Source organism: Aethalodelphis obliquidens, unplaced genomic scaffold (genome assembly GCF_003676395.1).
Source record: "Aethalodelphis obliquidens isolate GAN/ISIS:26980383/991018 unplaced genomic scaffold, ASM367639v1 scaffold44, whole genome shotgun sequence".
Taxonomy (NCBI): Eukaryota; Metazoa; Chordata; class Mammalia; order Artiodactyla; family Delphinidae; genus Aethalodelphis; species Aethalodelphis obliquidens.
In genome coordinates this window covers 15,747,358-15,886,892 of record NW_020837988.1, presented here as the reverse complement: position 1 = coordinate 15,886,892, position 139,535 = coordinate 15,747,358, and the positions used below count along the sequence as shown (strand labels likewise).

The window sequence follows — 139,535 nt, the reverse complement described above, 5'->3', positions numbered from 1 at the left end:
GTTGTGGTATGCGGTCTTATTGTGGTGGCTTCTCTTGTTGCAGAGCCTGGGCTCTAGGCATGCGGGCTTCAGTAGCTGTGGCTCATGGGCTCTAGAGCTCAGGCTCAGTAGTTGTGGTGCACAGGCTTAGTTACTCCTCAGCATGTGGGATCTTCCTGGACCAGGGCTTGGACCTGTGTCCCCTGCATTGGCAGGTGGATTCTTAACCACTGCACCACCAGGGAAGCCCTTTCCAGATTCTTTTCCATCGTAGGTTATTGTAAGATAATGAATATAGTTCCCTGTGCTATACAGTAAATTCTTGTTGTTTGTCTATTTTATATATAGTAGTGTGTATCTGTTAATCCCATACTCCTAATTTATCCCTTCCCTCCCCTTTCACTTTTGATAACCATAAGTTTGTTTTCTACACCTTGTGAGTCTGTTTCTATTTTGTAAATAAATTCATCTGTATTATTTTTTAGATTCCACATATAAGTGATATCATATAATATTTGTCTCTCTGTGTTACTTCACTTAGTATCCTCTAGGTCCATCCATGTTGCTGCAAATGGTAATATTTCATTCTTTTTTATGGCCAAGTAATATTCCTTTATATATATTATATATATATACATATACACACATATCTTTTTATCCATTCATCTGTTGATGGACACTTAAGTAGGGTCCATGTCTTGGCTATTGTAAATAGTGCTGCTATGAACACTGGGGTGCATGTATCTTTTCGAATTAGCTCCATCCTATTGTTCTCTCTCACAGAGTCGTCATTCTTTTCCTTCATAGTATGTATGGTAATTTTAATTATATTTGTTTACTGTAAGTTCCTTGTAGGCAGGGACTTTGACTCTCCATGATATCACCACCACCTAGCACAGTGCCCTGTACAAATATGAAGGGATATTAAAATATTATAAATCTACAAACATTTTTGGAATATCTGAGGATTGAATGATTTGACCACTTAGCTTATCTCTTATTGGTCATAACTTGATGCTTTTTTGACTCCCCTCTCTGGACCCAGAGAACATGCTGGCCTTGCCTACACATCCTTGAGGGATTTAAAGTCTAGGCAGTGTCTGAAGTGTTGAGGCTAATCAGAAGATGCATCTTGGCTAGGAGGGCTATGCAGACTCAAAGGGAAAGAGATCAACGGTAAGCAAATTAGCTTGTTTGGAGCGGAGGCTGTATAAACTTGGTTGAAATGATGGTGTTGGGGACAGTTGATAAGCTTTGGGTTCCAGGCTGATGACTTTAGACTGATAAAATAGACCAAATTTTGCTGCTGGTGATTGAGCTGGGGAGTGACCTCATGAGAATGGAATGTGAGAAAGATTATGCTAACAGCTGAGGATTGTGTGAATTGGAGGAGAGAGTAGGGACCAGGAATACAGCAGAGAGGCTGCTAGGGAGTCTAGGCAGCTCTGAATTTCTATTATGGTAGGATCCTAGATGGTTGAATCTGAAAAAAAGATGGAAAATGGAAATGGTTCTGAATTACTCATTTATAGTGAGAAATATTCTTATCCAATTCCTTCTCCTGAGGGCATTAAGATTCTAACCCGAAGGCAGCTTGGTGACTATAGACTTCAAACCAAAAGAGCTAATTGAATGATCTTACTGGCTATTATCTACTTATCCTCAGAAGGGACATATATGTCTGACTGCTAGAGAAAAAAATATCTGTATCATTTGGAGAGGACACCAACCAAATAATAGATTCTTTATTTCTCCCTTTTCTAGTTTCTAGAGAGACTTTCATTGTTCTCTAAATAAATTGCACAACAATGGATTAAACACAGACTTGATTTATTCCAGTCTTGAGCATACACCATAGTGGTCTTAAATAGACTTTGTTATTATTCTTGGTCTGTTTTTGTGTCACAAATATTTGATTTGGGAGATAGGTGATAAGCTAGGTTTAAAACATACTGAGTTTGAAGTGCCTCAGGTGAGAAATGTCCAAAGGTCAATTGAAAATGTGAAGCTTGAACAATTTAAGAAAGAAGCTGGCACTGGAGATATAGATTTTTCGGGTAGAACGAAATGCTTTCTTTTTGGGGTTATGTTATACCTTGTAAAACCTTTGTGAGACTATTTATCATTATATTAAAACTCTGTTTATATATCTGCATCCTCCACACCAGACAGTGAGCTCCTTGGGGCCAGCGGAGGCCTCTCACTCATCTTAGTAAACGTACCTGCACACTGTGGGTGCTCATTAGGTGTTAGTCGAATGAGTGAATGAGAGTAATGTAGATAAAGGAGATAAAGGAGAGGAGGGTCAGTGACATCTTTGGTGTTGTAAGTACAGCAGAGAAGGCCTAGAGATATCTAAGACCACAGATGTAGCCACAGACAAGTTACCAATGGAGTGTTAGGGGGGCAGTCAGAATTCAAGAAGTAAAAGAAGAAGCTGGTGGAAAGGGAAACCGAGAAAAGAGAATCATCTCTAGCATTGAAAGCACATCCCCAAATGCTAAGAACAAGTGCCTGCTAGGAGTTTGAATCACCTCCTCCTTACTGAGAGCCATCCATGCTGTAGGCACCAGGCCAGCTCTTTCATTGATGCCTTCTTGCTTCCATGCTCCCTTGGGTGCCAGGCCTCTCCCAGAGGGAACCCCTATCAGCAATTCCAGCTCCCACTGTCGCCTTAGTGTCCTGGGTTCTTGTCCCAGGTCTGCCGTGACTCACAGTGTGACCTCGGGCAAGTCACCCCCTTTTCTCTGGGTCTCTAAAGCCCCTTGCAGCTGTCAGGATGTCTGGGAGAATGCAGTTTGGATGACTGGTGAGGATTCCAACTTGCTCTCTGCTGCTTTTCATCTGTAAATCGCTTTGCCAAACACCAGCTGTCCTGCGCTCTGTTTTCGGTCCTCAGGCGGACTCTAACCCACCTGTCGTTGGGCCCCTGCAGCATCCTCCTCCCACAGTTCAGTTCGCAGATATGTCACCAGGCGGCACTGCTTTGATCTCAGCACAGAAAATAGCTTCAACCATTTAGGCTGACTGTTGAGTGATGAGGCCAAGCATATGTAGCACTCTCCACCTGAACTAAAACAGCCAAGGAAACGAAGTTTGAGGACATGATTTAAGTGCTCTGAGAGCTGGTGCTACCATGGTCCTTGAAATTTTGATTTTAGACACCTTTCTACTTCTTTTCTGCCTTTACCTTGGGTGCTCTGGGCCTTAAGGGTCTCAGACTTCAGGTGACTCATTGCTTTTTTCCTCCTTCCTTGGTGGCAAGGAATCTTAGATACAGAGGACTGGGTTAATCACTCTACTTGATTTATAGCCTTCTTTCATCAATGGTTCATGCAAGGCCTCTCTTGTTTAATTGTTTATTTATTCCCTTTAATCTCATTACCCTTCCCATCTAAACAACGCTCAACATTACAACGTTAGGCAACCATCAGATATTTTTAATGTGTATTTCTTTTGTTTGTATGTGTTCTTTTGTGTGTATGTGTGTGTGTTCTTTTGTATGTGTTCTTGAATAACGGGTAATGTTTCTAGTATGCATGTATTTTAAGATTTTTAATATATTTTATTCCACCTAGTGTACCCAAAATGTTATTTCAAGATGTAATCAATAAAAAATTACTAATGAGATATATTACATTCTGTTTTTTATTTGGTCCTAAGTCTTCAAAATCCAGTGTGTGTTTTACTCTTATAGCATTATCTCAATTTGAATGCTAAATTTTCATCATAAATATTTGATCTGTATTTAGATTTCATAAAATTCACAGTTGAAAAGTAGATTCATGTATATGAGTTGTTCCAAACATACTTTAAAATTTTCCAGTAACTGAATCAAATACCAAAAAAATCATTTTCTTTTAATATTTGCATCCAAATTGAAAAAATTGCTTCATTTTATTTTATTTTTTAACATCTTTATTGGGGTATAATTGCTTTACAATGGTGTGTTAGTTTCTGCTTTATAACAAAGTGAATCAGTTATACATATACATATGTTCCCATATCTCTTCCCTCTTGCGTCTCCCTCCCTCCCACCCTCCCTATCCCACCCCTCCAGGCGGTCACAAAGCACTGAGCTGATATCCCTGTGCTATAAATTGCTTCATTGATTTGACTTTGAAGCAAAAGCAAGTCAGTTTCACAACTATGTGCAAGTTAAGTAAATTTACCAATTCTTGTGTCAATCAGAATTATTAACATGAAATTCAAAGAGATATTGCATAAATTGGAAAGCAACTCTAAGATTTATTAACACCAGCAAAACATTTAAACTTTTTTGTCATTTTTGCGGCCAATTGACATAGGACTGTTGATTACAATTAAAATATCCTGTGTGTTTATGTTAGAAAAATGTGTATTGATTTGCATTATGAGAAGTTTCAATTTTACCATAAATTCTTGTACGTATCCAGCTAAGTGGCAAATAAGCATTTTCTTTCCTTGGAGCTTCAATTTTAGCTTGTTCATATACAATACGATATCAGTGAGATTGTATGCATATATTTTTAATTTATAGAAATATTATCGTGGCTTATACCTCATTCAGTTTCTTACTTATCACTATGTTTCTTCTGTGTATGCATCTAAGCCTTTGCTTCTAACTGCTACACACTCGTTCATGGTACATGGTGCATCTTACCCAGGCATTCACAGTGATGGAGACCCAGATTGCTTCCAACTCCTGCTACCACAAATCATGCTGCAGACATCCTGTTCATGTACCTTATGAATTCATGTGAGATTTCTTTCAGATGTATACTTAGCTTGATTGCCCTTCTAAATCACAAAGCAGTACTCCTTCTATCCCCCATATTTCTTAGCTTTTCTTTTTTTTTTTTTTTTGCGGTACGCGGGCCTCTCACTGTTGTGGCCTCTCCTGTTGTGGAGCACAGGCTCCGGACGCGCAGGCTCAGCGGCCATGGCTCACGGGCGCAGCCGCTCTGCGGCATGTGGGATCTTCCCGGACTGGGGCACAAACCCGCGTCCCCTGCATCGGCAGGTGGACTCTCAACCACTATGCCACCAGGGAAGCCCAGCTTTTCTATTTTTTCTTTATTATTATTACTTTTTGGTTGCATCAGGTCTTAGCTGCAGCATGAGGGGTCTTTGTTGAGGTGTGCAGGATCTTTTGTTGTGGTGCGGGCTTTTCACTGTGGTGCGCGGGCTTCTCTCTAGTTGTGCCGTGTGGGGTTTTTTTCTCTCTCTAGTTGTGGCGTGAGGGCTCCAGAGTGCATGGGCTCTTTAGTTTGCAGCACGTGGGCTCTCTTGTTGAGGAGCACGAGCTCAGTAGTTGTGGCACACGGGCTTAGTTGCCACGTGGCACGTGGGATCTTAGTTCCCCGACCGGGGATCGAACACATGTTCCCTGCATTGGAAAGAAAATTCTTTACCACTGGACCACCAGGGAAGTCCCAGCTTTTCTATTTCTTTGCCTTTCTTTTTTCCTTCCTGGAGACATTCTCTTTTGTCATTCCCTAATATGTTTCCCAGCTGTGTCCAGTTTGCTACTTTTCATATCTATTGTGTGCTCTATTTTAGTTATTTTTATACCTAACATATTGCTTGTTTTACTAAAGTTGTTTTTCTTATTTCAACTATTTCTTTTTAAATTTATTTATTTATTTTTGGCTGCGTTGGGTCTTCGTTGCTGTGCACGGGCTTTCTCTAGTTGTGGCGAGTGGGGGCTACTCTTCGTTGCAGTGCGCAGGCTTCTCATTGGGGTGGCTTCTCTTGCTGCGGAGCACAGGCTCTAGGTGCGTGGGCTTCAGTAGTTGTGGCACACGGGCTCAGTAGTTGTGGCTCGTGGGCTCCAGAGTGCAGGCTCAGCAGTTGTGGCGCTCGGGCTTAGTTGCTCCGTGGCATGTGGGATCTTCCCGGACCAGGGATCGAACCCATGTTTGGCAGGCGGACCCTTAACCACTGCGCCACCAGGGAAGTCCCTCTTAATTTCAACTATTATAATTTTCTATATGTGATGTTTCTGTTTGGTTCTTCTTTATGTTTTCTTGTTCTGGTGTCGTATTGGTAATATGTTCATTTCTTTAAGCATGTTTATTAAGCTACTTTTAAAATCTTGGTCTATCTGTTGTCATCTTTCTACTTAAGGTACAATCTGTAATCAAGTGGGTTGTATCCATCTGAATTAGCTGTGTTCTTCACCTGTCTTGTTATTTGGCCCATGGACACATAGGTTGCTCTGTTCAACAATGTGTACCAGTGCCATTTAGCTCAGGGGGTGAGGGTCAGGGGTGAATGAGCCGTAAGACTGAGAACCTCAAGCACCAAAACTCCCAAGTCAGTCAGACCCAACCTCACTAAATAACTCCTCATGTCAAGGCTTCACCTTTTGTCCCCACCTCCCAAGGGAGAAGCAACCTTAGGGGAAGTACTTCTTAGATTGCAGTTCTCCTGCTATGAGGTTTAGGGGGCGAGGAGGGGAAACAACTGTCCGAAGTTCGGTTTCCCCTCCTATTTTTTATTGGATCCTCACAAGCACAGTGCGTCTTCAGTGCCCTGATTACTCTTACCAGCACCTGGATCAGCAGTTTGAGTCAGGAAGGTGATGGCAGGCACATCACTCTTTGTTCTAAGACACTGGTGGAGGAAAAGACAGATGAGAACCCCAGAGATCCTCTTCTTTTTTTATCATTACACAGCCATGCCTGGCCACCTCCTGCCGTAAACCAAAGCCACCCCTTTACCACACACCACACCAGTTCAAAACAGGGCCCCCCTTCACCCAAGGGGTATCTCACAGTTTTCTTCATTTCTTGGTGTTTTCTGTTTATAATTCTTTCGTAGTTGCCCTTGGGAGAGGGAGCAGCAGTCACACTGGTTCAGTCAAGCTTAAGGATTGAGTACTTGCTTTGTGCTGGACACTACTCTAAGTGTAGCATCTGTATTAACTCATTTAATCCTTACAATCACCCTGTGAGGTTATATTAGCAGCCCCATTTTACAGACGGGAAAACTGAGACAGAAAGAAGTTTAACTAGCTTGCCTAACGGACAAATCAATCAGGACTCTAACCCAGAACTCTTAACTCCTGAGTGGGCCCTCTTAACCTCTGCCTTGCGGCAGAGTCCTCTACAGAGACATATAAATGTAGTGTTGGCCAGGGCTTTGCCCCATGATGTCTAGCTTATGAGACACTGTCTGGAAGAGGCGGGGGGAGGTGACAAGAAGAAAGCATTAACAGCCAGGCACACTGTCAGCATCATTTGATCCCAGGCAGGCAGGACACAGGCCCTACATGGTTAGAGGTGAAGGAAGGAGGATGTGTGAGTGTGTGGAAGCCCAGCCCAAAGGAGGGCTGATGTCAGTTCTCTTCTGTGCGTTTGTCCAGATTTGACATGTGGTGTAAGCTGATTGGTGTGAAATTCTGTTCTGCGTTTTCCATCTACTGAGTGTGAGGTTCTTCCAGTGGCAGCATTCAAGTGGCTGGAGCAGCTCTGGCTGGGGACCACTCGATGCCTCCCCAGAGGCAGTAGTTAGACTACCAGTACCTGCTACTATGCTTGCCTCTTTACACTTCTGCCTCTTCCTTCTGTCTCTCTTCCTTGCCTTTGCCCTGATTGGTCAACCCTGCCCTAGCTCCTGTGAAGGGTACCCTAGGTGGATGAAATTGCAAGGTGAAAGTCAGTGGCCGTGAAGCAGAATGAGGACCAGAAGAAAGTGAAAACTCTGACTCCAGTTCTTGGGGGTCTCATGAACCGTGGGCATCGTGGGTTGTAGTATAACAAGGCTAGTGTCAGGTATCTTGATTCTCGACACAGCTCCTGGGAAACCACAGCTCCCCTCTAGTAGCTTCTGAAGTACCAGCTACTTCTTTAGCTGGGGCTGCTTAAAGAGAATCAGAAACTGATTTGAGGAGCATCTCCTCCCCCACTGAGGTTTCAGGCAGCCAGGTTCCGCTTCTGAGTGTCGCTGACAGGCAGGCTGCCAGGCCCCAGGGACCAGTTACATGCTTTCTGAGCCACAAATATTTCACACTGTGGGTACCCAGCTGCTGCCCTTCCCCTCCCCCATTCCCTTCCACCTCTTTCTCCTTCCTAAACCCACACCTTACAATCAAGTTAGCCACGGCCACCTTCCTCGTCCCTCCCTCCTGTGGGCCCCTCTCCTGGTGTTCCTTCCAGGAAACCTGAGACACCAGAGCACACCTCTAGCTTCCTCTGGCTCAGAAAACAAAGTGAAATTGACAGCTATGATTGTTTCCTATATGCCAGAGATGGTCTGTGGTGTCTAGCTAACAGTACTTCATACAAATCTCACAACAGCTTGAGAAGGAAATGTGTACTGTTAAAGGTCCTGAGGGTCCTGGGCCCAAGATTCAGAAATGGCAAAACCAGGATTCAGACCTATGCTTGTCTGCCTCTAAAGTCCACACTCTTTCCACGTTTTCAGATCCTCCAGCCCCATTCTGCGCTCCCAGTTTTCTAACCTCAGAGCTCTGCTCCCAAGCAGTCTGGATATTTTGTTTCGCTTTAGAATTAAAAAAAAAAAAAAAAAAAAGAGGAGAAAGAAGAAAGAAAGAAAAAGAAAAGAAAGGAAAAGACAGAGTTACAACTGCCTGGCTTTTGGGGATCATATTTCTTCACAGAATGATTAGAATACCTTGTTTTTCTATTCAACATCTCATTCACTGGTTGTTTTTGAACTTTTAAATCATGGAACTATTTCCTACGAAATGACCATGGGACCTCCAGTATATAAAACACCTAGGAGTGGTGCTGTTTGAAGTGGCAGGGGATGGGAGAGCCCCAAGACCTGGCCCCTCTGTGTCTCTGACAGCCAGAAGCAAGCTAAGGAAGACTTAAGTGTCTGTCGAACACATTGAAAGCTCCTGACTATCTCTCACTTTAGAGATGAGGAAGCTGGGGCCCAGAGAGGGGAAGCGGCTTGACGTTCAGGACTAGTAGTGTCTGGCTCTTGCAGCTTCTGGCCTGCAGCTCTCTACAGTGTGGGTATCTCTGCACCTAGACCAGGAAGGGGATGAGGGTGGGGGTAGAGAAAGAGGAGAGGCGGGGCTTCCTCTTTTCCTCCTTCCTCATGACCAACAAACTGAGCTCCCAAGCCCCTTGGGGAAGGAGGTGGTCAGGGAGAGAACAGCCAGGGAATACTGAAGGGTGCAAGCAGAGGCACGCGGGAGCGCGGGGACGAGGAGTCGGAGGGAAGAGAAGGCTGGAGAGGGGCAGGGGGGAGGGGAAAAGAGCGAAGGAGCTGCCGGACCAGCCCAGGACCGGGACTGGCCTAGGGTTTGCTTCCTGGTCTTGCTCTAAGGTCCCCTTGGGCAAGACCTGCCCCCCTTTCCTGCCTCAGTTTTCTTTGAAGGCTTCTCTGCTCACCGGCGGTGAGAGCACGTGCAGGGTACAGGAGCGGCAGGGTGGTGTAGGAGCACCGCACACGAGCAGCCGGGCTTAGTTGGCGCAGCTCCGCCTGTGAAGAACTGAATGTCTCGCCGTAGCTCCGAAGTCTCCTGGGCCTTAGATTCCTCACCTGTCACACCAGACGGGATGAGACGATCTCTAAGGGCCCTTTTGGCTCTGAAAGACGTGGGACCTGGAGCCTGTGCTTAGAGAACCCAGAGAATGGGCAGATGTGGGCTCCAGGGCACCAGGCGTTATGTGGTCTAGCAATCTTGTTTTCTTTGTTTGTTTTTAATGTATATTTTTAAGTCTTTATTGACTTTGTTACAATATTGCTTCTGTTTTATGTTTTGTTTTTTTTTGGCTGCGAGGCATGTGGGATCTTAGTTCGCCCACCAGGGATGGAACCCTGCACTCCCTGCATTGGAAGGTGAAGTCTTAACCACTGGACGGCCAGGGAAGTCCCTAGCAATCTTGCTTTATGGGAGAGGAAACTGAGCCTAGAAAGGCAAAGTGACTTTTCTGCTTCTCTCAGCTTTATTTCTCTTCATCCTCTGAAATGTAGAGCCATACAATTCAGTTCAAAGCAAGTCTGTGCAGTGGATAAGCTTTTTGTTGTTTTTCTGAACAATTTTTTTTTGACTTTCAACTTTTTTTTTTTTTAAATAAAAACAGTACATGCTCGTTGTAAAGACTTCCGTTAATACAGGAAGTGAAAAAAGTAAAAACTGCAAATTGCTGTCATCCTCCTGTCCTTACCCTTTGAGTCCTTAGGGGTGTCTCCTGTTAACATTTTAGTGGTATTCATCCTGACCTATCTGATGAACCCACAAATATATATGTGTGTCCCCCCATAGGATTATAATATCAATGATTCAGGCACAAACTTTAGAATCAGACATACCTGGGTTCTAATCCCAGTTTATAGCTAATTAGCTGAGTGGCCTTGTTACTTGGCCAGTTTTAGTCTCAGCCTCCTCATGTATAAAATGGGAGTAATAATATCTACTTATAGGACTGCAGTGAAGATTTAAGGAGGTTTTGTATGAATAGCACTCAGCTACCAGTGCCCGATACACAGTAAGTACTGCACACACACACACACACACACACACACACACACACACACACGGGGCACAGAATGTGTTAGAGGTACAGTATATAAAAACGAGACCCAAGTTTCCTTACCTTCAGTCTCATCGACTTTCAGCCAACCTCTCTGCTTCTCACCCTGGCTCCACGGCACAAGTTATGTGCTCAATATTTGTTGAATGGATGATTGAAGTTGTGGGGTGGACCCAGGGATTTGAGGTCTGTGGAGTTCCCGGGGAGCCTGCTCTGGGAAATGCAGGGTTTTACCCGGTAGATTGGGAGGGTGTGGGACAGTGGGAGTTGGCCGGACCAGCTGTTGCTTCAGGGCGCCAGGCCAGAGAGTTGAACCTCAGGGCAGAGCTGAGGCCCCAGAGTGGCTCTCAGCTTAAAGGATCTTGGCTTAAAAGGAATGTGCAGTGGGCTGCCTCTGTTCAGGAGGGACTAAAAAAAGCCTCGCCCTCCCCTGGGCTTTGTGTGAGGGTTATCAACTGCTCAAGTCAGCTCATCTCTCTGGCTGGACTCTGGCATTTTTGAGAGGGTCTGTTTCCCTGGCCCCTCTGGGTGTCCACCGATTGGCAGGAAGGGGTCAGCCTGACCCACAGGTGGAGGTCGTGGGGAGTGTGAGGTGTGGGGGGAGGGGGAGGGGGAGGGGGCTGGTAGCCCCAAACCTGGTGACAATGCACAGTTGTCAGCTGTACCCTGCTGGTGTTTCTTCCTTTTATAGTCAGCAGCAGTTGCTCTTGCGATCACCCAGCCCCTCCGTGGGGGCTCCTGCCCAGGATAAAAAGGGCAGGAGGCAGCCCAGTCTCCCGTCTCAGCCCCTGGGTGCCGCATCTCTCGATTCCTTCCTAGGTCCCACCTCTGTGGAAGAGCCCAACGAGACAACATGCCTCCCAAGAAGCCTGAGCCTAAGAAGGAAGCGCCCAAGGCAGCCTCAGCCCCAGCCCCGGCCTCGGCCCCACCTCCCGAGCCTCCCAAGGAACCTGCCTTTGATCCCAAGAGTGTAAAGGTAAGTGAGCCTCAGCCACTGGGATGGGGGTGGGGATGACATTCAGAACGCTCTTTGCCCTGGAGCTCAGAGATCTACTTCACAGGGGCTGGACCGGGGTGAGGGCTGCAGTGTCCATCCCCCGCTCAGGGTCCCATGGGGCATGGAGCAGGTGTTGGGGCTGGTGAGGGCTATTTTAGATTGCAGGCTTTTCCCCTCAAGAACAGGTTTCTGCTCTGTCTGAGGAAGCCCTGCTCTGTCATCCCAAATTTGCCCAGCAAAGTTGGGAATGGCAGGGCGGTACAACCAACCAACCATCTAAACTTTCTTTAAGGCACTGTGGGGACCACCATAGTGAAGTAAAAAAGACTGTGTGATATCTTATGGAGAACAGACACAGAATGATAACTTCCAGTGTAACTTGGAGTAGGTGATAGAAAGAGCGAGGGAGCACTGCTCCCTGGTTGCGGGGGTCTGGGAAAGGCTTCACATGCAAAGACTCTTGCACTGGGTGGGTGGTGAGGGCAGGGAGGCCCTAGATAAGATGAGAAGAGCCTGCTTCTCTCTCCTCTTCCCCACCCAGGTGGACCCCTCCTTCTGTGCCCTTAGCCTGGGCTCCTATCTGGAGCACGCAGTGGCCTAGCCTAGCCCAGGCCGAGACCCTCCCTCTAACCTGGTGTAGGAGCTGGGCCAGGCTCCTTCTGCCGCCACAGCCCTATTCCCTCTCTGCCCCACCACGCTCCCCTCACCCTGAAAGGCTCCTCTCCTTGGAGCTGGTGTAGACCCTGCCCGCTGACTCAGTCATTTTAGGCCTCTCAGCTATCTGGCCCAGCTGCTTAAGGAATGGCATGGGGAGGGGATGGGCCAATGAAGGAGGGGGTCAGAGGCCTCTGGAGACTGAAGCAGTTTTAAGCTTTGGCACCAGAATGTAAGAGGTCAAGTGGCTACTGGTATGAAGGGCTATTAATAGCAGGTTGGGAGTGGTGGGCTCTTGGGTATATCAGCCTCAGGGCAGGGCTGGGGGTGGTGAGGAATCAGATCAAAATTAGAGCTCAGGACCTGGTTCTGTGACAAAGAGGAAGAGAAACTAGCCCCCAGAGCTCTAACTGGATGACCCTCCCTGGCCCTCTCAGGATACTTCCTAGTACCCACAGCCCTGGGAGACCCTGCCACCGTGCCCAGAACCCTGGGGTTGATCTATGGTAGTCCCTACAAGGGGCGGAATTTAAGCAGAACTGGCTTGGCCAAGAGATGGGACACTCTGGGGAAACTGAGGCACAGGGTAAGACCTTGAAAGTACCTGAAGGTTTTCTAGGTCATACATCGCTCCCTCTCTGGACAAAGCCTAGCAAGAAAAGCTGACAATCTCCCCCTTCAGGAAACCTGGATTTCTGATTTGTTCTGATAACGCACTGTTCCCGTGGGACAGCCTAGACTGGACAAGAGCTGCCTAGTGCTATCATCCGAGTTCCTTCTCTTTGGCCTATCACTTCCCTCCGTCCACCCACCTTCCCCAGTTGCTCACATCTGGTTGCAATTCTCTTTTCCATGTCTGGATTTTCCAGTTCTGGGGGTTGTTGAAATTGCTTTAAAGCAGAAAAAAAAATTAGGTATTTTTCATGAAGACTATTTTCACTATTATTATACTTTACCCAGTTCCTTTGCTTAGAAGATTCTTTGCTCAAAAATAGAGCAAAAGTGGCTTCCCTGGTGGTGCAGTGGTTGGGAGTCCACCTGCCGATGCAGGGGACACGGGTTCGTGTCCCGGTCCGGGAGGATCCCACATGCCGCGGAGCGGCTGGGCGCGTGAGCCATGGCCGCTGAGCCTGCGCGTCCGGAGCCTGTGCTCCGCAACGGGAGAGGCCACAACAGTGAGAGGCCCGCGTACCGCAAAAAAATAAATAAATAAAAATAAAGCAAAAGTAAACTTAAGCCCAATGTGTATGGTTATCACCATATATTCAGATGTTATGTCGTTATACTAATTTCTCTTACATGTTTAATCCTGGGGCTTAAATCATCGCAAAGTAAGGCAAACTGCACCGTTCCCCAGAGGGTTCCTTCAAAGCATCCTTTACCCCATTTAGGGGGTTTCTTTAACTTTCTGACCCATTCCTGGGTACAGCTAGCTCTCTTCCCAACACGGTGTAACCCCTCTTCTGCTCTCCTAGCTCGTTCCAGCCACCTCCAGTGGTCCTCATTAACAAGGTCAGACTTGGATGGGCACAGAGCAGCAGAATCAGGACTGGGAATGGTGGCACACAGAGAAGATGCTCCAGGATTAGTTACCACCACCAGCGGAGAGGGGATTTGAGGGGGTGGTGGTGGTAGATAAGGACCATGAAGTAACATGCAAGATCCTAAGTTAAAATAATGACTAATGCTTGTTCATTGTCATTCATCTTCAGAGCCTTCCACCTTCTTCTTCTGTACTCAGATTTGAATTTAGGGGGGAAAACCCAAAATTTACTCCTCTCAACAAATATATTTTGAGTGCCTACTCTATGCCAGACATTTTCTGGCAAATCCCCTGCGCTGCCGGGACCCTGGCTTCAAGGAATCACAGTACACATAAAGGCATGACAGGAAAACAGTTAGGAAGCATCCAGGGCCCGCCTGAGAGGGATGTGTGCCGAAGGAGAGGCTGGGATGGAAGGGGTGAGGGAAGGCTCTGTTGAAGGAGGTGGGTTGAAAGCCAGCATCAAGTAGAAAGGGGAGAGACTGAAGGGGTGGATGCGAAGGCTGTTTACAGCCGCTGGGATGGAATTTACATTCGACCCAAAGGAATTATAATAGGGAGTCAGTGTGGGTTCTAGAGTTATTCAGAGTGTTTCTCTTTCCCTCTCATTTGGAGCCATCACTTAACAAGTGGTGCTGAGAGAGCTCTGGAGGCTGCATTATTTGACAGCCTGTCAATTGCGGCCCAGTCGTCAGGAGGCCGGTCGGTGCTTGACTCTCAGCCCGTAGTCTCCTTCCGTCCTCATCAGAGTCTGCTGGAGGTGACCCGATTGCTGCGGAAGCCGCTTCTGCTTCCTTTGGAAGGCCTTAGCAGTCCCAGCCCTCATTCCTCTGTGTTTCTCTCCACAGATAGACTTCACTGCTGACCAGATCGAAGGTGAGTACTAGCGACCCCACCTATCCCATCACACTCTCTCTGTTGCACTTCCTGGGGAGGAGTTGTTGTCACCACCATAATAGTAATCATCACCATCACCACCCTCATAATCACCACCATCACAACCACCATCATCACTGTCACCACCATCACAATCACCACCATCACTATCAACATCATCATCTTCATCATTGCAAACCCGTATCTGAGTCAGGGTACACAAAGGCGTGACTGGAAAACAGTTACGCAAAATAGCAAGTATAGGTGTGTTCTCTGCTCACTTTCACCTACTACGTGTTATTACTTAAGCACTTTACGTGGATTAGTTTATTTAATTCTCACCGCAACCCTGTGAGGTAGGGACTGTCACCACCCCACTTTACAGGTGATAAAACTGAGGCACAGAGAGGTTGGGTGGCTTGCCCAGTCTCACACAGACAGTTGGTGGTGGAGCCAGGATTCTAACTCAGGCAATCTGATTCCAGACTTGAGTTCTGAACTACTCTGCCAGACTGCCTGGAACATAATAGATGCACAGCAAAAATGCCTTTTTTCCCTCCACTCTATAATCTCCTATCCAAGATATTTAGAAGTCCTCATTTCTGGTTTGTTATTGGAAAGCCCTCCTCAGGTTACCAGCTCCCTCTCCCTGCATCCTGAAGTCTGCCAAGATGCTCACCCGCTAATGGTGGCAGGACCAGCGGTGACTTGAGGGTGCCTTAGTCCACCTGTGATCTCCATCAGCCCTTCTCCGTCTTTGATGAAGACAATTTGTTTTCTCAACTTAATATAAGTATTCTTAAGTGTAGCTTCAAGACAAGCCTCGAGACCTCCTGCCCTCCAACTTAATTGTTGCCCCTCAGCCCTCTTCTGTAGGAGTCTGGTGTTTTGAGGATGAAATATTTCATCAAGTGATATCTACTTTACAGCTGGGATCCACCTTCATTGCAACTTATCCCTTTGTTTCCCCCACCAAATGCCTCCTGGACATAAAATCATAGGAATTGAAAGGGACCTTGAAAGGTCACCTGATTCAACCCCTTGATTTTAAGCACAGACTATACGTTAAAAATCAAACGAATCCATGAACATGGTAAAAAAAAAAAAATCATATACTACTTAAAAATAAAGAAAATTAAAAATATTTATTTTCCCCTTGCTTTCCTCTCATACTGATCCCCTCTCCCCAAAACAATCATTGTCAATAGGTCTGTGTATCCTTTGATTAAAAAACATATAATGTTATACCAGTATGTATGTATGTATGTGTAAAGTTTATACAAATTGAGTCATGTGGTGCATACTGTCCTGCATCTTTTATTTAATATATATTTGGGTTGAACAATGTATAACATAGTACATATTATTTAATAATATATTTAAATATCTTTTTATATTTAACACCAACAGTTCTACCTCATTCTTTTAAACAGTTATATAGATTCTCACACACGGAGGCACCTTTTAATCCAATCAGGCCCACATTGATAGACTTCAGGTTGTTTCCAGTTGGGGTAGATAATGCTTTCCCCGGGGGATCTTCCTAGCAATGAGTCAAAGGATATGTGCATTTTAATAGTTACTGCCAAGTTTCCCTCCAAAAAAGTGATGCCAGTTACCCACCAATAGGGCATGAGAGATGGCAGATGCATTTTAAAACAAGTGAACCGAGTCCTACTCCATTTTTGCAATACCCTGTGGACAGTCACTTTCCATCAATAGTTTGGAGCACTGTGAAATTCTTAAAATAAATTTTAATGCATTTTAGTTAAATATATATATATATACTCAGTGTATATACAAACACAATGGTACCCATGAGGACTAGAAAATCAACTAATGATAAAAAATTTTCATTTCCCAAATGGGAATCCTGGTCAAAGCCAACTGAGACAGCTGGTTGCCTCTTTTCTCTGTGAAGATATTCAGGGCTGGGGCCTAACTCATTCCAGCCTTTCATCCCTCTGACTTTGAAGGCATTGTTCCTTAGGTTGGATTGGAATTGTTTCTGCTTTAATTTTATTCCTATCTCTTCATTTGCTCTTTGGTGAAACTGAAGATGGTTTTCTCCTGTTTTGCTGGAAAAACGTTATCTGCAACCAGGAGACTTTGAAATTAGCCCTAAATCTGCCACTATTGGCCATGAGACTTAGAGCAAGTCACTTCTTTAAACCTGGATTTTCTTATCTGCAAAGTGAGGGTATTTGGTTCTTTTCAATTCAGAAATTCTGTGACTCTATTCAGCATCTTCTAGATACCCTCCATCTATTTGAAGACAGTTATCAAATCCCTTCCTAGCTTTGTGATCTCCAGGTGATATGGCTCCAATTTCTTTTATTTATTTATTTATTTTCTCATAGGAATTAGTTTCTAAGTCCTGACTTCCTTCTCTGGCCCATATTTCCATATCCTTCTGGAAAGGGATCACCACCATTGTTCACTGCTCTAGCAGGCAGCTCCCTACTACAGATCTTTCAGAAGTTTCTTCTGGGACAATGCACTTCATCTCTCATATACCTCGAGATCACACTGGTCTTGTTTTTCCTCCTAGTAGCTATCCTAGACTTCAGTGTTTGGTTTTTATGTGCATACCAGCCTTCCCAGCGGTCTGGAACATTAGCTGGTGCAGCAGGCCTCTTCCTCCTCCTCCTCCTCCTCACTTGGTTTCCTTAATAGTTGGCTGGAAGTCACATCTGCAGTGGCCTATAAATGAGGATGATAATAGCTATAGCATAGTCTTTGTAAAGATGAACGGGATAATTCATGCAAAGTTATCAGCTCAGAGCCTGGCCCACAGTAAGTGCTCAAATCATAGGTCATTACTCCTGTTATTTCCCCCCTGTTCCATCCTTCTATTAAATATCATTCTTCTTTTAAGTGGAGACTCCTACTTTTATTAAGTTTGCCCTCACTCTTCTGAATGAATTAGAAGATCAAAAAGTCTGAGTTCAGATTCAACTGCCATATTTATTGAACAATGAATTTGTGCCAGAAGCCATGCTAATTGCTTTAAAAGTTCAAAAAAAATTAAATTGTTCTAACAAAGCTGTGAGGTCAGTGCTATTCCTTTTGACAGAGGACAAAGTTCAGTGAGGTTATGTGACTTGGCCAAGATCACACAGTTAAGTGGTAAAATTGGGATTAACCTCAGTAAGAGATTACTAACAGCATTGGTGGAGAATTTACTCTGTGTTAAGACACAGAGTTAAAGTTTTATGCGCACACTATTGTATTTTATTTGAATGTAATTTAAGGACCCTATGAGGTAGGTGCCATTTATAGAAGAAAAGAGGTTTATAGAGGTTAAATATTTACTTGCCCAAGGTCACACAGCTACTAAGCAATGGAAACAGAATTTGAACTCAATTAGTTAGTAATTTGAAAGACAGGCAGCTTTATATCTTTGAAATTCATACAAAGCCTAATAAAGAGTGGCAGGTAAATGTCTTGGGGAACCTGCTTTGATATGTGGAATGATTTGTGAATAATCCGTATGCAGCATCAAAGGAAATAAGTGTTTCTAAAGTGCTTAGAGAGGATTAAAAGCAGCTTTTCTCCTAAGTAGTTCACACATTCTTCTTAGGTTTATATTGTTAATCTGCTTAGTAAACCGTTTTGTCGCCGGTAGCATAAGGTAATTTCAATGCCATACCCAGTCCATATTATCCCCAGTGACGAGTTGGTTGAATCCAAATTGATTAGGAATTAAGGTTCTTTGCAAAGGGCCCAGGAGTGCCTTCATTCAGCCTTGCCCCTTGGACACCTGCCCTGGAACCTTCTTCTGGGAGTCTGGCTCCAGAACTAGGAAATATAATAATAACCACCATGTGTTGATTCCCTTACCACATGCTAGACACCATGCTTGGAGTGCTTTGTAATCCCCCCAGCAGCCCACACAGGTGGACACTGTGTCCTTACTTAGAGCTAAGAAACAGAGGGCCCGTGGGAGTTAGGAGTTTGGCCGAGGCCACCTACGGGTCAGTGGTAGAGCTGAGGCGGGCTGACTGTTTCCACCAGGTCACCTTGTCCAGCCTGGGAGGCCCCTCTCAGCCTGGAACAGGCAGTACTGATATTAGCTGACTTCTGAACAGGTCTTGTCACTTTGCAAAGTGCTTCCACACACTGCCACCTCCTTTGACACTGGTAGTAACTGGGAGGGGAGGGCGGGGTGGAGCCTTACTTTCTGCGCGTGTGCAAAGAAAGTGAGACCCAGCCCGGTGCTGCTTGGCAGAGCCAAGAGGAGAACCCAGGAATCCTGACTCCTCCGCCAGTGCTCTTTTCACTTCCCTGCCTCTTTCAACAGTCAGCCACCTCACCTGCAAAGGGAAGGATGGGTGGGTGGGAGGGGCGGGGGCAGGGGAGACTTCAAATGATGTGACAAGTGATCAATGGAAGAGATCCCAGGCCCAGCGCTGGAACAGGTCGTGGGGCTCCAGCATGCTTCTTTAGTTGTCAGAAGATGGGGTGGGGATGGGTTACAGGGAGCGGCTGGGATGATGGCTGCAGGGAAATACTGAAATATTTTCTCAACCACAGGGCGGGTGGAGAACGATCAGCCCCAAGCCACCGCCTTCGCTTGGCCCCGGGGGCTGCAGCCAGTCTTTTCTCTGCAGAGTTCAAAGAGGCCTTTTCATTGTTTGACCGGACCCCTACTGGAGAGCTGAAGATCACCTACGGGCAGTGCGGGGACGTGCTGCGGGCCCTGGGCCAGAACCCCACCAACGCCGAGGTGCTGCGCGTCCTGGGCAAGCCCAAGCCGGAAGGTCAGCGTGGGCCTCGTGGTGTCTCCCGCCGCCCCTGGGGCTCTCTCCCTTCAAGACAAACCTACCCTCCCCAGGTTACCCTCCTCCCATTGCTAGAATTACCTGGAAGCGCCTGGCACTTAGTTGACCCTCTCTCTTGGGCTTGTTCTTGTTTTCCCCGTGAGGGCGGGAGCTCCTGGGGAGCAGGAACGACATTCTGCTTCTTTAGTGTCTTCCTGTGACACCGAGGGTGCCGGGCACATGGGGCAGGGAAGCTTGGAGGGAAGCTGATAATGAGCAGCGCCCCCCCCCCTTCCCCACCAGCAAATTGTGGTCGAGGTGTCACAGCGCTGAGCTGTCCTCCTTCTAATGATGGTTAGATCACTGAGGACTGCAAATTATTCATTTAATATAAATTAGAGCAGACTCAAGATTAACTCTATAATGATGCTTCTTTCACTCGTTTGTATTTGATAGATTTTGGTGAATGAGAGTTTAGAAAGTGGTGCAAGTGGCAACATTTGTGAACGTCACCTGTCACCATGGCAGTCAAGTTGACAGCTGCCCTAACACACATGTCCTTCTGAGAGGACAGGGCCAGGCGGGCCTGGGCAGGGGCCCGCAGCCAGGGTGGGCCATCGCTGGAGGCTTCCTGGGGCCCATGTTGGCTCCACCCCCTTCCTTGGTTTGGCCCCTTCCCCTCCTGCTCTTGCTGGTGAAGACACTGGTTGGGGGTGAAGGATGTGGGCCAGAAGGACCAGAGGAAGGAGCCTACCGGTGTCAGTAGGGCTTCTCAGAGGTCGAAAGATATCTGGGCACTTCCATTGTAGGAGGTTCCTGGGTTATAAAAGAAAGCAATGCCAACATTTGGAGGTATTTAAAAATGGTTTACCTCTATTAAATTAAAGCTTTTAACACATGACAATGTGGGAGAAGAGTGCTAGTCACACAAGAATCACACATTTTACTGGTTAGTAGTAAACTGATTCAGAGTTGCTCCAGGCACTGTTGGTCTAGTGATGGGACCCAAATTTGGAGTTATGCAAAATTTTCTTTTTGCAATTTTGTCAGTTTACCCTTGTGACTGGGAGTCTGTCACGTGTCAGAAGTCTAAGTTGTGAATGTGAGGCCTGCGCTGTGTGGCCCTTGGGGTCCCTCAAATCCTACTGCTGCCACCTCAGCTCCCTGCCCCACTGGCCACCTGGAGCTCAGAGGTCTGGGTGGAGTCATGGTCCCTCTTCCCTCCTGTCCTTTCACTGAGAAGAGTGCCCAGAGTCAACTCCTGCCTGGCTCCCAGGCCTCTGAGCCCTCCAGGATTGCTGACGGGGTGCCCCACCCAGAAGTGGCGGCGGCTGAGCTCTGGGTGCTGCCAGGGGCGGGCTAGCCTGGCAGAGCCAGGTGAGACCCCTCCTAACCCTCTGCTCCCTCGAGCTCACGTCGAATTCCCTTTCCTTCCCTGTCCCCGCCGCAAGAGATGAACACCAAGATGCTGGACTTTGAGACGTTCCTGCCCATCCTGCAGCATATCTCCCGCAACAAGGAGCAGGGCACCTACGAGGATTTCGTGGAGGGGCTGCGCGTGTTTGATAAGGAGAGCAACGGCACGGTCATGGGCGCCGAGCTTCGCCACGTCCTCGCCACCCTGGGTACGCCAGCTGGGCAGAGGTGGAGCCCAAGGACAGGGGGAACAGAGGCGTGGGAAGTGACCGAGCGGCATATGTTGGGGAGACATGGGGGTCCCTGCGTCCTGAGGATCACATCCTGATCCAGGCCTGTCTTGCTTCCCCAGCTGGGTTTGCTCAGCAGGGTGGGAAGGAGAGGAGAGCAGGTTGGCTGAGCGGGGGTGAGGCCTGAGAGGTGGGACCCAGGGCTCCTGTCCTTGTCTTTGCCTCAGTCACTGGGGCCCTGGTCTGCTCACCCACTGGTGGCTGTAGCCAGAGGGAGAGACCTTGGGAACTAGGAAGGACCTTAAGACCCTTGGCTCCACCCTCCAAAGCCTCTGGGGGAGCTTTGGTATGGCCACTTCCTACACCCAGGAAGTCTTGAGCCATCAGACTCAAGGGGGTGCTTGGGTTTGGCCTGTGCCTCCTTTGCCCATCTGTAATTAAGTGCCCACTGTCTCCCACCCCAGGAGAGAAGATGACTGAGGCTGAAGTGGAGCAGCTGTTAGCAGGGCAGGAGGATGCCAATGGCTGCATCAATTACGAAGGTATCGGCTCATGCTGCACTTCCCCGGTCGCGCAGGGCTGGGCTGGGCTGCAGAACAGAGCAGATGCAGGGGCTAGGGAGCGTGCACACCCCGTGGGCTTTGGTGAGCTCCCAGTGGACATTGTTCTTTTTCTTTCCTGGGAGTGAACATCACGGTGTAATGGAAGGGGCATGGATTTCGGAGATAGCTCTGTGATATACCAGCTGTGTGACCTTGAGCAAGTCACTTACCTTCTCTGAGCCTTGGTTTTCTCATCTGAGCAATGGGGTGATGCTGGCCCCTGTCCCAAGGTTGCGGGGATTGGCAGAGATAATGTAGCTCATTTCATCTGTGTCAAGTACCAGCACAGAGAATGGACACAGAGCAGTGGTTATGTCTCTTCCTTCCTTCTACCTTCTCCCCATCAACCCTAAATGGGGGAAAGAATCATGCTCTGAAGAAAGGGTATTGGGAAGGTTTGAGGTCAGGCAGTATAGAGCAGGGAGAAGAGGTTTAAGGGGCTGAGAGGGACCAAGTGCAGTGGCTGATTTCCGTCTTCTTTCCCAGCCTTTGTCAAGCACATCATGTCTGGGTGAAGCAGACCCCTCCAGGGTGAGTGCAGCCTCTCCTTCGGGGTCCTTCTGGGGCCCCACAGGGCACTGCAGGGGGCGGAGAACAGCCTGGCCCCGCCCATCAGTCCCCTGCCCTCTAAGTGCTCCTGTCACCTCCTGCTCTGCCCCCTGCCCTCCCTGGTCTTTGCACCTGACCTTGACCTTCATCAGTCACATCCTCCTGCCTCTTCTGGGGTCTCTCAAGGCAAGACCATTCCCTCAGGAGGGGCCTCCTGTATAGGCTCCTGTGTGTGAGGAGCCAGGTACCAGGTGCCCTTGACCCTGTTCCTCTTTTCTCCCTTCCCTGACCACCCCCTGCGCCCTCCTGCCCAGGCTTGGTGCCGTCCTGGTAGGGCTGGGGTCTGTGATCAGGGGCTGGGGTATGGAGAGTGAGGTAGAGCCCTGTACATCTAGTGCTTTCTTTCAGGTGCCTGGCCCATGGCCTTAGCCCAGGTGAGTTAACGAGAGGCCCAGAGTGACTGAGCTGGAGTTGGAGTCCTGGACTCTCCACTGCACCGCAGCCCCGAGGACCTCATGGGCCCATAGCTGTCCCCGTAAATAAACAGCTCCGGCAAGGTTGTGCCGAGTTCCCTGATTCCAACCAGTCTCTGAGTTGCTTTCTTAAATGAATTAACTAGTTGAGTTGGGTTTTTGTGAGTGTGTGTGATAATGTCACCTGAGGCCTCATGCATATTCCTCAGAGAAATAAGCAGTAACTGGGAGCTGGGGGACAAGGGCCAGAGCCCAGAGATCTAGAAACATGAGGGCCAGACCATGCGCAGAGAGCTCAGGAAGGGCCTGCAGTTTGAGGAGCTGTAATCAGGAGTTTCATTTCCTTCCAAGGCTCACTCTCCACCTTATGTCCCGTCCAGGTGACAAATAGGAAGAAGCCACCTGCTTCTTTTTAAAAAAATTGTGGTAAACAGGGGGAAGGGTTGGGGGGAGGGATAGTTGAGTTTGGGATTGACATGTACACAATGCCGTACTTAAAATGGATAACTAGGGACTTACCTGGAGGTCCAGTGGTTAAGACTCTGCCCTTCCACTGCAAGGGGTGCGGGTTCGATCCCTAGTGAACTAGGATATTCTGCATACCGTGCAGCTCAGCCAAAAAAAAAAAAAAAAAGGATAACCAACAAGGACCTACTGTACAGCACAGGGAACTCTGCTCAATATTATGTAACAACCTAAATGGGAAAAGAGTTTGAAAAAGAATAGATACACATATATGTATAACAGAATCACTTTGCTGTACACCTGAAACTAACACAATATTGTTAATCAACTATACTCCGATATAAAATAAAAAGTTTTTTTTAAAAAAGAAAAAAATTGTGGTAAAATACATATAATATAAAATTTTCCATCTTAACCATTTTTAAGTGTACAGTCCTGTAGTGTTAAGTATATTTACATTGTTGTGTAACCAATCTTCAGAACTTTTTCATCTTATGAAACTGTAACTCTATATCCATTAAACAATAAATCCCCATTTCCTCCTCTCCCCAGTCCCTGGCAACCACCACTCTACTTCCTATCTCCATGCATCTGACTACTCTAGACAGCTTGTATAAGTGGAACCATACAGTATTTGTCTTTTTGTGACTGGCTTATTTCACTTTGATAATGTCTTCAAGGTTGATCCGTGTTGTAGCAAGTGTCAGAATTCCCTTCCTTTTTAAGGAGGAGTAGTATTCTACTGTATGTGTGCAGGTACCACATTTTGTTTATGGTCCTTGTATCTTTTTTTTTTTTTTTTTGGCCACGCCACATGGCACGCGGGGTCCTCGTTCCCCAAACAGGGATCGAACCCATGCCCCCTGCATTGGAAGCTCGGAATCTTAACCACTGGACCACCAGGGAAGTCCCAGTGTTTATATCTTGATGTGGGCCCTTTAGGTGTCTCTTCCCCTGAGAGCAAAGCCTCTGGTGCCTGATTCAGCCCTGCTTGTTCTGGGCATCTCACCGACTGCCGGCTTAAACCTCGGACTCCATACCCGGGACTCTGGGAAAGTGTCAGGGCTTCAGAGGGAGCACAGGCCTCAGGCTGGGAGGGCAGGGGAGTGCAGGAAGGCAAGTGAGAAAAGGAGGAAGACAAGAAACCAGAGACTGGGAAGAAGGAGAAAGAGCATGTAATGAAATTAAAGACACATGTGAGGGGACTTCCCTGGTGGAGCAGTGGTTAAGAATCCACTTGCCCATTCAGGGGACACGGGTTCGAGCCCTGGCCAGGGACGATCCCACATGCCGTGGAGCAACTAAGCCCATGTGCCACAACTACTGAGCCTGCACTCTAGAGCCAGTGACCCACAGCTACTGAGCCCGCGTGCCACAACTACTGAAGCCCACGCACCTAAAGCCCACGCTCCACAGCAAGAGAAGCCACTGAACGAGAAGCCTACGCACCACAACGAAGACCTAACACAGAAAAAAAAAATAAAAAATAAATAAATAAAAAAAAATTACATGTTCATGAGCCCTTTAAAAAAAATTAAAAAAAATAAAGACACACATGTGAGCAGAACACATGCCAGAACTCAGGGGCCCAGTCACCCCTGGATGGGCGTCCCTTAAATCCCTGAGGACTACCCAAGGTGGATTAGATTCTCCTTCTCACAACCTTTCTGCTACCCTGTCAGGGCATCCAGCCACAGAATTTTGTGAAACATCTTTTATTGATAATGACCCAGCCAAGGCTGAGATTCCATGAGCCCAAACAGGAAGTTGTCATGGGGAGCTGAGAACCATGAGCCCAAATTCAGTCTTCTCAGAATCTAAAGTCTGGCTGGGAAGATGAGACCAAGGCCCATGTGCACCTTTTCTTCCTTGAGGAGGGGCTCCAGCTTCGGGAGAGAACTGTTGAACCATAAAACCTGAGATCTTTACGTAGCTGTGAGCGGGGTTGTTGACACCAGTGGTTTTCAGACTTGGTTTTAGCTCCGTAGCCTTTTGCTCAAACTAAATTCTGTGCAGAAGCCAATGCATGAATCTGAAGGGAGCAGAGCTTCTCTGGCTGAGGAGGTGAGGCCCAGATGCCAGCGTCTTGGAGCCTCTACCTGGGCTTCTTGGAGCACAACCAGAAGACCACTGATTGCGTCAGACCTGCTAACTGTAAAAGTAAGGAAATGGATCTTTAGAGGAGAATTGACTTACCCAAGGTCACAGCTAATGACTGATGAGCCCAGGTCCCCGGAATCCCACATTTTTCCATCTTTTGACACACACCAACCTGCCTTTGAAATTTTTTCCAAGTTAGGCTCTTGGGAGTCTTCTCTCTTGTTTGCCTCCTACCATTCTGCCTGCTCCTTTTTGACCTTACTTATTTCTCCTTTTTATTTCATTTATTTTCTTTTTTTGGCCGTGCCGTGTGGCTTGCAGGATTTGTTTCCCAACCAGGGATTGAACCCGGGGCATGGTAGTGAAAGCCCAGAATCCTAGCCACTAGGCCACCAGGGAACTCCCCATTATTTCTCCTTTTTAAAAGTCACCCTCCCCAACTTGAAATGCTAGCATTCCTCCTCAGTGTTGGGGCCCTGTCAGGTTTTCCTCCCTCCTTCCCTTCCTCCCTCCCTCTCTCCCTCCTTTCCTCCCTTTCTCCACAAAGTATTTATTGTCCACTGTATACATTTTTTCTTTCTTTCTTTCTTTTTTTTTTTTTTTTTGCGGTGCGCAGGCCTCTCACTGTTGTGGCCTCTCCCGTTGCGGAGCACAGGCTCCGGACGCGCAGGCTCAGCGGCCATGGCTCACGGGCCCAGCCGCTCCGCGGCATGTGGAATCTTCCCGGACCGGGGCACGAACCCATGTCCCCTGCATCGGCAGGCGGACTCTCAACCATTGCGCCACCAGGGAAGCCCCCACTGTATACATTTAGGAGGAATTGGGGTTAAGCTCCCAATGATTAAAAACTGAAAGTGTTTTCCCTGCCAAAGTAGCTTACCATCCAGTTAAGCAAGGACATAAGCATCAGGGCACTAACTAGAGAATGAGCATCACAACAACAGCAGGACAACTTCATCTATGTAACACAGGGTAAGTTCCAAGGGACCTGCACGAAGCAGAAGGAAGTGAGGTATGACAGGGATGATTTTCCTTGGTGGGCTTTAAGTGAGACCTTAAAGGAGAAGATGCCCCAAGTCTGCAGCTCAGGCTCAGGTAGGAAAAGGGCACGAGCAGGGGGTCACTGACTCATTGGACAGACACTGATTGAGTGCCTGCTGCGTGTATAGCACTGGTTTGGGCCTTGAGAATACACTGAACCAGACAGACATGGTCCCTGCCCTCATGGAGCTTACAATCTAGTGGGAAGACAGACATTAAATAATTGTATCGTGTGGCAGATAACAGCCAACATTTATTGAAGGCAGCGTCGGTTACGAGTATATTGATATTTGGCTGTGGGTTATGGAGACCGAAAGACAGCGGCTTCTAAGATGCGAAAGTGCGTTTTCCCCTCCCACCGAAGTCCGGGGGTTGGCAGTCTAGGGCTGGTATGGCAGCCACTCTGCACGAAGTCCTCAGGACCTAAGCTCCTTCTATCTTGTGACATTGATGTGTGACCTCTATTCATGGCCCCGATGGCTGCTCCAGCTCAGCCACCTTGTCTCCTCAGGGAATAGTTCACCAGGTCTCCTACTTGGTGACCCCTCCTCAGGAACTGGCATGACTTATTGGCCTCCTTATGGTGTTGGGCTCATTCATTTGAAGACCGAAGAACTCCTGTCCTCCTTGTCACCTTTTCTTTGCCCCGGCCTCCTCCTGCCTGGCCCATCAGTAAGGCTCGGCACCACCCCATCTGGGAAGAGGTATGGGTAAAAGGTGAACTATTTCCAAGATTGTCTTTGGACTGACTTCCAGTATTTCAAACCGGGACTCAGACCATGTCTTAGTCTGCTTGAGTCGCTATGACAAAACCCCATAGACCAGGTGGTTTCAATAACAGACTTTTATTTCTTACAGTTCTGGAGGCTGGAAGTCTGAGATCAGGATGTCAGCATAACTGAGTTCTGGTGAGGACTCTTTCTGGCTTCCAGATGACTACCTTCCTGCGGTATCCTCACAGAGAGAAAAAAGAGGAGAGAGAAAAAGAGAGACAGATGGACAGAATAATCCCATTTTGAGGGCTCCACCCTCATGACGTCACCAAAACATAATTACCAAAGTCTTTAGCTCCAAGTACCATCCCATTGGAGATTGGGGGCTAGGGCTTTAACATATGAATTTGGGAGGACACAATTAAGTCCCATAGCGGACCATGTAATTTATAGGAATAGGGCTGCTCCCACTGTGGTCCCTTCCACCACCCTGTGGGGTGGCTGACTGTGGATGTGAGAGGATAGCACTATAGGAGGTTGAGTAAGGGTGGGAGGAGGAGGGGGAGGGGTGTCCCAGCTCTTGGGTGGATTGAAGGAGGGCTCCAGCCTGGAGCTAAAGATGGCGTGAGTCCTGACAGGGTGACGGCAAGTGATGGGACATGAGACAGCTGCTTTTGTGGGGGGAAGATGACTGAAGGTGCCCACAGGCTGAGCTTCCTGCCTCCCGGGGATTGGTACAGTAAACATGGCCCTGGTGCAGCTGCCTTCCCACCCTAAACACTGCGGACAAATGTTGCGGAGAGTTTTCTGCTCCATGTCAGAGAGGATGGGTAGTTTCCTTTAAAGTTCCCATTGTCAGAGGGAACGAGCCAAGGCAGGAACAGGGAGGAGACTTACGCTCTTTCCTTTGCAGCGTTTAGCTAAGTGCCATCAGGTGTTGGGCATCCTCTACACGCTCTCTTTGGTAGCTTGGGTTCTTACGGTAGAATGTATGCTGGTGATTGCTGGCGGTGCAGTGTCTGCCTCATACCACTGGATGGCACAATTGCAGCATCATGCTTCCAAAGGACACCCCGGAGTGGGAATGAGAGCAAAACTGATTCCCAGCCTGGGTTAGAAGGAACCTTCAGAAGTCACTCGGTCCATCTGTGTGCCTTCAGAAAAATGGGGGTTTTATTCACTTTCAAAGACTCACAACTATTAGTGAGCTTGTTTCAGTACCTCCACAAAGGTTTTGCAGTGAGGGGTCAGAGAGAGGACACTGTTCTGGACACGTGGAAACCTGGCATGTAGACCAGTTGTGCTCCTAAGTCACATACACACTCAGCTTCCGATCCACAGGTTGAAAAATAAGGAGGTTGATTAGATCATCTTTTTTTTTTTTTTTGCGATACGTGGGCCTCTCACTGCTGTGGCCTCTCCCACTGCGGAGCACAGGCTCCGGACACTCAGGCCCAGCGGCCATGGCTCACGGGCCCAGCTGCTCCATGGCATGTGGGATCTTCCCGGAGCGGGGCACGAACCTGCGTCCCCTGCATTGGCAGGTGGACTCCCAACCACTGCGCCACCAGGGAAGCCCGATTAGATCATCTTTAATATTCTTCCCAGCTCTCTGATATGGGTCATTTAGAACTCAACTAACTACTTGCTGTACTCAGCTCTAGTCCATTTGTTTTATTTTCACCCATGTATATGTGTTTAGAATATTAAGTGGTAGAAAGTATTCACTCAAAATAACTATGGAGTGCACAGTTGTACGTGCTCTGGGAGATAAAAAGCAAAGCCGGGCTTCTCTGGCAGTGTAGTGGTTAAGAATCTGCCTCCCAATGCAGGGGACACAAGTTCGAGCCCTGGTCTGGGAAGATCCCACATGCCGCGGAGCAACTAAGCCCATGTGCCACAGCTACTGAGCCTGCGCTCTAAAGCCCGTGAGCCACAACTACTGAGTCCATGTGCCGCAACTACTGAAGCCCGTGTGCTTAGAGCCCGTGCTCCTCAACAAGAGAAGCCACCACAATGAGAAGCCCTCGCTCTGCAACGAAGAGTAGCCCCCGCTTGCCACAACTAGAGAAAGCCCACGCGCAACAACGAAGACCCAATGCAGCCAAAGATAAATAAATAAATAAAAATTTTTTTTTTGAAGTTGAAAAAAAAAAAGAAAAGAAAGTCACTCATGGTCTTTCACTCCATGAGTTTATACTCTATGGAAGTAAGAATGATCTACAGGTGAAAATTTAAACTATGTTATAAGGCAAAATAGAAGAAAGGACACCAGGCAGTATGTGTCTAAGAATTGAGGGAGAGGTGTGTGTGGGATCATAGCCCTCGGATCTCAGGGAATGGCCAGGGAGGGCTTCATGGAAGAGGAGTGAGATATAAATGGGATGGGATATAAATAGACAAGAACCCAGAGAGTGTGATTCCTGACAGGAAGCACAGGGTGCCTTCTTCTTTGCCAACTATAATCACAGTCCCTGTCTTTTAGGATTTACATGAAAAGAAATAAAGAGGAATAAAAGAAGAGTGAGAAAAGTAACTGGAGAATAGGACAAGAGGCAAGAAGAAGGGAAGAATGACAGAGGGAGGGTGGAAGGGTGTGCAGGGGTCACACTCTGGAGTGAGGTGCTACCAATTCAGAGGTAGAGAAGCAAAGTTTAAAAATTCAGTGTAAGCTGGGAAAGTACTCATTCTTTTCTCCCCTAATCTTGTTGGGCCACAGAATCACAGGCTTTCAGGGTTGGAAGAGACCTCTAATTCAAACCCTTCCATAAAAGTCCTGTAAAATGATCGTCCAGTGTTCACTTGAATACCTACCATGACACGAGACTCACTACCTCCCAAGATAGCCCACTCCATTTGGGAAAAACTATCATTTCTATTGTTCTTAGTAGGAATCTGACATTTACGTCCCTGAAATTTCCATCCACTGGTCCTGGATTTGTCTTGCAAAGTGACCCAGAAAAGACCTAAGACCATTCCCCGTGATAGAAGTTGACATTTCCTCTTTTCTCAGCTCAGCACCTCCCAGCCGGTGCTTGTTCCACACTGAGATTCTTGAACCCATTTCATGTGGCCGGTTGCTGTCTAATGCATTCTATCTTGGGCCTCAGTTCCCTCTTAGCAATGTAGTTTGCCACGTTAGAGTCTGGAAATTAATCTTCTTGACAGAAAAGACGGACCTGAGGTCACAGAGAGGTTGGAGAGTTCTGCAAATGTCACACATGTAGCACTGAGGACTGTGCCTTTTCTGTATTTCTTGCTCTGAACCTTAGTGCAGCCGATTTTTGTTAACTTTACCGTTAAAAAAATTTTCACCTAGCTTGGGACTCACGCCTTCTTGGCCTTGTTCTCACAGCCCCATGTCACAGCTTTATGTTCATAACAAGCCCTTGGCTGCCCCACCTTCCGTTTATTCTGGATAAGAACGCTGTTGAATTCTCTTTCCTCAGCTCCACCAGCCTCTTCAGAGCCCCTTCCCCAGTTTCCTTATTGAATTGTTTGCATTTCACTTTTTTTTTTTTTTTTTATGCGGTACGCGGGCCTCTCACTGTCGTGGCCTCTCCTGTTGTGGAGCACAGGCTCCGGACGCGCAGGCTCAGTGGCCATGGCTCACGGGCCCAGCCGCTCCGCGGCATGTGGGATCTTCCCGGACTGGGGCACGAACCCGTGTCCCCGGCATCGGTAGGCGGACTCTCAACCACTGCGCCACCAGGGAAGCCCGAGAATTTGTACTTTTCATCATATTTTCAAAAGGGTCAGAGACCCAAAAAAGGTTAAGGACTGCTATTTGAGAGCCTTTGTGGGATTCTGTTTATCTTTCCTCTGAATGTTTTGACATTGCATCTGCTGTGGCCAGCCTTCCGCCGGGCTACCATGACCTCTAAAATAGCACATCTCCTTCTCTCAGGACCCTCTTCACTTCCCCCTCTCCCCCAGCCATTCCTTGGGTCACACTTAGGTTTAGAGAGGCAGTTCCACCTTTCACTTTTACTCCCTCTGTGGCCCTGCTTTTAGCTGAATAAGAATTGCTACCACACCCCTCTGAGCCTTGCTCCAGACTCTGCTGAACCAACGTGGGCGTGCACCCCCCAGCTGGAGCCGCGGGCTCACGGGCTCACCACATCCCCATGGTCCCTTTGGCTCCTCTCTCCTTGATCAGACTCCGATGGCCTCCGCTGGGCTTCCTCCCTCAGACAGGTGGGTTCCCTGTGGATATGAATCTTCTTGATGGTCTGCACTCACATGCCCGCTCTCCTAGCAGTTTTATCTTTCTTAGAACAGAGTCCGTTGTCGAATGGCGATGATTCCCATCTCACAAATTTTTGGTCATACCCAAAAGAGCATGTAGAGAGATTCTAAAAAATCTCCTTCATTTTGCATTTATGTAAATCTCATAAGATATTAGTTATTAGGGATCAATGTGTCATTTCATAACCAAGGGCCGTGGTCAGTGTAAGGACAGGTTGTTGAGGGTGTCCTGAGTGTCTCTGTGGAGTGTGAAACTTCGGTCTGGGCATCTGAGGACTTGAAACAGCACTGCTGGCAGTGCTGGTCTATTAGGGATCCCTCCGCTTCCCAGCCCCCAGGCTTCGAAGGAAATTTTAAAAAATGACCACTTTGGCTCTACCCCTTCTCCCATTCCATCCCACCCACATTTCAGCTCTCATTGCAGCCTTTCTGTGCCCTACATGTTAAGGAGAAGCCAGAGGTCAAAGATCTAGTGTTTAAAACTTGGTTACCAGTTGGAATGGGGGGAGAGCTCTTGTGTAGTTAGTTTCACAATTATTTACTGAGGGCACTTTATTGCTGGTACTGCAAGTTTTGTTCTGATTTAGAATTTAGTCTTTGTGATATTTTGTCAGTGTCTAGTTTCTTATAATGGCAGCTGGCGTTTTGCCAGGACGTTGGGGTTTATAGAATTGAATAGGACCTGCTCCTTGCACTTAGGACTGATAGGTAAGCTAAGACATATATGGTGCACAGATACAAAAACATCAAGTGGAAGGCAAAGGCTGTGAGACAGATACTAACAAAGAAGTGGGGGAATTTTAAAGGGAAAAGCAGGATTATTTCCGGTTAGGAGGTCACAGAAGGCTCTTTGGAGGAGGAGGGACTGGCCCTGAAACCATGGAGAATGGGGGTGATTTTGACACACACTCATAGAAGAGAGCCGCAGTCAAGAGTGTAGTCTCAGGGTCAGGATGGGTCTACACTCATGAGCTGTGTGACCCCGGGCAAGGTCTCCAAGCCTCAGTTTCCTAATTTACAAAATGGGGATAATAGTAGTGCTGACCTCATTTGGTTATCACAAGGATCCAATGCGTTAATCCATGTAAAGCACTTAAAACAGCACCTGTATATGTATAACTGATTCACTTTGCTGTACACCTGAAACTAACACAACATTGTAAATCAGCTATACTCCAATAAAAATTTTTTAAAAATCTAAAAAAAACCCCAAACAAAAACAGCATCTATAACACAGTAAGGACTCAATTATTAACTCTGTAGGGGAGAAGGGTATTCTAGGTAGTGGGTACAGCTCTAGCAAAAGAAGGAAAATGAAAGAACTATTATTCTTTTGGGAAATCCCCAAATGATAGAACTACCCAGGAAACAGTGGAGAGAGAAATGGCGCTCATCATAATAGCAGCTCCCCGTGCCGCATAATTACTCTGTGCTTAACGCTCTTCCAAGTGCTTCACGTGCTTTGTATGGTTACTCTTCCCAGCGACTCCTCAAGGGGCAGGTGCAATTATCACCATTCTACAGGTGAGGAAACTGAGGCTAGTGGAGGCTAAGTAACTCCCATCAGGGCACTCAGTGAGTGGGCAGAAGCTTCAGACCCACCTCTGCTCGTAAGCACCAGCTACAGTGCACTTGCCTTCCTTGGCCCCTCCAGGGTCCGCCCCAGTCAAACCCATGCCCCCTGCAGTGGAAGTGCAGAGTCTTAACCACTGGACCACCAGGAAACTCGCTTAGTTTCCTTTTGAAGTAAAGGAGTCAAGGATATTCTGGAAGTCCCTCTCTTCTCTAAGGAGTCTGATTTCTTTTTCTCCCTTCTCCTCAAAACTTGTCTTTATTTGGCTGTCGTGTACCATTCCAGCCATCAAATGTCCCGATGACAGGAGTGCACAAGGAAGTAGAAAGCCAAGCACCCAGGTTCCTTGGTGCAAGCCTGCTAGCAGGTTAAAAGGAAAAAAAAAAAAAAAAAAAAAAAAAAATCAAACCAGCATGTAATAAAATCAAGGCAGAAAAACTGAGGTGATTTGGGATAAGGAAGTGACCAGAGACAAGAAGTCAGTGAGAGACCCTTCCCAGGGAACAGGAGTCTAAAATCTGACCTCAGAAAGAGTGGGGAAGACTGCTTTGGGCTCCAGCTGGTAAGGTGGAATGAGGGGCTGTTCCCCAGCGACCCCGGCCTCTGGTCCTCTCTTTGTGGCATCTGGGGCATCTGACTGAGATGAAGCTTGAGAGTTGTTGTGGGGAGAGACAGAGCAGGAACAGTGCATTTGAGGGCAGAGAGGGGAGGCAGTGAGCCACTTGCGTGACATGGCTGGCAGTTAAGGCGGACATGTTACTAAATTTCTTTTTTTCTGGGAATCTGGACTTGTTAGGAGTAGTCTTGCACTATAATCACTCATATTTTTTATTTGGTTTCGTTTTCTAGCTTGATAAAGAATACAATTGAAAAACTGCCACACATAAATAGGGCAGGGACTTAGGCTTTTTTTTTTTTTTTTTGCAGTACGCGGGCCTCTCACTGTTTTGGCCTCTCCCGTTGTGGAGCACAGGCTCCGGACGCGCAACCTCAGCGGCCATGGCTCACGGGCCCAGCTGCTCTGCGGCATGTGGGATCCTCCCGGACCGGGGCACGAACCCGTGTCCCCTGCATCGGCAGGCGGACTCTCAACCACTGCGCCACCAGGGAAACCCAGGAACTTATGCTTTTTAACCCATGTAACTAATTTCATGTACCTTTGGCAGTTCTACCATGTGCTTCTCCATCTTCTGCCATGCTACAATTAGTTTTTGAAGGACTTTGAGAGTTCTGTCCCCCTGCCTTAAAGGACACTCACGATCACCTGCCACAGTGTCCCAAATGTCCGTTATTAACCACCAGGCTCCTGATTATTGAGGGTTTGGGCTCTGAAACCAGAATGCCAGGGTTTGGAACTGAGGACTACAGTACACCAGTGAGTGACCTCGGGCAAACGACTCTCCCTCTCTGCACCCCAGTGTCTTTATCTGTAAAATGGGGATAAAAACAACACCCATTTCATTCAGGGGTATTGTGGGGACTTTACAAGCTAATATCTATGAAGTATTTAGTACAGCGCCTGGCACATAATAAACCCTCGATAAATGTTAGCTATGAATTTGTCATCACTCTGTCATCTGAGCTTAATGGATTGCCCAGTAGAATCCTGAGGCAGTAGGAAATAGAGGTTCGTTCTGTGATCTGGACAAAGGAAACAGGGCATTCCTTAACTAGGATGGTCCAGTCTGAAGGTTTTACCACAGGCAAAATCCTCTGAACATTTAGGGGATGGCTAGAGTGTAGAGTTCCCAGGGAAGGACCAAAGACACAGGGCCAGGAAGACAGGTGAGAGGTGGTTGCAGGTAACTATCCGGGGATGGGGAACGCAACCCTTGGGGTAGTCACAGGTGACTGAGCTCCTGAGGGGAGGAGACTGGAGCAAGAGGGGAGGAGGGTGGGGAGCCTGAGAGGTCGAGGTGCTCTCCTGCCAGGGGTTCTGGTTGGAGGGCACGAGGTGTGGGCTCTCCACTTCCACTCCTTCCTCAGACCTTGGGGCTTCCAAGTCCGGGCTGAGGACTGCAGACCTTACTGGGTTGGAAGCAGCCAGAGCCTTGGGGAAGTGAGACATGCTGCCGATCATACTCGAGCTCACAGTCACCCCACTCTGTGTCATCCTTTCAGGGAAAAGCTGAATCCCAGGGGCCCTCTGTTTGCCCCAGACCTTGGTCTAATGACCAGGTTCTTCCGGTGTAGCTGTCATATCTCAGGAGTCAGCTGGTCATGGCCGGTAACTTCTTGTAATCGTTAAGACAGGAAGTGGTCAGGACCTTGAAATAGAGCAGCGCTAGGCGGTAGGAGAGCAGGGAGAAGGCTTTTTCTGGAGGAAAGGCTCTGTGTGCCTTCTTGGGCTACGTGTGCAGAATTCCTGGACTTGGCCTGGGCGGCAGGATCCCTAGGGAAAACTTCTTTATGGACTTCCCAATTTAATGTCTTCCTTTATTCCAATAGGAATTTCTCCCACGAACATAGCAGTGCCCACTTGAAACATTTGGGGGTGTCTGGCAACCTATAGTCCCACTTATAGCAAGGGAGACAGTGGGTTGTAAAGTCTGACCGACCTGTTTCTCAATCCCTGCTTTGCCACTTACAACCTAGGTGCTCTTGAGCTAATTATCGCATTTCTCAGAGCCTCTGTTTCTTCACTTGTAAAATCAGGATTCCCATGCCTATTTTGTGCTGACTAAATAAAGTATGAAAAGATTCTTAACATAGTATTTTGTATATAAAAATTACAAAATAAACGGCAGCTAATATAACAACAACAACAAAGATAATAACTGTCCCATCACCCCACCTAACCTCAGTTCCTACCTCTGTAAAATGAGTTATTATGAGGATTAAGAGAGATGATCAATATTTGTAAAGGAGGCGGTATACAAAAAGAAGGATATATATGTTTTATTTATCTATTTTTTTTTTTTGCGGTACGCGGGCCTCTCACTGTTGTGGCCCCTCCCGCTGCGGAGCACAGGCTCCGGACGCGCAGGCTCAGCGGCCATGGCTCACGGGCCCAGCGGCCATGGCTCACGGGCCCAGCCTCTCCGCGGCATGTGGGATCTTCCCGGACCAGGGCACGAACCCGCGTCCCCTGCATCGGCAGGCGGACTCTCAACCACTGCGCCACCAGGAGAGCCCAAATGATATTTATTTTAAAGAAGGGAGGAAAGTGATCTCCGCGTCTTACTCTTCCGCCATCTTGAAGCTCCTCCCAGAACATGACTTACGTGAACTTTATTTCTGTCAGAACCTGTCTCGCCAAGCCGTGGCTGGAAGAAACTCTGGATACAGATCAGGGACAGAGAAGGCGCTCTCAAATCCTAGCTCTCTCCCTCAGAAGGAAATCACACTCAGGGGAAAAGGACCTGGGTAAGCAGCTCATCACAGTGAGGGGAAGTGGGGGTGAGGGGGAAGGGAGGCCATTTTCTGGCTGGAGACCTGGGGAGCTAACCCTCCCTGTTGAGGGATTGGGGAATGGATTCAGGCAGATTTGGGGGCCCATTGACTGGCCCCTGTTTGTACGGAGAAGCTGGAGTGGTGGCAGGGAACTGTGGATACTGTTGACACTGGCTGCACTGGGGGCCCCTCTGAGTCCTCAGAGGCCCAGCAGAAGGCCTCCCAGCCTCATGGGGTTCTAGACTCTAGCATTCCCCCAAAGCGATGGTTCTTAACATGTGGAATCACAGACCGTTTAAGAAGCTAGTGAAAACTAAGGACTATTCCTGTAGAAAACATATATCACACAAACTTTTGCCTATTAGAGGGGGTTCACAGATCCCTTGAAACTTATCCAAGGTCTTGGGGTGAAGAAACTCTGTCCCTGGCTTCAGAAGAGCCCTGATGCTTTAGGTGTTGGCAAGAAGAGGGGTCCATGAGCTTGGGACAATCTGGTACTTGTCCCAGGAGCACTGATTATGCCAAGAATCAGCCATGGGTTGGTACAGGGGCAGGGGACCTGACCCAGGAGCTACAGCAGAGGATGGTCAGTTTGACCAGCAAGGACCATGCCCATAGCCCATAATATCCTCCTGCCTCAATTCAGCTCACCTCAACTAGCCCAGGGGGCTAGTGATAGGCAACAACTATGAAGCAGTGGGTATCTTGACTTGTAGGCAGAATGTGGGAATATACTAGCAATCCAGCATAGATGAGTTGATCCTAAGGGGGGGGAAAAAAGTTCACATTTATTGAATACTTATTGCAGGCTGGTCACTGTGCTAAGTGGTTTGCATTAATTCTTTCCAGTGAACCCCGATTTTACAGATGGGGAAACTGAGGCTCAGTGCAGTTAAGCCACTTGCCAAGGGTCACTGAGCTAATGAATAGTGGGGCTAGGATTCAATTCTTGGCCACCTGACTCTTGTACAGGCAATCCTTACTTTACTCTGTCTCTTAGGAAGGCAAGGAGGGTCTGAGAAGTCTAAAATACATGGCTGGAGGGGGAATTCCCTGGTGGTTCAGTGGTTAGGACTCTGAGCTTTCACTGCCGTGGCCTGGGTTCGATCCCTGGTTGGGGAACTAAAATCCTGCAAGCCATGCGGTGCACCACACCGCCCCCCCAAACAAACAAACAAAAAAACATGTCTGGCGCCCAGCTGCAAGTTTGGATTCACTGAAGCAGGGCCCCAAGGAGGGTGACTGGGAACTTAGAAAGATGCCAGAGCAGGTATTTGGGTCCAGAAGCCAAGAAGCAGCTCTGTTATTAGAACGAGTCGACCATGGCTTGGGGGTTGGATGGGGAGGGTGTCTGGATTGGTCCGAGATGGGGTGTGAGCAGCCATGTGATGCCTTCTGTGGGCACAGAGCTTGAATCCAGCCTTGGCCAGGCAGTACTTTGTATGCTGAGCTGGGATGGAGAGTCCACGGGTTCTTACATTTTCTTCTCAGCAGAGAAAGGTCTGGTTCATCCTTGAGGATGGTCTCCTCACTTGAGGATGCAATCCCAGACAGAACTTGATTGTCTCAGGCCCAACTGGGCTCGAGCTCTAGGAGGGCGGGGCCTGGGGCTCTTCACTACCACATCCTCAGTATGCTGAGAATCACCTGGCACACAGCAGGTGCCTAATACATACTTGTGAATGAATGTGAAATGCCAAGGCTGAGCTCATCCCTCCACAACGTTGATAAAAACCTAGGGGTACTTTCTCAGACAGCTCCCCAGAGCCCAGAAATTCCAAGCTATATCATTGTTAAGTCAGAGTGTGGACTCTGAAAAGCCCATTTCCTTTAAGCCAAATGAACAGCTCTATCTTCTCTCTCTCAATGGACAGAAGAGCCACTGACAAATGTGTAGGAGGAGAAGATTCTGAGCCAATATACTTACTCTACACTCAGTCTCCTTCACTAGAAGAATGAATTTGCATTGATAGACCTACAATCGCTCCACAAATAATAACAATAATAAGAACACATTCCTCTGTGTTTTTCAGATTCCAAAGGCTTTCATATCCCTGGTTTCTAGAACCTCATAAATGTGTGTGTGTGTGTGTGTGTGTGTGTGTGTTGGGAGGGGGTAGCGTGGGTTTGGGGGTGAGGAAAAGGGCAGGGAACGGATAGTTATTTTTACAGATAAGGAAAATGTGTATAGAGAGGATTTGGAGACTTTTTTTTAAACAAGATGATCGTGGTTTTTTTTTTAACTTTTTATTTTATATTGGAGTATAGTTGATTAACAATGTTGTGTTAGTTTTAGGTATAAAGCAAAGTGATTCAGTTATACATATACATGTATCTATTCTTTTTCAAATTCTTTTCCCATTTAGGTTGTTACATAATATTCAGCAGAGTTCTCTGTGCTATACAGTAGGTCCTTGTCGGTTATCCATTTTTAACATAGCAGTGTGTACGTGTCAGTCCCAAACTCCCTAACTCTCCCTTCCCCCTGGTACCCATAAGTTCATTCTCTAAGTCTGTGAGTCTGTTTCTGTTTTGTAAATAAGTTCATTTGTATCATTTTTTTTAGATGATATATATATATACCATATCTTCTTTATCCATTCCTCTGTTGATGGACATTTTGGTTGCTTCCATATCTTGGCTATTGTAAATAGTGCTGCAATGAACATTGGGGTGCATGTGTCCTTTTGGACTGTGTTTTTCTCCAGATATATGCCCAGGAGTGGGATTGAAGGATCATATGGTAGCTCTATTTTTAGTTTTTTTAAGGAACCTCCATACTGTTCTCCACAGTGGCTGTACCAATTTACATTCCCACCAACAGTGTAGGAGGGTTCCCTTCTTGGAGACTTTTTCAAGATCCCTTAACTAGTAAGAGGTGGGGCAGGGACCTGAATCCGGGGACCTTCTGACTCTTAGTACAAAGGGGAAATAAGCATGACCTTGAAGGCAAGAGGTCCAGGAAATGGCCACAAAAGTGTTTCCTCCAACTTATAGTGGTGACAATGAGGAACTGGATAAAAGTGAGGCTTCCCCAAGAGGGCAGACTATTGATGAGAGCACAGGGAAAGGATTCCTATCTTGGGGTCAGCCTGGCCAAGGTCAATCAAGGAGCCAGATACTGTGACTCTTGCATCTTTTTTTTTTTAATTGTCCTCTTTATACTGTCTCATCATAGACATTTATTTATTTTTATTTTTTAGTTTTTGGCCACACTGTGCAGCTTGCGGGATCGTAGTTCCCCAACCAGGGACAAACCCGGGCCCTGTCAGTGAAAGCACCACGTCCCAACCACTGGGCCACTGGGGAATTCCCTCTTGCATCCTAAATGGATCTTGGAGAAGATCTATCCGTCATGCACTGGATACCCCTCCATAGTCCTATCACCTGGGGAGTATGGCACTTGGGCAAATCACAGAATAGACACTCAGATCCCCCAACATCGTTGTTCAATTAATATTTTATTAAAATTAACTATCAAGGGCTGCTAAGAAGGCAAAAATAGGAAGAAATTCTTTTTTTTACTGAGAGCCTACTGGGGAATATAAAGATAATAAGCACTCAGGGATCTCACTGTCTACCACAGAGAGGTGACGGTGGAAGAGGTGGAGTGGAAAAATCATCACAGAACTTCCGCTTCTGACTATGACAGAGTGACTGGTATGGGACTTGCTCTTCCACAGATAACAACAATACATTTAGATAACATATATGAGAAACTGCTTTAGACATTGAATATGACAAAGCAGAATTATAATCCTTGAGGGAAGGGAAACACATGAGATGAGCCCTACATCTGCCGAGCTTTCTGCCTGGGAGAACTTTCTGGACTGCAGTGCAAGAAGGTGGAGCCTAATAAGTGCACGATGGTCTCACTGAGGTGAAGTGCATAGATTACTGTTCAGGGCTGCTGAGGAAGCTGTAATTTGTGGGAAAGGCTTTTAGAGAGGAGGGAGTCGAACAGAGAGGGGCCCGCAGAAATCTGCATGGGTGATCTCCATGGTCTTTGGATAAGGGATGAGCTGCACATGCACATGATGAGACTCTATAAGGCTTAGCAGAGAGCAGCTGAGAGCTGACGAGAACACTAGAGGTTGTACGTGGCTTAGAGATGTTGGAGTTTTAGCCCAGTCAGAATGAAAAGATCTCACTAAACAACTTGGGTACTTAGGTGATACAGAAAGTCCATGCCTTAGGAGTAAGGCCATGTTCTACAGTAAAAAAAAAAAACAAACAAAACACACCCTAAGACTAAGGATAAAATTTAAAATGACCAGCCCTGAAAAAGAATAAAACCAACCTGTCAAGATAACCTGCCAGTAATTTAATTGCCTAATATAACAAAACTCAATAATCTTCAAGGGAAGACAATATACACTCTGAAACGAATAATTCACAATGTTTAGTATATAATCTAATATTACTATACATATGAAGAAGCAGGAAATTGGGACCCACCATTTTAAAAAAAAGCAATAAAGTGATACATTTCCTGAGATGAGTCAGAATTAGCAGACTGAAATTTTAGAATAGTGGTTGTAAACATGTTTAAGGGCTTAAAGGAGAATATAGACATAATTATTGAAGATATGGGGAATCTCTGCAGAGAAACTGAAACTATGAAAGACAAGCAAAGGGGAATTCTAGAACTTAAAACACAATGTCTGAAAAATTTCATGGCTAGGCTTAACGCATATTAGAGAGTGCCAAAGGAAGGGTTTGGAAACTTAAAGAGAGATTACTGTTTAACTGAAAAACAAACAAAAAGAAATGATTTAAAAAACCTGGAGCCTCAGTGGCCTGTGGGACAATTTATTTTCGATAACATCTAAATATGGGTAATTGGAGTTTCAGAAGGTAAGGAGAGAGAGAATGGGCAGAGAAAATATTGGAAGAAATAATGGCTAAGGAGTTCCTATATTTGGTGAAAAATAAACCACTTATATATCCAAGAGTCTCACCAACCTCAAGCAGGATAAGTATGAACAAAACCACTGACTCATCTTACAGTCCAGCTGCTAAAAACCAAAGATAAAGAGTACATTAAAAGCAGCTAGAGTCAAACTGAGAAAGTTTGAGCAACAAAATAAATCATAGTATCGGATTATAACTCATAGAATAAAATAAATACCCATGAATTCATACTGATACAAATAAATAACTGAATTTTAAAAGTGAGGAAGAAGGAGGCAGGTCTTCCTTACTATGGAATACCAATTAATAGCTGTAGAAGGAAAAATGGAAGTGGAAAATCACTATTAACCAACCATCACACTAACTAATTGCAGTCAAGAACCGTTGATGGATGCTAAAATTAGTGGGTGAAAGTATGAAGAGAAACAGGATATTTGCATAGAATTGCAGTATTCTCATAAAGTATTTACTAATTACAAAGAGCAAAATAGTTATTTATAGTGAAGAAACCTGGCAGACACCACCTTAACCATGTGACCAAAGTTAACACTGTAAGTAATAAGATGTATTGTCATCATGTACCCCTTGATATAATGTAATGACAAGGCACATACTTTTTGTGATATTCTTGTATAGAATGCCTCAATACAATCATGAGAAAACATCAGACAAACCCAAACTGAGGGTCATACTATACCATAACTGGCCTAATAATTGACACAAAAGTGTCAAGGTGATGAGAAGAAAAGGAAGACTGAGAAAATGTCATAGATTGAAGGAGACTAAGGAGACATGATGACAATACAATATGGGATCCTGGATTGGATCTTACACCAAAAAAAGGACGTTAGTGGAATACTGGCAAAATTCAAATATTGTGTCTAGATTAGTTAATAGTATCATATCGATGTTAACTTCCTGTGTTCAATAATTACAATATGGTAATCCAAATGTTAATAATAGGGGAAACAGTGAAGAATAAAAGGGAACTCTCTAATATTTTTAAACTTTTCTGTAAGTGTAAATGATTAAAAAAAAAAAAAAGCCAGAGGGAAAAGACAAGGGAACAAGAATGTAAATGATGGGAATTCCCTGGCAGTCCAATGGTTAGGACCCTGTGCGTTTACTGCCGAGGGCCAGGGTTCGATCCCTGGTCAGGGAACTAAGATACCAAAAGTTGCGTGTCGCACGGCCAAAAATAAATAAATAAAATACAATAAATGATGGCTGACTTCTTATCAGAAACAGTGGAGGCCAAGATAACAGTGGGACAACATCTTTGAAGTACTGAAAGAAAAAAAAACCCTATTAATCTAGAAATCTCTATATAAGAAATATCACTAAAAATTAGGATGAAACCAGTGAAAGTTGAGCACATCTGCTGCCAGTGAACCTTAATTACAAGATGTGCTAAAGAAAGTTCTTCAGGCTGAAGGGGTTGGAAATTTGGATGGCATGTTTTCTGGGCCGGTGCCCACCCCAAGTGGTTGGCACCAGCAGAGCTAGGCTGAGGAGACAGCTAGGTGAATGGGAGACTGGTTATATATATATAGGAATTAAACACATAAGTAAATATCGAGGCAGAGATGTAACCAGGCTGTGTGATCTGGATTTTGCACCAGGGCAATGGCAACACTGTTGAAATGGCTTCTGACCTAGAGGCCTTCCAGCAGCTAGGAGAGGTATATTGTCCTCAGGTCAGGAAGCCCATCTACCCACTGTGGGCTGGCTCCTCCCCTGCCTCCTTGCAAATTGCTAGTGACACTTCTGCTGATGTGTGCTATTCTTTTGGTGTATCCTAGTGTTTGGGAGGTCTGAGGAGGGAATGCCCATCTCTGCTGAGGGTGGGGCAGAAGGAAGGGGGATATCAGATAAGATTACATGGAAGAAGTGACATCTGAGATGTTTTGAAAGAGAAGTGGAATTTTCCAGGTGGAAAAAGGAAGTAAGATCAATCAGACAGAGAGGCATGGCGTGTTCGGGAATGCTAAGTATCTTCTTGGACTAGGATGGGAGATGAGGCTGGACATCTGAGGCAGGGCCAGTTTTCAGGTATCTTGTGTGTCTCAGGAGAGGGCTTAGGGAAGCCCAGGGGCAGCCTGAAAGCCTTTAGGGGAGCCCAAGAGCTGGAGAGATGTCCAAATCCTGCCTGATGCCTCAGGCCTTATTTATTTATTTTTTTATAAATTTATTTATTGATTTATTTATTTTTGGCTGTGTTGGGTCTTTGTTGCTGTGCACGGGCTTTCTCTAGTTGTGGCGACCAGGGACTACTCTTCGTTGCGGTGCACGGGCTTCTCACTGCGGTGGCTTCTCTTGTTGCGGAACACAGGCTTTAGGCGCACGGGCTTCAGTAGCTGTGGCACATGGGCTCAGTAGTTGTGGCACACGGGCTTAGTTGCTCTGTGGCATGTGGGACCTGGGCTCGAACCCGTGTCCCCTGCACTGGCAGGCGGATTCTTAACCGCTGCGCCACCAGGGAAGTCTTCAGGCCTTGTTTTTAATCATCCTTAGAGTTTCCCATCGAGGCAGCCTGAACCAGCCCCTGCCACTGGTGGCCTCCTGCTCATAGCCCTAGCATTTTGCCCCTTTGAGCCTCCTGAAGTTTCTAGTTTGGGGAGGACCCAGAGAGCAATAGGTAGGATTCGGTGGAGGCAGGAGGCCTTTGAAGAGAGTAAGATAAAGCTCCAGAGCCTGTGAGTTTGAGTGGAGGCAGTATATTGACTGTCTTGAAACGTTTATCAGATACTTACCCCGTGCAAGCAGGTATTTGTAGAGAAAGGCCCCTTCTGGACATCAGGTGCTCACACAGCTTGAGATGTGGTCCTGTCCTCAAGAGGTTTACAGTTTACCTGAAAACCGAACCAAACCAAGATAAAAATTAGTGAATAATAAAGGACTAAACCGGGGCCTGGCACAGAGTAGGCATTCAGCAGGTTTGTCAATTAAATGAATGTGTGAATGACCAAAACTCAAGGTACAGAGGGCAAGTGCCCAAGGAATTCAGGGGAAAGAGAAAGCCGCGTGGGTGTCTCCAGGGAAAAGTGCCAGAGGTTCCTGGTTTTTCTAAGTATTCCAAGTGCCCAGCGCGCACCCTGGGACCAGGATGTCTGCGACCTCGACCCCCGCCCCCTTTCCCTGGTCCCAGTCTTGCCTTGCGTACCCGCGGGCGATCCCCGCCGGCTGAGCCGAAGTGGCGAGAAACGAGCGGCGGTTTCTCACTTCCCCCCATGCGGTGGAGGGTCCAGAAAAGTGCCAGAGGGGAGGAAGCGCAAGTCCACGGCCCGCCCCGTTGCGTCCCACCCCCTGCGTCCCCTCCCCTTCGGCCACGGGAAAAGCGGCCGCGGGCGCCGCTGCTAGCTGTGGGGTTGGAGGACGCGGCCGAGGCGGAGCGCGGCGGCCAGCGGACGAGATGCGAGCGCTGCCGCTGTGGGCCGCTGTGCTGGTGCTGGGGGCGCTGGCGGGCGTCGGCGTCGGAGGTGAGTGAGGCTCCCGCGCGGCGGGGACGCAGCCAAGTGTGCAGACTTCGAGCGGGGAAACCGGGCGGGCGGGTCCTGCGCGGCTGCGCTCCGAGTGCGCGGGGCCAGCCTGGGGCTGTCGGAGCCCGGAGCTGGGGACCTTCCGGGCCCCGCTGTGGGAAAGGCGAGAGGCTACCTAGGGGCGGGTCCTCCGGGACACCGAAGCCCTTAGCCAGGTTAGGCGCCCGCTCCGGGCGGTCTCAACGTGCGCGGTGAGGTGGGCGCATCTCTGAGCCCCGAGTTCAGCCCCGGCTGCGCGCATCGCAGGTGGTCCCGGCCCTCCGAAGGCTCTGGAAGCCAAGGCGAGCTGGGGCTTCCCGGGGCTGTTCCCGCGCGTTGGCAGAGGGATGCGGTTGTAGCTTCTCGGATGAGAGTGTGTGCGCCCCCGGGTTTGCCGGTTACTCGACATTCCCCTTTCTCTTTGTGTACACTTTCTCCCAAGTTTCTGTTTGGTTTTTGCTTGGTGGCCCCCTGCGGGAACGATTCGGAGGAGGATGAGGGCTCTGCCTCCTACAGTGTCCCCGGGTGGCAGCGGTGCCTCTGCTTCCGGGACAAACCCAGCATCCGAAAAATCTCCACTGTATGCGAGCTGCTACGCCAGGGGTCCCTGGAGCTGGCTTGGCTCCCTGGCTTTGTCTCTCCTGCTGCTGCGCACACGATTAGCTGCCAAGGCAGTTGGCATTCGGCCTCCTTGGTGCTGCGAGGGGCAGAGCAGAGCACAGCCCAAGGGTGCTGCCCGTGATCTTTCTGGAGCCTGGGTGACCTTCCCAGGGAGAACTCTGGCTCCTCCTCTGTGTTTCTCTGCAGAGGACGCACAAGTGTGCATATACCTACTTTTAGTGAAAAGAGTAGTACTCATTGTAGGGCAATTTAGTTCCTGCAGAAGATATTTTTTAAAAAGTAAGATTTATTGCTAAGGCCATTTCGAAGATAGCTATTCATAAATACTTGATGACTTCCTTCAAGACTCGTGCATGTATAAGAGATTGTGCAGGAGAGGGCAACAGCATCATTTAAAAAAACCCACTTTATTGAGGTATGATTGACATACAAAACGCTGTATATATTTAATGTATATGACTTGAATTTGGAGATAAGTATACACTCATGAAATCATCACAATTTATGACCCATAACTTGATGAAGGAGTTAGAGATAATATATAGGGGGCTGTTTAAGTTATTACTGCTGAAGCTTCCCATGTGACAGATGCTCAAACAGGTCAGCTGATGTCTTTAGCCTGCAGTGAGCAGCCTGATGACTATGGCATGGAATTATGAATCTCCAGCATTCAGCCCTGGGAGAGGTTAGAGCCTTGGTTAGATGCTGTCTGAATGGAGAAATCCAGAGGCAATTCAGGTGTCTCCTACGGAGATGCCTGCTTCCATGAACTTAAAACATTTTTGCTTTTTTTTTTCCACATCTACAGCTTCCTGAATTTCAGAATGATTTCTGAATCTAATCATTATATTTTCTTACAGTTTTAGAAGTAAGTAAGGCAACACAAGATAGAGCCTAGCATGGTGCTTGGATCAATTAGTGAAATGAAGAGCGTATTTGTTATTTTGGTGTCTCTCCACCCCTGAGTATACCTTTTGTCGATCTGTTTTTTTTTTTCAATAATACATAGAGGATTCCACTGCATTGACATACCTAAGTTTGCATGAAATATCCTCTTGGGGATCTGTTCACAGATTCATTGTTGTGATTGGGGTGATTCCAGAAGTGGTGATAGGTTGTACTGAGCTAGCCTCAGACTCCCTCTGAGAGGCAGGATAGAGTCATATTTAAGAGCATGGGCTCTAGAGAAGACCTCCAGAGTAATAAGCCCCCCCGTAAAAGCAGTTGCAATTGTCATTAAATCCCCCATCCCAGTGTTGGGGGCTGGCTTGCAGGTAACATCAGATCCCTGGGAAGCAGATGCAGGATGAGAGTTGGAGAGCTATATTGGGATACACAGTGTTGAAGGGACAGAGACAGAACTGGGTGGCAGTGGCACAGAGAGGCCACCCCAGAGTGGGAGAGTCTCGTATGGGGAATAGAGAGGTTGTTTGAGCATAGACTTGAGTTTTGGAATTCATGTGCAAAGGTGATCTTTTTAGCTTCACTCAAGAACTCTTGGGTCTTGTGGCTTCCCCCAAATATGGTTCTTTTATTTTTTATATAAATTTATTAATTTAATTTATTTATTTTTGGCTGCATTGGGTCTTCGTTGCTGCACACGGGCTTTCTGTAGTTGCAGCGAGCAGGCGCTACTCTTTGTTGCGGTGTGCGGGCTTCTTACTGCGGTGGCTTCTCGTGTTGCAAAACATGGGCTCTAGGCACGGACTTCAGTAGTTGCAGCATGCAGGCTCAGTAGTTGTGGCTCGTGGGCTCTAGAGCACAGGCTCAGTAGTTGTAGCACACAGGCTTAATTGCTCCGCGACACGTGGGATCTTCCCGGACCAGGGCTCAAACCCATGTCCCCTGCATTGGCAGGCGGATTCTCAACCACTGTGGCACCAGGGAAGCCCCCAAATATGGTTCTTTATTCTAATCTGAGACCTACTGAGTGACAAGTTTTGTTTGCTATCACCATCTAAATTGATTAGTTCTGAGCTGAGGTGCTGATTTCTCCTCCTGATTTATATTCTGGAAACTCTCCAACTGAAACCCTCTGCAGGAGCCCTCAGAGCCTGGAGAGACATAGGAGGAAGCCTTGTTGGCTGGGGAAGGGGACAGCTATGATTTAAAGCCAATCAGATGTGGGTTTAATTCTTGATTTTGCCTCTTATTATCTGTCATACTTTGGGCAAGTGACTTAATCTCTTGGGTCCTCAGTTTCCTCATCTGTAAAGTGGAGGAAATAATACTTCTATGATTGTGTCAGTTAAATGAGATAAAGGCACAAAAAAAGTTTTCAATAAATGGCATTATTCTTCCTATCCTTGGTAACTACAACGTATTGGAGGTAAGGCTGCTACTGCTTCATGCATGAATACAATCCAGGTTCCTAAATGAGACCCATGGGATCCCTTTTCCCATGGCTATGCGACAGGGGACTCCTCCTTATTTCAACCCGTTCTGCATTTGTGGCTTGGCATATCTCAGCCGCTCCGTCGCAATAAGAATTCACAGAAGAGTCCAAGAGGAAGAGAGGCCCATACATTTGCTTTATCCATGAGAAAACCTTAAGTTCTGTCCCTGGGAAAAGAGGAAAGTAAAATACATTCACAGGTTTTGAGAAGAAGGACATGTCTATTTTGTTTGACACTCTATGCCCAGTGGCTGACACATAGGTGGAAAAATACGTACCTATGGAAAGCTATGAAAAGGCATCTAGAGGAGATGTGCCTCACCTTAAGATACCCAATATTTGAATGTCTGTATTCATTCATAGACGATCCTCAAGTGCTCCATCTGGGCATTCTGGAGGATATTAGAATACAGCCAAGCCCATGAGTTCTTTGGGCATTTGGACCTCTATACTTTTGCACCATTTAGACCTCTGCTCTGAGGGTGCTGGAAACTCAGGGGATCCTCTGTGAAGTGTTTGCTTTTCCCCCCACCTCCTGGGGGAATATACACAGGAGGGCAGCATTCTTCTTTACCACCTTCAAAATTGTGAGTGTGAGCAGCTGAGGTCTCTTGGGCACAGCATAATTGGGGCAAGGAGGCAACAGTGACGAGGGGGAGTCTGGATATGACTCTGGAATTTCCTAGTAGAAATTCCCCCTCTACAGCTCCCCACCCCACTCAGGATCTCTGGTTATCATCCCCTCCCAGCCCTAAGACTCCTTCTGCCCTTGTTGGCAGGGATAGCCAGGAAACATGCCCACAGGAACCACAACTCATGAATCAGCAGACAGATAATTAACTGGGGGAATGACTGAGCGGCTTCAGGGATCAACCATTTGGCTTGACCCACCCCCCTCTGCTGCCCACAGAGCTGGCCTGCTGCGTCACCCCATCGCCTCTTCTCTCTTCTCCTGACCCCTGGCCCTTTCTGAGTGGGACAATCATTGTGGCTGATGGAGCTCAGGTCACAAGTGGAAGTGCAGGTGGCAGCAGGCAGATGACACTGCCTGTTCTCCCTGTGTGAACTGCTGGTGTTTATTTAAATGGGAGACTCTGCAGCAAAAATTTATAAAATCTGCCTTTCTCTGCATGCACACAGTATCGCCAGGATCACTCTTTTCTTTATAGTTAGTTTATTTAGGTGTAATTTATGTACTGTAAAATTCATCCTTTTTAGGTGTACAGTTCTATGAATTTTTACAAATGCTCACAGTCAAGTAACCATCAGCATAATCAAGATACAGAATATTTCCATCACCCTAAAGAGTTGTCTTGAGCTCCTTGTCAACAATTTCCTTTCCCCACCTTTATTTCCTGGCAGATCTGTTTCCTGTCCCTACAATTCTTCCTTTTACAGAATGTCATATCAATGAAATCATACAGTGTGTAGCTTTTCAATTCTGGCTTTTTTTGTGTGTGTGGTAAGCGGGCCTCTCACTGTTGTGGCCTCTCCCGTTGTGGAGCACAGGCTCCGGATGCGCAGGCTCAGCGGCCATGGCTCACGGGCCCAGCCGCTCCGCGGCATGTGGGATCTTCCCGGACCGGGGCACGAACTCGTGTCCCCTGCATCGGCAGGCAGACTCTCAACCACTGCGCCACCAGGGAAGCCCAAGTCTGGCTTTTTTCACTTAGCATAATGTGTTCGAGACTCATCCATGTTGTTGCGTATATCAGAATGTTAAGAGGTTATCCCAGGCTACTCTGTCTTCCTCAGGTTCTGAGACAGTTACCCTGAAAGCAGGGGGCTATATCTGTTAAACCCAGATCCAGCTTTCAATTTCTAAATTTTGAAATTGGATAGATGCATTTGCAGCCAGCACTTTTATTATCCTTGGCCCTAAAATCAAATGTGGTCAAATATGGTATGTCACAATCTTTGGAGCTAGAAGCTAAGTAAACTGGGGCTATTCTACCTTTTAAAATTTGGGGTAGCATCTCTGAAAAAAACAACCCACCGTAAGTCTTCCTTTCTGGTTTTCTTTCATGTTCCCACAAAAAGACTTCTCTTCCTCCCTGCCAGCATTTCTTAGTTCAGTTAGTAAAGCTATTTAAACATTCACGGGGTGAATGAGGTGATGTGTGCTCATTATATGAAAGCCACATGTTGGAGAGTAAATGGCTGGTTCCCCTCTAATTCTGTTCCCCCCTAATGTTCACTATTAATTAGATGGTGTGTTCTATTCATATTTTTTGTAAAATCTTGCATATGTAATAATCCTTGCATATGTAATAATGCAAGAATTATTGCATTATGTAATAATGTATGTAATAATTCTCATGGGTATGTGTATTCCTTTACCTAAACTTGCATATGTAATATGTATATGTAATAATTCTTATTGGTATGTATATATGTAATAATTCTCATGTGTATGTCTATTCTTTTACCTCAACTTGTGTTACATTTTTTCAACTTAACAAAAGCCACTTTTTTGTTCATATAGCAAAAAACCCCTCAGGATGAAAAGAACTGTGGGTCTGGAATTGAGAAACCAGTATGCAATTCATGGCTCAACAGGCTTTTCTGTCAATTTGCTGGGTGATTTTGAACAAGTCATCTTACCTCTGGGCCTCAGGCTCTTGGGGTCTCAAGGGCTGCAAACGGGTGAATGTGTCAAAGGGAGAGATGTTGGTTTGCTCTTGCCCTTCCCCACCACCAGCTGGAGAAGTTTTTCCTTTAGCTGATTAATAGTGTGGAAGTCCGTTTAAGGATTTCTTTGGGGGGGAAAAAAGGGAGGTCTGCAGTTAAAAACAAGCTTGAAAAACTTCGCCCTGGAAGAAAGCTCCAGAAGTTTGGCGAAAGGCACATTCAGTAGCCACTTTGAAAGTCCCTGTCGTCAACCCTAAATCTGCTTGGTGATGGGATTCTTGGATAGAGGGAACCCAGGTCTGTGAGAGCCGCTGATGATTCCAACCCCCTGCTTTAGCCACTGCACGTGATAAACTCCTCCAGGTTGAACCTGGGCTGGAGCCACCTGCAAGGGGCAGGTTTGACCAACTCCTTGGGAAGGTGGAAGAGGAGGGCGTGCGGTGCCCCCACTCTGGGACCCCTACAGATAGAGACTAGACCACACTCTCCTGGGAGATTCCTGAAGGCTGTGGGAGCGGGCTGGCCAAGTTACTTCTGGAGTTCCCCTTGAGCTTTGGGATTCCAAGAGGCTACTGGGTTTTGGGGCTGAAGGTGCTTGCTTGTAGAGAGCCTGGCATGCCCTGGGGAGCCTACCTTTAAATGAATGCAAATGTAGAGACTGAGACAGAAGAGAAGACATTTAAAATTAGCTTTAGGTTTTTTTTTAGCTTATAAAACGAATTCAACTTTTTGTGAGGGGAAAAAAATTCAAGGACATTCCCTGGCCATCCCGTGGTTAGGACTCAGCGCTTTCACTGCAGTGGCCAAGGTTCAATCCCTGGTCAGGGAACTAATATGCCACAAGCTGCATGGCACGGCTGGAAAAAAAAAGAAAGTCAAGCAGTACAGAAATAGAATAATGTAGAAAGTACAAGTCCCTTGTAGTCTTGTACTTAAAGATAACCACTGTTGACAGTTACTCCAGAATTTTTTCCTATGTATATGTCACCATATATAATGATTTATCATTATTGTTGTTTCTCAAGCAGAATCATCCACAGTAGGATCATTGTCACTTAATAATATACCGTGAGCATCTTTTTATATCAGTGCATGGCCTTCCATTACTATTTATGCCAAGAGCTGTAACTCTAGCCAGAAGGCATATTGCTATGTGGATATACCTGAATTTTCTTAACCAATTCCCTGTTAGTAGACATTGGGATCACCCCCAATTATCTGCTACTACTGATAAAGTGGCAGGGGACATCCTTGTTCATTATTATGCACCTTTGTTCAAGTGTTTCTGCAGGCTGAATTTCTTAAACGAAAGCTGCTGGGTCAAAGGACACGAATATTTTAAATTTTAATTTTAATACGTTTTCCAAATTGTCCTCCAAAATGGTGGGACCAATTTGCCTTCCTACCAAGACAGGCTGGAAGCAAGGGCTGGTGACAGCACCACCGCCTGCTGTTTATACCCACAAGATATGAGCCTGAGGAGGAAAAGTAGCAGAATTGGACAGTTGAATGCCAAGGAGGTCACCAAAAGGGTGCTGCTGGGCTGGGCCTCAAACAGAACTTGGTATGGGCTTGCCTCTTTTCTATACTGAATGAGTCAGATGGGAGGTGGGGCCTGTGCTGATAAAATTTTCCAGAACTTGAGATGCAACATTTGAATCAAATATTAGTTAGGCTGTTAGGAAGAAATGGACATGTGTGCAATATTTGAGGGTTCTGGGGCCCTGGGATGTTAGGCTTCCTAGAGTATTAGTCAGCTTGTTGATGCTTTCTGTTTGGAATATATATACTTCCAGGGCTGGCGGCAGCTTGAAAATCATCTCATCTAATACCGTTTGTTTTACAGAGAAGCACAAAGGGAGGTCCTGAGAGGTGAAGTGACTTGCCCAAGATAACACAACTAGTTTAGTGGCGTTGGTGGGGTCTAGCCCTGGGGGCTCCTGTCTCCTGGCCAGTGATTCTTCACTGTATCCTGTAGAGACCAAGGACCCTCTCTCATCTGACCCTGAGGCGGGTAGGGGTGTGGGGGGGATGGGCATTCCTCGTGCAGGAAGTGATTTGCATGAAGGTAAGTAGGAAGGGAACCAGCATTTACTGAGCATCCACTCTGCTATCCGTGGCTCTTTCATCTGTGTTATCTCATTTAATCCTAACAACTCCTGAGGTAAGTGTTCTGCCCATATTGGGAGCATGGGGGAAAGGAAGGTCTCCAGTGCTTGGCTGATGTGGCTGGGTTGCACCCGTTAAATAGGAGGGAACAATTATAAGTTCTCGAATAGAGATGTGACACTGGACCTTAGAGAGAGCACCAGAGAGATGAAGGGACGTGCCTGAGGTCACACAGCCAGTGGAGCTGTAAAAGTGGTTTTAGACCTGAGGTCTCCTGTCTGCTGTCCCACCACCATGCTTCCCCCACCACATCCACTGTTACACTGTTCATCGTTTTACTCCCCCTGCCCTCAGGGTGTTTTCCAGGGGCTGGGTGTTAATTTTAGATAATAACTACACAGAAGACAGGACTCTGTCCTTTTTATGCAGTGTTCAGCATAAAACATGGCGACTTAATTATCCCAGTTGGAGATGATGACAAGACATGTTCTGGCTTCGCTTACAAGGGCAGGGCCTACTGGCTGAAGAAAGGTCAGTGAAAGGGCATGGCCAGTGGTCAGTACATTTGAACTTTGTCCAAGGGGATCCACTTGTTCAGGGAGAAATCCTTCCTGTCTTTCGGTCATGTCCCTCATGCCAGTGGATCAGCAAGTCCTCAGAGAACATCTAGGGTCTAACCATGCCATGGATACCACTACCATCCAAATCCAGCCCCCTGCCATCTGCTGCCTGGATGGTTGTAATGCTTCCTAATTGTTCTCCTGGTCTTGTTCCCCTACTGTCTGCCCTCCTTTCGTGGCCAGGATGATCTTCTGCTCACCTCTGCTCACAGCCCACCAGCGGCTTCCCACCACATGGAGAATGACAGGCACACTCCCTACCATGGCTACTGCTTCCCAGTATTATGGTCTCTGACTGCGTTTCCAACCGCCTCTCTATCTCTCTCCTCTTCCCTCTCTCTTCCTGCTGTTTTTTTAAGAGGCTGAGGACCATCTAGCTGCTGTGCGTTCTTTCTTGAATACTCGTCCCCTAGATCTTCCCATGACTCACTCCTTCATATCATTTTGAAATGCCACTCTGAGAGGCCTTTCTTTAAAGGAGACACCCTCCCCTTACCGATGCTTTGTCCTGCTTTATTTTCTTAGTGCCTTTGCCACTTTTTGAAATTGTACTTTTTCGTTGTGTATGTTTTGGCTTTCTGTTGAGCATGTTTGATTTTCGCTAAACTCTAAGCTCCACAAGAGTAAGGGGGTTGTTTATTTCATCAGTGTGTCTCCAGTGCTTAGCAGAGTGCCAGACACAGGTAGGTACTCAGTGAATATTTGTTGAGTAAGTGAGTGGATGAATGAATGCCAACACCATTGATATATGTTAGTAGAAAAGTATAAAAGAAGAGTAAACACTTTTCTGTTATCCATAGGTGGGTTAACCATTACAAAATGGTTAGGCTGGCTTTTTTCAATCATGCAGAGTATTTCAGAGCAGTGTTTCTCAAAATCATGTTATATATGCTATGGAAATGCAAATCCATTTTGTATTATTAGCTTCTTAGGGCTGCTGTAACTGGGTGGCTTAAAACAACAGAAATTTATTCTCTCTGGAAGCTAGAAATCTGAAATCAGGGTGTCAGCAGGGCCATACTCCCTCTGAGACGCTGGATGGACTCCTTCCTCATATCTTCCTAGCTTCTGGTGGTAGCTGGCAACTCTTGGCGTTCCTTGGCTTCCAGCTACATCACTCCACTCTCTGCCTCTGTCTTTATACGGCAACGTTCTTGCTGTCTGTGTTCACGTGGTGTTTTCCTCTTATGAGGACATCAGTCATACTGGTTTAGCACCCACCCTAATGACCCCATCTTGATTACATCTGCAAAGACCTTATTTCCAAATAAGATCATAGTTGTAGGTACTGGAGGTTAGGACTTCAGCATATCTTTCTGGGGGACACAATTCAACCTGTAACACATTTTAATATTGGTCGAGGCAAATTGTACACAAACGGCTTCTGATGTTAAGTACCATATTTAATTGGCTCTGATGCACTTTTTTTTTTAAACATTTGAAAATCCCTGAAATCAGCCTGCCTCCTGTACGGTAGTTTGGACTCCCTACTGCTTTGGGAGATGCTTACTGAAGCTTTCTGCTCAGAGCACAGAGGTATGTGTTACCTTGAATCCCACCTTCCTGCCTTCTTCCCCTTCCTTGGATTACTGAGCTGCTGCTGCATGTAAATGAAAGAACAAAAATAAGATAAACTTTCTTAACAGCTTGTTCTAGAGAAACCACTTGTTGCATCCACAGCACCGTTAGCCTCTGTTTTGTTCTTGGATGACCCACCCAGCCAGGTGACTGCAATGGGAGGTCAGGCACTGCCCGAGTCACCCAGTGTCCCCATGGACCTATTTGAGAAGTCACTAGTCAAAGGTCAGTGGCGGGGCTGGAGACCCAGGCCAGAGCTCCTCCCTGCAGATAGTAAGAGAGATGCCCATGGTGTTTGTGGTATGGACAGTCCTCCCTTCCACTGAACACCTCTCCCTCTGACTGAGCCCTCTCCTGGAGTCCCCTGGCCTCACTAGGGTGGCCCGTTCCTGTGTTCTGACATCCTGTCTAATTGGACAGCATATCCTCAAAATAGCTCTCATTGACACATTATGACTTCCACTGGTTCCAACTCCCTTCCTTGTTCCCTTTTTTTCCTCCATTTTCCCCACCCTTTGTCTCTCTTCTGGTTCTGTGAATTGGGCTGATGTGTCAAACCACAGCCTTCTACTTCTACTTTCTAGGCAAAGTTCTTTGCTGGTCTTGTCTATGTTTTCTAATTGGCCTTCTCTTCTTGGCCATCCCTCCTAGATTATATATATATATATTATATATATATATATATATATATTATCTATCTATCTATATATAGATTATATAGATATATTTTATATATATATATAGATTATATATATATATAGATTATATATATATATATTTTTAACATCTTTATTGGGGTATAATTGCTTTACAATGGTGTGTTAGTTTCTGCTTTATAACAAAGTGAATCAGTTATACATATACATATGTTCCCATACCTCCTCCCTCTTGCGTCTCCCTCCCTCCCACCCTCCCTATCCCACTCCTCCAGGTGGTCACTTTTGATCCCCTGCCTTCAACTGCTTGGGCCTCAGGATAAAAACAGCAACAATAAAAACAATAGCAACCATAGCAGCTGCAGCCTTTATTGAGAACTTTCTGTCTTGCCAGCTGTTGTGCTCAGAGTGTGACCGGGATTGGTTGCTTTATAACTACACCGGGAGGACCAGGGCCAGTCCTCCTGTTGCCTCGCTGTGGCTAAGCTGTCCAAGACAATGGGTGCTAGGGTTGTTAATTTGTTTCAGTGACAAAGTTCTGATGAAGACCCTTGATTCTCCAGCAGAGCCGAGTCTGGGCCTCCGAGGCTGAGCAGGAACATGGGCCTTATGAATGACTGGAAACAGAGGCCCAAACTCCTTCCACATGTTTTGGGGGAGGGGTGGCCTCAGAGCAGCGGCTTGTTGAATCAGCATGGCCCAGGCTCAGAGACTTCTGATGAGTCAGTCGCTTTCAGCCACTGCATTCCGGGGAACCTGCCCTTGGTCGCAGGTCTTGGTGGGGGGCATCCCAGGAAGCGGGTGTGGGGGGGAAATCCTTGATTCTCATGAAATCAACCTGTGATTCATTAAAAAGGAGAGGTAAGGGGAGCTGGGTAACCGTGACTCGCCAGCCATGACTTCCTAAAGAGCAAGTCCCAGCAGCTCATAGCATCCTCTGGGGTCAGGGACTGCCGTTCACTGCGGGGGTGGGGGTGGGGCTGCTGCTGTTTATTTCACATCTGATAAGGCTTGCTTTTGTGGCTATGAGTCAAGGACTCATGGGGAAATGCTAATTTGAGAATGAATGGATGGCTAAATGGATAGACTGGGAAAAGTTTTCAAAAAATAATTAGCGCCCACACCTCCCACGGCCCGCTTCTCTCTTCTGACGCTTCCTGCGATCTTGTGCGTCTCTTCTCCCTACCGAAAATCCATGTCACTTATGTCCAGAAGTACTTCCATGGATGTAGATTCTCATGGAAACTTCAAAAGGGGATGCCCAGAATAGTACAGGCTGTGCTTCTCTCAGAACTCTTCCAATAAGGCAGTAAAAGGGGGATGAGTTCCCATCTGGCTGAGAAAAGAGCGGTTGTGAGCTAACAGCCGGCCAGGCAGCCCGTGAAGGGAGAGGCCCTCTGGATGCGTTGCTGGTTCTGAACATTCAGGCATTCTGAATCTGGCAGCTCTGGGAAGATTGGCTACTTTTCTTCCGTTAGAGACAGTACATGGCTGAGGGCCACCCCAGCTCAGAGGTGGCCTTGGTGCCGTAGGGCCAGGTCTGGAGCCACTGCCGTAATCTCCACCTCGCAGTCCTTGTATGGCATGTTTAGGTTGGAGTCCATCAGAGGCTGGAGCCCCAGAGGTTACTCAGGGGCTCGCAGTAGCATATCACTTGAAGAATCTTAGGGTTGGGAAAGGCCTTTTTTAAACTAAATTTATTTATTTATTCTTGGCTGCGTTGGGTCTTTGCTGCTGCACCCGGGCTTTCTCTAGTTGTGGCGAGCAGGGGCTACTCTTCGTTGCGGTGCGTGGGCTTCTCAATGCGATGGATTCTCTTGTTGCAGAACACGGGCTCTAGGCACGTGGGCTTCAGTAGTTGTGGCACGTGGGCTTAGTTGCTCCGCGGCATGTGGGATCTTCCCGGACCAGGGATCGAATCCATGTCCCCTGCATTGGCAGGTGGATTCTTTTTTTTTTTTTTTTTTTTTGCGGTACACGGGCTTCTCACTGTTGTGGCCTCTCCCATTGTGGAGCACAGGCTCCTGACACACAGGCTCAGAGGCCATGGCTCACGGGCCCAGCCGCTCCGTGGTATGTGGGATCTTCCCGGACCGGGGCACGAACCCGTGTCCCCTGCATTGGCAGGCGGACTCTCAACCACTGCGCCACCAGGGAAGCCCTGGCAGGTAGATTCTTAACCCCTGTGCCACCAGGGAAGTCCTGGGAAAGGTCTTTGAAGTTAGACAGACTCAGGGCTCTGAGGAAATGTGGGGCTTCCAGAAGGCACTTCAAGGATTCCACATATAATCTAGTGTTTTGTGGAGAACAATGAAAATTTAAATTGCCCAAGGAACAGTTTCAACCCATTTGCCTGTTTTATATTGGAATTGTATGCATAATTTGGAGAAATGAGCTCAATTGCTTAAAAAACAAAACAAAACTGATCTAGTCCAATACCTCTCAATTTGCTCTAATATATATTTATTGAGCATCTCCTTTGAGCAAGGGCTGAGGCTGGGCTGGGCAGGACAGGCCTCAAGAGGCTTAAAATCTATTGAGCGGCAGTGCTGTTAAGGCAGATACATAAATAATTATAAGTTGGGAATATTGGAGTGAAGAAACTAAGGCTGAGAGGAATTAAATGACTCATCCAAGACTATATTATTAGTGGGTTGACTCAGTTAGGACCACAGTCTGCTGACTGTGTGTGTACCTTTTCTGTTAGGTCACTCTGCCCTGAGATGGATACTGTTAAAGTGCAATTTTCAAAGAGTTAAAAGTATGATTCTCATACAACTATAAAATGAACATGTGTCAAAGATTTCATCCAACTTAATGAGGGAACCAATAAGATGTTGACTAGTTCAAAAGAGAATTCAAGTAAGGGAGTTATAGTCAGTCAGTCAAAGGAATGCTGAAATCAGTTACCTAACAGATTCAAAATTGGTTAATGTTCTACAAGGCAATAAACCTTAACCTTTGGGGGTTACCTTTTCTACCGGACAGAAATCATTTACGTTGCTGTTGGATAAGAATCATATACGTTGCTCTCCATTGTTGTTGGTTTTCTACAGGTCAACCTCTGTTCTTACAGAATCATAAGATAGAAGTCAAACAAAGGTACACATCCCTGGAAAATCAGATAATCCCTAAGCATGGTGGGTCTACTGGTCAACCCTTTGCATTACCTTGAAAGGACACCCAGTACTCCCTTTGCCTATTTCCACATTTTGGATAATTTTTCTTAACAATATTTTGTGTATGTGTGTACACACGCATTTGCTGGGTGTTTTTTTTTTTTTTATTTTCCCCAGATGTTGAAAGGGAGTTCAGCCACGCTGTTATAAAAGGGACTGAGACAGCTCCGTAAGAAGTTTCAGGGACACTGGGAAAACATCCCAGTGATGAGGTTGATTTCCCCCAAATCTATTTGCTGGTCTTACAAACTGGGGGCAAGGGACCACTTTGGAAAATTGGATAAAGTAATTGTCAAGATAATTGGGTCATAGTAGGAATGGGTCTCCCTCATTCTGCTCTTTGCACAGTCGTCCCTCGGGATCTGTGGGAGATTGATTCCAAGCTCCCCTGATGACCAAAATCCAAGGATGCTCAAGTCCTTTATAGAAATAGTTTAGTGTTTGCATATAACCTTTGCACATCCTCCTGTATTCTATAAATCATCTCTAGATTACTTACAATACAATGTGAATGCTATGTAAATAGTTGTAAATCCAATGTAAATGCTATGTAAATAGTTGCTGGCACATGGCAAATTCAACTTTTGGTTTTTGGAACTTTCTGGAATTTTTTTCCTGAATATTTCCAACTCGTGGTTGTTTGAATCTGTGGATGCAGAAGCCACGGATATGGAGGGCTGACTGTACTGCAGAAGGCCTTCCTGGGGCACTGGAGGTTTACCTGACTGAGGCCAGGAAGGCTAAGCTGGGGGAAGGAGGGAGGATGGGGGCTTCCGTCCAGGCAGATGTCTGGGGTTTGCTTCCTGGTTGGGCTTCTCAAGGCTCTTTTCATGCCTCTGGTTGTCTCTGCTCCTCCCTGCAGCTTTTTCTCTGTCCTTTGACAGTATGAAGACTGTTCACACTTGAGTGGCATTTTGTAGTGTACCCACTGCTTCTCCTTTACCTCACTGACTTCTTTGCACACATCCTATGAGACAGATATCATCACTTCATGGAGGTTAACTAACTTGACCAAGGTCATGACACCTAGTAAGAAGAGCATTCAGAATTCAAATACAGGTCTTCCAACTCTAAAATTCCATGTTCTTCCAGCTTATATCAGTCAACTTTTTCTAATATTTCTGCGGTTTTCCCTAAAGCATTCTATGTACTTGGATCCCAAGATATATGTATTGGGAAGCTTGAGAAGATTTGCTTTCCCCTGGCAGGCCAGTAGGACACTGCCATGGCGGTCACCCCCCACCCCCATATTTAGACCGTGTGTTAATGTTAGTGCATCCGGGCTCTGAATTCCCTGTGTAGTGGCTGTGACTAAGTCACTAGAATAATTGGAGAGAGGGTACGTTGCCATGGCTCTGGGCCTGAGATTTTCATTTGTACAATGTAGGTGTCAAATCAGTTGTTAATTAAAGCCTTTCCGTCATTTATGATCTGACACTTGCTCCATCACTTGCCCACAGTGACCTCATCAATTGAGGGCTGTGATGAGTTTCTCCTGACCTTCCTCATTCTCCTTCTCCCTTACCGAACAGCCTGTGTTTGGTAAATGTCCATGGGATGGGTAAGGTGTATTTGTGTGCATCTGAGAGCTGTAAACCTGGGCATTTGGGAAAGCTGGGAAAGGATGGGGGCAGACCAGGTACTTTGTCATGTCAAATGAGATACTAATGCCTCTGTCTCTCTGTTACAGGGCCCAACATCTGTGCCACACGAGGCGTGAGCTCCTGCCAGCAATGTCTGGCTGTGAGTCCCATGTGTGCCTGGTGCTCAGATGAGGTAAGGAGCAGATGTCCCACTTTATTTCTTCCCCAGACTTAGCTGCTTTTGTGTAGAGACAGACCCATGGGGATATCTCCTTCCTCCTAAGTATACAAGCCCCTTGTCCCTTCTGAGCAAAACTAGGGAGAAGCCTTCCCATTGATGGCCGTCGAAGGGAGCTGTCATGGGCTGTTGCTGGGAATGCCATCCAGAGTGTATTGCGTGGCCCCGGCCTTAGGCAGAGTGATTAGGCCTGCTGGCCTCTCTGTAGCCATTGCCGTCCTTTACCACACTTTGCTTGATTTTTGTTGGGGTGCAACACCCCCGAGAAGCAGGGCCTCGGGTCTCAAAAAGGGAGGCATGAGAGGGTTATAGGTACAAAGGGGATGCTGGCTTATGAACATTCCAGGATTTTTAAAAGGCAAGCAAGAGAGGGATCTTGCGCTTGTGTGGGGGGCTGTTTAGACAGAGGATCTCTTCTCTTCCCTTTTCCCGTCTGATGACTGGACCCCCATGGCTTTACATTTTCCCCTTTCTTTCTCCTCTTCCTCTCCTTCCTTCCTTCTCTTGGGAAGGTGTCAATGAAAGAAAGAGCTGGGCCAATTTGGTGAGGCTGGGAGGGTGACAGGAAAGGGTTAGCTGTGTCTAGGCAGAGGATTTGTTGTGTCTGGGGCCCTAGGGAATGAGTGTGTCTGAGGGAATGGCTGTGTTTGTGGCTGGGATGGGAATTTGGAGCTGGCAAGAGCTGGGGGGTGAGTGTGGCTGGAGAAGGTCCAGTGATCACAGAGTCTGGGGCTGAGTCATGGGCCTGGTCCCCGGCAGGTGGTTACCTGAGCTCCTGGCCTGGCTGCGTGTCAGCCACCTGAGGTGCCCTCTCCGTCCCTGCCCTCTGCAGCTCCGTGACTGCTCTAACTCAGGCCCTCATTCTCTCCGCTTCTCTTCCCAATCTGCTGAGTTTCCTAAAAAGGCAACCTCCCTGGAAGGCTGGTGGCGGGTGGGAGCCGAGAGGCTGTGTTTATCCCTCAACGAGAGGACAGCCAGAACGACAGAGGCCAGCCCAGCACACTGCTTTGACCTCTGAGCAGTTCAGCACGAGAACTGCTTCCAGAGGCAGCTGCCCAACATCTGGGCCACGTTGACTTCATTTAGCAAATGAGATATTCCCTGGGGCTGGGAGTTGGGGGTGGGGCTGGGTTGAGTGAGCCCTTCCCCTCCACCCCCACAGGTTCTCCACCCCTCTGGGCTGAACTAGCTGCTCAAGTGTGATGTGGCCTCCTCCCTTCTCATTTGCCGTATGCTCCTTCCCTTGGTCACCATCGTGATATTATTAAGCTTCTTTTACGAGGAAGTTGGAATTCTGCAGCTGAATCCTCGAAGAAGGGAGAGCTGGATGGGGAGGGTGCCTCATTGGATTGGATGGCCTGTAGCTGGTTGGAGCAGAGGGGTAGCCAGGGCAGAAGCCCTAGTATCACTCAAAAGATGCTCCCCTCTCTTCAACCCAAAGCAAGACAAAATGGAGAAACTGTGGTTCAGAGGAGTCTGGGATTCTTGGAATGTCTGTCACCTGTCTTGATCTGCATAGGAACAAGCCAGGTAACTGGCCTGCTGAGGCCATGCTGAGGCCTGACCAGACAAAGCCCTTAGGTCATGTGACCAGAATTTGGAGATATATGTAGAATATTTATTGATGGCTGTGGTGAATTTTTTTCGCATGGGGCATACCAAGGTGGGAGGAGGGAAGAAGGAGGGTGGGAAAGGTACCAGGTAGGATCAAAATATAATGTAGGAAAAAAATATATATATATATAATGTAGGACTAGCCTAGGGATGGGGGATGGAGTCAGAGAGAAGACGGGTGTATCCAGGACCAAAGAAAACTAATGAGAGGAGATAGATGGTCCAATAAGATATTTTCTAGGAGGATGGAATTTAAAAAGGAAAGTGTTTTTTTTGTTTTTGTTTTTTTGAGTGATAAAGTCAGATTTATTGCTCTGGATTGAATCAGTGGACAGGACCTAGGGAGGGGGAGGGGGACACAGGAAGTTAGTCAAGCATCCTCCTGGCCTTTGCTGAATTCTCAGCACCCTGGGGAAGCGGGAGGGCCAAGGGCTTAGTGAATGACTACAGTTATCTAAGAGGGGAGGAAGGGTAGCAGAGGAGACCAGTGTGGGTTAACATTTGTCAACCAGGGAGAAATGGGAGGTGGGAATCCCGGACTGTAACTTGAACAGGACTGCTGTTTTTTTCCTGAGGGCTTCCCCTGCACTGACCAAGTTTAACTGCTGAAAGTGTCTTGGCTGTTGATTTTAGAAACCAAAAGTGAACCATCTGGGCCACTTTGTATGTGATTTGTTGAATAATCAATCCTGGAGAGCCCTCTGCTCCTGCCTCTCTTACCTTGGCTGTTACAGGCAGAGTTGGCAGTGCCTGGAAAAACAACTGGTTGGGCTCAGCTTTCCCTGGTCCTGGAGGACAGCAGCTCTGGGTGTGGATAGCAAGCCCTTGGCTGGGTAATAGGAAAACATAGCCAATGTGGATGAGTGCAGAGTTTTGGGCTCATCTGCATAGGGTGTGTTCTTGGGGGACTGGATACTGATACGGGTTGGGGTGGTGTGCTGTCTCTGGACTGTGAATCTAGCAGAGAGGCTGGCTTCACAGAGAGGTTCAGCTTGTGGTCTTGGCCTTGGTGGCATCATGTTGGGATCTAGAACCTTCCAGATTTGCCTGCTGGTAAGAATCACCTAGGGTGCTTGTTAAATATAAGGGTTTCCAGGATGGACCCTGAACCTGTTGCATCAGAGGGTTGTTACAATAGCAAGTTTGGCAAATATTGCTAATTGAAGGGGCTGATCATTGGGGTCATGATGGGTGGAGCTGGAGTTAAGGTTGCCAGATAAAATACAGGACACCCCAGTTAAATTTGAATCAAACAACAAATACTTTTAGTATAAGTATGTCCCAAATACTTTTAGTATAAGTATATCCCAAATATTTACCAAATTTGGCAACCCTAATGTGGAGAGAGATACTAGGAATTCTTCTATAGTCGTGAGTGCACGTCAGAAGGTAGACCTGCTCACACTCAGCCTGACATCCATGGATAAAACAAGAAGAAAGGGTTTGGATCCCACAAAGAAGAAGACTCTAATAGGACTTACTTCTCATTTTTCTTCTCTGCCTTTTTGGTGGCGGGAGGTTTAGGCCACTGTTTAATTCCTTTTTAGTGACTAATATAATTTCATTCTCACTCCTCTGCTGCTTTTTCTTTCTTCCTATTTTTTTTCTTAAGCTGGAGGGCAAACTCTCATCTTGAGTGTTTTGCCCCAATTTGTTATCATAAAAAAAGGCATAATATTAAAAGTGCTCCTCCCTCTGTAAACAGTGGGGTGTGAGTATCAATAACCATAAACTAAAATGCTTTCCTTTTCCTCTCCTTTCTGTCCCCTCCACACCTCTGCCTCTCTATGTTCAAGTGATTTCTTGTCCTTACCAGATGTCAAGAGAACAATGTTCATTTTTTTGGATTGGAGGCATTTGTTAGCACTCTGGGGAAATAAAATGTACCACGACCTATTGTTCCTTGTCCTCCAAGAAAGAGTATGCAATAATAGCAGTAGTTAGAGTGGTAATAGTAGAAAAGAGTCGCCTATTTGAATCTGTTTGTTTATATCAGATCAAAAGGATTTGAGTATATTTGACTTCCGTTGAGATTTTTATATTTTGAAAGCATTTCCCATTCACAGTTTTATCCCCTGTCCAACCCTGTGAAATAAGTAGAATAATGACAGTTATTCATGCTGTCCTCTCCCAGTTTCTAAAATGGGATTAATGGAGAATGGGACTAGGAGCTGAATTCCCGCCAGGAGAGGGCGGGAGTTCAGCTCACACTGCACGTGGGTTGGGACCTCCCACTGCTGTGCTCTGGCTCTTCCCCTGGGGCTTGGTTATCTTTGCCCTTTTTGTGTAACATCTGGTTTCACTGGGAACTGGAACTTGAACACTCCTCCCCCCCTCCTTCCAGCTTTCTCTCTGAGTAACCTGGACACATTCCTTTTACCTTCTCAGCCTGGGTTATTAAGAAAGGAATGTGGCCCAGATGTGTTGAGGTCAGTGCCTTGGTGTCCTTTCGGGACAGCAGGCTCTCAGGGCGAGCGTGGCTGAGGAGCAGGCCTGACCCCTGATGTCAGCGACCAGAGAGGGAGGGAAGGAGACAGTTTTTGTTTCTTAGTGTTTAGATTTCTTCGGAAATTCATAACAAACCATAAGCACTGTCAGCAAGGCTTGGCACTTCAGACTTTCTTCTAATAAACACTGCCACGTTAGGAAGTGGGGGTCAGGAAACCCCCGCCAAGATATTCTCTCCCTTCACCGATGCAGCCTGAAGATACATGATGGCCTTGCTGTTCTCATTGTTTCCTGGTCTCCCCCTTCCCTCTCTCTCCTTCAGCATCTGTCTTAGTCCTGGAAAGGATCAGCAACTCAGGGCATCTCGGTCCATCCAATCATTGCCTTTTTTGGAAGGTTTTCTCTCTGGGGTTTTGTGGGACCCTGGAATCAGAGATACAGTAGGGAGTTTTTTGAGCAAGAAAGAGACTGCTTCCTGAGAGAGAAGGGTTGGGAGAGATGGACAGAAGCAGCAAGAATTGGGGCACAAAAACGTTCAGTGTTCGTGAGTTCTCCCTTCTGCCATTCTGTCCCTGGCAGAGGGACCTGGCTGGGTGAGGGGAGGGCATCTTCATCTCTCTGAGGAGCTCTGATGTCCTGTTGGGATCTTCTGAACTAGGAAGATTAAGTCTCATGTACCATTTCCCATTGCTGATGCCGTTTCTCTACCTCAGACCTGTGAAGAGGAAGAAGGAAGCTGCTGGCTTCCGGAAGCTCTTTCCACATTTTGCCCGGGCTAGGGCGGTCCTCATGCCATTTGTGTCCGTTCAGGCTGCTGTAGCAAAAATACCACAGGCCGGCTGGCTAAACAACAAACATTTATTTCTTACAGTTCTGGAGGCTAGAAAGTCCAAGATCAAAGTAGCAGCAAATTCAGTGTCATCGATGGCCGTCTCCTCACCATGTCCTCCCATGGTGGAAGGGGCCAGGGAGATGTCTGGGGCCTTCTTTTACAATAAGGGCACAATCCCATTCGTGAGGACTCCACCTCATGACCTGTCACCTCCCAAGACCCCACCTCCTAATACCACCACCTTGGAGATTAGGGTTTAATATATGAATTCTGGGGGGACACACATTCAGTCTGTAGTACTGTTGGTGTTGTTCATGGTCCCATCCACGTGGGGAAGCCTTTCCGCCTATCAGAGGAGGGCTGGGCAGGAGTGGGAGAGGGGCGTCGAGCATCGGGAGGGGTTTAAGCTACAGAGTCCTGAGTTTCTGAGTATGGATGTCTCCTTGTGGCCCAGTCCCTCTCCTGGAAACATGGCTTCCAGTCACCTGAGGGGCTGAGGAGGCAGAATGTTATCTATCCTTCCCACACCTCCCGTATCCCCATCTTGCATCCTGTTCCCTACCTGGTGCATTCTCAGGTGTGGCTCTTCCCGGGACTGTTTCTTCTACATTCCTGCTTCTCTGCCTTGATTCCCGCTCTACTCAGAATGCAATACAACGTACCGTTTTATGAGGATAATTACAGTCAGACAATCCAGTCAGCATCTCACTTCTGCCACTTCTTAGCTCTGTAGCTTTGGGCAAAATACTTAATGTCTCCAAACCTTCGATTTCTTACTTGTAAGATTGGGTTCCTCATTTGTGAAACCTCCAAGCCTCAGGTTTGTAATTTGTAAAATGATGATAATTCCAGCATTCCAGAACCGTGATCAGGAGGATCGCGATAATCCATGTAAAGTGCTTCTTCTGGTACCTGACATGCAGCGAGTACTCCATAAATGTTAACGCTAGCTGTTCTGGGATATTGGTGTGGCTTATTCAGCTGACATCTGGAAGTGGTTGTGAGAGGGGGTGGGTAGGGATGTGTGGGATTGTGGGGTTGAAGGCCTGGATATTTCGAAATAGGTCCAAGGAGGGGTTTTCTAGCTTTGCAGGCAGTTCCCCCAGCCTGGCAAGCAGCCCTTATGGGCTTGCGCCCACACGGTGCTGGCTAAGTTTGCTGAATGTCAGAGCAGGAAGGGACTGAGAACACCATGTCATCTAACCCCTTTAACAGGGGTGAACAGGCGAGGGAACTGAGGCTCAGTGGAGTGAAATGACTTATCTGAGGTCACAGGCTGGTTAGTGGCAGACCTAGGATTGAACCCATTTCCTGATTTCTAGCGTTCATTCCAATGCAGCATGTCCCCCGTTCAATACTCAGGTGGAAACACACACCGAGCCCCAGAGGGCTGTGGGATACACACCGGGGTGTTTGGAAGGGCACTCAGTCTGCCATTTGGCCAGGGTGAGGGAGGAAGCTGAAAGTGATAGGACAGGCTCTGATCAGTGGCTTGACATCATGGGATTTGCCTAAGCTTGTGAAGTTTATTCAAAATTAATTTATCCAGGAACTATTTATAGAACATCTTACAATAATAGCTAAGATTTATTGAGCATTTACACTATCGCAGGCACCGTGCTATGTGTTTTACGCACACTGTCTTATATGGTCTTGCAGAACATCCCTGTGAAGCTGGGGCTATTATTATTTTCATGTTATAGGTGAGGAAACGAAGCCTGGAGAGTTTAGGTGACTCGCCCTAGTAACCAGCTAGTAAGAGGCAATGCTGAGATATAGTCTCAGCCAATCTGTGCTCTTAGCGCCTACTCTCTGCTGCTTCCCCATATCCTCCCCCCTTCACTTAGTTGTCAGTCTCGTGTTGTGTGCTGGGAATAGAGGGGAAATGAGACACACATAGTCCCTGCCCTCGTGGATCTCACACCCCAGCCAGTGTTTTAACACAGTGCCTTCCAAACTGTTTTGACCCTCACCTACAGAAAGACATACATTGTTATCATTATTTATTATACATATTATACCCTACTCCCCAACATATAAACCTTTCCCGGGACTTCCTTGGTGGTCCAGTGGGTAAGACTCCACGCTCCCAACGCAGGGGGCCCGGGGTTTGATCCATGGTGGGGGAACTAGATCCCGCATGTTGCAACTAAGAAGCCCGCCTGCCACAATGAAGATCCCTTGTGCCGCAACTAAGACCTGGCACAGCCAAAATAAATGAATAAAATAAAAACTAAATATTAAAAAAAAGAAGCTTAAAAAAGATTTAAACTTAAAAACTTAAAAAATAAATAAACCTTTCCCAAAACAATATTTACTTTTACCACTTACACACTTTGATACTTTCTATTCTATTATGTTGCATTTTAATAAATTGGTGGTTGAGACCTACTACATTGATTTTTGAGACCCACAGGTGGGCTGCATTTTACAGTTTGAAAAACACTGGTCCAACAGGCCTCTCATTGTACTGTTCCTCTTCCTACCTACCCATCCATGAGCAGGCACTCACCCAACCTTTCTGATGCCTCAGTCTCCCCCTTCTGTACAACAGGCCTAGGGGCTATCTTAGGAAGGACCACACGAGTTCATTTATGTTGGTTTAGCTCCAAAGTGCTGCGTAAGCTCTAGGCTGCTGGGATGTGGCAGAGCCTGCAGGAAGCAGAGAACCACCGTAGCTCTGATCACAGGGCTTCCTCTCGTCTTACAGGCTCTGCCTCCGGGCTCGCCCCGCTGTAACCTGAAGGAGAATCTGCTGAAGGATGACTGCGCCCTGGAGTCCATCGAGTTCCCCATCAGCGAGGCCAGAATCCTGGAGGCCAGGCCCCTCAGTGACAAGGGCTCTGGAGACAGCTCCCAGATCACTCAAGTCAGTCCCCAGAGGATTGCACTCCGGCTACGGCCAGGTGGGGATCCTGCAGAAGTAGCTCACAGTGGAATTGGGGTGGGAAGAGAAGGATGTGGAGGGAAGTGTGGGTAGGAGAATGGAAGAAAGTGGAAGGTTTGGGGACTTGAAGTCAGAAGATCTGAGTTTGAATCTTGACTCTTCCATATATTAGCTATTTGACTTTGGGCAAGTTACTTAACCCTTCTAACTTAGTAGGTACACAAAAAGTGTTTGTTTCTTCTTTCCCCCAATGCCTGTTTTACCCAGCATATAGCTTTCTATTGAGGCTCAAGTGAGTCTAAGATGAGAAAGCAAATTGTAAGCTCGTTTTCCATGTAAGATTGGGGCAGGGCATGCATGGGGGCACAGAAAATAGGGCAGGAGACCTTCAGAGGGGGGACGGATTAGGCTAAGAGACAGGCTTTTTTAAAAAAAATTATTTTTGGCTCCGTTGGGTCTTTGTGCTGCATGCGGGCTTTCTCTAGTTGCAGCGAGCGGGGGCTACTCTTTGTTGCAGTGCACGGGCTTCTCATTGCGGTGGCTTTTCTTGTTGCAGAGCATGGGCTCTCAGCATGCGGGCTTCAGTAGTTGTGGCACGTGGACTCAGTAGTTGTGGCTTGCCAGTTCTAGAGCGCAGGATCAGTAGTTGTGGCTCACGGGCTTAGTTGCTCCGTGGCACGTGGGATCTGCCCAGACCAGGGATTGAATCCGTGTCCCCTGCGTTGACAGGTGGACTTTTAACCTCTGCGCCACCAGGGAAGTCCAGAGACAGGCTTTTCTGAAGCACTCATTTTGACTTTTCAATTAAGTCAATAATTTAAGAAAGTACCTTCTACGTGCAAGGCGTATATTGGTTACTATGGGATTCAGAGAAGGGTGGGACATAGTTCCTACCTTTTACAGAGCCTGAAGTGTAATAACTGCCAACACGTCTGTGACTCAGGGTGGTAGACCCTTGGGACCCAGAGGACTAGACAGATGAGGATTTAGAGAGGGTGGAGACTTTTAGAATGGAAAGAAGAGGTTAAGGGCTTCCCTGGTGGTGTAGTGGTTGAGAGTCCGCCTGCCGATGCAGGGGACACGGGTTCGTGCCCTGGTCCAGGAAGATCCCACATGCTGCGGAGTGGCTGGGCCCGTGAGCCATGGCCGCTGAGCCTGTGCGTCCGGAGCCTATGCTCCACAACGGGAGAGGCCACAGCAGTGAGAGGCCCGCGTACAGCAAAAAAAAAAGAGGTTAAAAGTAGGAGGGTCAAGAGATTGGAAGAGGAATAGAATTGCAAGGGGAGAGGAAAAGGGACCAGGGCTTTCAAGTTTCGTTTGATTAAAAAGTTACTTCAGGGAATTCCCTGGAGGTCCAGTGGTTAAGACTTGGCGCTTTCACTGCCAGGTCCCGGGTTCAATCCCTGGTCGGGGAACTAAGATCCCACAAGATGAGTGGTGCGGGGAAAAAAAAAAAAAAGTGACTTCATCCCAGCTGTGTCCAAATCTACTTAAGTCTTAGAGGGAGAAGAGGAGAAGAATTAACGTCCTTCTGCCTTGCAGATGATTCGAAGAATTTCTCCGTCCAAGTTCGGCAGGTGGAGGATTACCCTGTGGACATCTACTACTTAATGGACCTGTCTTATTCCATGAAGGATGATCTGTGGAGCATCCAGAACCTGGGCACCAAGCTGGCCTCCCAGATGCGTAAGCTCACCAGTAACCTGCGGATTGGCTTCGGGGCCTTTGTGGACAAGCCCGTTTCACCATACATGTACATCTCCCCACCAGAGGCCCTCAGAAACCCCTGCTATGAGTAAGTCTCTCTTCTAGAAGCCAGGGCAGCATCTCTCCCCGTTGCCCCAGACAAATCCAAGTCCTGCTTCCTCTTTCTAGTCTAGGGTAGCTTTGTTGGCTGCCTTCTGGCCAAATCATATCTCCTCTCTACCATGGTCTCCCTGTCCGGCAAGTGGGCCAACCCATTGATCTGGAGTGTTGTATTAATAGAGTCCAAGACTGTTTGGAGACCTAGAAAGGAAATCCATCAGCTTCTTGGTCTAGGCCACGAATAAATAGTATAAGTAGATAGAGGAGTTATGATTTCAGAATGATTGATTCCATTGCTATTGTCCTCGTTATCCAGGATATGAGTCCTGCAGGGTTAAAATGCAAGAAATTAAGTCCTAGAGGCATAGGAAAGAGTGGAAATGATATTTGTTGAACCTTCTAAGAGCATAAGTTGATGTGTCCCTCTGTTGAGAGTTGGACTTACAACTGAATGGCTTATTTATTTGTTGGAGACTATGCAAGTCCATGGGTTATAATTTAAAGTGATGGTTACCGAGCCTGACGAGGTATGAATTTACTTTTTAGATTCGAGAGTTATATGATGTGCCTTTTTAACCTTCTGTCTGGATTGTAAGGTTCCCCAGAAATTGTGTCAGCCATCAGTTAAACAAACCATTGGACTGGGGACAGAAATGCTCCTGTTCGGCACAGATCTATCAATTTATTGATAGTTCAGGGACATTAAGTTATTGATGAACTTTTGCTTTGTTGTTGTGTTAATGTTACTTTAGAGAAGTGTTAAATATAAAGTGATAACAACAACTAGAGCCTCACTCTGATCTAAAAGCTTTACATCTATTAACTCATTTAAGCCTCACAACTCTTATGAGATATGTGTTATCATGTCCCCGTTTCTTTACAGGTTAGGTATAGAGAAGCTTGCCTAGGGTTCCATGACTAGTAAGTCAAGGAGCTGGGATTTGAACCCAGGTAGTCTGGTTCCACAGTTCACTCCCTTATCCTCTGATCTAGCTGGAGATTAGGTCAATGTGATGCCTACGTAATTTGAAGGGTTTGGAGTCTAACCTGTCTGGGTAATGGTAGTTGTATAGAACTCGCCTGGGCATTCCACTGTCTATATCTGTCCCCCTCTTTCCCCTCCCACTCCCCATGCAGCCTTTTCCATCAGATGTCTGCTTAAATCATTCCTTCCCTCCCCAGTATGAAGACCACCTGTTTGCCCATGTTTGGCTACAAGCACGTGCTGACGCTAACTGACCAGGTGACCCGTTTCAATGAGGAGGTGAAGAAGCAGAGTGTGTCACGAAACCGAGATGCCCCAGAGGGTGGCTTTGATGCCATCATGCAGGCTACCGTCTGTGATGTAGGTTTGGAGGGCATGGAGTGCCAGGTGTGGGTGGTGCAGATCAAAACGGGGAGGGAAGTGGCTCAACTGTGGGGATTTCTATGTGAACTACGAGATAGGAACTAGGCAGAGCTTTGTACAATTTGTACAATTTGAGCAACAGGTTGCTCCCGATCAGCAGCCTCTGCTTGTATCCGCTCCCTGGCCAGAGCTGATGCTTTTGGGAACCTCAGTGGTCCCAGATGTTTTCTGGGGAGAGGATCTTCTCTGGAAGTGTATCAGAGTCAAGGCTGGGTTCACCTAACCTCAGCAAAGTGGGCAGATGTCCAGATGGGATTTCTTCTAGCCCAACCCAGCTCTGCAGATGCAGATGGGTTTCTAGATGGGCCATGTGATTATCATTGAAGAAGTTCTCTTTGGAGTTGAAGTAGGTGTCTTTCAGCTGCTTGAAGTAATGAGCCCTGAGACTGTTTTCTTAAGAGAACAGAAACCCCTGAGTTGGAAAACTCCAGCTTATGTTCCAAGGACTAGGACTGAGGCCCTTCTCCAAGACAACTTGTCTAGCCCTTCAGATGGGGAGTTTCTTGGGTCTTTGTTTTGTCCCAGTGACATGGCTAAAGTCGCTGTCTCTCTTTTGCCTTTTTTTTTTTTTAACAGGAGAAGATTGGCTGGAGGAATGATGCCTCCCACTTGCTGGTGTTTACCACTGATGCCAAGACCCATATAGCACTGGATGGAAGGCTGGCAGGCATCGTCCAGCCCAACGATGGGCAGTGTCATGTGGGCAGTGACAACCATTATGCTGCCTCCACTACCATGGTGAGATTCTCGGTACCACCTATGGTTCCTATTCACTATGGCCAGGACTGCCCTAACCCAGGCAGTCTTTGTGTGAATATGAAAATGGCAGCCCTTCCTCTGGGCAAGGCTCAGGGCTCTTTTCAGCCCGCCCTCACCTCTCCCACCTACTGGACGCCCTCATCCAGGGTACCACCTGTACAGCCATTAGAGATGGTCCTGGCTGTGGTCGGTGTTACCACTGCCTCCAGCACCAGCAGCATTGTCATGGCATCCAGAGTGGACCCAGAGGACTTCTGCAGGTCCAGCTGGAAAGCAGGCCATCCTGTCGACTGTGCATGGATTAGCCCCTTCTTGGAATATCATGCTCACTTGTGGTTATTGGAAGAAGACAGAGGAAAAAGAGACAAAGATCCTCAAAAGCATAGAAAGCCAGTCCTGTGAGGAAACGTTAAAGGGCTCAGAGTCCTTTAGCTGGAATAAAAGAAGGCTAAAGGATGCTTTAGCTGATCCATGAGAAGACTTTTTTTAAAATTTATTTTTTATTGAGGTAACATTGGTGTATAACATTATATAAGTCTCATGGGTACAACATTATATTTCTACTTTGGTGTACCCTACAGCGTGCTCACCACCAAAAATTTAGTTTCCATCCGTCACCATACAGTTGATCCCTTTACCTATTTCTCCCTCCCCACAACCCCTTCCCCTCTGGTAATCACTGCTCTGTATGAGAAGACTTCTTGTAAGTTGTTTTCTGTATAAGTTGTTTTCATTTAACCATAGAAGGTTAAATAAGAGGAGAGGAGTTTACATTGAAACAGGAGGGATTGCAGTAAGCCGTAAAGAGAACGTAGAGCCCTGCAGAATGCTGCCACTCTGAGTATCTAGAGGTGTGAACTCTTCATTTCTTAAAGACAGTGTAGCAACTGCCTCATCTAGGGGGCTTAAAGGTACAGCTGTGAAAAGGAACCTGAGTTGCACGATCTCATGAGCTCCCTGAAAGGTCTAGGATTCCAGGGACATGTTCATAATTTACCAGCACCCCCATTTTGGCTTGAATTCTTTGGTGTCAGCCATATACAGGTTGAGCACAACCAGGCAATGGGCGAGTCTGTAACGATTGACACCTAGTCTATGCAGGGCCTTACCAGGGGCCAAGATAACAAGACTATATAAGGTCTCACCCTCAGGGAGATTTTGGTTTAGTTGAGGAGGTGTGGTACCAATAACAGAAGATGCATGATTACAGCTAACTGGATAGAATAGTTGATGAGGATTTTAGGTATTCAAAAGAGGAAAGCTCGTCATGAACTGGGATGATCAGGGAAGGCCTCCTGGAGAAGGTGGGACCTGGGCTGGGTCCTAAGGAAGGAGGAGCATTACCAAAAAGAAGGCCACTCGAGGTGGGAGAAAGACAGTGGGCCAGCTCGGTGGTAAGTAGAAGGGGGAGAGAGGTGAATGATTGGAAAGGAAGGTTGAGACCACATGGTGAAGGATTGCAAGCAACAACCCAAGGCATTTGTCAGTAGCTGCAAAATGGGAGGAAGCTTCAAAACAACGAGGTCTGGCAGTACCTGACCCGTGGAAGCTGCTCCTTGGTACGAATGCATTGAATTTGAGTAGGAGGACAGAGGTGCTTAGTTTTGGCACTACCAGCCTGTACCTCTTTATCTGTCCTTAGAGTTCACAACTGGGTTTGTGTTTGCCTCACATTGTCATGGGGTGAAAAGGTTTAAATCCCACCACTGTCAGGGCCATGGCCCAAACCACCCAAGTCCTAAGGCTTAGAATTCATGGGTGTATGTGAATAGACTTCTTAACTAACCATCACATCCTCTCTTTTCATAGGATTATCCCTCCCTGGGGCTGATGACCGAGAAGCTGTCCCAGAAAAACATCAATTTGATCTTTGCAGTGACTGAAAATGTAGTCAATCTCTACCAGGTGACTATGCCTTTGGGGCTTCCTGGAGTGGGAGTGGGGCCTGTGATGGGTGGACTTGTCTCAGGGAACCAGCCCACACCAACTTTGGCCATGGTCCCTAACTGGGAAAGACCCAGGAGCTAATGATTCCTCTCGACGGTCTCTCTCCTCCAACTTTGAACCTAGCAGGATAGGTGTGTTGATGTTTGCAGTGGTGGAGGGGAGTAATTCAGTGGGGAGAGGGGTGTGAGAGGTTCTCTATAATTTTGCTCAGTGCTGAAAAACTGCTAGATATATTCCTGGCAGTGACAAGTAAAATATCCCATCCTGGGCTTCCCTGGTGGCGCAGTGGTTGAGAGCCTGCCTGCTGATGCAGGGGACGCGGGTTTGTGCCCCGGTCCGGGAGGATCCCACATGCCGCGGAGCGGCTGGGCCCGTGAGCCATGGCCGCTGGGCCTGCGCATCCGGGGCCTGTGCTCCGCAGCGGGAGAGGCCGCAGCAGTGAGAGGCCCGCGTACCGCAAAAAAAAAAAAAAAAAATCCCATCCTTCCCTCAAGTTTCATTTCAAGACCCTCAGTCTGATTTGGGGAGGGCTTTTGGAGACCACCAGCTTCATCAGTCATGCCCGGACATCTCTGTCTTCCTTTCTAGAACTATAGTGAGCTCATCCCAGGGACCACAGTGGGGGTCCTGTCTACTGATTCCAGCAATGTCCTCCAGCTCATTGTTGATGCTTACGGGGTAAGTGTCTTACACTGGGAATGGGCCTGCTAAGAGTCCACTTCACTTGGCATTACCCAGGAGGGCTCAGATTTGGAAGTCCTGGCTGCAAGTCCACCATGCAGCTTTCACCGCCTTCCTCTTCTTCTTCCAGAGGCCAGGAAGTGATAGCCAGCACTGGGAGGACTGCAGCCTTCTGAGATAGAAACGGCTCAGAAAGGAACGCCCAGGAGGCTTAGGAACAATGGGGGAAGAGCTTAGAGAAGGTGGAAGAGAGAGGATGGGGATGGTGATGAGGACGAGCAGGGCCCTGAAATTGAGGGGGGTGGGTGCAGAGTGATGGAGATCTGGGCTCCAGCAATAGAGCAGAGAGGGAGCTGAACCATGGGGAATGTGAGGTTGATGAAAGATCAGGTAGAAAGTGCTACTAACCAAGGTGACCAGTATTAGCACTCCCTTCTCACACGTCCGTGAGTCCTGCAGGAGGGCGTAGCTAGTTTAGATTTTACCCAGACTCACCTAGAAGCAAGTGGAGAAAGAGAGAGAGCAGGTCTTGGGCTGGAAATATAGCAGGAAACAGGCTCCTAGGGATGCTCTGGCAGCTTGCAGGTGGACCTCAGCATCTGGCACTGCAGGTGAGTCCAGGACCATCTGGGAGGTTTTGCTTGGGATGTAATTGGCTCCTACTCATTTCCTCTCAGCCCATTTTCTTATCTTCTCTTGCCCTTTTCTGCTCAGAAAATCCGCTCTAAAGTAGAGCTGGAAGTGCGTGACCTCCCTGAGGAGTTGTCCTTATCCTTCAACGCCACCTGTCTCAACAACGAGGTCATCCCAGGCCTTAAGTCTTGTGTCGGACTCAAGATTGGAGACACGGTGAGGTGGGCTGGGCAGGGGCTGAGGCTGCAGCTCTGACCTTAGCCTGTGCCCCAGAGCGTCTGTGGGCACCCACCCCTTCCTTCCCTGTACCTTCTTTCTGAACGTCCTTACAAGTTAGATGTAATGGAGCTGCCAGCCTTTTCCTCTGAGGCTTCTGTTGCCTAAACCTTCTCTATCCGTTAAGTAACTTCACCATCAGGATTTTTAAAAACTTGCATTTAGGTTACCTCTGTTTATGCACAATTGATTGCAAATGAAAATATTTCTACCTTCAGCCCCTAACTGGTCTCCAGCCTCCCCTAAGGTAATGCCTTTCTTTGCTTCACAAGGTAAAACAGCAGTGTCATCTATAAATATTTATTGACCACCGACTTTGTGCCAGGCATTGTTCCAGCTGCTGAAGATTTGGCAGCAAACAGAATAGGCAAAAATAGCCACCCTTGGGCTTCCCTGGTGGCGCAGTGGTTGAGAGTCCGCCTGCCAATGCAGGGGACATGGGTTCGTGCCCTGGTCCGGGAAGATCCCACATGCCGCAGAGCAGCTAGGCACGTGAGCCATGGCCGCTGAGCCTGAGCGTCCGGAGCCTGTGCTCCGCAACGAGAGAGGCCACAACAGTCAGAGGCCCGCGTACCACAAAAAAAAAAAAAAAAATAGCCACCCTCGAAATTAACACAACATTTTAAATCAATTATACCCCAATAAAAATTAAAAGAAAAAAAAATAAACACATACACACACAAAATACCCACCCTCCTGGAACGTCAGAATGCAAATGTTCATTTTGCCTCTCCAGTCCGTCTATAGTTTTCCCTCCTTAGTGGCTGGTTCTTCTCTGCTTCTGCCTTAGGGGAGAGGGGTTGGTGAAAGGGGTGGAAAAAAAGAGGGGATATCTATAGCTATATCATCTATATCTACATCATCTCTGTCTATATATCTGTTTCCATCCATCCATCTCTCTATCTTCTAGGCACATGTGCACACACCCTATGTAAAAAATATTGGCCTGAAACATGTTTGATTGCATAAGTGATGAAATGTTTTGTGGAAATTGCACAGTAGACTCTGAGCCTGTGGTTAGCCACTGTGTGGTGTGAAATAGTGCTTTGTATATCCTGATGATATTACGTAATCAGTCCCGCTAGCTTACTTGGCCACGGCAGAGCGTTTGTAAGATCAAAGGTTCTTTTCTGCTTGAGCTGGTTTATTTTCACGTATGGAATTTTAGAAAAAAGCTATCTGTGATTGTAAACCATGTCTACACCCAGCCAGATATGTCCCAACTGCACAACTATCCCCAGGCTCTTGCTTTGGCTTTGCAGACCGTGGTGGTGGGAAGGCTGAGGAACTCCAGCTTGCTGGGGGACAGGACGCCCAGTTTGGGTATTCCCGGGCAGGGCCGGGAACAGCTTCTTTCCCTCCAGGGCTGGAGTGTCAACAGGGTCCACCTGTGTCTGAATGCGATCTTACTTTCCATCCAGGTGAGCTTCAGCATTGAGGCCAAGGTGCGTGGCTGCCCCCAGGAGAAGGAGAAGTCCTTCACCATCAAGCCTGTGGGCTTCAAAGACAGCCTCACCGTCCAGGTCACCTTCGACTGTGACTGTGCCTGCCAGGCCCAGGCTGAGCCTCAGAGCCACCACTGCAACAACGGCAACGGGACCTTTGAGTGTGGGGTGTGCCGCTGCGGGCCTGGCTGGCTGGGGTCCCAGTGTGAGTGCTCAGAAGAGGACTACCGTCCCTCCCAGCAGGATGAGTGTAGCCCCCGGGAGGGCCAGCCCATCTGCAGCCAGCGGGGCGAGTGTCTCTGTGGCCAGTGCGTCTGCCATAGCAGTGACTTTGGCAAGATCACGGGCAAGTACTGCGAGTGTGATGACTTCTCCTGTGTCCGCTACAAGGGGGAGATGTGCTCAGGTGAGTAGAACTGCACACCCCTCCCGTCCTGGTACCCCCACACACTCACACGTCTGCAGCCTCTGGAAATGGATGCAGGCCAGGGCTTGAGGTGGGCACAGGAAGGCCCGGGGGCAGAGCGAGTAGATGGTGTGCCACTCCAATGGCAGGAAACAAATGAGTTTCTCTTTAATCCTCTCAGCTCCCTCTGCCCTTGCTCGAGGGGCACAAGGAAGAGAAATGAGCATCTGCTTCCTGGGGCTTCTCTCCTAGAAGAGGGTGGGAAGATGTGGGGAAACTTGAAAGTGAAGATAGTTTTTTTTCTTTTCCTTCATCTGCCCTTCTGCTAGTATTTTGTCACTGGTTCCTAATCTTTTCGAGGATATGGACCAACCCCTTTTTAAGTTTAAAAAAAAATCACTGACTGATGGTAATTAAATTTTTAGTATATCTAGGTTTGGAAACTACATGATGTCAGAATATGTAATGAAGTTAGTAACATTTATTTATTTTCAAACAATTATTTTACATGAATTTATTTTTTCATCGCAAAAGACGTGGAAAATGGTAGTGTATATGCAAGATATTGGAGCGCATTTAATGTGCCAGTATCCTTAGACAATGACTGGAAAATAGTGAGCTCTTATTAAATGTTGGTACTATTTTGTTATCACTATTGATATACTATTACTTTTTGTACTCTAGATCGCTGTTGTCCAATATGGTGGTTATTTAAATTTAAATTAATCAAGAGTAAAGTTTAAGTACATTTAAATCTAAATCAAATTCAATAAAAAAGAAAAAGTTTCATTTCTCTGTCACTCAGGAGCCACCTGTGGCTAGCGGCTGCCCTTTTGAACAGCACAGATGTTTATTGGATAGCACTGCCGTAGAGAGTCCCAGCCTGCAGATTGGGGGTTATAAATTTGAGTCCTTCTACCTGCAGGGTACTGCGTTTTGTCCTTCTCATTACAAAATTCAGTAAAATCTTGAGGCCCACTGGTAATCTGAAGCTGGTTTCACCTTGCCCCAAAGCCCACTCCTGGGGTACTTCGCCAGCTAGAAGAAGTCCAGCCAATGTTAATGTAGTCTTTATCTGCAGACACACTGACAACACTCCCAGAGGCAGTTAGGCAGTCTGAGTTGTTCCTGGGCACTGGGGATACACTTCTGCTGGGGTGTAGTGGACTGTGGCTTAATCCCTCTTGTGAGAGATAGATTGGAGATATGTGCAAATTGGTTGGGACTGCTTTGTGGGTGTCTTGTGTGGCCAATCAAAGAGAGTTTATAAGTGGCTTCTGGGGTGATCAAATCCATGACCCAGATTGGCTTTACTTGCATGGGGGTTCTAACCAGCTGAGCTAATTTACCCAGATGTTCACTGTAACGTCAGCCTTTCAGAAAAGCCTGATGAGGAATGGAAATGTGTGTCATGCTAAAGCCCAAGTAATACAAAAGCGGCTCCTATGTGTTATCTGCAACATTGTTTCCTTTACTCATTTTTTTAAATTAATTTGTATTGGAGTGTGGTTGCTTTACCGTATAGTGTTAGCCTCCACTGCACAACAGATTGAATCAGCCATACGCATACAGAGATCCCCTCCCTTTCGGACTCCCTCCCATTTAGGTTACCACAGTGCATTAGGTAGAGCTCCCTGTGCTATACAGTTGTTTCCTTTACTCATGCCAACAAAATTCGAGAGAGAGATTGGAGAAAAATGGTATCAGAGAGATTATGGGAAAGAGAGATCAGATACGCACAGACACACAGACACACACACACATACATACAGATCAATCTGAATTAGGGCGTGAGGCAGAAATTTCAGTTCCTTCCAATATTTAATAGTATTTACATCATATTCTAGTTTCCAAAGGGAATGGTTAAGTTTGACATGGGAGACCCATGAGGAGAAGTTTGGGGTTGAGGGGAAGAGCGTTACCCTACGAGAGGGCTACGCATAGCCTACGGGGGCACCAGGGATGGAGGGAGGTCCTCTGCTCCTCTGTGGCCTGATTGTTCCTGGTCTGATTGAGGCATGTGGGAGGGACCCCGGCCAGAGTGTGTTTCCTTTGGCTGCCGGCCACACTGAAGCCACAAAACAAAGCTGCCGGGGTCAGCAGCGCTGGTTCCTGCCTCCCAGCAGTGCAAGAACAGCCCGTCCTCAGTGTGCTCCTGCCAATTACACGAGGGAACCCCGGACAGCCGCTGCAGCTTCTCAGAGGCCTCCCTCTCCCTTCCTGCCAGGGTGTTGGGTGCCCGCTGGCCTCAGGTCTGGACCCTGTGGTGCCATGATCACGTTCTCCGTTGACAGACAGTCAGGAACACATGCTCCCTGAGCACCTGCTCTGTGCCAGGCCCTCGGTCCATATGGGTGAACGGGGCTCATGCGTGATTCCTGACCTGGCCAGGCTTATAGCCCAGCTCACCATTGTCCCTGCCCAGAGCTGCTGACCTGGTCTGTTTTTTTTTTTTTTTTGCGGTACGCGGGCCTCTCACTGTTGTGGCCTCTCCCGTTGCGGAGCACAGGCTCCGCATGCGCAGGCCCAGCGGCCATGGCTCACAGGCCCAGCCGCTCCACGGCATGTGGGATCCTCCCGGACCGGGGCACGAACCCGTGTCCCCTGCATCGGCAGGCGGACTCTCAACCACTGCACCACCGGGGAAGCCCTGGTCTGTTCTTTGCTCAAGCAGGGGCTCATGAGGCAGGAGCACTATGCCTCGGCCATTGTTTCAACCCCTGGACGTCCCTGTCCTCTCCTCCCCACCGGAGGCATGGTCTTCGTGATTGCACAGTTTCAGCACCCCTCAAACGTCAGGGCGTGCGTCCTTGTCGTCAAGGGACTCTTCCACCTGCCACATCCGTGAACATAGATTGATCAGGCACCCACGTGAGCCAGGTTCTGTGCTGTGTGCCGTAGTGTTGTGGGATAAAGAGGCATGAAAAAGACAGTTTTGCTCTCCATTAACTTACCTAAGGAGAATTCACAGCACGAGGCAGAACCTCCCAGATCCTGGAAGTGGGTGTCATAGGAGTCCTCCGGAGAGAGACTCACTGTGGACAGGGGAGGCCTGGGCGACTTCATGGAGGAGGTGGGAAGTCAGAGGAAGGGCTGGCTTATAAAGGAGGGCGGTGGAGTGAGGCATCAGCCCAGAAGGTCAAGCTATATAGAGAGAGTGACTTCATTCCTTCTGACCTGGAACACCGGCCCCTCCCTTCCTCCTCCCTCCCCCCCCCCCCCCCCCACCCCCCCCCCCCCCCCCCCCGGCTGCCTTCTTCCCTACCTCCCTCTTCTTTCTTACACTTTCTCTTCATTTCCCACCCTCCTCCCCTGACTTTCCTGTGAACCCGTTTTGCTGGAGGGGTGCCAGTCCTGTGACATTACCACACTGTGGCTTCCTTTTAAGGGTTGACCCTGCCGGGGCCTTGGAGTCAGCCTAGTGGCACTGGCCTGCCACTTCCACTCCCAGCCTCACTCCCTGGCTGGCCTGCACAAGTCTTCTCAAAGATGGCTTTGTTTAGCCTCACAAAGGAAACACTATGGGACAAGCGTTTCAGAGGAGACGGAGGCCTCTGAGTGCTGCCAGGCCTCTGTGATGTCTTTTCCCTATCTGGGAGGTGTGGCCAGAAGCTGGGTGTAGTGGACTCTGTGGGGTCCCACTCTGCTGGCTGGCCCACCCATCCCCCAGCTGCTGGTAGGGCTACTGATAATACCTCACAGCTGCCCCTCCTCTGGAGAATTGTATTCAGCTGACAGGACCTGGATTGCTCTCAGAGCTTGGCTGATGACTGATGGACAGTGGGGTTACACAAAGCCAATCCCTTTGCCTCAAGGTTATCGTGGTACCGTTCACGTTCCTGAGCCCACCGTGGGATCAGGCTGCGGGGAGTCTCCAGATGAGACCGCATTCCTGCCGGCCTTTGCCTCCTGCCCTGTCCTGCGTCCCTCCTTCCGTTCTGCTTCCCCAGTAAGTCACTGGAACAAGAATCCTCACCACAAGCTATACTGCTAGGGAACCCAACCTCACAATGCAGTCTTCTTCTTTCTCCACCCTTCTGCCAGCCCGGTAGCTCTACTCTCTAGATGTCCCTGGCAGCTGGGGCAGATGAGGTTGTATTTCCCTTCCTTCTCGGGAAGCAGACACACACACAGTGAAGGTGTGTCTGAGTCTTGCATGCCGGTGTGGTTCCTAGAGGATTATGCTGGTATCACTCATCCTGTAGTGGGTGATACCCATCCAGAGGGACCCATAGTGGCCAATGGACATTTATCAGACCCACTGGGGTCACCGGGGACAGGGCTGCCAGCTAGTTGCTATTTGAGCTTGGCTGTGTACCACCCTCTCCTCCACCATCTTGGGGCCCATCTGCTCACACAGTGGCATGGTTTTCAGACCAATTCAGGTTACTTCCCCCTTGCTCCCTGCCTTTCCTCTGATTAACAATCAGATTTCTATTGTTCACCCACTTCTTCCTGATTCAGAATCCTGTAGAATGAGTCACCTTTCTGTAGGATTTAGGAGCCAAGTTTACCAATATTCATGGGTAGATGAATATTAGGGGAATATAGTGTTGAGAGTTAATGCCTACATTTAAGCCGTCCAACCCCCCACCCTAGTCTCTCTGTCCCGTTCCTATACTCATGTAGGAAAGTGAATAGGTCTTTCCTACTAGGGCTGACGGCTCTTTGCAATACTATGATAATACAACCCAGGGCACATGTTGGTGGAGGTTTGTGTGAATTTCCAGGAATTTAACTAGGATGTAAGCTCCGTGATAGTAGGGACCTTGCCTGTCTTGTTCACTCCTGAGTCTCCAGTGCACAGGTTGTGGTATGAGCTCAGTAAATATTTGTTGAATGGATGGATAAATAAACATTAATGGCATGCCTACTCTGTACCAGATGTTATGCTAATCACTATTGTTGGAAAAATGAATATGATAGGTGCTCCCCCATCAGGGAGCTCACAATCCAGAAAGAGAAACAGATAAGCAAGCAAATGGGTTGAACATCAGGGTTGAAATAGAGGTATTTATAAGTGCTGGGAGAGCACATGGGCAGACAGTTGCTTTGGCCTGGGGAGGTCAGGAAAAGTTACAGAGGGAAAGGAACATTTGGGTTGGGCTTTAAAGGGTGAGTAGGAGTTTGCTAGTGGTCACAGGATGAAAGGGCATCTAGGCAGAGGGAACAGCATGCAGAGAAGCATGAGGCTATGAGGACAGTGTAGAAGATGATTAACGGCTCAGTGTGGGGGTGAAAGTGTGGCAGTGTGAGGAGGGGTAAAGCCAGGATGCTGTCCTGGGGTGGGGCCTCACTGGCTGGTCTGCCCCTTTGGGCTGTGTGTTTTCAGGCCATGGCCAGTGCAGCTGTGGGGACTGCCTGTGTGACTCCGACTGGACCGGCTACTACTGCAACTGTACGACACGCACGGACACCTGCATGTCCAGCAATGGGCTGCTGTGCAGCGGGCGGGGCAAGTGTGAATGCGGCAGCTGCGTCTGCATCCAGCCGGGCTCCTACGGGGACACCTGTGAGAAGTGTCCCACCTGCCCTGATGCCTGCACCTTTAAGAAGTGAGTGAGTTGGAGAGAGTTGAGTGTCTGGGGGTCCCCCAGACTGTGCAGGTTCTCTCTTACTCACCAAAGCTTTAGGGAGAGGAGTCTGTTACAGCAAATGACTAGCATTCCTCTTTCCATTGAAAACTTGGGGAAAAACTGGAGGTAGAGCCAAGCGTGAAGGGGACAGAGTAGGACCAGCTGGACTGCTGTTGGAGAAGCCTCTCTTTCAGGCTGGATCCTGAATCCCTGAGTTGGGAGGAAGGCTAAACCAGGTGACTCCTGGGGAGTGTTCCAGTGCTCGTGTTCTGATTCTGTGCGGGATGTGGGGCTGGGGTTACGGAGGACACTATGGGAAACAGGAGAAGTTCACCGCTGCAAATGTCCCTCATCTGGGCGTCAGAGGAAGTCCCTGCTGGCCCAGGCCTGTGGCGCTGCTGTTTCTCTTACTACTTTAAGCAGAGCTGGATTCATGGGCGTGCAACCTGCACATTTGTACAGAACCCCGTGCTTGGAAGGGCTCTACACTTCGTTTAATGTTCTGCTGTCACTGTTTTGAAATTCCTACTAAGTTTTGAATGAGGAACCTGACATTTTCATTTTGCACCGGGCCCCCAAATTATGAGACCATTTCTGACTTTAAGGCTCCCAGAAGTGGCGTAGGGTTTGCCCTCCTGTCACAGTCTTGGATGGGACATAAAGAAGTTTAATGAAGTTACCGGGGGCCTCTGCCTACCTGGCCTTACCTATAGGTGAGGAGGGCGCTCCCACCCCGAACTCCAGACGTGACTATCTGGGACCCCAGGATTGTCTTACAGATGTTTTTGTTTGTGCTTGTTTTCTGGGGTGGAACAGTTTTCCTGGTGTATGGCAGGCAGAGCCAGACTGAAACACACTGAGGTTTGTTCTTTCCCTGCCTTCATGCTTATGTCCTCTCTCCTTTAGGGAGTGTGTGGAGTGTAAGAAGTTTAACCGAGGAGCCCTATTCGAGGAGAATACCTGCAGCCGTTACTGCCGTGATGAGATCGAGCCTGTGAAGGAGCTTAGTAAGTTCGGCATGTCGTACAGTTGCACACACCCACGTTCTAAATTTCTCCGATTTAATCCCATAACCTATCCAAGTCTCATCTGCAAAACGGAAGAGTAATTCCCACCTCGAAGGCATGTTGTGCAGGCCTGACGTACAGCGGGCACTTAAAGACTGGGTTTCTTGAGAGTCCTCCTGCCTCTTTACTTATCTGTTCAGCAGTCCCTTCCCCTTCTGCTTCCCAGAGCCCACGGGCTCAGCAAAATCCTGCAAATACCCTTTAAAGTATGTCTAAATCAGGCACCCCTAACTGTACCACCCCAAGGAAAGGAAGATAATGTACCCCATTTTACAGATGACGAAACTGAGGCACAGAGTGAGGAAGTGGTTACCCACGATAATCTTAGCTTAGTAGGCCAGTAATCATTTACTAAGTTTATCTAACTAAGAGTGTTAAGCAATGCCCAGGCATACAGCTTTGCTGGTTTAGAGGGAAACCTTCGCCCTTACGGATTTGTAGCCAAAATCATTAGCCTGAAGCCCGTTTGGCTCTCCAGAGCCCCTCCTGGAGTAAGACAGATAGAAACATGATGGAGAGCAAAACTCTTGCCTGCAATTATTCTGGTTTGTATTTCATCTTGACTTAAAAGGAGATGATCTTTGCTGCTGTCACATACCTGACGTGGTTATCTGGGCCAGCTAGGCATTGGGTGGTGCCAGGAGATGGCAATCTCTCTGGAGATAGTGATCTCCCATGAAGGCAGGAAACACATTTTCAGTGAGAGCCACAGTAAGACACAGCTAGCCAGCCAGCTTCTGGGTGGGGTGTTATGGGAAAGACTTAGATCCCTGGACCCTTTGGCTAATATCAAAAGTGGGGCTGGAGTGAGGGTAGTGATTTGGGGATTGAGTTAAGCGACAGTTTTTCCTCTGGAGGAGACCAGGCTGCCTATGATTAGCTTAGATGGAACAGACTGCTGAGATAGGAGATTTTTTTTTTTTTTTTTTTTGGTACGCGGGCCTCTCACTGTTGTGGCCTCTCCCATTGCGGAGCACAGGCTCCGGACGCGCAGGCTCAGCGGCCATGGCTCACGGGCCCAGCCGCTCCGTGGCATGTGGGATCTTTCCGGACCGGGGCACGAACCCGCGTCCCCTGCATTGGCAGGCGGATTCTCAACCACTGTGCCACCAGGGAAGCCCAGAGATATTTTTATCATCTAGACCAGATGGGTATTCCAAGTTAGTCGATAAGTACCCCAGCCCCCCACCATGATAACCATAAAAATAAATGCTTCTTTGTATGGAATTTTATAACTCATACAAATTATAAAAGTATCTTTTCATGCACATTATCTTATTCTCCTCCCAACAACCTAGTAAAGTAGAACTTAGTACTGTTGTTGTCTTCATTTTGAGGATAAGGAATTGAATCTCAAGAAAGTTAAGTAACTTGTCCAAGCAAATGAGGGTGAGTTAAGATCAGAACTAAATCCTGAAATCCTTACTCTTTCCACTGTCCTGTAATACTACTGGTTTACTGAAGGCATATTGAGTTAAAGTCCGTAGGATGTGCTTTGAGACTCATGTCCTACCCCTACTCCATCACTTATTTGCTGTGTGACCTTGGCACCTTTGCTTAATCTTGTAGGGGCATAGTGCAGCTGGTGGAGGGTAGCCCATAGTTTCACAGTCAGAATAACAGGTTTTAGAATTAGAAGGGATGAAGCCAACAAAACATGGGAGTCAGATGGGAGTCAGAGAAGAGGAGATGTCTCTGGAGAGGAACGCTGGATTGGAAGCAGAAATAGAAGAAATATAAGGGCTGAGTAAACAAACTATTGAGAATCATTGAGCAAGTAGAGAAAGGAATGAGGGGGAAGGGCACGCCCACTGTGTGTTGGGTAGTTGACTTCATGCTGTTTGATTCTCAACCATCCCTGTGAGTGAGGGTATCTTTTCTTCGATTAGAAGAAGGGAGAGATTCGATGAGGTCAAGTAACTTAGCCAAGATCACATAGCCGGTAGGTGATAGAGCCAGGTTTTGAATCAGATTATGTAATGCTTTTATGTCATGTCCCTTCCAGAGGAAAGAATAAGAACCAGAAAGGGCCTGTGAGGGACAAAGTACATCAGCGAGGGTCATCCAGAGGCAATTGCCAGGCACCACAGCCCTCTCGAATCTAGGCATCTTGCCTAACGTCAGGCATACGTGACATCCTGTCACCTGCTTTCCCAGACGTCCCATGACTGGCTTTGGGGGTGGCTCCCTCTTTCTGGAATTGCCTTGTTTTTCATCCTCCCATCTTTCCCCCTCCCCCAGAGGACACTGGAAAGGATGCTGTGAATTGTACCTACAAGAATGAGGAGGACTGTGTCGTCAGATTCCAGTACTATGAAGACTCCAGTGGAAAGTCCATCCTGTATGTGGTAGAAGAGCCCGGTGAGTGAACCCTGAGGGTCCCAACCCTGCCCCGCAGGGAGAGGGAGACCAATATTAGGCAGTTATTCCCACCCATCACTCCTCTTAAACAGATGCAGCCAGGTTAAACCTGACCTTACAAGTGATAAGTCAGGGCCTGTTTTCTGGGTGTGAGGGTGTATAAACACAAATATTAGCAAGAACTTACTTGCTAATTTAGGAGATAGAAACATAAGAAGGTGGGTCAGGAGAGGAAGAAGGGAGGTATGGAGCTCATCAAGGAACAGAGTATATATAGCATGGCGTTTTTCGAGGTTGATAATGTTAAGAAGTAAGGAATTTCAATTCTAGCACTTTCCAGCACAAGGCATCTGCTCTTCTAAAAGTTAAATGGTTGCCAAGAGCAACCTGCTTGCTGCTTCAGAGGAAGGCCTGAGGTTTGAGGGCAAGCTGCCCTTGCCAGCTTCACCACAGGATGTGGTTAGGTGCTTGAGGCACCGGCCCAAGGCGCCTTGAACGCTGAAAACTTACCTCTTGTTCTCAAGACCCTCTGGAAGCAAGGGAGCTCGTCCCGTCACACACAGACCCACCACAGATTTGTCACCATCCAGCATGGTAGATTTGCTTGCTTCCCCTTATTTCCTTCATCTCCTTCCTTTCCCTTAAACAACGGACTAAGTAATGAATCATTTGACAATATTCTCGAGTACTTATTATATATCAGGCAGTGGGCTAGGTGCTGGGGTTATAACAGTAAATAAGGCAGATGTGGTACTCACAGACCATGGGGGAGAGAGGCATGTAAATCGGTAAGGACACTGCAGAGGGATAAAGACTACAGTGTGGCGGGCGTTGGGGATGGGAGGGGTGGACAAGAACTTTCAGGAGTGAAGGAACAATTTCTGAAGGCAGAGGGTAAATCAGTCGGTCGCTGGACATTCTTTACAGCCATAGGAGTTTCTTCAAATCATCCTTTAGACCAGGGGCCAGCAAACTTTTTCTGTAAAGCGCCAGATATTAAATATTTTAGGCTTTGTGGGCCAGGTGGTTTCTGCTGTGACTACTCAACTCTGACACAGTAGCAGGAAAGCAGCCATAGACTCTATGCAAATGAAGGGGTCTGGCTGCGTTTACAGAAACAGGTGGCCAGCCGCATTTGGCTTACTGGGCCGTCGTTTGCTGGCCCCTGCTTTAGGGCAGTGGTTCTCAAACTTTTGTATGTTCCCTTGTTAAAAAATCCAGAGTCCTGAGCCCTGTCTTGCTTCCACAGGCCTATGCCTCTGTGTCCTTTGTTAATGCTCCTGGTAACTGTGACATATTCCCCAGTGTTTGAACGCCTCTGCTTTAGATGCATCGCGTCCCCTGAGGAGCCATCTCAGACCTCCTCCAGCCTCCATTCCGATGACTGGATTTGGTGACCTGTTTGATTCTCACAGCAGCTGTGCTTCCCTTTAGATGGGCCTTCATCACACTATCAAATTGCTGCTTTTTTTTTTATTGGAGTATAATTGCTTTACAATGGTGTGTTAGTTTCTGCTTTATAACACAGTGAATCAGTTATACATATACATATGTCCCCATATCTCTTCCCTCTTGCGTCTCCCTCCCTCCCACCCTCCCTATCCCACCCCTCCAGGCGGTCACAAAGCACCGAGCTGATCTCCCTGTGCTATGCGGCTGCTTCCCACTAGCTATCTATTTTGCGTTTGGTAGTGTATGTATGTCCATGCCACTCTCTCACTTTGTCACCGTTTACCCTTCCCCCTCCCCATATCCTCAAGTCCATTCTCTAGTAGGTCTGTGTCTTTATTTCTGTCTTACCCTTAGGTTCTTCATGACAGTTTTTTTTTCTTAAATTCCATATATATGTGTTAGCATACGGTATTTGTCTTTCTCTTTCTGACTTACTTCACTCTGTATGACAGACTCTAGGTCCATCCACCTCATTACAAATAGCTCAATTTCGTTTCTTTTTATGGCTGAGTAATATTCCATTGTATGTATGTGCCGCATCTTCTTTATCCATTCATCTGTTGATGGACACTTAGGTTGTTTCCATGTCCTGGCTATTGTAAATAGAGCTGCAATGAACATTGTGGTACATGACTTTTTGAATTATGGTTTTCTCAGGGTATATGCCCAGTAGTGGGATTGCTGGGTCGTATGGTAGTTCTATTTGTAGTTTTTTAAGGAACTTCCATACTGTTCTCCATAGCGGCTGTCTCCCTCAGCTGACCATAAGTTCCACGAACACAGGAATGGTGTCTGTCTTATCTACTGTTATATCCCCATACTTGGCTCAGTCATTTACAGAGAAGATACCTAATACACAGTTTTTGAATGAATTAATAGGACTGATTATTCCTAGGAGACAGACAGACTTATATACATCTTAATATCTGTTGGCAGAATTTTAGCTGCTTAAAGAAGGGAGGGGTTGAAGGTGGGAAGAGGGCTACATCTATGTCACCCAGGGTGTTGCTGTCCCCGTGGGTAGAGGAAAGCATGGGGTCCCCATTTGTGATATTGTTCATCAGCCTTTCCAGAACTCTCATCCTTTATAAGGGAGAAGGAAGGTAAGGAAAGGGCATCACCTTAGTTTTATTTTGTGACTCAGGGAAGGCTGGTGTGGGGAAGTGGAGAGGGAGGAGTCTGGGTATATCTCTCTGGGGGAGCAGATGTAGGTTAGTTTGGCCGTGACTTCCTCACACTTTCCCATCCACCTGTGTTAACACATTAAATGGATTTTCCCACACCCTCCCGATCTGTACCATTGTCCCTTCTCATTACAGAAGGGCAGTGTGTTCCTGCTTTGGGGTTTAACATTAGTTCATCTCTTTGTTATAACAATCCGGCTGGTGCTCTTGCTGTATCACTTACCAAATCATTTGACCTGGTATTTTGAGACTGGAATCTACTTCCTGGAGTTGTGGGGAACGAAGATGATGATAACTGGGATGGTAACACATAACTAGTTAACAGAGTGGAGGGTAACTTTTTAGGCTTACTGCCAGTAGACCCCTTCCTCCACATTAGGAGATGGGACCCTAGACCTACGTTTCCTACCTTGTAGTCCTGGAATTCCAAGTTCTGCCTCTCCTCTCACCCCAACCTCCAATCATTTTCAGGGTCTCTGGCTTTTAGTAGAAGGTAGCGTCTGGGGCCCTGAGTGTAGGAGGAGATTATTCTCATTCTCTTCCCTAACTCATGTCCTTGCAGATGTCCTTTTTGAAGGGCTGAGCCACTGCAGGGCAGTGAAGAGGGCACCACCAGAGTTTGGCGTTGGCCAAGTGGTGTTCAGCCCTCAGGTTATGAGCTCCCCTGAGCCGAGCCCTCATCACTTCCAGATAGTGTTGCCTGATAAAATATAATATGTCCCATGCAATATGTGGTACATACTTAAAAAGTTATTTGTTGTTTATCTGAAGTTCAAATTTAACTGGACTTCCTGTACTTTTGTCTGTCAAGTCTGCTAACCCTACCCTGTCTTCCCTGACCTTGGGTCATCACCCGCCGTGGGCCATCATCCCTGTGGCTGGGAGGGCTCTCCAGAGACCGCCTGATCTTGTGTCTGCTTCCAGGAAGCCTGCCATCCACCCCTCTCAGGACAGATGGTTAAGAGATTTAATTTTTCCCCTTAAGATCTGGCATTCTACCTGTCCTGCCTGTACTGACATGTAAAATTGAAGAGATTCCACTTTGAGGTTTGAGGGTCAGCCCTACCTCAGTCTTCCGGAGAATTCGTAACTGCTTTTCCCAGAAGAACGGGGGCCCTTCACTCCTAGGACCTTGGACATCGGAACCTCACAGCCTCTCTCCAGACATTTCTTTCATTATAGACAGCTTGTAATTTGGTGGGATGGGAAATAGCCAGCTTGGATTCTGGTGGTGGCTGTTTTTGGGTAGTGTGTGGTGAGCATAGTGTACATGTTTAGAGAAGAAGGTGGGAAACAGTGTGGAAGGTAGGTGTGACTCCTTTCCAGGCCCATCAGTACTCACATATACAAACACCTAATTACATAACACCTGAGAAGTTACTGGAGCGAGGTCACTCATCAGACGTCTGTGGTTGATGGGAAGCAGAGCTGTTCAGAGCATATTCCTCTTGGCCCTCAGAGGGGTGACGTACCTCTGTTTATGTTGGTTGTTGACTGGGATTGAACAGGAAGTCGGTTCTCAATAGGGTTAGGATTTTGGATGACTAAATATTTTGGGAAGAAACCCAAAATATTGTCTTGGCTGGCAAGCCTCCTAGTCTCAAAGTATGCTAAAATTGTCATTGGTTCCCAGCCCTCGGGGATGTTAGATATCTGAACCAGGGCAGCTAACTCAAATGCCTACAGGAGCTGGGTAAGTAAATTAGGGAAAACAGCCACGTGTAACAGAGGCACCAGTAATAATGGTAGCTGATATTTATCGAGCACTGGATCTGCCAGGCACTGTTCTGAGTTCTTTCAATATATTTAACTTAATTATTCCTCATAATAAAGGTTTGAAGTCAGGGCTATTACTGTTAGAGATGGAGAAATGGGAAACAGACACCAGAAGGGTTAAATAATTTATCAAAGGTCACATAGCAGAGTAAGTGGAAAGCCAGGATTCACACCCAGGCAGTCTGGCTCCAAAGCCCACAGTGGCACAGACTCAATGGCAAATCACACTTTGCCTCTGTTTAGTGGAGAAAAGAGGGAGTAGTGAGGAGTCTGGCAAACTAAAAAACGTGTCCCATCTAAAAGGGGCAGCTGCTCCTCAGCCCTAGCCATTTACAACCCTATAAAAATATAGGTTCAGTGGTTCTAGGTCTTTTGACTTCTTTTTTAAAGAGAAGAAGAATCTGAAATTCTAAAGGGAGAATCTCCTGATTACTCAATGTCGCCCACAAAAATCAAATTTTTAATAAACAACTGTGTGGGTCTTCCCTGGTGGTGTAGTGGTTAAGAATCCGCCTGCCAATGCAGGGGACACGGGTTCGAGACCTGGTCCGGGAGGATCCCACATGCCGCGGAGCAACTAAGTCCATGCACCACAACTACTGAGCCTGCACTCTTGAGTCCGTGTTCCACAACAAGAGAAGCCACCGCAATGAGAAGTCTGCGCGCCGCAGCGAAGAGTAGCCCCCGCTTGCGCAACTGGAGAAGCCCACGCACAGCAACAAAGGCCCCACGCAGCCAAAAATAAATAAATTTATTTTAAAAAATTAAAAAACAAAAACCAATTGTGGGGACTCACACAGAGTAGGCTAGATTCCACCTGTGGGTGACCAACTAACAACCTCTCATTTAAAACAATCAGGACAGATTATTGCTGCTCTAAAGCTTGTACCCCCCTCCTTTAAAAAATTAATTGGCTTATTTTATAAGTCCTGTTCCCTTTAGATAACTTTCTAGTGTGAGTTGGGCAAAAAGTTTGTTCAGGTTTTTCATGACATTGGCCAGAAAAACCCGAACGAACTTTTTGGCCAACCCAATACTTCATTACTTTGTCAAGAAGATCTTATTTATAGCCAATTCGAATGATTCCTGTTCCATTGCCAACCACCCTGCTCTGTGCTCTCTCCTGACAGAGTGTCCCAAGGGCCCTGACATCCTGGTGGTCCTGCTTTCAGTGATGGGGGCCATTCTGCTCATCGGCCTTGCTACTCTGCTCATCTGGAAGCTCCTCATTACCATCCATGACCGGAAGGAGTTTGCTAAATTTGAGGAAGAGAGAGCCAGAGCCAAATGGGACACAGTAAGAGGCTGGGCTGAGCTGGGCATTCTCCTAAGTCGCTGGTTCAAGGGTCTCAAGAGGAAGCAGCAGATGCTTATTTAGGGTGGCCAGCATCAGCCAGCACCATAGTTTCCCAGTTAGCTCTGTTCTGGAAATTGAGAGATGGTCTAACTGTCCTGTTGTCTGTATGCTTCTTGGAAACCACCCGATTCTCTCTCTACCGCATCAGTGAGTACCAACTGAGCACAGAGAGGGCTCAGCTCTGCTCTGGACACCGCGAAGTGATGAAAAGGAAACTTATTCTCTGAGTGAGGGAGACAGGACAAACTTGAGAATCCTACACTGAGGACATATAGTAATACATGATATACTACTGATGAAAGCATTAAAGACAAACAGAGACAGATAATAATAACTAACATTTACTGAGGATTTACCAGGAACTGTTCTAAATGCTTTTTACGTATTAATTTATTTCATCTCTATAACAGCCCTGTGTGGTAGGTAACATTATTATTCCCATTTTATAGACCAAGAAACTGAGTATAGAGAAGTTAAGCAGCTTTCCTGATTGTGGGAGGGAATTAGGTTATGATAGGAATTATTTGGGGTCAGCCTCTTAAAAGTACGCTCCCTGAAGTTTATCCTGATTGAATCCAGTCAAACAAGCATTTATGGAGAACCTTCTGTATACTTAAGTTTACTTTATTCTCCTTTGGCTCGTGTTCCACATTTTAACTTTTTTCTGGACCTTCCAAATGACCGACTCCCTGAATACCTGAGGTTAGGCTGAAAGTTTGTTCCCATTTGATGGTGACCTCAGGCCATTGTACTCAAGGGTCCCAAGAAACTGAGATGTTTCTGTTCAGATGATGTAGAAATCCTGACCCTCTGAGGCACATGAGAACGTGCTCTGTTTCTTGAGGCTACCACTAAGGACTACTAGACCTAATGGGAATTGTCTCTTTTTGTTAGAAAATAATTTGGGAAACCAAATTATTGTGAGGGCCTTTTTCCTGATAACGTGACGGTTTGTGGGTAGTGCTTGAGGGATGAGATGAAAACAGATTAAGAATTATTTGAGGGCTTCCCTGGTGGCGCAGTGGTTGAGAGTCCGCCTGCCGATGCAGGGTACACGGGTTCGTGCCCTGGTCCGGGAAGATCCCGCATGCCGCGGAGCGGCTGGGCCCATGAGCCGTGGCCGCTGAGCCTGCACGTCCGGAGCCTGTGCTCCGCAACGGGAGAGGCCACAACAGTGAGAGGCCCGCGTACCACAAAAAAAAAAAAAAAAAAGAATTATTTGAGCAAATGTGGTCCTATATGTTCCAGCCACCACCTGCTACATTTCTCTTCTCTGCCCACACTCCCAATCACAGTCACAACAAAGAAAAAAAGGGAGAAAGGCAAAAGAGAGAGTTCATAGGGAGGGAGGAAATAGGAAGTATTGGCTAAAAGCTATCTTGAAGTGTTTTGGGATCACCAAAAGTGATGGGCTGAATTTAACCCCTTAGGCATGGTGGCAAGATAGCATTCCACTTTATCTGTCCTCTTATTTCCTATCCATTCCCTCCTTAAGAGCAAATGTGTGAGTACCATGAGCATCATGCAGTCCATCTATGGTGTATCCCAGAGAAGAGTGTCTTGGGTAAACATGTAAACCCTGAGTGTAGGGAAGAATTGAGGAATTCGCTGTAAGACACTTTTCTGTTCTCTCCGCAGGCCAACAACCCACTGTATAAAGAGGCCACGTCCACCTTCACCAACATCACCTATCGGGGCACTTAATGACAGGCAGTCATCCTCAGATCACTATCAGACTGTCCCAGGATTGTGGGTGTCTCTGCTGTCGTGTTTACAGGGGCAATACCTGTGGGGCGGAATTGGGGGCTTGGAGTGGGGTGGGTTGGAAGAATGTGGGTCTCTGTGCGTGTGTGCATGTGAGTGTGCTCCGTGTGGGAGAGTGTGTAACTTAAAACTTGTGATGTGTCCCAGATAAGCAGAGCTCCTCGCCTTTGTCCTCAGAACGCCTCCTTCAGGGAGTCTACCTGCTTAACCTGAGGGTGACCTAGTAGCTGAGCAGGTATTCTTCATTACCTCAGTGGGAAGCCAGCTTTCCTTCTCAGGCCATTCTCTTAAAGAGGAGGGCAGGGCCAAGGCCTCTCATTTCAGAGAAAGGGACCTTGGTTTACCCTGTGTTTGTGGTTCTTGGGCCTGACTCTCAGCAGCTCTGGTAGGAACTGCCAGGCTTTGCAGCCTTGCTGTGTCATCCATGCCCCTAGCTCCTCTCCCTTCCCTCAGGCAGAAGGAGAAATCCGGGGAGAGCTGAACCATCAGAGCTGCCTGTCTTTGCCATCACCTCAATCCAGCATGGTTCTCTCCTAAAGGAAGTCCTTGCTACCTATTCTTCGGTCTGTTGAGAGTGAGAACGGCAGGGTCACCCACGGGTCATGCATGGCCTGGGGTTAAGGTGCCCAAGTTCCCCAGTTCATAATCCTAACCCTTCAGATTTGCCTCATTGACAGCTCTACCCTAGTGATTCGTGTAGAAAAAGTGTGTCACCCTTAGACCAGCAACACCTCTTTACCTCCTATTCCACCCTCTCACTACTATAGACATTTGCTACATACTGGGAATTTCTCTCATGACCAGAAGCTTTTCCTTCCAGGGAGAGTGCTATGGTTAGAGCCAGAGGTCTGGCCTCACCCTTCAGGCCTTCTGTCTCGTGTCCAAGGCACCTCCACACACCCAACCCTGTGCTTCTGTGTGCTACGTCCACCCATGGGGCTGATTGCATTTATCTACCTCTTGGGTGTCTTGTGAAGGCGTCATTCCCACGGGTCTTTGAGTCTGCTGGGCATAAGTGCCAGGGTGGAATGACGGGCCAGTCGTATCAGCGTGTGTGGCCCATTCTCCTATGGGCCGGGCAACCTCATTTTAACTCAGACTTTAATCTGAGAGGCCACAAGTGCAATTTTGTTTTATTTTTCTCATTGGGGCACCTGAAACCATGATGAGGCTTGTTTAATCTAAAGGAGCATAGATATAAACACACTTGCATTATATTTGTAATTTTATTTGATGATGAAGAAGAAAAGGGTGAAAAGCCACACAGACCTGGGCTGGATGCAGACACTCCCACTTGGCGTCATTCATAGCAAGTTGCTGCCCAGTTGCTGGGTCTGTAAGGGCTCTCTCATCCCTGAAGCCTGCGGGGATGGACACATGGACATGCTGGACCTTGCCCAAGCAGGAGGAGGTAAATGGGCTGTTCTTTTTTTCTAGCAAAAGCAGAAAAACTCCATTGGTGTTTACATTCGTTCAACGTTAACCACCACCACCACTCCCCAAGAAAAAGGGGAGGGCCTAAAAACAGTGGTCTGATGGTCAGAAAATCTAAGTCCTGGCCTCAGTGTTGCAGCTAAGGAACTTTAACCTTAAGGCAAGTTACTTTCTTTTTCCTGGGGCTCAGTTTTCTAGTTTGAAAAATGATGGGTTTGGACCAGCCAGTCTAGGCGGTCTCTTTCAGTATCAACAGTCTGTGATGCTGGGACTTACTGTGGCATCAAACATGCAGTCAGGATTCTGTGGGATGTTGATACTGTTTGTTTTTTCAGTTGGGAGACCTGGCTCTGGCAAGAGCAGATGTCATCCCATATCACCTTTCTCAATGAAAAAGCTTCATTCTGTCGTCTCACAGAACCCCTTTTCCAACTGTTGTTGGTGGTTACATCTCCTGGTGTAGCACTTAAGCTCTACTTAGTTATTATTTCTTTGTTCACTTTGCACATGGTTTCATCCACGAATTGGGGAAGAGGACTCCATAAGAAGTAGCTGCAATGTGTCTTCTGTATCCATGTGTTAACATTGAGAATAAGCCTTGGGATTAGGAACAGGACAGATGACCGAGCCCTGCCTCACTCGTGGATTACACCTTCCTGTTGAGGATGGTAATGTTGTAGAGGGATAAACGGGGAGGGATGATCATGAATCCAAGAAGTTTAGAATCTAACTAGAACCTTTGGCTACTGAGAAGAGACTCCACTGGAGTAACAGTTGGTCACTTTCTTTAGATAAAATGGTTTATATGAAGAAACTGTATCAAAGGAGGAGGAACATGTATTCAAAGGATGAAAAAAACAGTAACAATCTTGTCTGAGTTTCTGGAATGAGGCTCATAGTCTTTGAAGATCAGTACTGTTTGTATGTGGGGAGAAGCTGTAGCTGTGCTCCCGAGATAGCAAAGAGCAGTCAGTTTTGGCATTGTGTAGGGTGAACATCAAAATAGTATTTTAGCCTCAGACAAAACAGCCTGAAGAAGTTATTTGTGCCTAGCTCTTTTGGAGATATTTTACGTTCAATCTCAGGGTCTGTGGACAATAATGGGAAATTTTGAACATTCCTGACAAGTTGTCACATAAGAAGTCAGTTCTTTACCTCTCAGATATTCCTAGACCATTCATGATTTCAAGATATTTCTCTTTGTTAAATATTCCTGGTTGAAATTACCTACCTGACTTCCTGACTTCCTAACCACCTCCTCTGTTTGAGTTGTGCAACGGTGAATTAAATGTGCTTTCCAAAAAGAATTGGCTTAAGGCTGCCCAGTGCTTCCTGTGTTGTTATTTCTGTTTCCTTTGGGTGAATAAGAGTGTCATTGCCTCACAAATGATTATTTTAGAACAAGTGTGCTTCCAAATGTAACAGAATGATGACGATTCCGGGAACTGAAGTTAGTTTTGGAACCTAGAGCTTTTCTTTAGACTTTAGTAACAAAATGAGTACATTTTTACTGTTATGAGAGTCAGAGTTTTGTTTTTTTAATTGGAGATTTTTTAGGAACTTGTATAATCTCAACAGAACTGTCAATTTAGTCTAGGTTTTGTCTGCAGGAAGCATAAATTAGTAAAATAAAGGCTTAATGGCAAATTACTTACAGGACCATTTAAATGCCCAACTTTTATTTTTTAATTAAAAAATGCTTTATTGCTAAAAACTGCTAACCATCATCTGAGCCTTCAGCGAGTCCTAATCTTTCTGCGGGTGGAGGGTCTTGTCTCAATACTGATGGCTGCTGATCGTTCAGGGTGGTGGCTGCTGAAGACTGGGGCGGGTGTGACAATGTCTTAAAATAAGACAACAATGAAGTTCGCCACATTGATTGACTCTTGCTTTGACAAATGATTTTTCTGTAGTATGCAATACTGTTTGATAGCATTTTACCCACCGTAGAACTTTCAAAATGAGTCAGTCCTCTCAAACCTTGCTGCTGCTTTCTCATCAGCTAAGTTTGTGTAATATTCTAAACCCTTTGCTGTCATTTCAACAATTTTCACAGCATCTTCACCCAGAGAAGATTCCATCTCAAGAAACCACTTTCTTTGCTCATCTATAAGGAGCAACTCCTCATTGTTCAAGTTTTATCATGAGATTGCAGCAATTCAGTCCCATCTTCAGGCTCCATTTCTAATTCTAGTTCTCTCACTATTGCCAGCACGCCTGTAATGACTTCCTCCACTGAAGTCTTGAACCCCTCAAAGTCATCCATGAAGCTTGGAATCAACTTCTTCCAAACTCCAACTTTTATTTAAGGCAGTGGGTTTCAAAGTGTCGGCCCTAGGACCAGATGATCTAAGTCCCCCTGGTGATTTTTTTGCATGCTCAAGTTTGAGAACCACTGATTTAAGGAATCACATACCTATCCTTTCTGGCTTAGAAAGAAGTTCACAATAAGTCAGCTCAGTTACTAAAGGATTAAGAACATACCTTGGCTGATAGATTAAGAAAACCAAATATCTACCCACACAAAATGAAAGTCTACTTTCAATCCATTTTCCAAGTTAAGTAATCACAGGCTTATTGGGTTCACTCACAGCCACAAATTCCCATGAAAAACTAAAAGAATAGATCAGAATCACAGGGAAAAAAAACGCTAACAGGATACTTGGCTGGCATAGAAGAAAACCTTTTGTGTGTACCAAGCTGAGGCAAAAAAATACTCTTACTGCATTAATTCACAGGAGATAGGATCAAAATCTTAATTATTAACAGTATCATCCAATAGGATGCCAGAATAAGACTTTAGAATTTGTAACTTCACTTTTTGCTATTTAAAATTTATTAAGCACTGACAGTGTGGCATTGAAGTACTTTATAGAACATTTATTATCTTTGCCTTTGAGTCTTACATTCCTTACGTAATGTACATTTTTAAAAACACAATACAGTACATGTCATCATAAAAAGATTATGTGAACCTAGACTGAGTCCTTATATGGTGAAATTTTGTAAGATTCATTGTTTTATTTACGTCATGGTAACTGATGACTAAATGGATGAAAATGGAGGACTTTATGTGAAAATGAGATGGAAAGCAATATGTCAAGTATACGTGTAATCCTTTAACTCTTGACCTCTGTAGTTTGAATTCTATTATAATAGACATCTAATGACCACTGGGACCAATTATAAGCAGATTCTCTTGGAATTACAATGCCCTCGTTTTTCACAATGATGTAAGGAAACAATAATATATGCTTTGCAGATAAGCTATTTAATACTTGTTGAAAAATAATTTCTACTTGGTTTTGTAATATAATATATTCCGGAAATACATTTTCCTAATTTGTTTTAGTTTGATTAAAGCACACAAGGAGGCAGTTTTAAACCTTTTGATCGGGGTTAACCATGCTGTTAAATAAAATTTTAAAAATCCACTTACTGTGGGTATCCAAGAATGGATTGTGTGTGAAAGGAAAATTATAGATCAGGAACATGACTGTGTTCCTTGCAGCTGCTAATGTCATAGTGATGTCTCTCCAGCCTCTTGCATAGAGGAAATATTTTTCATTAGCTGTGTATTTTCTGACAGTACACCAAAGAATGCACACGGAATGTAAGTATCTAGAAAGCAACATTTAGGAAATTTAAGAGACTTTAGGCAAAACCTCCGTTGTAAATTATTCTTTAACAGTGTCCCTGAAAATATCTTTGAAAGGAAAAAGTTTCACAATTCATTGTGTTTTACCTAATATATTAGTTTTTTTGTGACTCAAGCACAATAGGCATGATTCTTTGGAGAGGTCAGAGTGAATGCCTGTATAAATATCATGTGATGGCCGATGGAAATATTTTGTTAAGAAAAAGGAAAAATGTTGATGGATCTATGCCAGACTTTACTTTTCGGTACCCTTATAATCACCCACTGTGACAGAGATTACTAATTGTGCTCCAGTATCTGTTTTCACCTTTTCACATAGTACTAGAACTCCTAATTTTTAGCTGGACACATGGCTGCTCAGAATAAATACTGTTTCCTAGCCTCTCTTGAAGCTAGGTGTGTGATGGCCATCTGTTGACAGATGTTAATGAAAGAGGTGCACACAACTTCCAGAAAGTGCCACTTAAGGGAGGGAGCGTGACTTTCTTCTCCCCTTCCTTCTTCCTGCAGGCTGGAATGTAGAGATGATGGCTAGACTGTAAGCAGACATCATGGATCAAGATGTGACCTAGGGGATTACTACTGTATAACAAATTACCACACAATTTTAGCAGCTTAAAACAACAAACACTATCTTGCAGTTTCTGTGTTCAGGAATTCAAGAATGGCTTAGCTGGGTGGTTCTGTCTCAGAGTCTCTCGAGAGGTTGTAGTCAAGCTGTTGGCCAGAGCTGCAGTCAACGGAAGGTTCAAAGGGGCTGGAGGATCCTCTCCCGGGATGGTTTATTCACATGGCTGTTGGCAGGAGGCATCAGTTCCATGCTGGCTATCGACAATAGGACATTTCCATAGGACTGCTTGAGTGTTCACGTGGCATGTCATCTGGCTTTTCCACAAGTGAGTAACCCAAGAGAGAGCAAGGAGAAAGCTGCCATGTCTTTTATTACTTAGTTTTTTTAAGTGTCACATCATCACTTCTGCCATACTCTTTATTATAAATAGCTCACTAAATCTAGCCCACATTCAAGGGGAGGGAACTAGATGCCTCTTCTTGAAAAGAAAAACTTTGTGGTAGACAAAACCATTGCCTGTGACCACTCCCACCCCCAGCCCAAAATATCCATATCTTAATCCCCAGAACCAGTGAATATGCTACCTTACATGGAATAAAGAACTTTGTTGATGTAATTAAGTATCTTGAGATAGGGAAATTATCATGGATTATCTGGGTAGAATTAATTTAATCACAAGAGTCCTTATAAGAGGAAGGCAAGAGGATCAGAATGAGAGTAGTAAATGTAATCATGGAAGCAGGTCAGAGTGATATGGCCATGTGTCAAGGAATGAACACAGCCCTTAGATGCTGGCAAAGGTAAGAACGGATTTTCCTCTAGAGCCTCCAGAAGGAATGCAGCCTTTGATTTTAGCCGTGTAAGACCCATTTAGGACTTCTGACCTCCATAAATGTAAGGTAAAAAATTGCTGTTTTTTACCATGAACCATGATGTTTGTGGTAATTTGCTACAGTAGCAATGAAAAACTAATACAAGCATCAAAGTATTTGTGGACATATTTTAAAAATCATCACAGTCCACCCTCTGGTCACAAATTATTATTTTTTTAAAACATTTATTTATTTATTTATTTTGGCTGTGCCGGGTCTTAGCTGCAGCATTCGGGCTCTTTGCTGCAGCAGCATGCAGACTTCTTAGTTGTTCATGTGGACTTCTTAGTTGTGGCATGTGGTCTCTTAGTGGTGGCATGTGGTCTCTTAGTTGTGGCATGCATGTGGGATCTAGTTCCCCGACCAGGGATCAAACCTGGGCCCCCTGCATTGGGAGTGTGGAGTCTTACGCACTCGTCCACCAGGGAAGTCCCGTGGTCACAAATTTATAGTCCTCCCACATGCAAAATAAACTCACCCCTCCCAAGCCCCCCAAGTCTTACCCTATTACAGCATTGTTGGAGGAGGTAATCAAGAAGATGAGACTGCTGGATGACCCACAAGCTGAACCTGGCCAACTGGAGCTTCCTCACTTCCTCGCCTGTCCTTGGAATGTACATTTTGCCTACTGTTTCCACAGTGGGAACTTTTTCAAGGACGTAGCCTTGAGACAGTAAGGTGTTGTTGAGACTGTCCAGATGTTATATATGACTGAACCTAGTTAAAGCCTCTATATAAACTTAAAATTAAAAAAAAAATTTTTGTTGAAGTATAGTTGATGTACAATATTATATAAGTTACAATAGAGTGATTCACAATTTTTAAAGGTTATACTCCATTTATAGTTATTTTAAAATATTGGCTATACTCCCTGTGCTGTACTTTTAGCTTACTTTATACATAATAGTTTGTACTTCTTAATCCTCTACTGCTATACTGCCCCTCCCTGCTTCCCAGAGCCTCTATATAAACTTTCAGGGTTCTGGTGGGTGGGTGCAGAAATCTACTTGTCTTGCAGCCTCCCAAGACAAGCCTCGTATGTAAGTTCCCTTGCTTATTAAACCTGCCACCTACCAATGTGGAGTGGTCTGCCTCTTTCTTTGGTCTCTCCCTGCCCTTCATGTGGGGGGCTGGTTTCAGATTTCACCCCAGGAAGCTCCCAAGGTCGCAGACTAACAAGCATCAGCTCAAAGTCCAGAGTCTTATCCTCTAAATACATCCAGGGGTAGATAGGCTTCTTGGGTGAATTCCTTATATACAGCTACTTGAGTACCTCTCAATCTGAAGTCCTGTGAACTAAAGAAGCTATATGCTTCCTTCCTACAACAACCAATGTAAAATGGTGGGACAGATGGGATAACTACTACAGACACTCCTGTTCCAACAGACAGAAAACAGGAGGTGCGCAGAAGTTCCTGGCCCATTGCAATTCTCAAATTCACTCAGGTACAGGTTTGCAGTTCCACCTTCAAGGCCTCAGAATAATTCTCCTTGGCTCTAGGTTCTACCCTGTAGGCTCTTTGTTACAGCCTCTAAGTCATCCGTTTTTCATGAAAGGTAGCCCATGGTTTGCACCTAAACAGTTTTCTCAGCCTGCTCCCTGCTAATAGAACATGAGGGTCCAAAGGCCTCTTTTCTTTCTGTACTCTCTCTGTCTCTTTGAGGCCAAGCTGGCAGTGTTTCTGACAGTACATTTCTCTTTAAAAATTGTGAATTTCCTGTGAATCTTACTGGGGTTCAGTCCATGAGTTAAAAGCCATATATCCGTAAGTATCTTTGAGATAAATCTTTCTCTACCTTGAGCTTCTGCCGAAGGAAAAAAGCCTTAAGCTTTTTAGAAGCCCTATTGTTTAAATGAGAAGATCTGAGAAGCATAACCTTAAAATTTTTAGAGTCTTTAGTCTGATTGAAAGATACCCTGAGGTAGCTCCATTAAATCACCCCTGGAACAGAAGCCAGTGGAACAATACAATAGAGGAAGCCTATGTACCTGCAACTATGGTACACACTAGCCCTGGAGTGACTATCTCTGAACCTCTTGAATGTGAGAGAGAAACAAAATTCTGTCTTGCTTAGTCAACTATTATTTAGGAATTTTCTGTTACTGGCAAAAGAATCTAATCCTAACTAATATATAGTTGGTGCTATTGTGGGGGGGGGGTCTATGAAACTGACTGATACAGTACCTAACTAGCTCATGAATAGATGTAGTGCTAAAAAAACTACAAGTGTTCAAGATTTTTAAAGCATTCATAGTCTGTTGATCAGCGTACAGACTGCAGCCATTAGAGTCCTTACACATTTGGAACTGATGCTGTATGAATTGGTGGAAAATGGGCTGAGTCATTAATAGAGGTGACTGTAAACAAGGTGGGGGGTGGGGAAGTAGGGAATGGAGAGTCGGGTATTTACAGAAATAAAAGACATGGTCTCAGCACTCAGATTACATATGGACTATTTAGGGAGATAAACTGTATACATTTTGAACGTACTAAAGAATGCCTACAGAGCAGGGTTTAAGGTACAAATGATCATAGCAGTATCCCTGAAGGAATTAACTATGGTAACATATTAGGTACTACACATACAGTTTTGAGTTATCACAATCCAGGGAAAATTAAGGCTTAGATAGCATGGGTAATTTGCCCCACCAGGTGCAATGAATAAACAGGATTTGAATTTGGATACATCTGCCTCTAAAGCACATGCTGTTCGCCGCATGTAAATAATGGAGAGAGCTCACGTTGGATCGATCAATGTGAACAATGTTACCTATATGTTTGTAAAGAAAAGATACTTTAAATCGTGGTCTATTTTCAAAACACTCTGCTTGACAGAGCATTTACAACTTTAACAAACCTTAAAGACGATTAATTTCATCGAATTGGATTTATACGACGTTTTAGGGACTCCTGCGGAAAGCCATGAACAATTGCTTTGTGTATTTTCTTTCACCAATATCAGTTCATCTGCATGAAAAGAAAAGTTGATTTTCAGCAAAAAAACAAAGTATCTGTTCCAAAAGTAGAGTTAGTCCTCGGAAGGGCAGCCTAGAACAAATCTCAGTAAGGTTGTGGGACAAACGGCTTGGAGCCACTGTCCATTACTAAGTAATAGAAGCGAAGGAGGATGGAATGCTTTAGAAGAAAGGGAGGGCGGGAGGTATTCAAAGGATGGATAGAAGATAACATTGAAATGGGATCAGATGGGGAAGGATAGCGGACCGGAAAATGAACACAGCTACCAGAAGAGCAGAGAGCGTGTAGGATGGAGGGAGAAATCGAGGTCCAGGGTGCAGGAGGGAAAGCTCGGAGATGAGCCCCGCCACTCGTGTCCAGGCCGCCGACCCCCGGCCGGGTGAGGTCACAGGCCCTTATGAGGTGGGGCAGACGGGTGCGGCCGCAACGCTCTCTAGTCCGGGCGGAGGCGGCGGCGACCTCAGCCGCTGCCCGGAGCCCCGGAGCCCCTGCAAGGCGGCCGTGGCGGCGGCATCCGAGGAAGCCTGGGTCCCGCGATCACCCAGCGCCGGGTGCTCAGTGGGCGGAGCATCAGGGCGGTCAGGTGACCCGGGGGCGGGGCTTCGTTGCGCCAGAGCCCGGGAAGGAGGTGGAGCGAGAGCGTCGCGCCGAGCGAGGGGCCGAGGAGCTGAAGCACCCGCGTGAGGACCCGCAGACACCTGAGGGAGCGAGGGACAGATTGGGGAGTCGTAGGGGGCAGACGGTGGGACCTTCAGGGGACAGAGGTGGGGAGGGGAGACCCGCTAAGGCGATGGGGAGGAACAGCCTCTGAGGCTGAGGGAGAGAAGACGGCCACGCGGTGTGAGGTACAAAGTAGAACAGTTCCGGAGATGAGTGAAGGTTCCAGAAAGGGCAGTGAGGTGACGAGGCGGACAGTCAAGGGGCAGAGTGAGGGATGACTGGGCCGGAGCCGGCAGTCCCTCAGAAATGGTGGTGGTTCTCGGAGGGTGGCGGTCACTGTGGCGGGGAGGCTTCCCTGCTCCTTCGCATAGAGTTAGACCTCCGTTAGAGCACTTGTTGCCACCTTCGCAGGTGGTTTTCTTGTCTACTTGTCTACTTGCTTTTCTTCCCAAAGAAGTCGTAAGCTTCACAAGAGCAGGGCCCCTTGGAATCCTCCACCGCGCGGGGTTTGGCATGAAGTGGATGTTCACTTAATATTTGTTAAACAAAGGTGGCGATTGGGGGTGATCAGTAGATGCAGTGACGTGGTTATACAATTGCATTTAATGGACGTGTGCCGTCAACAAAAGTGGAGAAGAGTGAGTGAGTGAGGCAGCTCGTGAGGGAATCGGTGTGGAAGGAAAGCGTGGAAGGTACTTTGTGAGGGGATGTCCCTCCGAGAAGCAGTCAGTTATTCTGTGGAGGTGATGATAATTCATCAAGGCAGAAGGTGCAACTGTGGAAGCGCAATGTAAACCTTAAGGCCCTAAACAAAATTAAGTCTTATTTTGGGCTTTTGGAGTCAGAAGCTCTTTGTTTTCTGCCTCAGCTCTGCCCCTCTGTTTACTAGGAAGCAATGGAGTTTTACTGAACTATCCCTGAATTCAGGAGTCAGAGACCTGAAATTTGCTACTGTGTATTTTCTTATGTACTTTGTGTGCGCAAATCACAATCTCTTTGTGCATCAGTTTCCTCATGTGTAATTAATAATTAAGGGGTTAGACTGGAAAGATTGCTAAGATCATTCTAGCTCTGTTATGGATTCTGTGATGTCATGTAACATCAAACAAGGAGTACCCCCCACCCCCAGCCCTTAACATATATATATATTTTTAAAGATTTATTATTATTAATTAATTTATTTTTGGTTGCGTCGGGTATTAGTTGCAGCACTTGGGATCTTCGTTGGGGCATGCGGGCTCTTCGTCGTAACACGTGAGCTTCTCTCTAGTTGCCGCACGCGGGCTTCTCTCTATTTGTGGTCTGTGGGTTTTCTCTCTCTAGTTGTGGCGCGTGGGCTCCAGGTCGCGTAGGCTCTGTAGTTTGCGGCATGCGGGCTTTCTAATTGAGGTACGTGAACTCAGTAGTTGTGACACGCGGGCTTAGTTGACCCGTGGCATGTGGGATCTTAGTTCCCTGACCAGGAATCGAACCCCCGTCCCCTGCATTGTAAGACGGATTCTTTGCCACTGGACCACCAGGGAAGTCCCTAACATATATCTTTTAAGTTACAAAATTTTGAAAATTCTATACTTTGCCAAGGACTGGAAAACCATTTAGTAACAATACAACAGCTTGATCTACATAGGGAATGAATCAGTCATGATATTAAAAAAATACCTTTGATGTATCAGAGAGTTTTGAATTTTCTCACTTCTTTTTGGTAGTTTTTGATGAGTCAGATGATGACAACCAAGAAGCAAAGGAAAATGAGAAAGGATGGTGTGTGGGGGGGAGTGTGGTGGGCAGAATACAGGATGTGGCTGCTGGTGACTCTTTTGTCTCTTACTCTCCTAGTACCACTGGGACCTTTGCCAGAATAGATGCCCTTCGCGCTTCTCATAGCTGTTTCTAGACTTTTCTTCCTCCCATTCTCAAAACTTTCAGTTTTGCACCTCACATCAGATTATACCATGCACTACTACTCCTTGTTGCAAATTTCAGCTCCAGGCTTTCTACCACTCTAGCAATACTTCTGTCATAATTCTTGTGATTTAGTATTCACATAGATGATCCTTTGAATATCTGGTCTCTCAGTTCTTGCCCTCCTCTCCTACAATAATTTCACCTTTCCTCAGTCACTTGCTCCCTTCATAGCTTCTGTCTTATATTACCAGTAACTGAAACTCTGTTATCTCAACATGCTGCATTCTCCAGCCATCACATTCCTACCTTTAGTTAAAAAAAATTTTTTTAAATGTCACCCATTCTCTGTTGTCCTTACTTCCCACCCACCTACTCAGTTTGTTTCATGGTCAGTAATTAAAACCACTCCCTTGCATTTGCCCCCAGTTCCCTTACCACCTTTTCAGTTCATTTTACTTTCTTGGCTAAATCATAACCCTAGATTTAATCTAGATCTCTGCCTACTGAGTTTCAGCATTTTTGCAATGAACATGGTTGGAGGAAAACACACAACCATGATTACTGTTCACTTTAAATTCATGATCACTTACCTAAAGGGACCCTTCAAGCTGTCCAGCGATCATATCAGATTCCCCTGGGCTATTAATTCTATTTTTTAAAATTTATATTACCATTTATTAGTTTTGCCCATTCTTTAAATTTTTTTATTTTATTTGTTGAAGTATAGTTGATTATATGACAATATTATATTAGTTTCAGGTGTACAACATAGCAATTCAATATTTTTATAGGTTATACTCCATTCAAAGTTACTACAAAATAATGGCTATATTTCCCTGTACTGCACAATATATCCTTGTTGCTTATTTATTTTATACATAGTTGTTTGTGTCTCTTAATCCCATAACTCTATTTTACCCCTCCGCACTTCCCTCTCCCTATTGATAACCAGTTTGTTCTCTGTTTTGTTACATGCATTCATTTGTTTTCTTTTTAGATTCCACATATAGGTGATAATATGAAGTCTTTGTGTTTCTCTGTCTGACCTATTTCACTAAGCATAATACCCTCTAGGTTCATCCATGTTGTTGCAAATGTCAGAATATCATTCTTTTTTATGGCTCAGTAATATTCCATCACACACACACACACACACACACACACACACACACACACATCACATCATCTTTATCCATTCGTCTTTTTTCTTTTTTTTTAAATAAATTTATTTATTTATTTTTGGCTGCATTAGGTCTTTGTGCTGCGCACAGGTTCCTCCTTGTGGAGGCTTCTCTTGTTGCGGAGCACGGGCTCTAGGCGTGTGGGCTTCAGTAGTTGTGGCTTGCTGGCTTCAGTAGTTGTGGTTCATGGGCTGTAGAGCACAGGCTCAGTAGTTGTGGCATATGGGCTTAGTTGCTCTGCAGCATATGGGACCTTCCTGGACCAGGGATCGAACCCGTGTCGCCTGCATTGGCAGGCGGATTCTTAACCACTGCACCACCAGGGAAGCCCTATCCATTCATCTTTTGATGGGCACGTAGGTTGCTTCCATGTCTTAGCTATTGTAAGTAGAGCTGCTATGAACATTGGGGTGCATGTATCTTTTTGAATTAGTGTTTTCATTTTCTTAGGATACAAACCCAGCAGTGGAATTGCTGGATCATGTTCTATTTTTAGTTTTTTTTAGAAACCTCCATACTGTTTTCCATAGTGGCTGCACCGATTTACAATCCTACCAACAGTGTACTTGGGTTCCCTTTTCTCTACATCCTCGCCAACATTTGTTATTTGTAGAATTTTTGATGATAGCCATTCCGACAGGTGTGAGTTGATTGGACTATTACTTCTTCCACTCTCCTAGATGACTATTTTGTAACAATACCTCTCTCCTCAAACCTCCAGCTCCTCCTCTCACATCCTCATTCTCTGTTGATTACTTTGCTTCCTGTTTAACTAAGGAGACTGAGGCAATCAGAGATGATTTCCACAAGCTCCCACGACCACACCTACTCACCTACTCTACATGTAATTATGCCCAGTTACTCTGCCATGTCTCCTACTACTGTGAATATGTGCTAAGCTAAGGCCAGAGCCTCCCCTTCTGCCCTAAATCCCATTTCCTTTCTCCTACTTGAGAATATTGTTCCAGTAACTCTCCCCTCCTATATGATTAATTTTTGCTCCTCCACTAGATTATTTCTATTAGCATATGAATATTTCTTTATCTTTCCCCATCAAAACCTCATAACCACTCTGACCCCTCAGCTACTACCTCATTTCTCTTTCCCTTTATAGAATAACTCCTTAAGTCATCTCTTCTGGCTGTCTCCAATTTCTGTCCCCCATTCTCTCTTGAACTCACTCCAAGGACATTATTTCCGTATCATAACACCCAAATGGCTCCTCTTAGGGTAGTTGGTGTCCTCCATGTTGCAATATATATGTGTTGAATTCATGGATGGAGGGATGAATGGATTGGAGAAAAGGGATACGACTCTTTTCACTTTCCTTGGTTTTCTCTTGCAAGTTCACATATATGTCATAGGATTAAAAGAGTTAAGAAACAATTCTGTTGTCAGAGTTATGGGAAAGAGACACCCTGTGCTATTTTTTCTCTTACCTTGGAGAGACTTATGTGGTATCTGATTTATCCAGCAGATTGAGCCCTGCCAACTTTTTGATAATCTGATCAATAATTATGAAACAGTTCTTCCTTTCAAAATTTATTTAAATCGTGCTTACTCTGCTTAATTAAGTACTTTAATGACCTAAGAGCTCTTGGTGAGTAAGCTCAGTAGGGACAGAATTCCTTCCTCCCTTCCTCCCTCTTCCCTCCCCTTCCCTCCCTCCTTCTCTGCCTCTCTCCTTCCCTCCCTTCTTTCTTTCCTTCTTTTACAATATGTCTATAGCACTGTGCTTGGTTCTGTGAGAAATAATTCAAAGAATGATGAGATACCAGCCCATTCCTTAGAAATTTAGGCTTTAATTGGTGTAAGAGCTATACATGTGATAATTAAATAAAAATACAAGGCAAATGATTAATGCCAGTTGAATAATGAAGACAATAAGAAAAATGAAGACAGTAAGTAAGTGCTATGCCAAGAAGTTTAGAGGTGAAGATTGAACTGGTTAGAGAAGCTTTAGAAGAGGTTACATAGAGTGGGTTGCTGGGGAAACCTGTACAGCCATCTAATGTCTTCTGAGATAGGTATTTTTAATGTGGTTTCATTTTATTTTTAACATGTTTTGAATTCCAGGAATGTTGGGCATACCACATTCAACAGTAATTACAATAACATTTACAGAAATAAATTATTTTAAAGTACTATCTCTCTATTAGACAGAATATTAATATTTGCAGTTCAACTTCACAATATGAAAAAGATACTAATAATTGCGACTAACAATGTAATGTCACTACCAATGTAATAAACCACTCATCAAATGTGACTCAGATATAAGTAAAAGGTATTGTGAAAAATTTGGGAAATTCTAAATTTCTAAAGTTGGTTATCACATTTACATAGTGTAGAACTGGCTAAAACAGTTTTTGTTTGCAATAGTTTTGTTTTGAGAGGCAATGTTGTGTGGTGCTGAAGACCACAGGCTCTTGAGTTAGGCTGCCTGAATTCAAAATCTGACTCCACTGTTTGTTGGCTGTGGAATCTTGGGCAATTTGATCTAAGTTTTTATTTTCATCATCTGTAAAATAGAGAGAATGATAATTCCTTGCAAGGTAGTTTTCAGGAATAAATGAAATAATGCAGGTCAGAGTGTTTATCATAATGTCTCACAGTAAGTATTTAATAGCATTAGCAATTACTGGCTATGTTAGTAGTTCTGCTTAACTGGGCTTATTTGAATAAATACATATAACAACTTTCTGCTTTTCACGACATTTGAATTTGGATTTCTATTCTCCTCCTTATACTACAAAGGTAAAGTTAAGGAACTGGATGATCTCCTGTGATTTATGATCTATTAACTGCCTTTTCTAGCTTTTGTATATATATCTGAGTTGGGAAATGTCTATTAGGTATCGTACTATAAGTGAGTGTTACATTGAAAGAATAACTTAAGGTAGTTAAATATAATTACTTATGTCTCGTAAACAGGGATATGATTTTTTATTTTTCTCTTTTTTTGCAGGAAATTATTTTTTAAAATAAATTTATTTATTTGTTTATTTATTTATTTTTGGCTGCATTGGATCTTCATTGCTGCGTGGGCTTTCTCTATTTGCGGCGAGCGGGGGCTACTCTTTGTTGCCGTGCACACGCTTCTCATTGCAGTGGCTTCTCTTGTTGTGGAGCACGAGCTCTAAGTGTGCGGGCTTCAGTAGTTGTGACACGTGGGCTCAGTAGTTGTGGCTCGTGGGCTGTAGAGTGCAGGCTCAGTAGTTGTGGCACACGGGTTTAGCTGCTCCGCGGCATGTGTGATCTTCCGGGACCAGGGCTCAAACCCATGTCCCCTGCATTGGCAGGCGGATTCTTAACCACTGCGCCACCAGGGAAGTCCCTGCAGGAAATCATTTCATGCTACTGTTCATTCACACTTGTTCATCAAGTTCTTTGAGGCCTTAAGGGCAGAATTTACCTCTAAACAGAAAGATGGAAACTAAAGTACATTTATTTTGCCAGGTATTTTTCAAAACAGTTTCTAAAGATTCCTTCCTTTTCTTTCTTAAAAATTAGTTTACATTACCTCACACCCATAATCAGTAAGCAGATTCATAGCAACATAGTCATATGATCTTGCTTAATAACTGAGGTGACCTTTGAACTCTTTTAGTGGATATATGTTGAACTCTCATCCCAGCAACCCATGTAGTATCAAGAGATCTGTGATGTGTGATGAGAGTATTTTTTGGGAAAGGGACAGGGACAATTTTCCAGGAGACCAAAGGATTTAAACCTACATGAGAGGTTGTAGACAATGTAATTAATAACATGGCAGTCTAATCAAAAGGTAATTTAAAAGATACCAAGTTTCTCTAGCCCTCTTATCTGCGATTCAGGGGACATTCTTATGTATTGGCCAGTATTGTGTCAATAAAAACAAATCAGGACTTAGTATGGAGAGACTTTATTCAAAAGGATTATTGTAAGGAAGGAAAGAGACTATTGAAATAGGAGCGGTGTGTGGGGGGGGGAACTATTGCAATAGGGAGAACGCTGTGACCATAAGATCTGCAAGCATCTCCAAGGTTTAGGGAAAAAGGGTTTTCTTTTCTTTCTTTTTTGTTTTATTTTATTGTAGTATTATTTTTTAATTTTTATTTTATATTGGAGTATAGTTGATTAACAATGTTGTGTTAGTTTCAGGTGTACAGCAAAGTGATTAAAAGGGTTTTCTTTTATAGAGAGGAGTAAACAAGGCTAGGAAGAACTGGATATGGGGAAATGGGATGTTAGAGTGGAATGATCGGATAAATAGATCAGAGAATATTTTACTGAGAGGCCAGCCCTATTTTCTGGAGGGGTTGCATGCTGACTGGCTCAGGCTGAGGGTGGGCCAAAGTTCAGGGGCTTGGAGGAGAGAAGCTTAACCGAAGCCTAGTTAATAAGCATTTTGTCCTGATTAATTGGTGAGGATAAAACAGTTCAGCTAACCATTTATGAGGCAAAGAAAGGAAAATTTGAAGGTGCTTGGCCTTGTCATAGGTAAACAAGAGGGGTATGTGGTAAGTTTTATCTAAATCTTTTGAGGAGGGGTGGTTATTTCCAGTCAGCCATTATCCAGAACACAAAAGGGTGAGGGAATTCTTCTTTCACTGTTTTTCAGGAGCACAAGACTCAGGTAGAATTTAACATTGTCAGTTGAGAGTCTTAATCTTTTTCTTTTTTTCATATCTGAATATGGACTTTTAAAATTATTTTATTTTATTTTTTAACATCTTTATTGGAGCATAATTGCTTTACAATGGTGTGTTAGTTTCTGCTTTATAACAAAGTGAATCAGCTATACATATACATATATCCCCATATCTCCTCCCTCTTGCGTCTCCCTCCCACCCTCCCTATCCCACCCCTCTAGGTAGACACAAAGCACGGAGCTGATCTCCCTGTGCTATGCGGCTACTTCCCACTAGCTAGCTATTTTACATTTGGTAGTATATGTAAGTCCATACCACTCTCTCACTTTGTCCCAGCTTACCCTTCCCCCTCCCCGTGTCCTCAAGTCCATTCTCTACTTCTGCGTCTTTATTCCTGTCCTGCCCCTAGGTTCTTCAGAACCTTTTTTTTTTTTTTTTTTAGATTCCATATATATGTGTTAGCATACGGTATTTGTTTTTCTGTTTCTGACTTACTCACTCTGTATGACAGACTCTAGGTCCATCCACCTCACTACAAGTAACTCAATTTCGTTTCTTTTTATGGCTGAGTAATATTCCATTGTATATATGTGCCACATCTTCTTTATCCATTCATCTGTTGATGGACACTTAGATTGCTTCCATGCCCTGGCTATTGTAAATAGAGCTGCAATGAACATTGTGGTACTTGACTCTTTTTGAATTATGGTTTCTCAGGGTATATGCCCAGTAGTGGGATTGCTGTGTCATATGGTAGTTCTATTTTTAGTTTTTTAAGGAACCTCCATACTGTTCTCCATAGTGGCTGTATCAATTTACATTCCCACCAACAGTGCAAGGGGGTTCCCTTTTCTCCACACCCTCTCCAGCATTTATTGTTCGTAGATTTTTTGATGATGGCCATTCTGACTGGTGTGAGATGATATCTCATTGTAGTTTTGATTTGCATTTCTCTAATGATTAATGATGTTGAGCATCCTTTCATGTGTTTGTTGGCAATCTGTATTTCTTCTTTGGAGAAATGTCTGTTTGGGTCTTCTGCCCATTTTGGATTGGGTTGTTTGTTTTTTGATATTGAGCTGCATGAGCTGCTTGTAAATTTTGGAGATTAATCCTTTGTCAGTTGCTTCATTTGCAACTATTTTCTCCCATTCTGAGGGTTGTCTTTTCATCTTGTTTATGGTTTCCTTTGCTGTGCAAAAGCTTTTAAGTTTCATTAGGTCCCATTTGTTTATTTTTGTTTTTATTTCCATTTCTCTAGGAGGTGGGTCAAAAAGGATCTTGCTGTGATTTATGTCACAGAGTGTTCTGCCTATGTTTTCCTCTGAGAGTTTGATAGTGTCTGGACTTACATTTAGGTCTTTCATCCATTTTGAGTTTATTTTTGTGTATGGTGTTAGGGAGTGTTCTAATTTCATTCTTTTACATGTAGCTGTCCAGTTTCCCAGCACCACTTATTGAAGAGGCTGTCTTTTCTCCACTGTATATTCTTGCCCCCTTTATCAAAGATAAGGTGACCATATGTGCATGGGTTTATCTCTGGGCTTTCTGTCCAGTTCCATTGATCTATATTTCTGTTCTTTTGCCAGTACCATACTGTCTTGATGACTGTAGCTTTGTACTATTGTCTGAAGTCAGGGAGCCTGATTCGTCAAGCTCCGTTTTTCTTTCTCAAGATTGCTTTGGCTATTCGGGGTCTTTTGTGTCTCATGAAATTTTTTGTTCTAGTTCTGTGAAAAATGCCAGTGGTAGTTTCATAGGGATTGCATTGAATCTGTAGATTGCTTTGGGTAGTATAGTCATTTTCACAATGTTGATTCTTCCAATCCAAGAACATGGTATATCTCTCCATCTGTTTGTATCATCTTTAATTTCTTTCATCAGTGTCTTATAATTTTCTGCATACAGGTCTTTTGTCTCCTTAGGTAGGTTTATTCCTAGATATTTTATTTTATTTTTTGCAATGGTAAATGGGAGTGTTTTCTTAATTTCACTTTCAGGTTTTTCATCATTAGTGTATAGGAATGCAAGAGATTTCTGGGCATTAATTTGGTATCCTGCTACTTTACCAAATTCATTGATTAGCTCTAGTAGTTTTCTGGTAGCATATTTACGATTCTCTACGTATAGTATCATGTCATCTGCAAACAGTGACAGCTTTACTTCTTTTCCGATTTGGCTTACTTTTATTTCTTTTTCTTCTCTGATTGCTGTGGCTAACACTGCCAGAACTATGTTGAATACTAGTGGTGAGAGTGGGCAACCTTGTCTTGTTCCTGATCTTAGTGGAAATGGTTTCAGTTTTTCACCATTGAGAATGATGTTGGCTGTGGGTTTGTCATATTTGGTCTTTATTATGTTGAGGTAAGTTCCTTCTGTGCCTACTTTCTGGAGTGTTTTTATCGTAAATGGGAGTTGAATTTGGTCAAAAGTTTTCTCTGCATCTATTGAGATGATCATATGGTTTTTCTCCTGCAATTTGTTAATATGGTGTATCACATTGATTGATTTGCATATATTGAAGAATCCTGCGTTCCTGGGATAAACCCCACTTGATCATGGCGTATGATCCTTTTAATTTGCTGTTGGATTCTGTTTGCTAGTATTTTGTTGAGGATTTTTGCATCTATGTTCATCAGTGATATTGGCCTGTATTTTTCTTTTTTTGTGGCATCTTTGTCTGGTTTTGGTATCGGAGTGATGGTGGCCTCATAGAATGAGTTTGGGAATATTCCTCCCTCTGTTATATTTTGGAAGAGTTTGAGAAGGATGGGTGTTAGCTCTTCTCTAAATGTTTGATAGAATTCGGCTGTGAAGCCATCTGGTCCTGGGCTTTTGTTTGTTAGAAGATTTTTAATCACAGTTTCAATTTCAGTGCTTGTGATTGGTCTGTTTCTATTTTCTATTTACTCCTGGTTCGGTCTCAGAAGGTTGTGCTTTTCTAAGAATTTGTCCATTTCTTCCAGGTTGTCCATTTTATTGGCATGTAGTTGCTTGTAGTAATCTCTCATGATCCTTCGTATTTCTGCAGTGTCAGTTGTTACTTCTCCTTTTTCATTTCTAAAAGTCATCTCCCTTTTTTTTCTTGATGAGTCTGGCTAATGGTTTATCAATTTTGTTTATCTTCTCAGCTTTTAGTTTTATTGACCTTTGCTATCGTTTCCTTCATTTCTTTTTCATTTATTTTTGATCTGACCTTTATGATTTTTTTCCTTCTGCTAACTTTGGGGTTTTTTGGTTCTTCTTTCTCTAATTGCTTTAGGTATAAAGTTAGGTTGGTTATTTGAGGTGTTTCTTGTTTCTTAAGGTAGGATTGTATTGCTATAAACTTCCCTCTCAGAACTGCTTTTGCTGCCTCCCATAGGTTTTGGGTCGTCATGTTTTCATAGTCATTTGTTTCTAGGTATTTTTTGATTTCTCTTTGATTTCTTCAGTGATCTCTTGGTTATTAATTAGTGTATTCTTTAGCCTCCATGTGTTTGTATTTTTTACAGATTTTTTTCCTGTAATTGATATCTATTCTCATAGTGTTGTGGTCGGAAAAGATACTTGATATGATTTCAATTTTCTTAAATTTACCAAGGGCTTGATTTGTGACCCAAGATATGATCTATCCTGGAGAATGATCCGTGAGCACTTGAAAAGAAAGTGTATTCTGTTGTTTTTGGATGGAACGTCCTATAAATATCAATTAAGTCCACCTTGTTTAATGTGTCATTTAAAGCTTGTGTTTCCTTATTTATTTTCATTTTGGATGATCTGTCCACTGGTGAAAGTGGGGTGTTACAGTCCCCTACTATTATTGTGTTACTGTCGATTTCCCCTTTTATGGCTGTTAGCATTTGCCTTATGTATTGAGGTGCTCCTATGTTGCGTGCATAAATATTTACAATTGTCATATCTTCTTCTTGGATTGATCCCTTGATCATTATGTAGTGTCCTTCTTTGTCTCTTGTAATAGTCTTTGTTTTAAAGTCTGTTTTGTCTGATGTGAGAATTGCTACACCAGGTTTCTTTTGATTTCCATTTGCATGGAATATCTCTCTATCACCTCACTTTCAGTCTGTATGTGTCCCTAGGTCTGAGGTGGGTCTCTTATAGACAGCATATATACAGGTCTTGTTTTTGTATCCATTCAGCCAGCTATGTCTTTTGGTTGGAGCATTTAATCCATTTATATTTAAGGTTATTATCGATATGTATGTTCCTATTACCATTTTCTTAATTATTTTGAGTTTGTTATTCTAGATCTTTTCCTTCCCTTGTGTTTCCTGCCTAGAGAAGTTCTTTTAGCATTTGTAAAGCTGGTTTGGTGGTGCTGAATTCTCTTAGCTTTTGCTTGTCTGTAAAGGTTTTAATTTCTCCGTCAAATCTGAATGAGATACTTGCTGGGTAGAGTAATCTTGGTTGTAGGTTTTTCCCTTTCATCACTTTAAATATGTCTTCTCACTCCCTTCTGGCTTGCAGAGTTTCTGCTGAAAGATCAGCTGTTAACCTTATGGGGATTCCCTTGTGTGTTATTTGTTGTTTTTTCCCTTGCTGCTTTTAATGTTTTTTCTTTGTATTTAATTTTTGATACTTTGATTAATATGTGTCTTGGTGTGTTTCTCCTTGGATGTATCCTGTATGGGACTCTCTGTGCTTCCTGGACTTGATTCACTATTTCCTTTCCCATATTAGGGAAGTTTTCAACTATAATCTCTTCAAATATTTTCTCAGTCCCTTTCTTTTTCTCTTCTTCTTCTGGGACCCCAATAATTCGAATGTTGGTGTGTTTAATGTTGTCCCAGAGGTCTCTGAGACTGTCCTTAATTCTTTTCATTCTTTTTTCTTTATTCTGCTCTGCAGTAATTATTTCCAGTATTTTATCTTCCAGGTCACTTATCCGTTCTTCTGCCTCAGTTATTCTGCTATTCATTCCTTCTAGAGAATTTTTAATTTCATTTATTGTGTTATTCATCAGTGTTTGTTTGCAGAATTCTTTCCAGTGACCTGTCTTTTAGTTCACTGTTCCATTCTTCTGCTTGATCTAGTCTGCTGTTTAGCACCTCTAGTGAAATTTTCAGTTATTGTGTTCTTCACCTCTATGATTTCTGTTTGGCACTTTTGAATATTTTCTATCTCTGTGTTGAAGTTCTCACTTTGTTCTTGCATTGTTCTCTTGATTTTGACGAGCATCTTTATGAGAGTTATCTCTTTTATTAGAGTTATGAGATTCTCTGTGTTGGAGTCTGTGCATTACACAAAGCAAGCACCTCTCTTAGTCTTCATAGACTGGCCTTATACAGGAGAATACCCCTACCAATTAGCCTAGCCAATATTCTTGGGACCTCTACCAACTCTTTCCTTCCCCAGGCTCTAGGACTGGTGAGACAGATGCTGGTCCTTTGGGAGGCCCTGAAGGAGTTGGGGTGCTGGATGCATGAATCAATTCTTTTGCTATCCAGGGGGAAGCTGAGAATTGGCATTTTATATCTACTCACTCTGTGCTGAGCAAGGATCATTGGCATTGACTGGCTTATGTCACCACCTCTGTTCTATCCCAGACTACTAGTCTATACTAGACCTATCAGAGCTCCAAGATTGGCAAGACAGAAGCCAGTCTTCTGGGGAGGCCTTTTAGAAAAGTTGGACTGCTGGACGTGTGAACCAATTTCTATCTTCCCCTGAGTGAAGCTGGGAGCTAAGGGGTCTCTATCAGATCATATGGTGCTGCAGTGGGGACAGGGTCTCCAGCAAAAGGGTGTCCCACATCTCCCTACTAGCTTCAATGAATCTGGTTTTGTATTCTCCTGGGATGTTAGAGCCTTTCAGTTAGTTTCTCATTTCTCACAAAAGGAATTTATCCATGAATTTTTGCTGAATCAGTGTGTGTGAGGGGAGAAGGGGAGTCCAGAAGCTTCCTACTCAACTGTCTTGCTGATGTCACTCCTCTGTTGTTAACTTTTAAATGAGAATTACTTTCACCTGAAACTTTCACAAAATAGGAACATGGTGTCTTATTCCATGTATTTACACATAAGAATCATCTTTTTAAGAATCCTTTTAAGGATCATCTAGTTCAGAAATCATTTTGATCATTCTTTCTTTGTTTTGCAATCTATAATGACTTCCAGTGATTGCTTGAAGATTAACTACTGATAATGACTTTAATGCTCTCCACTGCCCAGCTCTTCACTTTACCTATCCTAATCTACTAGAGAAAACTTATTTGAGTTTAATTTGTTCCAGAGTTCACATACACACATCTGTCAACTTCCTTAATCCATATAATTTATAAGTAATTTCTTTTAAGAAAGTTTTCAGTGCAGTAAAAATTTATCAGTTTAAATTTAATGGAGGGAATACTGCCCAAATTTGTGAAGCATACGTTCTAAAGTATTGTAAAAAGACATGTAGCCTAGCTGTTTTCAAGTAATAATTTATATTTACAGAAGTTAAACTAAGATAAATTTACTGATGACTGAGCCATGTATTGTTACAAAAGCTTATTCCAATTTATCATTTGAGAGTGAAGGTTTTCTACTTCTGTTTCTGCTACTAAGAAACAGACTGCTAGGGAATTTTAAATTGTTAGAGAATTAAATGGGGGAAATTATATAATATTTTTGATCCTATGTATTTTTAGTTGTGGTATTGTTAGTGCAATTAAATTGGCACTTCCTTAGATACAAATGCTATAGGAGAGTGGAATAATATATTTCATACTCTGATTTTATAACTTATTTTCTTTTTTTAATTTTTAAAATATTTTTATTTTATTTATTTATTTTTGACTGTGTTGGGTCTTTGTTGCTGCATGTGGGCTTTCTCCATTTGTGGTGAGCAGGGGCTACTCTTCGTTGTGGTGCACGGGCTTCTCACTACGGTGGCTTCTCTTATTGTGGAGCACGGGCTCTAGGTACATGGGGTTCAGTAGTTGTGGCTTGCAGGCACTACAGTGCAGGCTCAGTAGTTGTGGCTCATGGACTTAGTTGCTCCATGGCATGTGGGATCTTCCTGGACCAGGGATCGAACCTGTGTCCCCTGCATTTGCAGGCAGATTCTTATCCACTGCGCCACCAGGGAAGCCCTTAATTTTCATATTATTAAAGATTCTGGTAATGCTTCTCACATATAACATTTCTGAAGTTTTTAATATTTTGTTAGTGTGTTAGAACTAAAATTCGTCTTACTATTGGTGTTTTGCTTTTGACTTATATTTAATGCTTATTAGCATACTGCTTTATTTTCAGCATTGACTGATGTCATCAAAGCTATTGATAAAGATGAAAATATTGATTATGGGGATCTGAATACTTGTCTTCAAAATTTTGGAGTTTACCTTTCTAAGCCAGAATTTCAGAAGATCACAGAGTTGACTGAAGCTGGCGGTAAGTGATATATTTTCAGGAAAATTGGGTTGATGCATGTGAAAAGATGATCAGTTTGCTATTCTTTTCCTCAGAATGATGACTTTATAATCTTTGTTAGAAAAAGAGTCCATTAAAATTAAGCCAATACTGAAAAGTACAAAAATACTCAAAAGTACAGCAAGACACTCAAAATCTCATTGTCCAGAAATAAGCAGTCTTAATAGTCTTTTCACACCTTTTTTTCCTAGGCAAAAATGCAAACAAAAAGAAAGTAGGGTTTGTGATTTTGCTTTCTGATTGACAGAAGTTAGGACAAAAGGTATTAAGTGGGACAAAGAAGGACTGTTTATTATGTCAAAGCTGACAATTCACAATAAAGGTACCAATTTTTTTAGGTGCCCGTAGAACATAGCAGCAACTTTCCTAAAGAGAAAGGGTGAGCGTAAGGTAGAGGGGTGGGTGAAGTTATAGATGAAATAATAATGGCCATAAGTTGATAATATTTGCAACTAGGGAGAGTACATGAGTGTGCATTGCCATATACTTTCTTTTTAAAAAATTAATTTATTTTATTTATTTATTTTTTTGGCTGTGTTGGGTCTTCATTGCTGCACGCAGGCTTTCTCTAGTTGTGGCGAGCAGGGGCTACTCTTTGTTGCAGTGCATGGGCTTCTCATTGTGGTGGTTTCTCTTGTTGTGGAGCACAGGCTCTAGGCGCATGGGCTTCAGTAGTTGTGGCACATGGCCTCAGTAGTTGTGGTATGCAGGCTCTAGAGCACAGGCTCAGTACTTGTGGCACATGGACTTAGTTGCTCCGTGGCATGTGGGATCTTCCCAGACCAGGGCTCGAACCCGTGTCCCCTGCATTGGCAGGTGGGTTCTTAACCACTGCGCCACCAGGGAAGTCCACCATATACTTTCTATTTTGTATATATTTACAATTTTTCGTAATAAAAAGTAGGGGTGTGTGTGTGTGTGTGTGTGTGTGTGTGTGTGGTGTTGAAGGAGACGAGCTTTCCTGGATGTCAAGTCTCATTATAAAGCTATAGTAATTTAAACAGTGTGAGAATGGCACAGGGATAGAGAAATTGACCAATAGGACAAGATAAGGAACTTCCAAATCTATCTACACATATATGGCAACATATATAATGAGGTGTTAGATCACAGCAGGGAAGAGAAGCACCACTTAATAAATGGTGCTGGAATAATTATTCAAATGAAAAAAATGGAATTGGATCCTTATCTATATACCATATTCAGTAATAATTTCCAGATGTGAACAGTAAAAGTTTTAGGAAAAAAAGAAGAAAATTTTTCTGACTTAGAGTTAGGAGGGATTTTTTAAAAAATACAAAATCACTAAGCAGAAGAGAAAAGATTGATAAATTTGGTTACATAAAATTAAGAACTTCTCTTTAATAAAACATAATACAAGGAGAACAAGCCACAAACTGAGTAAAGATTATTTGCAACACTTATAACAGCAAAGGATTGTTGTAGAGAATATATAGGAAACCCCTATAAATTAACAACCCAATAGAAAAATGGCTAAATTTCAAGAACAGTCATTTCCAGGTGAAGAAACACAAATTGCTAATAATCATATGAAAAGCTTCTCAATATCATTAGTAATCAGGGAAATGCAAAATTTAGGTCACAGTGAGATAACTTTTTATACGCACTAAACTGGTAAAAATTAAGCTGTCTGTTAATCTAAGTGTTGGTAAATATGGTGAAAGTGATAAAACAACTTTGAAAAACGTAGTATTTTGTAAGGTTTTCATATCCCTGTGGCTTAGAAAAATCCATTTTTAGCTATAAATTCAAGGAAATCTCTTGCACTGATTTACAAGGAGACATATTCAAGAATGTTCATGGCAACACTGATCTTAATAATAACAACAAAAAAAGAAACAACATGATCAGTGACAGAATGTATAAATTGTGGTATATACCTTTGTTGTATAATGGAATATTAATGGTGTACACATGAGTGAAAATGAACATAGCAATATAGCATATGGATGATTGTTGGATATATAATATTGAATGAAAAAAGCAAGTCTCAGATCGCTATAGTGTAACAAAAGCTTGAAAACAAAATTTAAAATAATTTATTTATCCAGTTACAAATTATATGTAAAAGAGCAAAAGATTGGTAAATTTTAAAAATTCAGTAATATTCTCTTTGTGGGGGAAGCAGGATAATGGAATGGGAAAAGCACAGAGGCAATGGTATTAATAATCTTCTTCAGCTGGGTGGTGGCTTCCCAGTGGTTTGGTGTATAATCACGCTTCATAACGATTATATGTTGCAAATATTTAGAAAGTTATATGTTCCTGTTAGGGAATGTAAATCTTAACTAACTCTATAATTCCCCCAGAATTTTTCAAGGTCTCTTTTTTTTTGTCTCCAAAAATTTGGCTAAGAATACAAAGTGATTTGGTGCTCTTTGAAGTAAACGCTCAAAGATTTTTAATATTGGGAATAGGAAGTATACTGTGCTGTATTTTTTACAGTGCATTAGAATTTTTTTTCTCAGTGGGGTAAGCAAAGGACTAGGGTTATCAAAAGCTCATTATATTTATATAAAACCTTTATATCTGGCCTTAGAAAATTCTTAGAAATATTTTATCCATTCTAACATTGGGATATTATGAAGAGTTATACATAATCAAGGAAAGCCATTGTCTAGGTATAAAATGACTATTAAGATGTTTAATGGTTTCAACAGTATACTAAAGATATCAATGTGAATGTTAGCCTGATGTAGAAGAAACAGAGAGTCAAGAGAGCTCACTTCTAATTCTTGATCTTGCATTTCCTACTGTGAACGTAGAAAAAAAAATCATATCACGTATGTGTTTTTTTAAAACATGTAAAATAACATACTAATTCTTTACCTACATTTTTTTATTTTGATGATGGCCATTCTGACTGGTGTGAGATGATATCTTATTGTAGTTTTTTTTTTTTAACATCTTTATTGGAGTATAATTGCTTTACAATGGTGTGTTAGTTTCTGCTTTATATTTACCTACATATTTTACTGAGTTGTTGCAAGACCAAGACAAGATAAGTTTAAAGTTAAAAATGTTGTACACTTGTGGCTAGAAGGATTTTGACAAATTTTCTTGGTATTTTCAGGGTTTAGCTTTTGCCTGTAAGTTGAATTGCTTTTCCCCCTTATACCTATATATCTTTAGTGGTTAGTATTAGCTGTTGGATATAATTATGTTATCTCCCTGAATATATAACTTATTTTATATAATTCAGTATTTATCATAATAATTTAATACTTGAAGATACTGAAGAAAATGTGTTCTTTTCCCTTCAGAAACAAAAAAAGTGAATTTTAAAGAATTCATTGATACTATGATGAGCAACACGGAACACTTCTCTGAAAAATTATGTTAGAACATCGTATCTTGTGCTTTTTGTGGACTAAATGGTTTGACAGAGTGTAGAAGAGTATAATGTATTAAAAGAGCTAGCCATCCTAAAGATCGTCAGGCAAATAAATGCCTGGCTTCGTGCTATGTTTGATCTTAATCTTCTCCATTACTGATTCCTAAATCTAGAACTTCCACATGCAAATGAATTGAAAGCTATCATAATCTTACTGTTCAACCTCATACTTTATTATAAAAAGCTAGAACCACATATATGAAATTCATATTTTGGGAAGGTTTAAAATGTTTTCTTACTTTGGGAAAGTGATGCCATCTAGTGACCATAGCTGAGTACTATAATGCAGAATTTCTGGTTTCAGCTATTCATATTTTTTTTCATCTTCCACTTTATTCAATAACATTTATTGAACCATTACTATGTACCAGATTATATGTTAAGCTGTGAGAGTGCTAAGGTGAAGAAGACAGTCTTTGTCACTAAGAAGCTCACTGTAAAAAAATGTAAGGTCATATATGTATATTGGAGTGAAATTAGTACTTTGAAGATTGGAGCTAAAAGTAGGAATGCGTTGTTTTGTGCCACATATTAGGTAATAGTGCACTTTAAGTAACAGCTATTTTTACCTTATATATCAATTTAATTTGTCTCCTATACAAGGAAACACAATTGATTAATTGGATGCAAGGATTATTTGCATTGTCAGGCACTTTTCCTAGGAATTTCAGTTTCATGGAGATAAAAAATTTTATTAGCACAGGGTTGTATAATATCTTATTCATATCTGTAGTTATATTTCCTTTCTCACTTCTTTTCTTCAAGTACTTTTTTAATTAAAGTAAATGCCAATAGAAAATAATTTTAATAAAACCATTTCAAGCACATCCAATGACTGGACATATATTTTTACATTGTGTACTCATTCAGATTTTATGTAAGCCACTTGATCATTCCATGTGGCTGTCATAGAATTTTAGTTTTTATTCTTTTATCTTGGTTTTTATTCATTTACTTTTATTTTTTGCTGTTTACAAGATAATGGCTATAATTCCTTGTGCTATACAATATATCTTTGTTGCTTATCTATTTTATACATACTAGTTTGTATCTCTTAATCCCATACAGCTGTCTTGTCCCATCCCCTCTTCCCTCTTGCCTCTCCCCACTGATAACCACTAGTTTGTTTTCTATAACTGTGAGTCTGGTTTTGTTCTTCTGTATACATTCATTTGTTTTATTTTTTCAGATTCCACACAAAAGTGATTTCATACAGTATTTGTTTTTCTCTGTCTGATTTATTTCACTAAGCATCATATTCTCTAGATCCATCCAAATTGCTGCAAATGGCAGAATTTTGTTCTTTTTTATGGCTGAGTAATATTCCATTTTGTGTGTGTGTGTGTGTGTGTGTGTGTGTGTGTGTGTGTGTGTGTGTGTACACACATACCGTTTCCTCTTTATCCATTTATTTGTTGATGGACACTTAGGTTGCTTTCATATCTTGGCTATTGTGAATAGTGCTGCTATGAACATTGGGGTGCATCTATATTTTGAAATTAGTGTTTTCTGTTTTTCCAAATATATACCTAGGAGTGAAATTGCTGGACATATGGTAGTTCTATTTTAGCTTTTTTAGGAACCTCCATGCTGTTTTCCTCAGTGGCTGCAACAAATTACATCCCCACCAACAGTGTACAAGTGTTCCCATTTCTCTGTATCCTTGCCGATATTTGTTATTTGTGGACTTTTTGATGATAGCCATTCTGACAGGTGTGAGGTGATATCTCACTGTGGTTTTGATTTGCATTTCTTTAATAATTAGTGATGTTGAGCTTCTTTTCACGTGCCTTTTAGCCATCTGTATGTCTTCTTTGGAAAAACCTCTATCCAGGGCTTCTGCCCAATTTTTGATTAGGTTGTTTTAAACTGGTAGTCATTTAAGTTCAAATACATTCTAAAAGGTCTACAGTTTTTACTCACCTCCCCCACATTTTGTGTTTTTGATGTCATATTTTGCATCTTCATGTTTATCTCTCAACTGTTTATTGTACTTACAGTTGCTATTACATTTTTTTCCAGGTGGTATTCTTCTGTATCACTTTAGTCTGCCAGTCATTCCTTCTAGTATTTTTTTTATTTCAACTATTGAATTCTTCATTTCTGATTAAGTCTTTTTTATATTTTCAGTTCCTTGTTAAAATTTTCACTGTTCATCTATTCTTTTCCCTAATTCAGTTAACATTTTTATTACCAATGCTTTGAATTCTTTATCTGGTAAATTGTTTATTTGTTTCATTATTAATTTTTTTCAGGGGTTTTCTTTGGCTCTTTCAATTGAGAGCAATTCCTCTGCCTTTTCATTTTGCTTAACTTTCTCTGCCTCTGTTTAGGTAAAACAGTTACCTACTGTGGTCTTGAAGGGGTTTTCTTATGTGGGGGCATCCCTATACAGACAGGGTGTGCACAATACCTTTGGTGGGAGAGCTGGATTTGGCATGGACACAGGTCACATCTTTTCTCAGAGTGTGCTGGCAGCTATCACCTGGTAGGGGTGGGGCTAGAGATGGAGGGGCTAGAGATGGAGTGAGGTGTGAGGTAGGACTTCTCTGCTCAGTGGCCATCCCTGCCCTATCAGGGTGGGGTTTGATCCCAAGTTGCTGAAGCAGAAGCCCTGAGGGTTGGGCCAGGCCTGGCTCTGTTCCCTTTAAGTGTGTGCTTTCCCTTCTTCCTGCTCCGGGACCCTTGCCTGAAAGGGGAGGAGAGCTGAAGCAAGTGGAGTCCATGCAGGTTCTCGGCTTGTATCGATCTCAGACAGAGGTCTGAGGTATCTCCAATATGCTGCCTGTGCAGGGGCCAGCAATTGTTTCCGTCACTCCACTCAGATGCAGTATTGGGTGCAAGTCTACTTTGTCCTTCACATCCAATCACTGCCCCCAGCCTCCACTGCCCCCACCCTGTTGTGGAGCCACACCACAGGGCAGGCGGGGCCTGTGTGGACTCTCAGGGTGTATTGGGGGTGAGCTGTGGTAGAGTGGCCACCCTCAAAGAACTGGACTGTTCCTGATGTGTTGCTTGCGTAAGCACCAGCAAATATTATATTTATTGATATTCTTAATTTAGTATTAGAATATGTTTTATTTTTGAGGTTGAAGGGGAATCTGGCTATTCTCAGTCTACCATATTGCCAGTTCTCTCTTTAAAAGCACTCATTCAGGTTTTTGACCTTGCCACTTCATACTAGCTTTTTACGAAAAGTTAAATCTCATCTTATTAAATCCAATGGTCAATTTTCTGTCTTCATCTTGTTTACCTCTAGCAGGTTTTAATATGTTTCTTCTTAAAAATTTCTCTTCTTCTGTCTTCTGTGACACTGTAGTCTCCTAATGTCCCTCTCATCTTATTGGCTCTTCCTTTAAAAAAAAAAAGAGATATAATTGACATTGTGTAAGTTTAAGGTGTGCAATCTGTTGATTTGATACACTTATACATTGCAGTATGATTACCACCGTAGTGTTTAACTAACACCTCCATCACATCACATAAATATTATTTCTTTTTTGTGGTGAGAACATTTAAGATTTAGTCTCTTAGCAACTTTCAAGTGTATAATACAGTATTAACTATAATCACAATGCTGTGCATTAGATCCCCAGGGCTCATTAATCTTCTAATTGCAAGTTAGTATCCTTTGACCAACATCTCCCCAGTTCCCCCACTCCCCAACCCCTGGTAACCACCATTCTATTCTCTGTTTCTATGAGTTCTGCTTTTTTAGATTCCACATATAAGTGAGACCTTATAGTATTTGTCTTTCTCTGTCTGACTTATCTCACTTAAAGTAATACCCTCAAGTCCGCAAATGGCAGAATTTCCTTCTTTCTCGTGGCTAAATAATATCCCATTGTATATATACCTCTTCCTTTTTGGTCTTGTTTGCTGGCTGCTTCTTTTCTGGATGACTTTTAAATATTAGTGTGATCCCAGATTCCATTCTGAGTCCCATTCTCTAAGGCTTTTCCTGAGTGATCTTATTGCTTTAAAATAATATCTGTATCCTTTTGACGCCCTATTTATTTATCTCAAACTTAATGTGTATGAAAAAGAATTCTTATTCTTTCCCTGGTCTTCCCTATATCAGCTGTTGATACCACTCTCCACCCAGTTGCTCAGGTCTCAAACCTATAAGTTCTTCATGGCCCCCGCCCCCTTAGACTGTTATTCAATTCATCATTAAATACTCTCAGCTTCATGCTCAAAATGTATCCTGTATTTGTCCACTTCTCCTTATCTCTATCACTTTCACCCTTGTTGAAACCACTATCATTTTTTTGTGTGTGAGCTACTACAATAGCTTCCTAACTGCTTGATCTTCAGAAAGTTCGTTGTCTACATTGCAACAGAGTGATCTTTTATACTTTTGTAATATGATAACTTCACTCCCCTGTTACAACTTTCCAAAGGTTTTCTATTGAAATTTTAATCAAACAAAATTTCCTTCCATGGTCTGCAGTGGTATATTAAAGAGGAAGTAGTTATCCAGGAAAGAATTTTTTGGGGAATAGCAAAAGCTATTTAATTCATGGTTTTATCAGTTGGACATGTTTGTGAATTCAGCCTTTTGTAAATCTATAGTTCAATGAAAGTTATTCTTTATAATGATTATTTAGGGGTGCAGACATTATAAGTTCTTGAAATATTTTATAATCTTCAAAGATATACTTAATTTTGTGTTATTTTATTCTGCTTTAATATTTGAAAATTGGCAATTAATTTATACTGTATTTGTTATTCTTCTTAACCATAAAAATCTCAATTCCTAACTATTCCAGATAATAGTTTGCTGTATTAACTTCTTGGACAAGTATGTTGTAAAACTTGTGTTTTATGTACCCTTTAGTATTGCCTGATGCTATTGAAAACCTCCACAACCTTAGCAAAGAGAAGATGAGTGCTCCTGACCTGTGGAATACTCTGTCTAGTTTGAAAAGTAATTTAAAAAAAGATGAATTCCTAGCTGCACTGAAATTAGCAACAGTTGATGGTGAGTATTCCAAATACTAAAATTAAAAGATATATGGTTTTATCTTCTGTCAATCTTTATTTGTCCTTGTATCTGATTGATATGCCAATATATACATTTAGGAAATATAAAGAAGGCTCAGATTGTTTGTCCTATAGAAAAATATTAATATCTAATATATTATTACTCTACACTGATCAAATACGTATTGACTGTAACTGGATGAGGCCAGCAAGTTTGGCTTCTTGCTGATTGAAAGGCCAATACTCAAGAGACAAGTGTTGGTGGAAAAGGAAAAGTTGTTTTATTTGGGAGGCCAGCAACCTGGGAATATGGTGGACCAATGTCCTAGGACCATCTCCAAGTTGTTGGTTAGGAGACAAAGGTTTTACAATCAGTGTGGGGGAGGGGGCTGCAGGGTGTGTGAATGGCTTGTGCACAATCTCGCATTGGTCGGTATCAAGGTAAAGTTTCAGGCAACACCAATCCTCTGGCTTTAATTGGTTTGGGTTCTATGTGCTTGCATAGCAGTTTTCATCTGAGGGGTGTCTGCTTCCTGTAAAAACAACTGAGGAATATGTGTTAGGCCTTTATCAATATCTTCAGGGAACTGGGAGTTCAGTGACTCTGCTATGTGGCTGGTTTGTAGTCTAAATTATTACCAGTTTCCTGACCCAACAGATAGCTATTCTTTGTTTTTACATCTTCACATTTCATATTCATTAACTTTTTTTTAACATCTTTATTGGAGTATAATTGCTTTACATTGTTGTGTTAGTTTCTGCTGTGTAACAAAGTGAATCAGCAATACGTATACTTATATCCCCATATCCCTTCCCTCTTGCATCTCCCTCCCACCCTCCCTATCGCACCCCTCTAGGTAGACACAAAGCACCGTGCTGATCTCCCTGTGCTATGCAGCTGCTTCCCACTAGCTATCTGTTTTACATTTGATAGTGTATATATGACCATGCCACTCTCTCACTTTGTCCTAGCTTACCCTTCCCCCTCCCGGTGTCCTTAAGTCCATTCTCTACATCTGCCTCTTTATTCCTATCCTGCCCCTACGTTCTTCAGAACCATTTTTTTTTTAGATTCCATATATATGTGTTAGCATATGGTATTTACTTTTCTCTTTGTGACTTACTTCGCTCTGTATGACAGATTCTAGGTCCATTCACCTCACTACAAATAACTCAATTTTGAGTTATTTTGAGTCAGTTTTACTTCTTCTCTTACGATTTGAATTCCTTTTATTTCTTTTTCTTCTCTGATTGCTGTGGCTAACACTTCCAAAACTATGTTGAATAATAGTGGTAGAGTGGGCAGCCTTGTCTTGTTCCTGATCTTAGAGGAAATGGTTTCAGTTTTTCACCATTGAGAATGATGTTGGCTGTGGGTTTGTCATATATGGCCTGTATTATGTTGATGTAAGTTCCCTCTATGCCTACTTTCTGGAGAGTTTTTATCATAAATAGGTGTTGAATTTTGTCAAAAGCTTTTTCTGCATCTATTGAGATGATCATATGGTTTTTCTCCTTCAGTTTGTTAATATGGTGTATCACATTGATTGATTTGCATATATTGAAGAATTCTTGCATTCCTGGGATAAACCCCACTTGATCATGGTGTATGATCCTTTTAATGTGCTGTTGGATTCTGTTTGCTAGTATTTTGTTGAGGATTTTTGCATCTATGTTCATCAGTGATATTAGCCTGTATTTTTCTTTTTTGTGACATCTTTGTCTGGTTTTGGTATCGGAGTGATGGTGGCCTCATAGAATGAGTTTGGGAATATTCCTCCCTCTGTTATATTTTGGAAGAGTTTGAGAAGGATGAGTGTTAGCTCTTCTCTAAATGTTTGATAGAATTCGGCTGTGAAGCCATCTGGTCCTGGGCTTTTGTTTGTTAGAAGATTTTTAATCACAGTTTCAATTTCAGTGCTTGTGATTGGTCTGTTTCCATTTTCTATTTATTCCTGGTTCGGTCTCGGAAGGTTGTGCTTTTCTAAGAATTTGTCCATTTCTTCCAGGTTGTCCATTTTATTGGCATGTAGTTGCTTGTAGTAATCTCTCATGATCCTTCGTATTTCTGCAGTGTCAGTTGTTACTTCTCCTTTTTCATTTCTAATTCTGTTGATTTGAGTCTTCTCCCTTTTTTTCGTGATGAGTCTGGCTAATGGTTTATCAATTTTATCTTCTCAAAGAACCAGCTTTTAGTTTTATTGATCTTTGCTATCATTTCCTGCATTTCTTTTTCATTTATTTCTGATCCAACCTTTATGATTTCTTTCCTTCTACTAACTTTGGGTTTTTTTTGTTCTTTTTCTCTAATTGCTTTAGGTGTAAGGTTAGGTTGTTTATTTGAGATTTTTCTTGTTTCTTGAGGTAAGATTGTATTCCTGTAAACTTCCCTCTTAGAACTGCTTTTGCTGCATCCCATAGGTTTCGGGCCATCCTGTTTTAATTGTCATTTGTTTCTAGGTATTTTTTGATTTCCTCTTTGATTTCTTCAGTGATCTCTTGGTTATTTAGTAGTGTATTGTTTAGCCTCCATGTGTTTGTATTTTTTGCAGTTTTTTTGCTGTAATTAATATCTAGACCCATAGTGTTGTGGTCGGAAAAGACACTTGATACGATTTCAATTTTCTTAAATTTACCAAGGCTTGATTTGTGACCCAAATCACAAATCTGTCCTGGAGAATGTTCCAGGAGTACTTGAGAAGAAAGTGTATTCTGTTGTTTTTAGATGGAATGTCCTATAAATATCAATTAAGTCCATCTTGTTTAATGTGTCATTTAAAGCTTGTGTTTCCTTATTTATTTTCATTTTTGTTGTTTTGTCCACTGGTGAAAGTGGGGTGTTAAAGTCCCCTACTGCTATTGTGTTATTGTTGATTTCCCCTTTTATGGCTGTTAGCATTTGCCTTATGTGTTGAGGTGCTCGTATGTTGGGTGCATAAATATTTACAATTGTTATATCTTCTTCTTGGATTGATCCTTTGATCATTATGTAGTGTCCTTCTTTGTCTCGTCAGTCTTTATTTTAAAGTCTATTTTATCTGATATGAGAATTGCTACTCCAGGTTTCTTTTGATTTCTATTTGCATGGAATATCTTTTTCCATCCCCTCACTTTCAGTCTGTATGTGTCCCTAGGTCTGAAGTCGGTCTCTTGTAGACAGCATATATATGGGTCTTGTTTTTGTATCCATTCAGCCAGTCTATGTCTTTTGGTTGGAACATTTAATCCATTTACATTTAAGGTAATTATCGATATGTATGTTCCTGTTACCGTTTTCTTAATTGTTTTGGGTTTGTTATTGTAGGTCTTTTCCTTCTCTTGTGTTGCTGCACAGAGAAGTTCCTTTAGCATTTGTTGTAAAGCTGGTTTGGTGGTGCTGAATTCTCTTAGCTTTTGCTTGACTGTAAAGATTTTAATTTCTCCATCGAATCTGAATGAGATCCTTGCTGGGTAGAGTAATCTTGGTTGTAGGTTTTTCCCTTTCATCACTTTAAATATGTCCTGCTACTCCCTCCTGGCTTGCAAAGTTTCTGCTGAAAGAGCAGCTGTTAACCTTATGGGGATTCCCTTGTATGTTATTTGTTGCTTTTCCCTTGCTGCTTTTAATATTTTTTCTTTGTGTTTAATTTTTGATAGTTTGATTAATATGTCTTGGCTTGTTTCTCCTTGGATTTATCCTGTATGGGACTCTCTGTGCTTCCTGGACTTTATTCACTATTTCCTTTCCCATATTAGGGAAATTTTCAACTATAATCTCTTCAAATATTTTCTCAGTCCCTTTCTTTTTCTCTTCTTCTTTTGGGACCCCTATAATTTGAATGTTGGTGCATTTAATGTTGTCCCAGAGGTCTCTGAGGCTGTCTTCAATTCTTTTCATTCTTTTTTCTTTATTCTGCTCTGTGGTAGTTATTTCCACTATTTTATCTTCCAGGTCACTTATCCGTTCTTCTGCCTCAGTTATTCTGCTATTGATTCCTTCTAGAGAATTTTTAATATCATTTATTGTGTTGTTCATCAATGTTTTTTTGCTCTTTAGTTCTTCTAGGTCCTTATTAAACTTTTCTTGTGTTTTCTCCATTCTATTTCCAAGATTTTGGATCATCTTTACTACCATTTCTCTGAATTCTTTTTCAAGTAGACTGCCTATTTCCTCTTCATTTGTTTGGTCTGGGTTTTTACCTTGCTTCTTCATCTGCTGTGTATTTCTCTGTCTTCTCACTTTGCTTAACTTACTGTGTTTGGGGTCTGCTTTTTTCAGGCTGCAGGGTCGTAGTTCCCATTGTTTTGCCCCCAGTGGGTAATGTTGGTTCAGTAGGTTGTGTAGGCTTCCTGGTGGAGGGGACTGGTGCCTGTGTTCTGCTGGATGAGTCTGGATCTTGTCTTTTTGGTGAGCAGGACCACGTCTGGTGATGTGTTTTGGCGTGTCCTTTACCTTATTATGATTTTAGGCAGCCTCTCTGCTATTGGGTGGGTTTGTGTTCCTGTCTTGCTAGTTGTTTGGCATGGAGTGTCCTGCACTGGAGCGTGCTGGTTGTTGAGTAGAGCTGGGTCTTAGTGTTGAAACAGAGATCTCTGGGAGAGCTCTCACCGATTGATATTACGTGGGGCCAGTTGGTCTCTGGTGGTCCAATGTCCTGAATTCGGCTCTCTCACCTCAGAGGCTCAGGCCTGACAGCCGGCCGGAGCACCATGACCCTCTCAGCCACACAGCTCAGAAGAAAAGGAAGAAAAAAAGAAAGAAAGAAAAATAAAATAAAAAGTTATTAAAATAGGGCTTCTCTAGTGGCACAGTGGTTGAGAGTCCGCCTGCCGATGCAGGGGACACGGGCTCATGCCCCTGTCCAGGAAGATCCCACATGCCGCGGAGCGGCTAGGCCCGTGAGCCATGTCCACTGAGCCTGCGCGTCCGGAGCCTGTGCTCCGCAACGGGAGAGGCCACAACAGTGAGAGGCCCGTGTACCGCAAAAAAAAAAAAAAAAAAAAAAAAAGACGGGAATTCCCTGTAATGCTGCCAGGAGTTTCAGTGCAGAGGAAGACTGTGAGTAATAGGACAAACTCCTGAAATGACCAAGTCAATAAGTGACAGTAAAAAGAAAGCCATAAATCTCAAAAGAGGAAAGGTTTGAGTATTGTTGGAAAGCAGCAATTGGAATCTAGGAGAATGCCAAGCCAAAGGCAATGGAATATAGAATAATGAGTAGCTTTCTCTAAAAATAAATAAATAAATAAAATTTTTAAATTTAAAAAAAATAATAGAAAAGTCTATTAGGAGGAGGCGAAGTTCAGTTAAGAAAGAAGGTAAGAGTCTTCAAGGAGACTGATGATACAGAGAAATTCAAAGAGTCCAAGAGGGCACTATAGGAAGGGTGGAAAAGAAAGCTATCAATGGAAAGAAAATTTTGAGTAGTAAAACACAGAATAGATTAGAGAGAGCGTAGAAATTTTTGAGGTGCTTACATTTTAGAGAGTGGAAATGATACAAATAAAAGATATGGTTAGAATAATAACCTTGAGGCAGAAGACCCATGTCTGTCAAAAGCCTGATCAAGTTAGCAGACTGGTAAGATGCTCTGTGTGTCTGAAGAGCCATTCCTTTGTCTGGTTACAGGGGAATATTAGGACTCCTGTGGTCCAAGGCTTCACAAAAGTGTTCTGAAGCAGCTTGGGGAAAACAACCCTTGTGGACATTTCCTCCCAGGCCCTTGTGCAGAAGCTCGCTAACTCCCCAGATACTCTCCTACCAATAGTAGCACTGCAGAGTTTTCTTTTGCAGGAACTGGAAATGATTAGGATGTCCAAATTGTCTGCCTAAACTGCATCTCTTTTTTTTTTCCTAGGTTTATTGAGCTGTAGTTGATATATAACATTGTTTAAGGTTAAGGTATACACTGTGATGATTTGATACATGTATTTTTACCACAATAAGGTTAGTTGACACATCCTTCACCTCACACAATTACCATTTTGTTGTTTTGTTGCTAAACTGTATCTTCAAACTAAAGAGAAGAGCCATGTAAAGGAAAGTTTACACATAGCCATCCTACAAGCAGATGGGGAAACAGTTGCAGGGGGCAAGGGTAAGTGGGGCTTTCCACCCTCATAACCAGGAACCAAAAAACAAATTAGTTACCAAACAAATTTGTTAGCTTTATGCCTTACCCATGCTTGTGATAGTTTGGTGATCCCTGTCTATTTCACTCTACCACTTTACATTAAAACACTAAAAATAAAAAATCTCTATGTGCTCGTTTTCCTGGGACACAAAAAAAGAGGCGAGCTTGGAAGACTGTATCTAACTTTCTAACTGCCCAAAAATATACTGGGTGGTGGTAGCTGCTAAGAACAGAGGACGACAAGGCCACGAAATTTTTGAGATGTGACAGAGAGCCAGGCTGGGTTAAGAAAGAAGGCCCTGGAGAAAAGCCCGGCGTAGTTCTATGATATGAGATTAAGCAGACTCTAAAAAAACCAAGATTTTAATGTGTGCACAGAATTATATTTTAATAGCAGTGTTTTCCTCATTGATGTATTCTCTCACTCTGATGAATGTTTCCATCTACTGACTCACAGCCTAACTTTGATCATCATTGTTTTCGCCAAAAAGCTCAAGATTACATCTTAGCAATAGCTTGCATTCTTGCCAGGTTTACTTCATTGCTTAATCAACAAATGCCATGCAGACATTTTTTTAATAATAAAGAATCATCGTTCTTCAAATTTTCAACCATTACCATGTTTTACTTTTTAAAGGTGAGAAGGTTGATACTAGTGACCTGGAAATTTTTCTGCAAAATATGGGGATAGAGCTCACAGAAGATAAAGGCATGGAATTACTGAACAATCTTCCAGTTGATGGTGAGCATTAAAAATATCACAGTGGGGTAAACAGTCACAGTGGCCTTCAAGGAAACTTGAGTATACGGACTTAGGTGACTAATACTCCCTATTTAAGGAATCTTTCATGCACCCCTTCCCCACCAAAATGATTTCACCAAATTGAGAGCTGTTTCTGTTCCTGAGTTTTATTCTTTTAAGTGAAATAATATAAATGTCTAGAATAAAACATTTAAGTATTTATGTTTCTAAAATTATGCATGTTTTATTCTATTTTAAAATATCTGCACTGCTGTCTGAGACTTGAATTTTTCCCTTTCTTGCAGCCAAAAGAAAGGTGTATATGAACAGATTGATGAAAGAATTGCAGTCTTTTAAAGGTGAGTGAGAAGTATGATGAAAAGGCAGTTAAAACTGAGGTCATGGAGCTTTGTTCTTGTTTTCAAAAACTTTCTATTTCACATATTTCAGATGATTAATCCCGCTGTCCCAATTATTCAGTATTTATTCTTTATAAGCTTTAGGTACTCTACAGTCACCAAAAATTGTTTAACTACAGTAAGCCCAAAAGCAGTGGTTCCCAAATAAAGTTGTACATCAGAGTCACTGGGAGGGGGGGCGGAATTTAGCATTCAGATTACTAGGCCCCTTTCAGTCAATTTCCAGAGATAGCACCTAGAAACATATGTTATTAAATGTATAGGATTATGATAGTGTAAATCCATGGATTGGATGGAAAGTTCTCCATTAATTTAGCAAGTTTCAAATCCTACTATGCAGACATACTTATAAAGGTTGATTTTAGTCTTTGCCATGACTTACCACATACCTCTAACCCCTCACTTTCGTCTCTTAAAAGTTTTCCAAGTCCCAGAGATCAGGGTTAGGAATTCCTGACTTAGACACCAAACCATATTTACTTGAACAGTTTGTTCTTTGCTCTTTATTCTCTATACAGTATTGATGCCTAGGCATGAGCTACAATGACCCACTCTTTACATCATTACAAATATTTCTCATATCTGCCCCTTTCTTTCCTAAGGGACAAAGGTATCTTTAGATAAGGTGGACACTTTCATTAAAAACATGGGAATTGACCTCAAGGAGAAAGAAATCCAGGAATTGAAGGACCACCTACCAGTTGATGGTGAGAGTTTTGAATATCAATATACCCCTTAGCAAAACTTTGCACATGAGGCCAGTATCAGGGCTGGAAAGACTAAAGATAGGATGTATATGAAAAGAAGAAAAAGAAAGAGTGAGGCCTTCAGCATAGCTGAAACCAAATAGCTATCACTTGAGAAGGATCACCAAGAATGCTACCCAATATAGATGGCAAGTGTCACTCTCCATAGGAAATGCCAAGGTCTAACGAGAATACTTAAGACTGTAATCTTTGGGTTTTGGGTTTTTTTTTTAAAGAATGTGGAGGATTTATTAGACTAGAGATTTTGCAGATTTCAGAGCATTAAGAACTCACAAAATCATATGATCCAGTGTCCCTACTGCTAATCCAGCATTAGATAGCAATGACCAACACTTATATAGTCCTGACATGTGCAAGGCACTGTTCTAAGCACTTTACGTATATAATCTTATTTAATCTTCCAAACAACTCTATAAGGTAAGTGCCATTTTAACCCTAAGTTTACATATCAGGAAATTAAGGCACAGAGAAAACAAGGAGCTTACCTAAAGTCAGAAAGCTAGTAAGTGGTGGACAGGCAATCTGGCTCCAGAAACTATCTCTTAACCACTGTGCTATACTGCCATGGACTACAGAATTAGTGAACTTAAGAAGATGTATAGTGAAGTTACCAACTGGATTAATTAAATTTGGCATATGTAAGACTGTTCTCATGCTAGTAGAACTGAGAAAATTTTATCAGGAAATTTTGAGGGACACTTGCCCCCTTTAGGAAGTAGTAAAGATGGAAAATTTACACAAGTCAATGAATCTGGGTTTTTCCAAATTAGTAGTACCTTCATTCTTTTTTCTTTCTTTTGTTTACTTAATTAAAGTTTCTTTAAATTCTGTGGTGCTTTACAATTTTCAGAAGTTTCACACACATGATTTCATATAATCTCACAAAAACCCTTTTCCCCCCACCCCTACAGTGCCCCTCCCCCATCCCTCTCCCCAGTACCTTTCATTCTTTCATTCTTAAAGATGTTAAAAAAAAGAAAGAAAAACTTTAATTGAATGCCTATGATGTGTCAGGCACTGTTCTAGGCCCTTGGGGCCTTTGCCTTAGTAAGAGGTAAGCAGTTTTTCCAAAAATGACATTATTTCTGATTTTTTAAACCCTTTCATAACTTTTTTTTTTTTTTTGCTATACGCGGGCCTCTCACTGTTGTGGCCTCTCCCGTTGCAGAGCACATGCTCCGGACGCGCAGGCTCAGTGGCCATGGCTCACGCGCCCAGCCACTCCGCGGCATGTGGGATCTTCCCGGACCGGGGCACGAACCCGTGTACCCTGCATCGACAGGCAGACTCTCAACCACTGCACCACCAGGGAAGCCCTATTTTTAACTTTTTGAGGACCTTCCATACTGTTTTTCATAGTAGCTGCACCAATTTACATTCCCACCAATAGGCACGAGTGTTCCCCTTTCCCTACATCCTGGCGGACACTTGTTATTTCTAGTCTTTTTGATAATAGTTTTTCTGACAAGTGTGAGGTGGTATCTCAGTGTGGTTTTGATTTGCATTTCCCTGATAATTAGAGATGTTGAACATCTTTTCATGTGCCTGCTGGCTGTGTGTATGTCTTCTTTGGAAAAATGTCTATTCAGGTCCTCTGCCCATTTTTTAATCAGGTTTTTTTTTTATATCGAGTTGTATGAGTTCTTTATATATTTTGGGGGGGTTTTGTTTTTTTAATGTAACTGCTTTTTTTCAACAAATAGCCCATACTTTTTATTTATTGATTATTTTTATTTATTTATTTATTTATTTTTGGCTGCACCGGGTGGTTTGCAGGACCTTAGTTCCCCGCCCAGGGATCGAACCCGTGCCCCCTGCATTGGGAGCATGGAGTCTTAACCACTGGACCACCAGGGAAGTCCCTCTTTATATATTTTGGATATCAACCCCTTACTGATATATCATTTGCAAATATCTTCTCCCATTCAGTAGGTTGCCTTTTCATTTTGTTGATGGCTTCTTTTGCTGTACAATACCATTTCAGTTTTATGTAGTTCCATTTTAATATTTTCGCTTTTGTTTCCCTTGCCTAAGGACACAGATCCAAAAAAAAAATTTCTAAGACCAATGTCGAAGAGCTTACTGCCTGTGTTTCATGGTTTCAGGCCTTATACTTAAGTCTTTAATCCATTTTGCATTTATTTTGGTATATGGTTTAAGAAAGTGGTCCAGTTTTCCCAAACCACTTATTGACTGAAGAGACTCTCTTTTCCCTTCGTGTATTTAATTTTTCAAATCTTATTATCTTCACCTGAGTCTAAATTCTGAATTTTCTTACAGAAGATGAAAAGGTTGACTTGGATGTGTTGATGGATGCAGCACTTTTACAGGTGAGTGAGAATTTGTATAAGATGTTATAAAATTGAGATTTTGATGCTTTATAGAGGATTACCTTCTTAAAGCAGTAGTTTACTCCCTCCAGTCATCATTAGTAAGTTCACTCTGCTCTTTTACCTATTTATTGGTAATTTTGTCTTATTGACAGCAGTTTAGATGATTAGAGATTTAGGGAAAGTTTGGGCACTCTCCAAAAGGAGTATTAACTTGTCTAATATTTTGACCAGTAATGTGCTCTCATTTCTCTAGTGTTTAAAGAATCAAAATATAGGTGACCACAATCAATCTCAACATGAAGTTTTTGCATCAGGAAATATGATCTCTGTGAACAGTCAGTTCTATAATTCAGGTTACGAAGTAGTTACAGAGATATTACTTGCCTGTAGAATTACGTAGATTCTACTTACCATCATAAGTCATTGGGTAGTTATACTGCCCCCCTGTTACTCCATGCCATATTGACCCATACACAGGATAAAAATGTTACCTTCTTATTTGAATTAAAAAACCTTTTCAAGTACTGAATTTCACAATAACTCTATGTAAGTGAAGTCAGCTCATATATTTAAACTTCATCCTGCAGTTAAAAAATAATGTTGTACTGGATAATTTAGAATAATTAGATCTCTTAATATTATCACCTGAAACAATTCCCATCATTCAAAGGAGAAAAGGTTGAAGCCAGTGACTTTAAAAATGTGCTGGGAAACATGGGAATCGAGCTCACCGGAAAAGAACAGTTGATGCTGTCAAAAACTCTGCCAATCTCTAGTGAGTAGTTAACATACCATCATGGTGCTCAGGGAAATGTGGTACTGTGGGCTTCTGGGTGAGAACTGTCCAGTGCCCTAAGAAACCCCCTAAGAAAAATGCAGTTCAGACATAAGAAACTTTGTTATTGTTAGTTGTGTTTTCATTTAGAAGTGAGAAACTTCTCTCTTTTCTATTCAGCCAATGGATAAACTTTTTTTTTATTTTAGCAGCTACACAGCTAAATTCTTCTGTAGCCCCCTGAATGCACCCCACATCCTCAGTCCCTCCTCCAGTAGCCCTCCCATCTCCCCACAATCCAGCAACTAAATTGTAAACACCTAAGAGCAGAGGACCTCTAGGACCATGTGCTTATATTGTCAATATCCATTCTGATTGGTCAGTGGCCCCACCAGTCAGTTCCTCAAAAGTTTTACCTCCTGGGCACCTGTGTAGGCTCGCCCACAAAGACCCTAGAGGCCAACCTGTGCTTCACCTGTACCTCCTGCCCAGTCTCAGAGACCCCGACACATAGATATTCTGTCTCCTGCCCCAATAGTTCCTGTCCCTAATTGTTCCCCAGGCAAGAGAGAGCCTACACATCACTAAGGGGGCTAGCGCCCCTGGTGGCAGAATTAGCACCCTGGGCAGCAAATGCTCAATGCCTATTTGAATCCTCCCCACATACACCTGAGGCTGTGGCCACTCACTATGTCTAGCATTGTCCCCAGATTGCTCTCAAGGGGCCAGTTGTGAGAAATGCAGCATTCTTAGGATATTGGCTTTGAGAGAGCAGGATAGAGACACAGAAAGAAGCAGATGGACTGTAATGGAGACGACTGCAGGCACATGCCAGGTGTTGAGGGTTA

The 139,535-nt window shown here is 44.5% G+C and overlaps 3 protein-coding genes across 5 annotated transcripts; all 3 read left to right on the top strand.

Annotated features, from left to right (window-relative positions):
- The first annotated feature begins 9,771 nt into the window (after positions 1-9,771).
- On the top strand, positions 9,772-22,681 carry MYL4 (myosin light chain 4). Of its 2 annotated transcripts, none has more exons than XM_027080409.1 (8): positions 9,772-10,430; positions 11,295-11,451; positions 14,518-14,545; positions 19,159-19,308; positions 20,760-20,933; positions 21,419-21,496; positions 22,043-22,087; positions 22,514-22,681. In XM_027080409.1, the coding sequence occupies exons 1-7, from the start codon at positions 10,396-10,398 to the stop codon at positions 22,069-22,071; spliced, it is 651 nt and encodes a 216-aa protein (XP_026936210.1). In that variant the 5' UTR covers positions 9,772-10,395; the 3' UTR covers positions 22,072-22,087; positions 22,514-22,681. The 2 variants fall into 2 exon arrangements, with proteins under 2 accessions (XP_026936210.1, XP_026936211.1); XM_027080410.1 differs by lacking the exon at positions 9,772-10,430 and adding an exon at positions 10,862-10,980.
- Positions 22,682-44,401: 21,720 nt separating this feature from the next.
- ITGB3 (integrin subunit beta 3) lies at positions 44,402-96,925 on the top strand. Of its 2 annotated transcripts, XM_027081295.1 has the most exons (15): positions 44,402-44,504; positions 60,023-60,108; positions 67,758-67,953; positions 69,477-69,729; positions 70,923-71,085; positions 71,725-71,886; positions 73,717-73,812; positions 74,443-74,532; positions 75,250-75,384; positions 76,866-77,295; positions 82,628-82,850; positions 83,778-83,878; positions 86,180-86,299; positions 91,842-92,008; positions 93,707-96,925. In XM_027081295.1, exons 1-15 carry the CDS (start codon positions 44,438-44,440, stop codon positions 93,770-93,772), a joined length of 2,355 nt encoding a protein of 784 aa, XP_026937096.1. In that variant the 5' UTR covers positions 44,402-44,437; the 3' UTR covers positions 93,773-96,925. The 2 variants fall into 2 exon arrangements, with proteins under 2 accessions (XP_026937096.1, XP_026937097.1); XM_027081296.1 differs by lacking the exon at positions 91,842-92,008.
- Positions 96,926-118,184: 21,259 nt separating this feature from the next.
- On the top strand, positions 118,185-136,289 carry EFCAB13 (EF-hand calcium binding domain 13). The gene is made up of 6 exons (XM_027081379.1): positions 118,185-118,197; positions 118,961-119,098; positions 127,393-127,536; positions 134,289-134,393; positions 134,699-134,752; positions 135,415-136,289. The coding sequence occupies exons 1-6, from the start codon at positions 118,185-118,187 to the stop codon at positions 135,549-135,551; spliced, it is 591 nt and encodes a 196-aa protein (XP_026937180.1). The 3' UTR covers positions 135,552-136,289.
- The last annotated feature ends 3,246 nt before the right edge of the window (positions 136,290-139,535 follow it).

Bases quoted from the DNA above. Each gene is read 5' to 3' on its own strand.
- MYL4 (XM_027080409.1), top strand. From the start codon at position 10,396: ATGAATAGCACTCAGCTACCAGTGCCCGATACACA. The intron at 11,452-14,517 runs GTAAGTGAGCCT...TTCTCTCCACAG, and splicing joins TTGATCCCAAGAGTGTAAAG to ATAGACTTCACTGCTGACCA. The intron at 19,309-20,759 runs GTCAGCGTGGGC...CCCCGCCGCAAG, and splicing joins GGGCAAGCCCAAGCCGGAAG to AGATGAACACCAAGATGCTG.
- ITGB3 (XM_027081295.1), top strand. From the start codon at position 44,438: ATGCGAGCGCTGCCGCTGTGGGCCGCTGTGCTGGTGCTGGGGGCGCTG. The intron at 60,109-67,757 runs GTAAGGAGCAGA...CTCGTCTTACAG, and splicing joins GTGCCTGGTGCTCAGATGAG to GCTCTGCCTCCGGGCTCGCC. The intron at 73,813-74,442 runs GTGACTATGCCT...CTTCCTTTCTAG, and splicing joins ATGTAGTCAATCTCTACCAG to AACTATAGTGAGCTCATCCC.
- EFCAB13 (XM_027081379.1), top strand. The intron at 119,099-127,392 runs GTAAGTGATATA...TGTACCCTTTAG, and splicing joins AGAGTTGACTGAAGCTGGCG to TATTGCCTGATGCTATTGAA. The intron at 134,394-134,698 runs GTGAGCATTAAA...CCTTTCTTGCAG, and splicing joins GAACAATCTTCCAGTTGATG to CCAAAAGAAAGGTGTATATG.